General features: G+C 40.8%; 3 protein-coding genes across 6 annotated transcripts; all 3 read right to left on the reverse strand.

Moving 5' to 3' along the window:
* Positions 1 to 690: 690 nt before the first annotated feature.
* pigg (phosphatidylinositol glycan anchor biosynthesis class G) lies at positions 691 to 77,325 on the reverse strand. Of its 2 annotated transcripts, XM_055034179.1 has the most exons (14): positions 76,678 to 77,325; positions 76,383 to 76,588; positions 65,526 to 65,735; positions 63,888 to 64,076; positions 59,286 to 59,424; positions 54,108 to 54,320; positions 46,771 to 46,988; positions 45,708 to 45,992; positions 34,487 to 34,890; positions 31,998 to 32,189; positions 16,565 to 16,874; positions 12,207 to 12,370; positions 11,535 to 11,596; positions 11,271 to 11,417 (listed from the first exon to the last, which is right to left on the reverse strand). In XM_055034179.1, the coding sequence occupies exons 1-13, from the start codon at positions 76,829 to 76,831 to the stop codon at positions 11,578 to 11,580; spliced, it is 2,703 nt and encodes a 900-aa protein (XP_054890154.1). In that variant the 5' UTR covers positions 76,832 to 77,325; the 3' UTR covers positions 11,271 to 11,417; positions 11,535 to 11,577. The 2 variants fall into 2 exon arrangements, with proteins under 2 accessions (XP_054890153.1, XP_054890154.1); XM_055034178.1 differs by lacking the exons at positions 11,271 to 11,417; positions 11,535 to 11,596 and adding an exon at positions 691 to 4,795 and having other exon boundaries at positions 76,678 to 77,321.
* A 608-nt stretch (positions 77,326 to 77,933) lies between these two features.
* Positions 77,934 to 85,697, reverse strand: guf1 (GTP binding elongation factor GUF1). Its single transcript, XM_055034180.1, has 17 exons — positions 84,984 to 85,697; positions 84,759 to 84,870; positions 84,318 to 84,466; positions 83,813 to 83,893; positions 83,651 to 83,728; positions 83,500 to 83,583; positions 83,352 to 83,416; positions 83,068 to 83,271; positions 82,508 to 82,647; positions 82,216 to 82,339; positions 81,556 to 81,688; positions 80,295 to 80,438; positions 79,955 to 80,088; positions 78,893 to 78,994; positions 78,354 to 78,473; positions 78,214 to 78,250; positions 77,934 to 78,136 (listed from the first exon to the last, which is right to left on the reverse strand). The coding sequence occupies exons 1-17, from the start codon at positions 85,167 to 85,169 to the stop codon at positions 78,002 to 78,004; spliced, it is 2,028 nt and encodes a 675-aa protein (XP_054890155.1). The 5' UTR covers positions 85,170 to 85,697; the 3' UTR covers positions 77,934 to 78,001.
* Positions 85,698 to 87,915: 2,218 nt separating this feature from the next.
* On the reverse strand, positions 87,916 to 117,056 carry LOC129362801 (gamma-aminobutyric acid receptor subunit alpha-2-like). 3 transcript variants are annotated; one of them, XM_055034543.1, is made up of 10 exons: positions 116,547 to 117,056; positions 115,998 to 116,175; positions 114,118 to 114,215; positions 107,619 to 107,686; positions 104,568 to 104,788; positions 102,733 to 102,815; positions 101,347 to 101,490; positions 94,063 to 94,215; positions 92,724 to 92,926; positions 87,916 to 91,670 (listed from the first exon to the last, which is right to left on the reverse strand). In XM_055034543.1, the coding sequence occupies exons 2-10, from the start codon at positions 116,066 to 116,068 to the stop codon at positions 91,362 to 91,364; spliced, it is 1,350 nt and encodes a 449-aa protein (XP_054890518.1). In that variant the 5' UTR covers positions 116,069 to 116,175; positions 116,547 to 117,056; the 3' UTR covers positions 87,916 to 91,361. The 3 variants fall into 3 exon arrangements, with proteins under 3 accessions (XP_054890518.1, XP_054890517.1, XP_054890520.1); XM_055034542.1 differs by having other exon boundaries at positions 87,916 to 91,673; XM_055034545.1 differs by lacking the exons at positions 115,998 to 116,175; positions 116,547 to 117,056 and adding an exon at positions 114,889 to 115,030 and having other exon boundaries at positions 87,916 to 91,673.
* Positions 117,057 to 123,723: the final 6,667 nt, after the last annotated feature.

The following is a 123,723-nucleotide window of genomic DNA, read 5'->3' on the forward strand; positions in this document are numbered from 1 at the left end:
TCGCACACTCGGATTTCGACAGTGACCTCAAGATGCTGGGAAAAAAAACAGAAAGACGGATTTATAGGAAACATAAAAAACGCTCCCCCTGTTAAAACCGACCGAATCCGGCTCTGTGCGTCACATTTCAGGACAATAAGCACATTGCTGGTGTAGCATCCCGTTGGAGGCTTCTTGGCACAGACTTCTCCTCAGAAGCAAGAAAAGCGTGGAGTGTGTTCTTCAGTCGACGATGCCCGGCTCCTGGAGGCACAAAGCGATTATTTAGTGGGTGGATGAAATGGATTATCACTCAGTTGTCATCCTCCTACTGTACTACGGCGCTTTGAGACGCCGCATGGGGACGGCGTCTCGCTCCGTCTCACCAAATCAGAAGGACATTCCGGTGAAAACTTTGCAAACGTCACAGCCGCCCGAGCCTGAAGACAGATGGCCTCCATCCAGGCTGCTCCGAGCCCAAAGACAATTTAATGGCCGGCTAATTTCCCACTTGAGGGAAATTATTAAAACGTCTAAAAGACGGTCGGCTGAAACCGGGTCCGTCGTTTTCCCCGGGGATAGAAACGAGTCAAAGAGACCCGAGGTGTGCTGCTGAGAATGATCGATTCCAATAATCGTGAGAGAAACTGATTTTAGAGAAATAATTCAACTTTATTCCATTAAATGAAAACAGGTTCTTATCCTCAGACATGGAGGGAGGTAAAAAGATCGGCTTTATTGAGATGAACACGTAAAACCAACAGAAACAAATCAACACACAAACAGAACGAGTAGCACAGTTTTTATTAAAACGAAAGACAAAAAAAGAAATCAAGCAAGAAGGATTTTGTCTGCTCATTGAAGAAGAGGGCTTGTTGTTGTACAGTCGACACCTTCCGTCACCTGGGAGGCCTTGCATGAAACTCAGCTAAACAACACGAAAATAAACGCTTCTTCCTCTGAGGAGGGAATCTGGAGAGGGCGAAGCACGAGGCGAGACGATCGACGCGTGAGAGCTTTCAGCCGTGTGAACGAAACAATTATTCCGATCCATTTCACGGGCTGCTGGGTATTTTAGATACGCAGGAGCGATTTCGCACGCAGAGTGTCAGCACCGTCTGATCCGAGGCTTCCCACACCGCCGCGGACAGACGGGGGCTTACAGACGATCCGCGTGGGGACGGGAGGGAAGAGAGGCGCCTGTAAAACATCGGGTTGAGGATTTCCGTCAGCGTATCGGCGAGCCTCACTTTGCAGCCATTGTGGCTCTCTGGAAAATAAATACGAACGGGTCGATCGGAAAAGTCAGTTTCAGACAGAATCCACTGAAATAGACGCCACTACAGCACAAACTCCATCCCCAAGAACAGGAACCGGAGGTTTCTCAGCTCCATTAAACGAAGCCGAGGCTTTTTCATTTAGTGCAAAGGGCACTAATGAGATGCAGATGAATGTTACTCCATCCAGCATAATTCATCTTCAGCGGCAGAGAAACCCTCTGAGAAGTCTGAAACAACAATCATTTTTCTCCCTTGCAGCAGTACATCAATCTCAACCCCAGAAAACATATGCAGCTGTGTTTTAAATAACACTTAAGTAACACTAACTACGTGCTGTAGCTTTAGCTTTCACACACAAGCTCTCTGCAAGTTCACAAATGGATTATAAACACCGAGAGTGAAGGAAAATTGATCACGTTTGCTCTCAATGGCTTTCGTTGACCATTGCCTGACTGGGATACCAACACCACAACGCCTCGGCAACCCGTTTTCCCAGTGTACTGCCACTTTAAATTTAGCATTAGATGGTTGTCTGACAAAACATATGCGCCATTTTTGTCTTCAGGGCAAACATGACGTCTTTGTTTGCCCCATTGGTTCTGAGCAATGGGGTTCTGTTGGGGCTACTTGCTGATACCTTTGGTTCACAGAGACATCTTTATTGCTTCACAGGTAACGTAAATGTTCTTTGATCATTGACTGATCAGACACCCTTCAACCTACCAGGATGGTAGTTCATTATTTTCTTCCACGTCTTTCTGGTTTTGGTTGGATTTTTCAAGCATCTGAGATGATTTTAGGTAAGCGGTCGATTGTTTTCTGCATTTCTTTATATACTTTTCTGTCTCCAGGTAAGTTTTTAATCAGTTTGTTCTCTAGGAACAGCCCATTTTATTCAGATGCTCTATAACCAGGATGAACAACATTTACTGTTCGACACCATTTGTTCATGACGACTGTTGGGTTTTCTATTGCTTTAGTCTCCTAGCTAATGGTTTACCATGACAGTTGCTGGTGTGACTGGTGTCATCCTTGAACATCACATTCAGGTTAAAATCCGTAGCAAGTGTGTGGATTAGCAGCTCAGCTTGTAAAGACAATGCAGAGCTTGTCGGACAGAGATGTGGAGCATACCGAGCACTGACAGACTAATCCTCAGAGTCATGTAGATTATTATCTGGCTCATAAACTATTTATGGCAGACTTTGTTTGAAGTCTGGCCGAGATTCCTCCGTTGAGCCAAAGAGCGGAAAAGGCACTTGACAGTAGCATTCTGTCTGGTTTATAAAAAGGTCAAATTAACTCTCAGCTCCGGGACTCTCTCACAAGCTGAACGTGCCTTTCCCTCTGACGGAGAGAACCCGAAACGCAGCGATCCATATGCAGGGCGTCTTCCCGCCGCAGACTCTCTGAACTTCGGCGGGAATCCTGCCGGAGTTCAGGGACATCTGCATTCCGCCTGTCGGCCCCAGTCAAGGAGAGCCACGGCGACAACAAAAGGCCCAAGCTTCATCTGGACATGGCGGGAACCGCCGAATGTCCCCACTCCACGCCTGTGGCGGCCCGGATTCACTGGGAGTCGGGGAACAATCGGCTTCTCTGCCTGGAGGTGAAACGCTGCGAAACTGTTGCATCTTTCAGCTCTGTCCTTTACTTCTCCTTTATTTATTTATTTTTGTTCAGACCTCAAAAGGTGGGGAAGATGTCTGAGCTGGCAGGTTGTAATCACTGCGCAGCTCTGAAGGAGTCGCACATGTTCCTTCACATCACCGACGCCAACAGAAATAACAGTTCAGATACTTTCAGTTTCTGTGTTGCTCCTCGGCTCGGCAGCTGCTCTCATTACTCAAATGACACGCAGTTCCAGGACGGGGAGAGGCCGGGTCGCTCGGGCGGCGCTGTGAGCAACTTGCAATGAAGGTGAGCATCACCGTCTCGCCGCTGCTCTTGTTGCTCTGGAAACGGAGCCGCCTCCTTGGCCGCTTCGGCTTTGGTTTGTAAGCAGGACAGGACACAAAGATTGGACGGTGAAAAGGTTCAGATTCTGAGTCAGAACTCAGGTTGAATTTGCAAACAAACAAAGAAAAATGAATACGAAAGAATAAATGTAAAAATAAATCAGAAAACGGCCCTTTTTCCCCCTTTGGACGTTGACAGTCACTGAGAATCCTTGCAAAAGTATTCATGCCATTCAAAAGTTTTTTCCATTTTGTCACGTTAAAGCTTCAAACTTTGAGGATTTCATGAGACAGAACAACGCAAGTATTGCTACTAAGTACAACATGTATCATATATCATTTTGGTAAATGCATTCCACACCTTTTTGTATCTGAAGGAAATATTGAAAGACTCGTTAGTCTGCTGCATAAAAATGTGCCATTAATTTAACTTGATTAGGACAGTACACATTAATCAACATCACCGCATGTCATGGCAGTGTGACGTTTCTCCTTTTGTCCTAATACAAGTAAACAGTCCCAATAGAACACACTGATGTTTGTGGTTCTAACGTCACAAAATTTGGACTAAATACTTTTGGGAAGAAGTGTAAATCTGACAGCTGTTTGCCTTCCAAGAGAGCATAAACAATTACCGCTGAAAAAACTAAACTTATGCAATACTACTACTAATAATAATAATAATAAAAGAAGAAAACTGGAGTTTGGTCAATTATCCGTGACACGTTAGAAAAACTTCAACAGAGAAATGACTGCAGTGTCTTTAAAACTCCCACTCTGAGCTCCTGTGTTCCTCCCACGCAGCTATTTTCATTAACGCTGCCTGATTAGAACCGTTTTTAGAGCTCCATGTAGGCGGACGCAGGCTGAAGCCGTCTGACATCTCGTTCGCCTCGGCACCTTTAGGCCCGAGACGGCCAGAGGAGTCCACCGTGGACCCCTTTCGGTCCGTCACAGTAGGACATCTGGCTAGATTAATGATCCAGTGTCAGTATTAGGGTTTGGGTTGGGGAGTGAAGACGCAGCGGGACCCCGAATCCCGACTGGAACTGTGGGGATCGATCCTGTTACTCTCAACTGTGGTCAAGAAGTGCCCCGGTAAACACACGCAGCAACATCAAAGTTTTATTCTGCACCTCCAAGTCCGGCATATCTCTGAGGGAAGAGATACGGCCTCTTTCCACAAGTTACATCACATTTTTATTCATCCTCAACCATTTCCCCCCCATCTTTTAGAAACAGAAACTTATTTAAACGTATTACTGACAGAACATCTATTCAGATGAGAAGCGGCAGTCGATTGTACCGCGGCGGTCCGAGCGAGGGGTCTGCGTCCGGCGTCGCCCCGCCTCCCACTAGGACTTACTGGAGCCGGGACTTTGCTCCATGGCGATGAAGACGAGACACACTCCCGCGGTCAGCAGCAGGTGCATGGACTCGTACAGCAGCTTGGGCGAGAAAACGCTCCAGATGAAGAGGTGGTAGCGCAGGACCGTCACCAGGACCACGTAGGCGGCGGCCGGCACCGACCTCAGCAGGGCCAAGCAGTAGCAGCCGTGGCCCACGGCGACCGGGCTCCTGTGGGGAGAAGAGGACCAATCAGAGAGGCTGTGGTTTCTGCGTTTCGTCTCTTCTCTTTCTGCGGGTTAGTGGCCGACTGTTGGTCTCTCTATGCTACTTTCTCTCCTTTACTCCCATTTCCTTCCTGTGTTTCAAAACTTTTGTCTCAACGTTTCTCCTTTTCTTTTTAAGCAAATCTGAACCCAAAGCAACTTCTAATAAAGTTTCATACACATATCAAGTGGGGCATAGTGGCAAAATATTTCAAACTTAAACTTTTGAATTTGAAATTTTCTGTTTTTTTTTGGTAGATTTCTTAGCTGTTTGGCCGACATTCCCTCCGTCTGCTGGCCCTAATACGTCGTCGTATTTGATCCCGTGACTCGTGCTGCAAGAAACGTTTCCACTGCCGTTTGGAGGAAAGCCGTCACGTAGCAGTTGAATGAGCACATTTTTATTGATTTAGTTTTTCTGTGTAGAGCAGATTAATAATGGTTGGAGGTATTGCTCACTGCTTGATTCATTGTTGGTCAGAGTCAGTGTGGATGTGAACGTATCTGTCCTCCTCCTCCTCCTCCGAGGAGCTCGACGACCTGCCGTCTTTACTCAGGAGGCGACACGCGGCTCCTCCCCCTCAGCTGGGACGCTGCCGGCTGTGATTAGCTGCAGCCCTCTGCTAATTTACAATGGTGTTTCGGAGATGAATTTTAGGTATGAACGCACACAGAAAAACTTGGCGTGTTTGGCTTTACGTCCTCCGCTCCTAATCTCCTGGCTGCGTCTCGTCGTCTCCTCCTGCTGGTTTTAAAGTCATTAACTTCCTAATCAGAATTTGCCGGCAATCTGCATTATTGTGGGAAGATAATTGGATCAGACTCTCTATCTCTCTCTCGCTCACGTGTGTGTGTGTGAGAGAGAGAGGGAGGGAGAAATATGAGTTATGCCGTTCACTGTTAATGATCAAACAATCTTTCATGAATTAGATCGAGACGTAAAGCAGCTTAGTGCGTCTTTGCTTTCCATCAAAGTTTTTCATCCTCTGGAAGTTTGTCAGTCGGCTGCCATGTTCTCCTCTCAATAGTTTTTGAATGTATTTCCTATTTTCTCATTATGTGCTGTCCGGCGGTGAGGTGCTCAGACGTCGCTGCGTTTTCATTGACCATGTAATTGCGCAAATTGGAATTAGAAAAATCTATTTACTTAATGGAAACATGGCAATTAAAACCCCCCAAAAGGTGGCTTTTTGTTTTTTGCTGGATCAAAATTAGTTTTTTTAGAACTGGTACTTTTTCAAAATCAATATTATGAATTATTTACTTAAAATAAGCTCCTGTTTCCAGCTGAAAAGTGACTTGTAAGTCAGCTTTGTCTTGTTTCAAGTAAACCAAGATATTTGGACAAGAAACCAGACAAAAAAAAGAAAATCTTTGGTAAGATTTTGTGTTTTTGCAGTGTAGGCTATAAATTTGGACTGAACCAGGTGAGTCATTTCACAGAACAACACATGGCATAATTCCTGAACTTAATTGTTTCTTCTCCATCTATGGATTATGTTGATTGTTGCCAAGACGCGGTGAAAATTTCATGTCAATATTAGAAATAGATTTGCTATGAAAATGTTGACGTGTTCTAATATTTTTGTACTTGATCTGATGGAAGAAGTAAAAATCTATCAGCATCAGTCGATGCTTCTTCAGTCCTGACTGAAACACGGAGAGCTAAAGGTTGGTTCCTCTGGAGAGGAACGCCGAAACGTGATCCACGTCTTCAGCCCCAGGAGTTCAGAGTTACTGGTCATTTCTAACAAAGAACAAGCGCCGACAGCTAAAACGACAACAAAAAGCATCAAAAGGGATTTTTTTTCTCCAAGATGTGGTCGGGGACTTCAACCATGTAGAACATCTGGACACTTGTAGCTTTTCCCTCGTCCAGCAGATCTTTACAAGCACCGAGGAAACGGTGTGTGTAACAGCAGACAGGAGGCCTGCAGAGTCACCAGTGCTGCAGAAATGTGGAGCAGAGACGTTATTGAAGCCGTTCAGTTTGGTGAAACCAGAGAGACTGGAGCTGGACACTGAGACCAAAACAACACTGGATTCAAACCGTGTGTTTTGTTATCAGTAATTATGATCTAGCAGTAGCTGCGTTTCCAACGCAGTTTGCGCAAGTTGAATAGGTGATTTCCTGTGATGTTGAAGGTATGTCAAGCCCTAAAACGTAAACAAACTGATTGTGCTCCACATAAGACAACAATCTGATGAAATCTCCATAACTAAACTAAGGAGTCGAGTTGACAGACAGAAGAAAATGTCCAGGTCTGTCAAAAACCTCCCAAAACTCTAGAGAAATGTGCTATTATACCCCAGACTTAAACTTTTTCTGACAAGCTAGAGCTTTTAACACCCATCAGTTCTGGTGCTGAACCTTCAGGTGGGTGTTAGGAAACTGAATTATTTTCTTTTAAATCTTTAGAAGAGAACATTTGGTTTCTTCACAGAGAAATCTGAGGAGCATCGGCCAGACGCAGTCCAATAAAGAGGTCAATGTCACCAGATTAACAGGCGGGACGCTACAGACCAATAGAAAGATGGCTGAATTTAAATCAAAAGGTGTTTTTACCAAATATTAGTTTAAGGAAACTTCTAAATTTCTTTCATTGACAATTTTTACTAGAAATGACAAGAACGGTAAGAATGATCCAGTATATCGATACCAAGTTGGTATCAGTATCGGATTGATGTTAACGTGCTGAGGTTGGTACTTCAGTTTCAGACTCCATCTTGAAAATTTGGTTTATTTTTGTATGGTAGTTTCTCAACCCAACCTTAATTTTCTTTTTTTTTTTGTTTGATTTGTTCACAAATGACAGTTAGCACACAAACATGTTGATGTTCGCAAAACATTTATTAAATAGCTACAAACTTTGTCAAAATGATTGTTTCACTTTTGACATATTAAAAATGTCTTGTTGTAAGTTAAATAACCAAGTGGAACTAGAACTGCTTCATCAATATTACAGGAATTATTCACTTATAATAAGCTCCCAATTATTGCTGGAAAGCTACCTGTAAGTTAGTTGTCTTATTTCAAGTGTACAAAAATGTTTGAACTAAAAAAAGAGAAAAAAAAAACTTGGTAAAATTATGTTTTTTCAGTGTAGTAAACCACCCAAAGGTGAAAAATTTTGTGAAATATCAGACTGTGTTAAAAAGTATCAGTATCGGTATTGGCGATACGGTGCCTGTATTTACTGGGTATTGATATTGAAACAGGTGGTATGTCACACCGATAGTGATTATTGTCGATTATCGCCACACCCTGAGCTCAACTAGTCAATCTTTGTTGAAGGTTTCGATTCAATTTCTCAGTTTTTTTCCCCCCAAGTTTGAATCCAGTTGTGTGTTTGTGCCAATCTGATGCAGATTGGTGAGGCACACACTCTGCACTGCTGAGTCATCATTACAGCAGGAGGTAAAATAACCTGTGGACTGGCGCAGAGTAAACAACCCCTGCATCAATGTGTAGGGGGAGCAGAAGAAGAGGCTTGCAGACGCTGCACTGCCTCTCCCCTCTTTTATCAAGGAGGCTGTGGTGGAAATTGTCTCCCATTTTTAAGTAACTCATGGAAAAAAAAAAAATAATAATAATAAAACAAAAACCGATGCAGAGGGAGCGTCGTAAAAAAGGCCCATTAGCAACTGTGTATCCTCAGGAGTCTGAAGCAAACTGTCCTCACAGCACTCCGGTATTGATGGGAGTTTTTACCCCGCTGGAAGCTGAGGTGCACCTTCCCCCTCCCGCCACCCCGCCACCTGGAACAGGAAGTGCTCTGCTGCTGACAGGTAGGCTGCTTTAAATCTGCACAAACAAATGACACAGCAGCCACTGGAGCAGGTGCGCCGCAAAAACACTCAATCTTAGCAAGTGTTTTTGGCCTGGTTTCTAGTGCAGGTATGTCAGTGCACTTAAAATGTTAAATAAGTGACTTTTCTGCAAGATGAGTGTTTGTTTTAAGTCAATAATTTCATAATTTTGACCAAAAAAAAGTAAAAAACTGAAAACTTGACATTAGATATTTCTAATCTAATCCAATCTCAATGCAGAGGCTGAAATTAGATATCAATTGATCAGATGTCCTGCTACGATCAATACATCAAAAACATGTGTGGCTTCAATGACATCATGTCAATTCCTACCTTTCTGCCACAATCGATGAGTTCAGCCATCAGTTCAGATTGGATTATTACTATCGACTCTGTTCCCAGCTGTGATGTCAGCCCCGCCCTCCACGGCTCGGTGAGTCCGGTTCTGCAGAACCCAAACTGCCGGAGTCCGCCGAGCCGCAGCTGAAAGTTTGCTCTGGTGAGTCACTCCAAAAACTCCTACTGAGTCGTGAATGTTTTATAATCTCTTTGAGCTGGTTTCAGTCTCATCTGTCGGCTCACTAAACGAGATTCATGACAAATATCTCTAGTTTACAAAACAACTTAAATGCTCTAAGAAGAGCTGGAAAGACCAACTCAACGGAAAACCGATGAATAATAGATACGGTGAGTAAAACCCACTGGCTGTGAATCTTCCACTGGCTTTTCAAGTATTTTTAACAAACAAAACTTGAATGAAACGGTTAAATATTTCCTTTTCTCGCCGGGGTTTCTGTCAGAATATGAAGTCTTTCACAGACAAAAGCAACAATTTGTTGAAATAATGACAAGGCTGGAAGGAAACCGGCAGAGCGGCCGTTGATCCAGTGCTTCCTCCTCCCCCTCCTTTATGGTCACTGCTGAGGCTGCAGAGCGAATCCTTAATGAACTTGGACTATTTTTTGTTTCATTCGTCACAATACCTCTGAGTGCATAATGCAGCAGGGGCCGCTGCAAGGGAGCGCCGCGTTGCGACTAATAAGGGATAATAAGGAGTGACGCTCGCTTTTTTTGCCCGCCGCTGTAATCCGGCATGTAATGTATTAAAGCTGGATTTAATGTGACAGGAGAGGAAACACGGGAAACTTCCTGCAGTCTGGTTGTGGAGGCAGACGTGTTCGGGGACGACTCGCGAAATGAAACCGATGGTCAGGGTTCTGATGAAACCACAGAAAGCGATCCGACACCGGCAGATGTCAGATCTTCCAGAATCTGACCTGCACCAGAGGAAATACCTTTGGTTCCCGTGTTTCTACGGTTTCCTTTTCCTGGAGTTACTTTCAGACATCCAACAATTTTGATGCCCCAACTCTGAACATGTACCTTCAGACTCTGCTGAGTGACGCAGTGTGGGTTGATGAAAGTCCACTCATGAGACGCTCTCTTGTCCAATCGAAAGAGGTAGACCGGTGGCAGGGCAGTCCACCAGCAGCCCAGTGTTTTATATAAAAAAATATTACAAATTTAGAGGCGGATGAGTCGGCATCATAATAGCGTGTGAGACCAATAGCGGAGGTACAAAACGGTGCACCCACACACCCGGCTCATTGAATCATCCAATAAATGAAAAAAAACATCACTTAACCTGATGGGAGAGCAAGTGAAGCCTGGTGGCCCGCCAGGCTTACGACACACATTTGACCAAAAAAAAGTGTATGCCTTCACATTCATGAAGGCATACAGAATATGCCTTCATGAAGCTATACTGGCCAGAATTTATGCTCGGAAATGACCCTACATGTGACAAGGGTTGAGATCCTGGTGAATCGATTAATCATCAACCACTGGAGTTGAAACTTAAAAATAGGACTGGAAGAAACCAACATATTCAGAGCTGTGGTGAAGCTACTGCTCTGAAAACTCTTAAAAACAAACATATAAATGAGTAAATAGATAAACAGAACCTGCGGGTCCAGCTTACCTGGCGCCAACAACACTGATGCTGAAACGCTTTGTTGATCAGACCAGAAATCTGCAGCCTCTCATTTCTGCTCCTGGCATTTTAAAGACTGACTGACTCATTTCACACCCGGAGCATCTTTGTCTCTATTTTCACTTCATTTTAGTTTTGGCGTTCGGCATCAGAACAGCTGTTAGGACAGATTCAAGCCTCATCACTCAGCACTGTGCATTTGGGCCTCATGCTGAGGGAGAGCCCTGTTTATTAGCTGCCTGTACACACACACACACACACACACACACACACACACACACACACACACACACACACACACACACACACACACACACACACACACACTTACCTAGTCACTGGCCTCTCTCCAGATGAGGTGCCTTGCTGTGCAATGTTGACTTTTGTGTTATAAAAATCATTTATTTCAGAAAATCTTTGTAAGTTACTTCAAAGTAAAAATTACAATTGAGGCTATCAGAAAAATATCAAGTGTGAAGGCAGTTCAGTTCAGTGTGTTTCAACTGGAATGAAAGCGTTTTGTTTTTCCTCGTTCTGTCAGTAATATTTAAATAATCGCAGGTCCCCTCTCCGCCCATCATCCTCCACCACCTCCACACACAACTTAGCAGCCGTGGCTTATAGTCCGTTCAGAGGAGACACCTGAGAACAGGCAGGTGCTTTTTTATTGTTTTCTCCAGCTGTGTGAAGCATGAAGTACCATTATGTGGCATAAAGTGGCGGCACGCTGCTCTTCGGTTGGGTGAGCGAAGGCTGCCACACTTCTTATGCTCACAAACACAACCTGTAGCAGTTTGGAAATATTTCGGTAGGAAATAAAGAGCAACAACACAGAGTTACAAATAAAGTGTGCAGCTGTAGCCTCTTAATTCAGGTAACAGAGAGAGAGAGAGAAACAAACCTGCTCCAGAACGGTACCGATCACTGGTTTATCTGTTGAGTTGTCACAATAACGAGCGAAATCTTAAATGTATGTGTGATATATAAAAGAAAAAGAGATGCAGTACCAATTGTCAGCACAACAAAAACTAGATAAGGTCAGGAGAAAGTTTTAGAAAATAAAACAAGGAGAGGGAAGTAGGTCAGCTATGCTAGCTTGACTTTGACAACTGTGAAATGCAGATTAGCTGCAGAATTTGGCGTTTTGCCTCCCATCGACTGAGAGCTGATATTTACACACATAAACTTTATGTAAAAAGTTTATAAGGATTAAATTATCTTCTGAGCTGATATAACCCAGATTCAGATTGAACTTCAACTTGAAATTAAGAAGAAAATAAAAAGAGAGAGAAAATCTTTTCCACAACTGAAACTTGGTTCATCAATTTTCTGACACATATTGGAAGCAAAGTAACAGGGACTCTTAGCCTTGTAGATTCACAGCAGAATAAATAACCAACCTGAATGCAACCAACTTTAATTTCCTTTTTTTAAATAAGATGTAGCTGCAGACGCAGTTGCGTTTTATATAAAAAGTTTATACGTTTTCCCCTCTATCCATGAGAATCCCAGGGCTCCAGTGCCAAACACTTAAAAATCTCTGCCATGTATCGGCTTTGTAAGTGACACGTACCTTTCTCTCTCCGAGCTCAGGTAGCAGACGAGGTGACAGGCCCAGAGCAGGGGACCCGCGTAAGTGCTGAGAGCTGTTAAAAAGATGGCAGGCGCTTCGATGTAGCTTTCCAGACCAACAAAGCCCACAGAAATGTCGATGGTGCCAATGTTGTTGGAGTTGCCCTGCGGGTGCACAAAGCAAACCTTTTAGAGCCCTGATGAGAGCGCAGAAATGACTGTGTACAGACAAAAACAAGTGCACACACTGGAAGCACTTAAAGAACGGGCGACTCCTTTCGCTTTTTAATTATCACTCTGAGACGCTGCCGACTTCCCGGCGAGCCAGTTGTGTCTGAGTCCCTGACCGGATCAGCACGCGCAGCTCTGAGGAACTGGGCTGGAGGTCAAACCACTCAGGACAAATTGGAAATGTTCACCTGTATATTTGCCAACAACAACAAAACAGGGAGCGATCTTGACAAAAAGATTTCAGAATTATATATAGATAGTGTAGCATAGTACATATATTTGATTTTATATTATACATTAGCCTCCTGCAAAACCAACAGGAATGCAGCAAGTTGTTTCTGAAACAACAAAACACTTGTCTGTTCCAGCGGCCGTTGTACAGTGGTTAAAAAAGCTGACCAATGGCTCTTTTAACCATTGCTGCGTGACAGTGCAGCTCGATAGTACTACCTTCACAATAAGAAGGTTTTTGAAACGGCTCATTTTCCAGACACCAAAAAAAACCATGAAGTTATTGTCACAAAAATGACTTGGACTGTTTTTAGAGGCAAGTAAACAAATGCGGAAAATGTAACTTTTGCATAATAGCTCCCCTTTACCATCAGTTTCTTTCAGCTCAACAAATGTTCACATCTTCTTGCTCTACCTTGTGCACCTTTACAGCTCTGTTTAAAACATTACAATTAAATCCTTTCCCACCGAGACCGAGGGAAGTTGAGACCGAGTCAAGACCAAGACCAGTCTCCAGTACAACACTGATACACGCTACCTTTTTATTTTGATTTCAGTTCACAATGAACGACAACTGCATTCAAGAGCCGGTTGTGCTTCTGTCGGGAACGTTCGTTTCTCCCTTTTCTTGCTCTCCAACAGACCGAACCTGTGAAGACCTGAACACGCCTCTGTCTGAACGCGAAGGCGGCGGCGATGTGCCGGGCCGCGTCTCGCAAACTAACGAGTTCATCTCCATCTGCGCGCACGTCTGTGATCGGGGAGGGAGAAACGCAAACAGCTGGCTCCGCTCTAAACAAACAGTAACTGTGAGTGAGCAGGTCGGAGGTTGCATATAGATGCTTCTCTTCTTGCTTTCTTGCTGGAAGTCCCACCGTTTTTGCTGTCAATGTCAATTTTTTTCCTCACACACGGCAAATATTTATTGCTTTTGAAAATGTAGTCGAGCGAGATGTTTCAGAAGAGAGAAAAAAAACAAAAGCACCTCAAATGCAAGATGTGAGCCAGCAGGGCTGGATGATGCATCTGTCTGATGGAGTCTGTACCAGAGAGGAAGAAAAAGTGGGAAAAAAATGCAAATTTCTGCCTTTATTGCTGCTTTGCACATCATCTGGTTTTTCAGATGACAGATCGCAAGATGAAGTTTCACATTAGCTTTAACATTTTGTCATAGTAGGAGCTACAAATCTATATCTGTTTTAAACTGATTTTATTACACAGAACACAAATTTTCTAAAGTCACCTAGACATGAAGCCCGCCACGGCAGTTAAAGGATGTTATGGACAGGTTAAAGTCGGGTTAGGTTGTAAAGAAATCTGCTTTGAAAGTGGAAACCTGCAGAAACTCGCTTGTCCACTTCATCCGATACACAGTGGTGGGAGAGTCGTTTCTTTTCTTCACCAGGGAGGGAGAAGCCTCTGATATTAGAGGAAACTAAATATTGAAAATCTGCCACAAAACTTTGGGCATAATCTAACTTGTTTGGCTAGAAAGTCCAGTTTCTCTGGGACAGGGTGAATCCCAGGTCCCGGTTCGGTTGAAATGAAGCAACGCCACAGCAGAGGGCATTCTGGGTAAATTCTACCTAAGCAAACAGTCCTACAACCCGGTTTTTTCTGGGAATGAAGTAACCTGGAATTTTTCCCATGATGCTCTGGCGTCTTTTAAAGCGAACGGATATTGACGAAACATTGTTAATATGTCAGAAACGCCTAAAAAAGGATTCATTTGGAGTCCAGCGATCACCAATTAAGTTCTAATCTTTTGTATCATCCCAGCCTAAATTTCACACGTTGCTCATTAACGAACCCATTAGGGTCGTGTCCTCTGGAGGACTATTGTTTTTCCACAGCTTTATAATTACAAGCCTGGACACAGAGGTGGGAAATTGTCTGGCAATGGAGAAATCCCGAGCCCATCAAGGCCTTAACGACCCGCGAGACAACGAGGGTCACTGAACGAGTGCGAGTTCCTTTGACGATGACGAACAGCGGCGAAGCAAATACCTGCTGTGGGCTGAGCTGAAATGAAGACATCGTGTCTGCTGGGCATCCGGAAGCATCGTCTGGAAACAAGCTTGCCCCTGATGGACGTTCGACCTCAAACACCGTCTAGCTTTTTATTACAGGCGAGAGCTTTGCTGAACGTCAACAGAGGCTCCTAGATCATCAAGTTAGACGTCTCTGAAAGTCAGTCGAAAACACCGACCACCTGATCAACCTGTTACATAAGGAGGCGAGGAGCCCAATGCACAGCTGCGTCAGTAGAAACTGATTCAATCTGCTACAGTTGATGTAATGAATAACAGCTGCAACATCAATTTGAGTCAGTTTTCCAACTTTTCATCACTTTCCTTTAGTTGTGTTTGTTTATTTTTGTTGCCTTTTTATATTTTCATTGCTTAAAGCATTTTGAATTTCTTTGCAGAAATGCGCTTTGCAGATAAACTGGCCTTGTCTCTCTAAAAAACAAACAAAACCCAAAAGCTTGCGCACAATGAGGTCAGTTCAATTTGAAAGCAGCTTCACTAAAATGTTTGCTCATGTTACATGGAATCAAATCATAATGACATTACATTGCTGCACTTAACATGGATGAACAATAAAAGGTGAGTTAATCCTATTTTGTTCAGTGATCCCAACAACAAACCAAAGGCACTTTGAGAGAAAAATCTTTGCCTCAGTGTATCATCATACGTGTATTAAAGAGCAAGAAACTATAAATGTTGAAGGTAAGAAAGTACGTAGTGATGTTCAGTGTAACCTTTTAATTCATTGGAAACTAAAAGATAATTTGGTGTTCAGGGCTCAGTAGAAGCAGGAAAGATTTCCACAAATGGAAGATGAAGACAGGATATAGCGAGCACTTTTGGAGCAAAGTAGAGGAGGACGGATCTGTCCTCACCCACTACAATCAATCTCTCCCTTAGAAGAAAACCTTCGCCCTGGGATTGTAAGAAAAAAAAAAAATCAGCACCTTGGGTTTAAGGGAAGAAAAAAGAGACATACTGTTCTGACCATCAGAGGAAGAGAGTTGGTTAGAAGTGGAGGACAAATTACGATGTCTATCTGATAGCTGCTAGCATTTTAGTTCATTTGAACTGATGAATGAACTGTAGAGTGATGGTCTGTAAGGTCTCCCAGCTACCGAACTCAGCTGTTCCGACTTCCTCCTCCTCACCGGACAAATATGAATACATCACAATTTCTCACAGTAAGCACATTTCTAAAGAGGTTAATGATATGACGTGTTCACCAGGTGCTGGCAACAACCCAAAAAATACACATAGGAAGAAAAAAAAAAAAATTATACAAATATAATCGGAAATTAAGTGATGTGTAATGATGTTAAATGATGCATGCAGAAAGGCATAGAAAGCCAAGATATTAGCGGTTTCAGCTGTTATCACTGAATTTGCCACTTGTTGGTGCAAATGGATGTCGGCTGGTTCAGTCTGAACTGATAATGACCAGACAAGGATCCTTGTGTGACACAAGGAACGTCGCATGATGAGTACGCGTGAACAACTGTCTCAAGACCTTCACAGCCTTGCAAAACATTCTGATGGTACTGGCTACAGAAAAGGATTTCTAAACTTCTGAACATGTTGAGGCGGTAATCTGGAACATCATTAGACCGGAGAACGGCCACGAGATTTCTGTCAGAGGATTGAAAACGGTTATCAGAAGAGTCGACCAACAGCCCAGGACTTTCAGAAAGACGTGAATCAACAGGTACAACTGTCTCAAAGAAACCAATAAGCAGTGAACTGAACTGCTTATTGGTGTTTTGGACACTCAACACCAAAAACACCACAGAGACAGTGAAGTTTGAAGGTGGGTACAAACACAGTTGTAAAGGGAAAGTTGTAAAAATTACAAAGGTGTTTAGCTTACCTGAAAGTAAAAGAAGGCTTGGCCAAACCAGTAGTGCATGATGGTGGTCTGGGCCGCGTCGTAGTGGAGCTTCTTCCAGATGAACTGAGCCATGAGCGTCTGGATGAGGAGTCCGCAGCACAGCACCGGCAGGTTATGGGCCCGAAACAAGAGCGAAACCAGCAGCACCAGGCCGCTGTAAATCTCCCACAACCCCCTGCTCTTCAGCTTCGCATCTGCCGTGACGATCTGGGATCTCAGCAGGTCCTTGGTGCCCGAGAAGAGGATGCCCAGGACGAAGACGTAGACGAAGCGCGCTTCCACCGTTCCCCTGGAAAGACAAGCAGACGGAGCTCGTCACGTCTGTCCCAGCAGGAACAGGACAGCCGCATCGATTGGTCCCGACAAAACGTCTCGGTCAATGTTCGGGTGACTGGGTTAAGAGACTCAGCGACGTGAACTCTGACTCTGCTTTGGAATCACAAATATGTAGACGGGGGATAAATGTTTGAAAAGCACTTGGTCTGGACTTCATTTCTGAAGAATGAAAGAAACAAAGCTTTAGCAAAGAAATTAATCAGAGTAACATCAATAAATCACAATCAACAAATTTTAAAGCTTGTGAACATCTCTGTGAAGAAGAAGATGACGTATCCAAGGTGGCACGGAAAACCTAAACTACAAATTTTTAAAGATTTTTTTTTTCTTCCAAAAGGAGCAGATTAAATAAACTTTAATATCAGACAAACGTAACCCAAGTACAAAATGTTTTTTTTAAGTGACTTAATTTATTAAAGGAAACTAACATGTCGCAAAAGCTAAATAATAATCATCATCATATTTTTAGTCCGGACACTTTATAGTATAAAGATAAAACAAAGATAAATATCAGCCTCTTCTGTTCAATCATGAATTAATGATGATTGATCACATTTTATTTGAAAATCTGATTTTTAGGGTGCATTCACACCAGCCCTGTTCGGTCCACTTTGATCAAGTTCTGGTTTGTATGTTTGTTTGAGAAGGGGAGTCTGGGAAAATGAAATTCTCATGTGGGAAAACCTAGACTTCGGTTCGGTTCAAGTGAACTCTGGTGCCGACTGAATGCAGCGTGGACCAGAGGCCGCTCCAAACGTTGGAAGCCGACTATAGGGCATGGCATTCTGGGTAATCACATAAAAATGAAACATGTCTATAGCTGGCAAGACAAAATGTTTCATTGTCTTCTGCCAACAACAAACTGAAGGTCCTACAACCGCTAAAATCTGGCATTACTCCATCTTTGCTTACATTTTATGACAAAGGAAGCGGTGCTCATGTCTTCTTCTGCTGTATTTGTATCGTCTTTTTCAGTGCCCCCACAGGCGAGGAGAAGAACAGAGTTTTAAATTAGCTTGGTTCGTTTGGCACAATGCAGCGTGAAAGCGAGCAGCACCGGCTCATACTTGAGTTTATACTTGAGGACTGACAGAATCAAGAAATCACTTCAATGTAACCTGTCTGACATCATGAAATAGACCAATATCTAAAAGGAAAAAAAAGAGCAACACGTCAACTTTGTACCCAAACCCATCTATTAAACAAACGGAGGAAAACAAAATATGAAACTATGACTCCATCTTTGCCCCGCTGTGGACTGTAGTCCGATGCATCAATGACGTGCTTTGTGCAGAATCCTCTGCAATATCTGTTCTGCAAAGATCACAACTTTAATTAAATTCATCTTCCTTCTTCTTGTTTAACAGGACTGTTCATATTTCTGTGACTCATAACCTTTGCTTCATTCGGTATGCGGTGTGTCAATGTAACATTAATAATTAAAGCCAGGAGACTGGAAGACGGAGCGAACCGCCGCAGGAAACAGACTGTCTCCCACCCATCACATTGTCAGTTTCTCAATACGTTTTGAGGAACAGGGCATTGAGATGCTCTGAGTGCATTTTGAGGTAAGGTGACATTTCATCAACTGTATTTTTCTTTTCTCTTTTTTCTATTTGAACGTCGTGCCGCGAGCTCATAAGACGCACGCGTAACGGCATGTTAAATTAAAATTTGCTTTGAGATCAAGTAGATTTAAGGGTTTCATGGCGGGGAAAAGTTTGAACTTTTCAGAGAAAGGATTCGGGAAGTGGAAGCTCGACGTATCAAAGATGGCTTGTTTTTGTTTGACGCCGTTTGTTTGTTTGCCAGCTGCATCCAAAACACCAGGATTTTTACATTCCTCCCCATCAGCTCCTGTGTGCGCCGAGAGTGACTTCCCCCTTTCTCCTCCACGTCCTTCTCTCTTCATGCAGGCGCCTCTGTGCCAGATCAATCTTCCACCCTGGGACTTCTCTTTATCCCAGGCTTGGCTATCAGTTCTTTATTTCAGATGTTGTACTTCTGCATCTCTATCTGCTTTAGGGTATTTTTTTTCCTCCGCTCTCGTCTCCCTCTACCGTGTGAATTTCACTGTCTTTGCCTCCTTTTCTGGTGTGTGTGTGTTTCTTCCTGCGAACGGTTTTATGCAATTTAAACGATCATTTTCGTTCAAGCAAACATTTTATCATTGAGACAAAATCCCAAAATATTAAAGCTTCACATAAATGGAAAATGCTCACAGAAATTTCTCTCTGAATTAGATTGTGGAAGAAATTGGGCATAATGTTATGATCGCTCACATAACATTATGCCTAATGTGAAGTGAATAACTCTCGTGATCTTTTAAATTATTTTTACATCACAGTTCATGAGTAAAAGCAGAAAACTCAGAAAGGCACAAGAATTTAAGTGGGTTTGACGCGAGATAAACCGTTATGGGTTGACAGCTGGGTCAGAACATCTCCAAACTGAAACTGTTTCTGGTCTGACATGGTCAGAATCTATTGGGTCTGATTTTTTTTAAACGAGCTTGTGTAGCTCACATTGCTGAGGAAGTCCATGCTGATTCTGAGAGAACAATTTGACAATCTTTGTTGGCATTCAGTGACAAGTAGAAAAAAAGAAACTTACCCAATTCCTCACTGTGTCTGGTGTTCGCTCTCAAAAAAAGTATCCATGTCTCCTGCACAAACGGACTAGTTGAAGAGAAATATCAACGTCACAGGGTTTTCTCCAGAAAACCTGCTGAGCCCGGAGGAAGGGGCACCAGGGCGGTCCACTAGCCGCGCACCGTGTTTTATACACTTGCTGCGCGCCCAGTAAACTATAAACCTTGCTTAATCCACCTTTACTAACACTGTGTATCAAAAAATAAAAAATAAACAAACGACGTTCAGCCTGGCGGAGAGGTAATTAAAGCCTGGCAACCCGTCAGGCTTATGACACACCTAGACATCAATGTCTACTTTCTGCATAAAACAAACTTCGGACCAATCACACAACTCATCCAACAAAACCCTGTGTGAAATACTTCGACCAGGGCCTTGCTATTACTGCTTAAGGGCCTCGTTATTATAAGTGATGACCGCGTTATCTTGTTTTCAGACCTGTCACTATTTCTCAAGGACCCACAATAAGTTTCCAATTAATATTGTCATCTAGAGATCATATTTGAACTTGTTTTCAAGTGATGATAATTTGTCATTTCATTACTTTACCTTGTTTTGCTGCTCTGAATATTTAACTTATTAGATCAAAATATGAAAACGTCAATCATCAAGATTTCATTCTGACGTTTTTTTTGTTTTTTTAAATCCCAGCAGTGACTTTAAAGGTTTTGTTTTTCCACAAAAATCAGTCCTTTAACTCAAAACAGCCGTTTTACTAACGAGTGAAAGAAAATTAACATAAACACGTAATGATCAACACGCATGTATTGGAAAGGAGTATCTGATCAGAATTTGTCATATTTAACCATCAAAGAAAATGTCGGAAACAGACGGGAACACATCTAGTGGTATACACTAGACTCATGACTCCAGTTTGTACCGGCTGCTCTTTAACTAAACTGCTGACTACAGAAATCTTTCCCGACTATCAATTATTTATATAGAGAAAAAGCCTTAAATTGAAGCTTTAGCGGACAAGTGCTTCCCATAATGAAGGCAATAACATTTAGTCTAATTTCTTCTGGGAGAAACGCTTATCCTGAGAGACTTGAATGAAAAAGTGTCAACCTAACCCCTCCACACGCACTCCTTACATGAAAACTGCTCTTTAATAAAGTCGTATGAATATTTGCTCAAACGATTGTGGATGAGTACACTCGCTGTAACGGAACAACACGAGAAACAAAGGGCTGGAAGAAGAGTGACAAAGATAAATTGCTTCATCCTGATTCATTATAGATGAAGGGAAAAGTGGGAGTATTAGGAGGTAATGAGGTTAAGAAAGCCACTGAATCTTTAAGCACTTACAGCCTGGAGGAAGTCAGATCTAATTGTATTCTGAGAAAATATGTGGAGATGAACGCAGCAATTAGGGGGAGAGTGCTTCACCTGTAAACCTTTTCCACAGCAGACAATGTGACGGCCGAACAACATGACGAGCGCAGGTGGAATTAGAGACACTAATGGCTTTGGTTCGGTCTGGATTGAGAGTGTGGAGTTTCCTCAACTCCAGTGACGATGCTTCTGGAAATACTTTAAGAGCAAAAGCACATTGCACTAAGATAACCTGAGCAAATACGATGAGTGAAAAAGTCATTCTCTTCTAAACTTAATAAGGTTAATAACTGGTTGTGCCGCCATTGGATACGGTGACCACCATCAAGTGTTTGTTATATCAGACAGTCGATGCGTTTCCATAGAATTGTGCAAATTGGAATTACGAAAATAAATTCGCTTCACGGAAACACGGCAATTTTGAAAAAAACTCTAAATTTGTGGTGAATGTTCACGAATAACAAAAATCAGTGAATAACTGACATTCCCGTCTACAAACATAGCCGCCGAACTTTAATAAGTCAAGCAGCAAGCATAGCTGAACACACATTAACATATTTGCAAACAGGCGGCGGTCCATTGTATGTGCCAGGTGAAACTAAACGTACATCTTCCAAAAAGTTCCATCTTCGTATCTGTAGCACACAATATATCTTCGATCAAGACTTGGTGACCATTAAGGTGTTTTTTTTGGGAAATCATCGCCTTTTATGTACTTTTTTGGTCAGCAGCAGTTTGGCCTCAGACTTTCTCATTCACTCCGTTTCACCTGGTCATTTTCTTATCAATGAATCATGAAACATCGTTTGAAAACTTCAACTGAATTTGGTCAAGTTATCTTTGTCTCCCATTAGAATTTCAATGCTGAACAAAAACACTTAAAAATGGCAAACAAGTAATGAAATGTGCAGAGGGCTGGGGGAAACATTTTTCTTCACAGCACTGCAACACCAGGAGTGAACTCAACTCTAATGCTGTTATCTCTGAAAATGCTCTCAACTTCTCCTCTGAAGCTATTTAGACACTTAGAAAATGATCGACTCGCACAGCGGGATTTCTTTTTTTTATTTTTATAAATCCAGCTTGGGGCAAAAAACACGGTAAAAATAGGATTTCTACTGCTCTATTTCTACTCTATTGTCAAAACTCACAGAGGTACTACAGGGCAATAACTGACCCTGAAGGTACTGAGCAAGTATTAGACATGTATTATTAATCAGTGTCTTATGCAAACCTGCACCGAGTGAGGAAGGAAGGAGAGTAATGTGCTCCATCCTGCACTGTTCTTTATTCAAAACTCCTCACACAATATTGCTCCGATTGCATTCATTATTATTTTATGCAAAGGGAAAAAAAGCAGTTCAGGCCCTGTGCTGGATTGTGCGGTGATGGATGTCTGCCGGTGCCATTTATATGATAACTAGCGCATTGAGAGAAAATCACATACTAATCTATCTGACCTACAGCGCTCGTCTCTGATTACCAGCTGTCATTATTGCCGCCGTCATACATCCTTATATAAAAACCGATGTGGAGACAATGTGACATTTGCATACAAGAAATTTGTGCCATTCTGGTGCTGGGATGTTGATGAAGAGCATCGATGTAGATTAGCCCGGAGCGATACACGTGTTCCCCAACACTTAGGGATTGCCAAACTCTGGAAGCTTGTTTGGGCTTGGCATTTTCCAAGCTAAACGTACAAGCTGTCCTCCTTCTCAAAGCAATTAAAGCTAATTGCTGTTTATACAATTTCTCAAACTATAAGCCCTTAAAAAATGACAGTGAAAGTTTTCTTTCAACTGGATCTCCCCGTCGCGTGTCGGTTCATCTGAGGTGAGTTTCCCCTTCTAAAGAAAGCAGATGTATAATTCAGTGTAGGGCCGTAACGATTCATTGAATGATTTGTGCACCTGGAGTAGTAAAAATCCTCCAGGCAAATTATCTGCCTCGAACCTTAGATAAGTTATTTTTTACTATTTAGGTAGGACTATTTGTTGCAGACCATCAAGTGTAAAATAGTGTATAATAGGGTGGATCTGTTTTCCCAGTTCCCAGACAGAACATTCCGCCACGTTCTGTCTGTAGTTTCTAGCGGGATTTTATTGCTTGACGAAAATGTCTGAGTTTTCATTGTTTTGCTAGGGACCAATAGGGAACGTTAAACTGACTGAAATAGCATTGTGTTTCTCCAGGGGCTGCTTCCTGGCAAGGTGCTATAGTTAGCTAAAACTATACAAAACAATGACAACTGAAATTGAGAATACATTTTTGTTAACGGAAATATAAACGGTAACTGATGGGAAAATAATTGTTCACAACAGCCCTAATGTGGCGTGTAAAGAAGAGCAAAGGAGAACGCAAAGCAACAGAAAACCGTGGCGTCCAGGCGGCACAGGGAGACGGATGAGAGTTAAAAACAGAACGACGTGGAAAGAAAATCAAAAGACTTGAGACTGCGGCAGAAGTTTCACTTCTGTGGTCCATCACATAAAATCCCAATAGAAAACACAGAGGCTTCCGTTTGTTACATAAGGACAAAAAAACCCTGAAAAGGTTCCAGGAGGTGAATATTTTTGCGCAGCACTGTCATAAAGACAAATGTCTGACTTGTGCTTTGCTTCCATTTTAAGAGTCCAGATACTGCAACGAACAGGAAGTCATTGCTCCAATCTATTGACAGAGATATCTTTCTTTTTGTTATTTTCAGGACAACGAAAAAGTAGGTATAAGGTATTTGGTATTCTGTCAGAGCACCGACAATAAGGAGGCTGATGATGTTTGGAGAGTTATGTCCGGGTTCGTCTTTCTAACAAAATAACAGTTAGCAAAAAGATTTCATCAAGGGAACATTCTGTCACTGCCGAACTCGAGTCCTTTGTAGGCACTGCCGCAATCAAATTCATCCAGCATGATAGAGCATTAAAAATTCATTAAAGCAGATAGAGTAATAACTGCTGCCTAGATGTATCATTAATCACGAGATCACACTTTATCTTGTTAGGGGACTCTACATAGACAAGGACTCAAAAAACAGAATCATTTCCATCCCCTGGAATAGGGAGGAAAAAAGAAATTTCATTTATGATCAGAATTTCAAATCAGATTTAAGCTTCTCACTGTAGGAGATGCAGCGATTCTGAACGGGTTATTTATACTGACGCTGGCAAAAGTTTGGGGCTAATTTTCTGTTTTAGGCTGAGTTTTTCTGCTGGGTTGGAAGTGGGCGACGCCAAGCTGTGAAAGTGTGAAATCGCAGGAATCAGATGTAGTCATTGATGGATTTTTACAAAAATAAAAAGTTTTTTTTTTTTGAGTGCACCTTTTTTTTGTGTCCTGTTGTGATGTTTCATTTTTTAAAGTTGTCAACATGCCGAATCTGACAATGTCCGCAGGATCAAGGGAACGGCTAAGTCAAGACAACCTATGTTTGAACACTGCTGCAGTTAATGCTAACTGAGTCAAACGACGTGATAATAAAATATATCAAATGCTTTGACTATAAGCTCTGTTGATTAGCTCTGTTGATAACTTCAGACCATTTATATGGTAAACTTCAGACCAAGTCTGAGATCCAAGATTTCTAAATTACTTTTTTTTGCATTAAAAAGAAAAAAATTCTAATAAAGGTGACAGATAAAGTAATAGTGCTTCCAATTCTGCAATAAAGTAAAGGGCTGTTTCATTTTTCCATTTGTAGGTATTTGGATTTAAATTGTCTGGTTGAAAATAATACAAAAGAGAGTTCAAAAAGGGGATTTCCAAGTTTATTAGGCAATAAAATCACAGCAGAAGTAGATGGATATAAAAGTTGAAGTAATGTATCTGAACCAGGGGTCGGCAATTATTTCTCCCCAAAAGACCCACATAAGAAATTGTCTTTAATTTTGTGCTGAGTACTGAACTAAGCAGAACGCAAATTCCAACAAATATGCATTTACCAAAATTTTCTTTGTTTTATTTAGTTTTTACTTGCAACTGCAGATAAAACAATGTCTCCTTATGTGTGCATTCTTATGCAAATTCAATAAATTCAAGCTATTATTAAAAATAGTCCTGACTGCATTTTCCTGAACTGCTGAGAGCAGCAGTTCAGCTATAAATAAATAACCAGCACCAAAACTCAACATTCTGGATCGATCGCTCTTCTTTTAGCCTCATCTCAGTGCTTAAATTTCACTTCTCATTGCATTTAGTTACTTAAAAATATGTCACAAATAGTCAAAATAAAGGCAGCATATTCATAGTCAACACATTTTGCAGTTTGGTTTCCAATTTTCATGCACTTGTTGGTTTGTGTTCATAGAAACCAACTAACTAGTGACAAAGACAATTTCTTATGTCATTTTTTTAATGTAATTGAATATCTCCATTTACAAGAGGCTTCTTTTGGATGCTACTTAAATACAAAAAAGTTATTCATATCAGTAAACTGAACATAAATTTCATCATATTTATTGATGTTCTCAAGGAAATCATTCTGTCAGTTTTGTTCTTTTGATTTACCGTTGATAAGTGAAGTTTATGATGACTATAAATCAAAATTCTTCTCATAAATATATTGAGATCAATGGTAAATGACACACAGCTCTATATTTTGGTTTGTTTATGAAAGTCAGGGAGCCCATATGACAAACAAATGTAAATGTATTCAATAAAGCAAAATTATATAGCAGATTTGATTATGTTTATCTCTTTAATTAATAAAAATGCTATACAAAAAACAAAGATTAGGAATAGTGCTTAGATACAAGCTGGTTTGTTTACAGGTGTCAAATGGAAATAAAAAGAGAGCAAAAGGCCGTTTGTTTCAGGAGTGGGTTTGTTTCAGGAGTGGGTTTGTTTCAGGAGTGGGTTTACAATGGAGAAGGGCTGAGTAAGTTTGTTGTTGTTGTTGCTTTACAGAAGCGGTTTCCTGCATGTCTATGAATAAACTTACAATTTATTCATAGACATGTAGTGAGACAAAAAAAGAAAAAAAGAGGCTCAAGAGGATGTTTTTGGCAACTGCAGACATTAAACGCAAGGAGATTAATCGCCCTCGTCTGATCAGCTTAATGCTTTCTTGTATCTTAATAGTAACAGAGGACGGAAAATAGGAGCTTGTCGTCGAGTTGCCTGGATTTCCCGTTACCTTGGTAACAAGCACGGCGCTCCAGCAGGCGAATAAGGAAAAGGTAAGACCATGTCCAATCCCCTTAACATGTTTGGCATATCCCCTTCATCAATCACCCGCATCAGGCTGGCACTTACTGTAAATCAGCCAGAGCACAAAATTCAGCGTCACAGACAGACAGACAGACAGACAGACAGACAGACAGACAGACCCCCGCCGCATCGCCCTCCTCTGACTTGGGACAAAGCCAAACACGTCCAAGTGACAACTGGGACTTTAAAAGAACGGCTGCAGAAAAACGTCTAATTAGCCCTTCGAGCCACTTGGTGGATACCTGCGAAGCCTCGGTGGCGAGCGGCGCTGTCACTTCTTCCCTTTGGCCTCATGTTAGATTTATAAGGAGGACGACCTCCTTTTCCGAGGCTGTAACCTGGTTACAGCACACTCAGCAATCACAGACAACTAACGGCGAGAGGAAACGAAGGATGATCCTTTGTTAAAAGGTTTTCACTGAGGTTGCAGGTAACGCAGAATCGTCTTTGAAACGTGACTCTAAAGTGGTTCACCGCTTGGGTAATAAAGCTGAATCCTTTGAGTGTGCGTGTGTGTGTGTCTGTGAGAGTTCACAGGTGTTTTGAGACAAGTTTGAATACATTTCCATTTTTAAGCGGGATCTGTATGCATGCATATTTTTAAATTGGGGGAGCAGCACCACCGGTCGCTCTCTGGATCAAGCGGGCCGAGGTAAAATGGGTCATGTTTCTTTGTGCAGGTGTCAGCCGCCTAAATGCAGAAACACAAACGCGGACTGTGGAGGCTTGTTGTGGTCTTTATACGTGGAAACAACAGATATTGGTTGTGATGTACAGAGGTTCTGGCAGCTCCTGCTGCTTTGATGTGGAGCGACGTCCTGCTGGAACATTTGTTCACAAAACACACATTTTGTGACCTTGGACGTGTGTTTCTGTTCTTTTCTGCCGCAGTTATCGTCAGTGTTTAAAGGGGGCAGAATTATGTAAAATTCCCTTTTTTGAGCTTTACATTATGTTATAACAATATAAGCTAGTTTAACATCAACTCGGGGCCCACAAAAAAAAAAAAGTAAATGGTCTTATATATATATATATATATATATATATATATATATATATATATATATATATATATATATATATATATATATCACATTTTCTCAAGTCAGAGGACTCCAAAGCTTTTTCCACTACAATTCATTCAGTCATTCACTCTCTGATGATGATGAGCTATTTTGTAGCAGTTAGTCCTAGGACAAAACAGAGGACCTCAATTTTTATCACAGATTCTGTGTCTTAAACAACAAAGTGAGAAAGGAAAAATGTTTTCTAAAAGTTAGATGCTCTCGCTTTAAAGATCATGCACTCGTTTGAGTTGCTTTATCACACAACAGGCGCTGAACTTTGTGGTTGTGGCGTGGCAGAATGTGGAAATGCTCTAGAGGCTACGAATACTTCTGCATGAATTATTTGTATAGGATAAAGCATGAGAACAAAAGAAAAGGCAAATCAGTCAGTGTCATCATCATACTGCCTCGGATAGCCTTTTCAAAATGAGTAGCACTTCCTGTTCTAAAATCCATTTGCTGTTTAGAAAGATGCAAAAAAGAAACTAGGCAGCTGGGACAGAAAGAAAGAGAGAGCGAGAGGACGAAGTCAGGGAGGTGTCAGGTGGATTTGTAAAATCCACAAAAAAAAAACAGATTGTCATCCAAAGTTTCTTCCCACACATCCACTTTACACGACAGAAAAAAGGTGTTGTGAAAACCATGTTTCCTTTCATTAACCCTGAGACAAACCCCCCTGCTGTATCGACATCTAACCACATTTTCAAGGAGAGACAGATGTCGACTCGCTCTTTTTGACTGACACGCTACAGTTGATTTCAAACGGTTCGGTTTTTCTGGCATTGACCTGGCTTTAAAGCAAAGTCCATAAATTTTAATGGAGGTGAGGTCAGGGCCATCTAAAAGCTCGATATCATCCTTCTTTATCCGTCTCAAAGCCCGTTTGTGCGTGTGTGTTAGGGATTGCCGTTCTGTTGAAACATCCAGTTTTTTTTACCGCAAGCACAAATCCAGAACGGAGCAAATCTGGCCTGAAGCTCAAGCGCCTGATTCAGGTGGAATGGTTGGTTGTTTATTTTTTCCTTTCTTTTTTATTCCATCTCTAGGTGACATATTCCCATGCAAATAAAATTAGTCAATAAAAGCTTAAACTGAAAAGCATTAGCGACAGCAAAGGTTGTTTCTCTTCTATTAATCAGATTTTTCCATCTTAATTTGAACAGAACAGATTCAGGATGCACCGATTGCATTTTTCTGGCAGATCTCAGATCTTTAAAGGACTGATTGCGATCTGCTCAGGACTTATTGTTTTAAGTCAATAATCGCATGATGTTGATTTTGAAATGGACCAGTTCCAATGGTAGATAATTTTACTTACAAGACATTTTCCCATGTTACAAGTGAAATAACACTTATGTAGTTCTAAAACTAGAAATTTTACCTCAATATTCAGTTAGTACTGAGATAAAAAAAAAGCTAGTTTTTTTCTTATTTCAAGGGTACTTATGTATTTATACTAGGAACTAGACAGAACATTTGGAAAGATTTTGTGTTTATGCAAAATTATACCAGAAGCTTTTAAAAATCATGTGGCTGAGATACAACTATTAAGAGTTTTCAACAGATATTCATTACGGTGGATGTATACTTTTGGAACTGTGATTGAAACTTGTGCATCAAGTTTTTTTTAATCTATGGAAGTTATTTGCTCCATAATGGAGAACAACAGTTGAAATGCATCATAGATGCTGGAAATAAGTAGATCTATTTAAACTTCCCACCAGAACTCCAGATACCTGCTCTATGGTGCAGCTGAGTCCAGAGACGCCACGATCCGATATGAATATCTGTATCGGTGCAGATATGATGTAGAGCGTGACAATGTGCAAGATCCATAAGAACATATCAATTGAGTCTAATTCTTGCTTTGTGCTCTGATGTCATGTTTGGTAATTAATTTTAAATTTCTGAACCACTTGAAGAGAAGGTTTGTGGAAGTTTATTTCTCCATGTTTGGCCAAAGTAGTCAACCTATTGCTGATCAGTTTCAGTGTCTTTATTATTTATTTTACATATGCTGTTGTACTGCTAGTTGGGTTGACTTAAGCAATTAAAACTCTGTTGTTTTTCCAAGTTTATCCAAGCTTGTGAAGGCATTAGTGTGCTGGTAAAGAGTTGCCAAATACATTTATAATTGAGTACATTTAAAAAAAGAAACGTTTCAAGTTAATTCTACCAAGTCTTTTGTTATTGGATCGGTGTCGGGCAGTGATAAACCTCAGACATTGATATCGATATCAGATATTGATATCCGGAATTAGACGTGAACAAAGTGGATCGGTGCATCCACAGCCGAGCCTAACGTGTTGCCGTAGGACGGTGTTTCACAAAAAGATGGCCGCTGCTCCTCGACCCACCTGTACTGTTGCTCTTGCGATGAACCGCTCATCGCATTCTTAGAAACGTGGAGACTTGACGCTTGTCTAAATCTACAATAAAACCTGTGAAGAGCAGCGCTGTAATAATCGGCATCTCGAGGTTGACATAAAAAGCTCGATATCTGGCTCAGACCATGTCAATCATGAGAAGCAGCCGCAGACTCCGCGTGGCTTTGTCAGCTGTCGGTGAACGGGTGAGAGGTTGAGCTGTTAATTAGCTGAGCAGGTTGAAGAGACTGTCGAGGGGAGCGGAAAAAAAAAAAAGAAAAAAAAAAGAGGGTAGAAAGGGCCAGGTACTGGAGGGAGATGAAGAAAGGTCATAAAAAGTAGACAGGAAAGCCGCGCGCAACCCTGAACGCTCATTATTTTTCTGACGGGGTTCAGCAGACGATAACTCTGAGTCTAACCAGCATCGGAGGAGTGAAATATAGCACTTAGCAACCGGGCTCACTGTGCTAGGAACATCTAGTAAACATTGAGGATATTATGTAAATACGGCACAGGTGTATACATGAATTTAGATATAGCTCTCATTAGCATAAGCCACGAGTCAGGATGAGAGTTCAAGCACACAGAAATTCTCCTGAAAGCACTGGACACTGAAGGGCTGGCACAAGATGAATTGTTTTATCATCTAGTGGGGAGAAATTAGCATGATTATGCACCTAGTATGCTTGATTATTGCTCGGGCATGTAGGAGGGACGGCTCTTTCTGCTCTTATGTGCCAGAGGGTGTTTGCAGGATCAAAAAAGAGAAAAAAAAAGCTAACTCCATGCAGGATTTGTTTTTTTAATAAGAGAAGGGAGCAGCTGGCCCTTTAAAGAGCTGAGTTAAGAAATTTAGGGAGTGCAATTCTTGCTAACAAATTTAAACATGAACAATTAGAGCTACTGTTCGTCTTCAAGATCAATCTGTATAGGAACAAGTTAAAGGTGGGACTTTTGAAGGAGGGATGCCCGCTACGTCAGCATTAACACTAATATTTGCTGAGAATATTATTTTTTCTTTTCATATCGGTATTGATCTGGACTAACCCAATACTTATTTCCATCTTGTTGTTGCTTCCAGAGGCGAAGGGGAGGGGGTTGGTCATGTAGTATTTTTTGGTCATGTGACAGTGATGCAACATTCGATTGTGGATTGTATTGTCGGACATCGACACCAGGCCACTGTCTCTTTAAGAAGCTTCTGCTCTTCCTGAAACTCCGCCTTCAGGAAGTCATGGCTTCTCTATTAGCCCTCTAGCGTTTTTACCAACAGTTCTCTGAGAAGTAGATGGCATAATGAGACGTGCCGTTCCACCAGGTGTTTACTAATTGCTGCTGGCTAGTCTGAAGGAGCTGAGTGGAGGAGTGGCAGTCGAGGGCTGTTCTGTGAGGTGGAACCTGGAAGTTTGGAAGCTGCAGCCCTGAGGAGATGTGTCTTGAAGATGGAGCTTGGCTTAACAGTTGCCGTGGGAGATTAAAATGTTTCTTACATACATCTTTTTTTTTATCAAGGTAACACTCCAAGTATGTTTTTTGCTAATAGAATAATATTATAACATAATAGCTCAAAGATCAACACCGTCGATTTTACATGATACTATGCAATACTTTCATCAAATGTTAGATTGCACTAGTTAGTTAGAATATCAAGCACCTTCCAAACCTTGAAAACACCTCACTGAAATTCAAGCACTTTCAAGGATTTCAGGCAGTCGTCTGCTGACTCAAACTCCAGTCTATGGAGGGATGCAGGGCTTTTCATCCATTATCGGAAACGCACAAACACAAACGCGTGGAATGAATCGCTGCGTGTGTAATCCATCTCCATGAAATACGAGATCATCTCTGCTATGCTCACTACTCTAAGCAGCAGCTCTCTGTTCTGTGTAGGAAAAATTAAACTTCAAATCCATCAATTACACCAATCAGGAGGGAGAGAGAAAAAAGTGGGGCTGTGGCTTTGATAAAAAGATGTATGGGAGGAAGAAGAAGGAAAAGAAGAAGAGGAGGAGGAAGCTGTCAATAGTAAGGCACTTCTTGCTGGCTGCCATTTTAAATCAACAGTCACCGCCGCTCCGGTGTGTGTAATCAGTTTAATTTAAAACACCGTCAAATTTTTATTTTATGACTGGAAGAGACCCGAGATCAGCAGGATTTACTGTACGTAAAAAAAAAAAAAAACAAGCAACAAAAACACACAAGTGTTGAGTAGTTCATCATCTCAGTTAAAGATCTGGTCTCAGTGTTGGTCCCAGATGATGCACATTATAGCCTGCAAAACTCATCAGCATCACGGCGCATTAAGGCGCTTCTCTTTAAATCAGCTTCCTGTCACTGGGGGGAGGGCGGGAAAAAGTTGGACGTTTGTTGCAAAGGAATGAAATCAAATTCCTGCGGGCCAGAAAGCAGAAGAAGAAGAAGAAGGGAAAAGAAAAAAATCACAACTTACTTGGACGCGGCTCGGCCGGAGCGTTGCCAGGGAAACAGGACATTGCCAACAGCTGCCCGGTAGCTGTAGACGCCCAGGAGTCCGAGCGCCAGGGCGACCTTGGAGACGAGCGAGCAGCGTCTCTGAACCAGGAAGTGGATGAGGAGCAAGCAGAGCGCGGACAGCAGAGACAGGACCGTCTTGTGTTCGGAGCTGATAAACAAGATAAAAAAAAAAAAAGAGACATAAATAACATGTTTTATATAAAAGAAGAGCTTTCAAAGTTTCCAAGCGGAAGTTCATTCATATTTCATATTGGCCGACAGACTTTAGTCATTTATTTACGCAACCTCGAGACAGGATCCTGTCGATTCTAGTTTTCAGCGATAAAAGCAGAAGCGCTGGATGACTGGATGGATGCCGAGCATTTATGAGATGAAACGCTGTCAGTCACATTCGGCAGCAGCATCAGTCGAAGCCTTCAGATCACCCGTTTTAAGCTGTTTAGCGGATTTAGGAGCACGCCTGTAAGAAATTGCGCCACGCCACTTCGAGCACGAGGCCAGAAATAATAAGACCTCAAAGGACGCATCAAAGCCGAGCGGGAGTTGCGTGCGTTCGCCGCCCGTTGGAAAGTCGGGATGTTTTCTGTTTTTTTTTTTTTTTTTTTCCCTCCCTCGACTACCTGGATCTCATTATCCAAGCGAGACGGCAGAGCAGGTAGGAGAAAAAGAGGGCAACGTCGGACCAAGAAAAGGTCAGAGTCCACATCTCTATTCCACAACGCGATGCATGTTCAAAAACAAACGATGTTGTTGGAATATTAACTGAGAGGTCACAATTTCGGCTTTCCACAGTCGCAGATGGCTACCTCAAAATACTAAGTGGAGGGGAGGGGAAAAAAAAACCCAACAACATGTGAAGAGAGCGGCTTCAGCAGAAAGCAGACGTAGGCCCCTGTTCACATTTACATTTTCAAACGTCTGGCGAGACGAGCTGTTGTTACAGCATTAGCTTCCTGTGTGTTTGCACTACAGCAGCTACAGTGTCTGACAACCTTTTATCTCCCGGTGATGAAAATCCTCCCCTGGAGGACAGAAAATGACTGGTTGCACTGATATGTTATGACTGGGTGTAGGTGGAGCAGCAGAAATTGTAACCTCGTGTGCGTTTGTTTTCTTTTCATTCCAGAGAGCCGCCGCTGAATTTCTGGCCTTAAATATTAAATAACGTCTTATTTGTGTTCTGCCTCGACTGGTTTCAGACTCTCACCTTCGCTGAGAGCAGCGCTGGGAGGGTTTGGTTCCCACACGTCCACACAATTACTCAAAGACGGTAATATGCTGTATGTTACGAGGCGAACACTCAGATCGCAGCTCTAGCGAAAGCTCAGCACTCATTAAATGTTTGGGTTAAACTGCTAAGCTTTTGCTATTTTATAAAAACAAAGTGTGAAAAGCCCCAAATAGGTGTTTGCACACATGTACAGATGAAGCCGATGACTTTTAGGGAGAAGAAAATCAGATTTTTACTGTCACTATTTCTTGACAGAGTGAGACAATGTGTGAAAAAAATGGAGATGCTCTGACTGCTCCTGGTGGTCCTATTGTCATCTAGGTGAATCTGCAGCTCTCAAAAACTAGCTTACATAGTTTAAGACTTTTAAAGACCTTTTTGATGGCAGAAAGCAACAAAAACAACAGATTTCTGGGGTCTGCTCTCTACAGCTAAAGGCCAAACTCTGTCTTAAACAGGATATTTTGTTTATAGCAGTCACTATTATAAATCACTATTTTTTTGTTATGACTGTTCTTTATCTCATGGGTTGTTGTTTTTTTTCTCTAGCTATGAGTTGTTTATCTTGTTTTAAGTTTTTTGTGTCCAAACAAGCTTTTCATCTCGTTAGTTTCTCTCATTACAAGTTTTTTTCATCACATAAGTTGTTTTTTTATTTCTTCATAGCAAGTATTTTTATCTCTTTAAAATGAGTTCTGTTTGTCCTGTTATAACGTTATAATGTGAAACTTTCTTGAAGATTCGGGCAATGAAACATTTCCATACTAAAAACAAAATTGTGCAGCTAAGTAACCCTAACCAAATCATCTAGGGTGTATTAGCAGCTAGTTACTGGTAGCATAAACCTTCTGCAGTCATAGAAAGTGATGATATCTGGCCATAATTCCAGAAAACTCCAGCGAGAAACCCCCCAAAAAGAACTATATATGCAAGAGTAACTAGTCCCACCACAACAACATTTAAGGCCTGTGTATTTAAAGCCACCAAACATTTTCAAAACAAATTTAAGACATTTTAATGCGTTAATTTTAGCTGAATACATTTTAAAACAAATGGGAAATAAGTCTTGAACTTGAATAACACGAGTCTCCCGTACTTTTGGGTCTTATTATTTTGCCCGTAATGGGCCTCCACAGGTGTCGTTTCCGATTGGTTTTAGAATTTCCCCCAACACCAGAACCTACTCATCTAATCACAGGTCCGGCAGAACCAACCTGTTGAGCCAGTGGCTGACATCTGGGAGGTGGGCCCACTGAACTCCTGTCTGGTTGAGGGAGCGCAGCAGCCGGCAGCAAAGCAGAGTGAAGGGGGGCGTGGCCAGCGCCAGCCACTTCTCCGAGACGACCTCCTGTTTGGGGTGAGCGGAGGGGTGGCTGTCCTTGGACGGAAGGAGGTGCTCCTCTTCGTCTCTGGAGCCCCTCTGCTCCCTGAAGTACTTCCTGCACACGTCCTGGAAGACGGCGAGGCAGAGCGTGTTGAGCAGGAAGTACCAGGTCTGGTGCTCCTCTTCGACGAAGCTGCTCGCCGCCAGGCTGAGCGTGTGGCCGACGGTTCCGGCCAGCAGCAGGACGTCCAGCTCTGACAGCGACCACGCTCCGCCGGTGCTCTGAACAGGAGACTGTGAAGGCGAAGAAAAAACAGACAGTTTACACAGCGAAATGTGAGAAAAGTACAATCACAACACTAAATATGAATAACTGAAAGTGAAGGAAAAACCCTTCTTTGTCAGAGTTTAGTCCTCTGATTGCTTGAGGAACCTTTTGCCTTTTATTGTGTTGATATCTTCTTCTAAATGCCAGGAGACTGAACAGGTCTGGGGAGGAATGAAAGGAATCTTCAATAATACTCAAGGCTTTCATTTGGCATCTATTGGTCTCCAGAGAGAGGAGAAATATTACAATAACACACATCATTACCCTACAATTAATTTGTACCGCAGTTGACCACCATTGTATAAACCCAGATCTAAGGTCTGCAAAACCAAATGATATTTTTATGATAAAGTCAATAAGAAATGGTAGTTTTAGCAGTCATCCTGTATGTTTTAATGAAGTACCTTCACAGAGTATCTACAGAAGGACGACATCAATGGTGCAAAGTGTTTTTTAACATTAAACTACGAGTTCACATTTCTTCATTTTCCATTAGTTTTTTTTCTTTAAAAAGCAAAATGGTCTTAAAATAAAAATAAACAGTTCAGTTCACTTAGCTTTTAAAGCTAAGTCACATTTTTTTGCCGTCTTCAGACCAGTTTTATTTTGTATCAACGGGGGTAAATGTTGCTCTTTACACTTAAAAGATGTAAAGAATGGGGAGTTTGAAGGGCAGATGAGCAGCTTAATTATTTAGATTTTTTTTTTTTTTGCAAGTAGTCCTTCCTCAGCAAGTTTGTGAGTCCCACTGGTATGTCTTGCTGAGAGGTAGAAGTTGGAAGGTTTTCATTTTCTGGCTCATTGATGCATTTGCCTGGTTTGTTTTGTCTTCTCAACAAGCTGTCCCAGAAATCAAATCATAAAACTGATACATTAACATCTGAAATCCACAGTGGGCTACAGATCTGACCCTTTCGGAGGCTCTGGTCAGATGAAACCAAAATTAAGTTTTCTGGACGACATGAAACTGTCCCCACTGTGAGACATGGAGGTGGGAGCATCATTAGGGAAATGGCAAGTTTTAGAAAGTCACATTTAAGACTTTTTAAGACCCTTTTTTTAATACCACCTTGAATAAAATTTAAGACCAAAAAAACTTCAGGTACAAGAGATCCTGTCATATTACAACCAATCATGGCAAGAAATTACATTTTAGTGTCTGTCTGCGGCAACTGACAGCAATTTTGTGCTTTTGCACTTTGCATGGCTTTTTACGGCCTTAAAAACGTCTGACTAGTTAGCTACATTTTAAAATATATATTTGCTAGCTGGCTAGCAAGCAGATATTAGCAGCTGCTTAGCGTTAGCCTGAACCACCTTGAGTCACCTAATGAAGATATCTGCAAGACTCAAGCTTTTGCCTTTAAGAAAAAAAAACTACATAAACAAAATGTCATAGTATTGCCATGATAATATTTAAGACCGCTCATTAACATATTTAAGGCTAAATTAAAATGTTTTTATAGCCCTAAAGACATTTCAAGGCCTTAATTTTAGATTCGCAAACACCCTGATAACACACCTTTTCAAAAAAAAGTTTGTAAACCTACATTTTTAAAACTCTCATAGTTTAATACAAAGATACATGGTTTAAGACTTTTTAAGAAGGTGCAGACACTGTAATTATGCTTTTCTTCATCAGGAACAAAAGAAGTTGGAATGTTTTCTACAAAACATGGATGGAGCTAAATAAAGGACAATCCCAAAAGAAAACATCGACAAAAAGACTTGAGCCTCAGGTGTAGCATCAATTTCCATCACTCTAAATCAAACGAGAGCAGGATCAGGATGGTTTAGATCTAAGCTTCTTTATTTGTGCAAATGGCCCAATTTGGTCCAACTAGGGAGTTTGTGAGAAGACGAGAAAACTTCAGTTCACAGACACTTTCTATTCAATATGACGGAGCTTGAGCAAAAGTGACTCTTTCGATGTGGTGCACATGTACCCTGAAAGAGATGCAACTGTATTTCAGGGAAAAGTGGTATAACAACAGAGTGAATCAGAAACACACTACATTATTTAGATGTTTTCTCAAAAGTTGCAAAAACTGTTTGGAAGTAGATCTTAAACCAGCTTTGTGTTGTTGGTTAGTTCGCTGTGTTGGTAAGAATTGCCTGCAGATCTCCTCCTGAGACGCTCGTGCTATTTGTAATAAACGCTAATAGATTTGAGGATATTTAAGAAGATTCTTCTCACTTCTGATCAGCTGAATTTGTGGAAAATGTAATTTGATATGCTTCGGATGTTTTTCTTAAGAGGAGAACATGAGCCTGAACACACACACGCAAGATATTTTTAGCTCGCCCACCTCTGCTTTGGCATTGCAGTTGCCAGTGGGATAATTAGCAGGTTCAAATAACCTCCAAGATGATTAACATTAAAATTATTCAAAATTGAAAAGCTAACCCCACAGCATCTATTAAATGACCTGTGTACTTTATAGCATTCTGGACGCAACACCAACAAAGCAGAAAAAAACAAGTCAACTGATGCAAAACCTATTCACCATTGGCAATTTTTCCTCTACGTTGCTTTTTATAGTTAGACTATATATATTTGTTTGAAGCCATCAGATTATCCATCATGTTAATACTTCCTATAAAACAGTCACTTCCTGCCATGGCACGGCAAACAGTGACCGTGAGCCGTCATCCATCAATTGCGGACCCGTCTCAGGAGGATGAGCCTGTCCCATCCTCGAGATTGGGAGTTTTTCCAGCTTCGCGCTTGTATGCAAATGACTTGATTTAGCGCAAAGTCAGTTCAGACAGAGTTCAGCCAACCTCTCAGCTCAGCAGCAATATTTCACCTCGGAAAACAACAGACGTGCCTCATCGGCCCCGATGACGGAGAGAGAGAGAGGCTGAGTTGCTACGTGCCGGTACCTGCAGGCTACGGCAGCGGGGCCCGCTGTGGGAATGGGCTGACTGAGAATTGATTTTCCTTCAAAAAGTACAAAAGAAACGCAGGGCCCGTTTTAGAACAAATGGTTGTTTTTTGGGGGAGGTTTTCTAAAGCACATTAGATCGTTAAACATTTAGTTTTAGTAGTTTTATTCAAAAGAAGACAAGTAGAAGAGGCGGGTTGGGAAGACACTTAACTTTCACATTACATTCAGAAAATTGAGGCTGTAATTTTGCTTGTTTATAATGACTGTCTTTCAAGGCATAATGTTGCCTCTAAGTTATAAATGGGCTCAAATGGCAATTCAGAACTATTAAGCCAGATTATTGGCTAATCACTCTTTATTCTGTTATTAATCAAACTTCAGTCTCTAAACAGATTATTGAAGTTGTTTTGGGACAAGCAAATGAGCATCGTGTCTCATTATTATCTTTAGAAAACATTAAAGCTTTAAAAGAAATTAGTTCAATGTATTTCCACTTGTATTATTGAAATAATACAATCTATAAGATTTCTTACTTCAATAAAGTCAGGAACAACACTTGCGCAGAAATAATGCCGCATAACAACCTGTTCAGTTTAGCATAGTTTCTGATAAGGAATACATGACACATTCTGTTTACAGTCAGGTGGAAGCTAAGGGCTAGTTCGACTACATGCTAAAAATCACAGCGCCATCTAGCGACCTGGGATGACAACTAGAGCAAACTCAAGACGTCTTAGCTGCTCCGTCTAAACGTGGAACGTTTTTCCCAATCAGCATCGGAAAATACAGGCAGTTTCCAGTCCCGTGTAAACGTAGCTCAAGTTGAATCTAGTTTCTCTCGTCATAAGAAATGACAATTACATGCTTCACTAAGAAAATAGGTCAGATTGCTTTGCTGTTGCAGCACCTTCAAGCATTCAGCATCCCGAGGTGAGTGAATCTTCACTGGTGTAGACAGTGCGTCTGCATAGCTTAGCATGAGATTAGCATATATAAGCTCATTATTAAGGTCAATGCTTGGGTATTTTGCAGCATTTATGTGTTCCAGCTCTCACTTGTAATGTCAATCCCTGGGGAAAATTAAAACATGCATCAAACAGCATTAGGTGAAGCAGATGATGCTTAGGAATTATTTATATGTCATTCAAATACAAGACGGATTCACAATTATGTCTTTGGACTTTACCCCACATGGTTCCTTGGTACGTTTAAACGTAAAAGTAAATGACAGAGATAGAAAGTGTTTTTCTATTCTAATTTATTTATTTAAATAAATAAATAAAAAACAAAGCTCTTTGCATGTTTTTGTGGTCGAATGCTTTTCGATCTTGCTTACAATACAAATTGTCAGAGAGTAACATAATTTTGGGAGACTAGTGGTCGAACAATATTTACATGTGAGATTGATCTTATTTGCCTTGGTCTAAAAATAAACCACTGTGCTCTTTTGCTCTCCATAGAGAAATTTTACTGACAGACTGGCCAATCAGGTCATGTCTGTACGTTAACAATAGTCACAGCAACTTTCTTGCTATTTTTAGCGACATTTCAAAGCATCAGCAAAAATCACACAGGTCACATTTTTAGAAGATTGTCAATTGCTGATCGACTAGAAAACTGCGATTGGTGCACAGCTAATCCATTCACCAAGAGGTGGGGAGAAAACGTTCTGTGATTTGTACAAATGAAAAGTTCTGTTTACATTTTTGTGAGCTCCAAATACCCTGCACACTGCTCACACACTCGAGTGGCAATCTTGAAAATGCTTTCCGACAAGGCTCACTTGCCGGATTAAAGGCACATTTTGAAAAGGAGAACCTTTAAGTAGGTATTTAAAGCACTTTTCACTAAACCCACAGTTCTACATTGAACATGCTTTTTATTGGTCTTAAACGTTTTCATTTGCTGTAAGTGGAAAATCATCAAAATTCTCAGAACCGTGTCCAATTAATCCACATTATGCGTTTTAACTCAATGGATTGAATTACAGGAATGAATGAACTTTTCAATAATATTCTAATTTGTTAAATATGTCTGCACACACTAATAGAGGCATGCCCTAGTCGAGACAGCGTCCCAGACACAGACGCCGTTTACTCGCCTGTGATGGAGGAAAAAGCTGCTTCTGCGTTCATTTCATCACCTCCAACTGATGGATGGGTTTGAAAACTATGCTTTGATTACTTCTATGTTTTTATTTCAAATGTATGTGAGCCGGGACAAGATGAAAAAGAAACCGTTCTCCCGCCTACAATTCCTCAAACCAAAGACTGGCGTGCATGTCTGATCCCTGGTCGGGTTTGTAGACATTTATAACTAACGACACAGAGAGACCTACATGAAACAGTAAAATAATACTTCAATGTGTTCAACAAGTTAATCTGTAAAGCTACCATTACAAAGAAACTTATTCAAAAGGGAAAATTAAGAATGCAGTGAATAAAAATACTAATAAAAAACAACAGAGTAAAGGTTTTGATCAGGCTGGAAGTTTCAGTGTTCGCCTATTTGTCTCTGTTTGAGCCATCTCCCTCTGAGACGTAAAAGATGAAAGGTCAGTCAACTGTATGGAGGCAGATTGTACACGAAATAACAAATAACTTCTCTCTTGTAATTCTAGATCTATGCGGGTCAGGCTGACCTGAGGTGCTTCGTCTATTTCTGTTCAAGCGGTGCATCTGTCGTACATTCAGCGTTTTCACCCAGCTTTGTCTTCATGCGTCCTCGCTGATTCTACAAGCGGATTCTAATACTTTTATGATGTGAGTTTGTATTTAACACATACAGTAAGTGAGCAGAACCTTTGGACACACCCGCTAATCTAATACTGATGCTGTAATTTCCATGGCAGCAGCAGCCTCTTCAATCCGCAGCAAAGAAATTAGATGTTATATCCTAGCAAAGTCTTTAAGAGCAGTTTTAAAACTATAGCAACTTCCTCTATGGGTCAGGATCACTTTATGTCCACGTCATGATTTTGATGAAGGAAACTAATATTTGGTGATGTTGGTAGAAGCAGAAGAACATAAAGTCTTTAAAGAAGAGGTGTATTTAAAGTCAACAAAAATGTTGCTATTTTTTCTTTACCAACTACACTAAGCATAAACTATTTTTAATAAAACAAAAACAGTAATCAGATTTTTTTTGTACAAAAAAAGCTAGAAACGTATATCCAATACTTGTAATGGTTTTCGCATGTCTTCCCTTGTTAAGTGAAAGGCATAGAGTTTGCTCATCATTTTAAAGAAAATTGAAAACATGTTTTATCCGGGTCTCAGCAATAAAAGCAGGTTCCAGGTCACTCTTCATTTGAAAATAGTTATTGTATTCAGACAAGTTTTCATACGGCAATTAAAAGCTGATTTTGGCGCGCCAAGGTGATCGTTAGAGTACGAGACGACGTGTGGAGGTGCTTATAGTTACCTTGAAAACCAGAAAGATTGGAAAATATGATCTCTCTGTGTCACAGCTAACAGTTTTGTAAGTAGATTTGTCCTAATTTATTCTTGGATTATGGTCATGTGGTCAAAAAAAACCTCATTCCGAGGGCTGCAAATGGCCCCTGAGCCCCACTTTGAGCCCTTGTCGCTTTAAAGTAGCCCACATGTAAAACACTGACTCTATTTCAAACTAATATTACCTGATAAATGCTTCAAATTCTCCGTTTTCTCTCCTGCTGGCACTATTATTTTTTCTAAGTAAGCTAGCCAGCATGTGGCTGGATCGCTTCATGTATTAATCAAACAGACGTGAGTCCCTTAGTATTGATCTCCTCGTCTACCCTTGAACCCGAGGCTCTTCCGCTGACTTGAAAAGTCTAAATGGGAGAAATATTCTCCAGGGGGCCTGGGGGGCCAGCGTGTACAGTAGTGCATTAATCAATCAAAATGAGCGGAGGCCTAATGTGCTGAGAAAAGGGTACGGCGCTCCTGCCCTGTCAACAGTGCTCTCTGCGCCATGGAAGGAAAAAGAAAAGGCCTCAAAACGTTGTACTTCGAATCAAATTTTGGTGAAACGTTTACTTCCAATCATATCTTTAGCATAATTTATAACAGGTCGTTTGTGCTATTTCAGAAAGTCAGTCTTGGGTCTGGTGTGTGTCTGTGATTTATTCCAGCGGCACGGCTCCGAACCCGCCTTTCCATCATGTCACTTGAAAAAAAAAAGAAAAAGAAAAGAGTTTTCTGACCCAGCCATCTGTGTTATGACTTCTCATTGGAAAACATAGCTGTTTCACCCAGGCCAAGAAAGAAATCTTGTTAAATTTTTCTACTGCTGTCAGACTCCACTGAACGTTAAAAAAGAAGAAGAAAAAAAAAGTTATGAAATTCAATTAAATCGTCTGTTCCTTTTCTAATAACGTCGCTACTTTAGAGTTAGACAGTGTTTCTGCTTCTCATATTTCTTTAAGGGAAATAGCAAACTCATTACAGGGTCATTGGGTTCAAATTATAATTATATTCTGTTGGAGCAGAAAGTGAGCGAAATTCATGGAGCCAAACTCTCAGGCTCTGGTTTGAACTTAGATGACAAAACAAAAGCAAAACCAGGATTTCTGCAGGTTTCACCAACTCACATTTAAGGCTTTCAAAACCAGTTTAAGACCACTATGATGAGAATTTCACAAATTGTTATTTTTTCTAAGTAGGGTTAGGGTTAACCCAGTCAGCATCGTATAGATTGTCAGTGGTGAAGATGAACGTTGTCCAGCCAACTTGTGGTAAATTTACACAAAGCAAAGATAGAAGCACAAAAAGCTCACTAGCTCGGGCATCTTTTACAGAACGTGAAAGATGTTTGCGTGCGAATCAAACTTTTTGCCTGCCAGTGATTGACATATTTAAAGCCAACTTACATCTTCAATGATATTAAGACATTTTAAGGCCTCAATTTTAGATAAATGAGATTAACACTTCTTAAGGATGCCCTGATAATTAAAGCGCATGTTTTCCGCCCAATTCTTTTTCACATTTGCAAAACTACATTTTTAAAACTGTCTCGGTTCAAACTTTGAAAGGCAAACTGGAAGGTGACTTATTCAGGCTTTAAAATCGGATCTTGACAGGGAAAACGAGTAAGAATCACGCCAGAAAATAATTTTTACATTATTATCATTTTAATGGTGACTTGGACCCACATGGCAAAAAAGGCTTTTGGACCTTACCACACTGTCACATAAAATGCTTGATGTTTTTGGTCACTTGAAATATCTAACTTTCTTATCTAGTCTTGATGATAAAAAAAAAAGGAGATACACAGGTGTATGATAGTCTGGCATATGAAGATGTGCTCTTATAAACCCCATTTTTAGAACAAGTTGCTCATTACACAAGGCTTCTTTTGTGTCTGCTGTCAGGAGCTTGCAGCAGAAATAAAAATCCATACATTGCTTTTAAAGTAATCCATGAAAACCTGCTATTGATCCCAGTGCTAACAGAAGGCCGATATATGAACGCTAATGACGGCCCTTTGAAGAGCAGTGCTTGCAGTTCCAGGTATAAATGCATTTAGATACGTAAATGTACCTGTGACAGGACTGAAGACTAAATGAACACAAATAACAGCTTTCACAGACGACAAGGCGGTCAGATCAATAATGGTTAGGTGTGCTTTCCAAAGCTACGCGCATTTAGAGACCGCTAAATTCATCAATTTGATACATTCTGTACTGCAGAACATGTCTGCCTCCATCAGCACTGAGGCTAATGTTATGCTTCTACATGTAAGAGTTGGGTTTTAAGTGAAGTCTGCCCAGTAGGATCCTTCTTGTTGCTATTCAGAGGCTCCTTTCACCTTCAAGGTGGACCTGAAGGGTTTCTTTCACAACGGCGGCCTGTTACGCCTCCGAGCGGCCCAGTCCGGTCGCAGAGCCTCGGAGAGCTGAGAGAAAAGAGCCAGCGGTCGTTCATTACGCGAGGCAGCACTTCATGTTGCTATGACGATGAACTGTCATCAATAGACAGTTACTCGCCTCTGTGGTTGTACCATAAAACCTTCGTTTAAAGCAGAGTTGGTACAGCATAAAATTGACGTTTTATAGCATTATTCCCTGATGAAAACACACCTGGAGTGTGGTTTGACTCATTGTGGTGCATGTTTGACAAATCGTTTAATCTCCATGGCAACCATTCAGCTGTGGAAAAAGTCTGGGTGGTCTTGGCCCCGCCTTCGAGGCACAGCTCCCCCACTCAGCTCCTTCAGACTAGCCAGCAGCAATTAGCAAACACCTGGTGGAACTGCGCATGAGCTCATTATAGGAGCTACTTCTCAGTGCAACGCTTGTAAAAACGTTGTTAAAGGGTTACTAGAGGAGCCATGTTGTGATGTCTTCCTGAAGGTGGAGTTTCAGAAAGAGCAGGAGCTTCTTAAAGAGACAAAGGCCCAATTTCAAAGAGTTGAACTACAAAGTCTAATTTTTTAAAAGTCATTTTTAGGACTTTTATAACTACTGAAGGTAACATAGTTACTTGATTTTGCTATATGTTATTAGTACCTTTAAAGTACTAATAATACAATATGAAAACAATATTTTTCAAATTGGGTTTTCTATTTCATTCACAATATGAACAATTAACATTGTGGCAAGGTTAAATGTTTTCTAAAAATAAATAAATAAAAGTAACAGCGGGTAGTCGGTCCAGACATCGTAAAGTACCACGTGTATGGCTCGTTTTGCACAAAAACATTTAAAAATTTTTTTTAGAAACATCTGACACAAGACAAAGTTAACATCCAACTCTAAGTGTGTATCCATCCTAGTATTGGGACAGGAAGATGAGTGATTGTGGAAATTATATATAAGTCATCAGCTACAGAAAACATCTGTGCACTTTTCATTTTTCATTTTTTTCTTTTTATCATTATTACAAAAAAAAAAAAACATAACAGAAGCAGCAGTGTTTGCAGAGCTTTTCCTTCCTGTTCTCATCTACTACTGAATGTATGAAAGTTTCATGAAGCACTGTTGAAATGAATGAGCCGTCTCCGGTGTAAATTACTTCTTATTACCTTATTGTATTCCTGTGCAATACTGTAGAGTAGTTAGGGGGTAATTAAGTGGAATCATTGATTAAATACCAAGCCAGGTGGGCAAGTCAGTCAGAGGTTGAAACATTTATGTTCTTCTGAAAACTCATTAAATACGATTCAGAGATTTTTTTTTCTAATTTCTAGGAATAAAAACAAGAAAACTTAAAACTGGATCGATGTGCAGAAATAAACCTTCGGCAAACAAAGTGCTTACAAACAAGTTGACAAATAATATAAAGACCAAAAGAACCTAAGTGAGTGGATTTAGCCTTCATTATTATTCGAGCTAATTTTACAAAGGTAACATTACTCCACTCGTAATGAGCCTAAATATTTCCTGTCATCTTGGGGTTGTCAAAAAACTCTAATCACTGAATGTCAGAATAATGAGATTGTTTTATTGAGACTTTTGAATCAGATCCAGGCAGAACTTTACAGACACAAAGATTAGCGTGACTTCCAACAATTAGTGAGGACTCTGACGATGACATCACGATTCCATGAACCTATGATGAGCTAATTGGCAAAATGTAAGTTGACAAACGTATTGAAACGAATTCATGTCAATTTTGTTTGACCTTGTTAATGTGGCTGGAAATTTCTGGTGACACCTGGAAACGTATTAATAATATCATTAAAATGATGGCGGCATTAAAAAAAACAAAACTTTCTGCAGCACAAACCAACGCAAAAGTTGCACAGTTGACTGACACCGTATTTCGTTTGACTTTGCAAACGGGAACTGGTTGGTTGACCTTTTATGACCTCTGGACGCATTTATCAATATCTCTAAAATGACAGCGGCACAAACACTTTTGCAGCACAAACGTTGGACGCCAGTTTCGCCGTGACGTCTCACTCACCTTCCCAGGAAGCGCGGGTCCGAACGGAAGCCTCCGTGTCGCCACGGCGATCAGAATGCAAAACATCGCCGAGGAGAAGGCGATGGCGGCAAACACGAGGCCCCAGGACAGGCTGCAGAAGTAACAGGCGCTCTCCGCAGACGTGCACACCAACACGTGCACGGAGGCGAGGAGCAGGCACAGGAGGCAGAAAGGCAGGGAGAGCAGGGAGGAGAGCACCGGAAGGTCCACTGCCGCGCCGCTGCTGAGGGCTTCGGGCATCGCCAGCAGTAAGACCAGCAGGAGCTGAAAGGCCAGGGGAGGAAGAGGGGAGATGAGGAAAAAGTTTGACCAACTTGGATCAATATATGTGTCAGGTTAAAAAGTAGGAACCTCATCTGTCTGTTGTGATGTTTGTACTTATATGCAGTCTGTAGATGTCTCTGGGTCAAGGGTCGTCAGCTACTATCCTGCAATTTTTATATGGATGCCTTTTGCAGCACAACTGAATCATACGAATTCCCTCATCTCAGGGTGTTGAAGTCAGTCAAATTTAAGACATTTTCAGACGTTTTAAAGCTCTAAATTACAGCAGCTTATCCGTCTCACATTGTGCTTAGACATCACCCTCTGCTACTCATGGAAATGATCACTGACTGCTGGCTCTTCTCGTTTTGTAGTTCTTAAGAGAAATCCCATTTAGCTAAAATCAGTTTCTGAATCCTAATTTGCAACAATGACTGTGAATGTAATTACAGGTTTAGATGATCCGAGCAATTTGTTAACAGCAAAAAAATAATAATTTCATATGTAAAAAAAAAATGTAATGTGCGTGGCGTAAATCAGTAAACATTTCAATTTTGCTTGCGGCATTGAATAACAAACTAACTGTACATTTTTCCCCCCACAGCTCTTCTTTTAATGCCAATTCATTTTACTGGCATTAAAGTCATCAAAAGTTTGTAATCTTCTCAGTTTCTCTTTTCGATTTTTACTTCCTGCATTGTGCTGAGGGTTAATGAGCCAAACCAGCGCTGCCACGCGGGGGGCCAGGCTCCCCCAGCAGACACTCTGAGGGCCTCACCTGGAACACAAACACCATTCCTGCGATCATGGAGTACATGTCGTATTTGCCCAGCTGTTTGCTCAGAGCAGAACTCATGGCAGCCAGCGCCTCCAGGTACTGCTTCAGGACTTTTTTGCCCATGTTGGTCAGAACCTCAGAGGTGTTTCCTTCCAGGTAGAGCTTCATCCAGCTCCCATGAGCCTTTTCTGCCACACGGAACTGTTCGAAGCCGGCCTCTGGATTGGACAGGCGGGAAAAGAAGAAGAATAAAAAGTTTTTCATTTGTTTTCAAGGCAATGTGATCTACCATTGTGCTTTTTTTTGTTTATCTAGAAAAACAGGTTTTTCTTATGTAAAAAAGGTAAAGAAGAAAATAAAAAAATATTCATATATACAGAAAAGGTAAACAATTAAAATCATGTATGTACATAGTTCACTTATTTAAAGAAAAGTTTGCTTAAAATGCAGCCTAGTCCGGTAACTACATACTTCCAGCTGTGTTACATTAGTCATTCCCTCTTTTCGATTTTCTCCTTCCGTAGCATTAATCTAACAAAACGCCTTTCTATGCATCATATTCATTTTTCTTCACATTCTACTAGATACGATAAATTTATGAATCCTGTTCTCCTGCATGAGGCATTTGTTTCATCAGTGGGATCTAAATGCACTCATATAGCTCAGGAACCGAAGTCATTAATGGTGGAAAAACTGCAAACTAAAACGATAATTAAAAAAACAATTCACATTTGACAGGAATTGTCATGTGCCTAACAAAGACCAAAAACTTACAATCTTGTTTTCCACTTCAGTTGCCTAAAGTACCTGAACGGCTCTTTCTGTTTTAACCCTTTCATGCATCGCGGTCACTGCAGTGGACAGACATCTGAAAGCCATTTTCTTGTGGATTTCTGTTATAAATGCTGAAGTGGACGCTCGTGCACCATGCAATACGCTATCTACTACTGATCATCCACTGCAAGTGGTCAGATACTCCTTCAACAGTAGACGACTCTGCAGAGGTTGTGAAGAAGTATCTGCTGACGAGACGCGACCAGCAGACACTTCAGGTTTAACTTTCAAGGAGGGGGGCCGATTGATTGATTGATCGGTTGTTCAATGTTAATGTTCAACTGGACTGAGATCTGTGGAATCTGGTAGACCAAGCCAACGCCTCAGAATTGTTGCTGTGCTGCTACAATAATTTGTGGACCTGTTTCAGCTTTGCGGTGGGATGCGTCATCACGCGGAAAGACGTTTTGTCACGACAAAAGCCTCCGCAAACAGCCGACACGTTCTTGTCTTTAATCACAAAGAAAACTTTCTGTAGAAATCAGATCCCTGAAATCTTATTTACGACTTCATCCGTCACTTTTGACGTACTGACATATGATGTTCTTTTGAATAGGAAAAAAAAAATCAATTAATTTCAGTATTTTCTTCTTTTTTTATCTGTGTCAACTTAAAAAAAAAAAAGCGTGTTCGCCCCTGTTGAGACCATTTAACCTCATGAGCGATTTGTCTGGTCGCTTACCGAGACCGGCTCTGACTCATTCTGCACATCAAGTGATGCCACCTTACATTTTACTCCGACGGCTTCGGAGCCACTCGAAGGCCAGAGCAATTTGTTTCATCTCCGTGAAAATCATGCAGCCTCTCCTATAAACAATTATTTGCAATATAACACCTATCTCAGCAGCATAAGCATAGAGGTGATAAATAGGGACCGAGGTTCTGTCAGACAGAGAGGGTTGGAAGAAATATTAGAACCTTAGGCTGCAGGCATGAATTACACAATATGGATGGCCCCGGCCATGCGTCATCCGTCTGAGAGAACAAGGATTGGTTGATGGCTCCTCCAAACGCCCGAGGTTAGAAGCACAGGAGAAAAAACAAAAACGCAACATAAAGATTGAAATAGGCGAGACAGGACCCAGGAAAGGGGCAGAGAGAGAATTAAAGGTGCAACTGGGTTGTTTCAGCATTGCATCATCATTTTATTTATTTATTTTTTTTAAAAAAGGCCTACTTTCATATCCTGGAAGTTATTTCTTGTGAAAAGCAAGAAAAACAACTCAAGATTTTGAGATAACGGGCCCAGTTGGAAAACGCCGGCCGGAGGAGTCGGCGTTCCCTCTCCCCCCCCCAAAAAAAACGCTTGATGCCTCGCAGATCTGCAAGAAGAAACCCCAGAAAAAAACAAAACAAAATCCAAACCGCAACCTGAGACTCCAAACCCTGAGCACCAGAAGAGGATGATTTGTCCGACGGGAGGGTTATTAAAACACCAGAGGCAACAGCGGCAAACATCCTGCTGCATAATAACTTCCTGATTACCCGAGTGGACGGACTCAGACAAATCAACACATCCAAATGTAGGTCTACCGAATTTATTTCCATTTTCTTTTTCCTCCATTGCTATGGAAACCCATGGACTAAAATAGAGAGGGACATGAGGTGCCATTTGTGTTTTTGTTTGTTTCTAAATGCGACCTTTGCTGTTTGAGAGACATCAGCTTCAGACATGAACACAGTGAACCTGATGCATCATCTGAACTGGGTACTGGGGGGAAAAATACACCCACGCACGCACACACACACACACACACACACACAGACACACACACACATCTGAGTACAGATTAGCAGCAATAGTTAATGCTTCATGATACAAGCATTTCTCATCTAGCTGTGCTCAGATCCTCAAGATGCGTTAACATTGCAGATCCCCTCCATTATGCCTGATAAGCTTCTTGTTCACAGGCTTTTGCATTATGAAGTTAGGGTCAGGTTTATGTGGGGTGTTTTAATTCACTGTCAAAGTGGTCCAACAAAGAAACAGCGAGGAACTGGAAACACGTTCGCAAATGCATGTGGCTAACTTAAAAGAAATAATTCAATAAAGTCCACAGAATAGCAACTTGTGTTTTCCGGATTTCGAGCCTTAACAGACTTCCTGTCCTCGTGAATGCTTGATTCCACTGGGTATGCAAAGTAACGTAAAAGGGCAAAATGTTTGGGTGAACATACATAGAACATTTCGTTACGTGTAGATAAGGCAGCTCTAACTTCAGCAAAAATATTTGGTAACACTTTATTTGGAGACTGATACGACTGACACAAACATTGAAGATGAAGGAGTCTTTATGGATGTCTGTGACTATTGTTATGAAGCGTCATTTGGTAAATTATGCATTGAAGCGTATAAATTTACCAGATAATGCAAAGTTGGCACTTTTAATCGACTTTTAATGCAAATTTTAAAGCAACTTTGCATTAAAAGTGTCATTTGGCAAACAACACTTCATGACCACAGTCATATAGATCCATAAAGACTCCTTCATGTTCATAACAGAGGTTTATGTTTATGATGGTGTCATAAGAACACCCCTTCAGGTAAAGGGTTAACAAATACTTAATTGCGATATTAATTATAAACCCTTCCCATTGCTGCCATTACATAAAGTGACTTTAATCATGTTAGGAGTTCAAGAAAATAAACCAGGTGTTGCTGTGGTGACACAGCGGTTAAGCACAACCCACAAAAGGAGGCTTCAGTCCTGGACGCAGACGTCACAGGTTGGATTCCCAGCCTGGTGACTTTTGCTGCATGTCTTCCGTCTCTCTCTTCAACTACTTTCCTGTCCTCCCACTTTCAGATAGAGACCACTCAAATCATTGGTGAAGATATGAAGAGCATGAATCCATGACGCAGTACGGCTGCGTTCACACAGCAGGTGCAACCCAAATTGGGTTTCTTTTTGCCCAACTGAGACCAACATCCAACTTACTCACGAAGGTCTGAACGGTCCGATTCCAATCTATTCACGGGGAAAAAAACTGATGAAAATGTGAAGGGACTCGGCATCACATCACAATGCCACCACTCTGCGCTCTGACTACACATCCAACTCCACAAACCATAGTCAAGAATCCTCAGAATGCCGTTGCCATTGGTGGTAGTGGCTTTCTTTTTATTCGTGTCATGATTTTCGTACCAATCCTGTTCACTCCCATTGCTGAATAAACTTTGAAATTGATCCACAAATGGCTCCATTATGTATTACGTCCGTAAAATTTGATGCTGCTTTACGTCGGCGTTCTTCTTCTGCGCATGCGGGTCGCTTTGGGGTCGTAAACCGTTCACACAGAAGTCTGTGTTTGGGTTTTATTCGTAGCATGAACAATGCAATGACACTGATACTGCAATGACAACTGTGATTCAACATACCGCGCAGCTTCAAACACACTAAACGAGGGCAACATTGAAATCAGGAGTATTGCTCGGTGTGAGGCGACACGTCGACACGTCTAACCCTGTGAAGTGAAGCAAACGGCTCGGCACAAATGCATCACCTCCGGCAGGTCAGATGTGATTTCTTTAAAGCCACGCCGCCGATCATTGTAGATTCTTCTTCAGCCGTGCGCATGATTTCAAATCGTCCATTCATCTTCCGAATCAGCGATTTGTGAAAATGAGGACAACATCTACAAACTTTCACAAAAATAATAAAAATCGCTGCTTTAATGCTTACCGGGGATCTCTGTGGGATTAATTAAAATTTCTCTTGTTTTAAACTGGTATTGGTTTCATGTTCTCTCTGTCAGCTCCTTCACTTGTGACACCTCTCAGACTAAAGAACGATGAACTTCTGGCTGTTTAAACAGGAAGATGGGAAGGACGTCTGGAACAAGAAGGAAGGAGCTCAAAGACTGGGTGTCTCACAGAAACCGTTTGTTGGCGAGACTCAAGTAGACGGATAAAAATAAATACAGGCTGGGATTTGTGCGAGGTGTTCTACTGAAATGGGAAAGGACTGAAGTTAAAGAGCAGATTGGAGACTTCCCCGAGGTGGATTTTACATTTAAAAGGAAATTTATTCAGGTACAAAAAAGCTCTGATCAAAACAGGTTTCCTTAAAACACCCAGCTCCTGCTGGAGTTGAGTAAATCCAGACTGATCTTATTGAGCTCAGGCTGCTTACAAGTGTTGGTTCTTTCGCACGGTGGATTTAACAGGTAAATTAATCCCACAACCTGTTTTTAATTACACCTTTCTGATCATTCCTGAGTTGGTGATTGATACATATACTTTATTAGATTGAGATAAGAAATAGGGTTAATCGAGTGTTCACTTCTTCTTGGACGATATGGCTGAGAAAAAATAAATATCACGACAGAAACATTTCATATCAGTCGATATCGATAATTATTGATTCTTTTTTTTTTTCTTTTAAACATCTTAATTAATGATTTATTGTCCAGCCCCACTTCATTCTACTCCTATTCAAACGGAAAACCAGTGGTAAGCTAATTATTCTTGTTTTCGTTGGTCCTACTGGTTCCTTATTTTCTTTGTTTTTTTAAAAACTCTTATTAGAACAACCAAAAAGAATTTTTGTTTATCAGTGTGGAGCAGATTTATGGAATGGATTCAAACAGTACATACTTAAAACAGCTTTAAAAAATTGTTTAAAGAGGAGCTTTTTGGGAAACACATTCTAGGAGACGAGTGTTTCCAGAACCAAATATGCTATTGATGATATTGAAATGTGTAAAAAACCATAAGATCTTGTGCCTTCTACCTGCTCCTTGTTGAACAGATAATGTAAAATTTCATGTCAATTGAGCATGACAATTTGCTTAATTTATTTATTTTTCTTTCTCAGTTTTACTTTTTGTCTGTTCGAAATAAATAAGTTGAAGCACAGTTTCAAATAAATAAATATCAGCGTCCAAAAGCATGAGACAAGAGGGTTGATGAATCCCAATCTGAATTTAAAAAGCCTGTTTTTAAAGTCAGTTTAACCAAACATTTAAACTTTGAAGACGTTTTGATGGACTTTGCTTCTCATTAAGGCCTTCTGGAGACATTTCCCGTCTTTGCAGTTTGACTTGAAGTGCTGGAGTGCTCTTAGTTTTGCACAGCAGCAAACAAGGTCAAGTCCAAACGCGAGCTTTCCCAAAACTGTGACTTTCTGCAGCATCCATTTTAAGCCCTCAATTTCTTTCTGGCCGATGAAGAAAGAGAAGCAAAGTACTAGTTGTATTAAAAGTTTTAAATATTAGATGCTGCATTCGATTCGCCTCTGAAGCTTGAGGAATTAGCAAAACTGTTGTGCAACTAACTCCTGTTAGCAACACAATCCAAACACTTTTTATTTCTATACAATCTATACATTTATTAACTGGTGTGATTAGATATGAACCTTTAGTATCTTTTTCATGGCAGCCATGTTGGATATTGAACAAAGTGCTCTGAGACCTTTTGACTTTCCAACTTGGAATTCCGACTTTGGGAATTGTTCTCGTGGCATTTCTGATCGGAAACCCAAACAAACACTGTAGTGAAGACTGAAAAGAAAAATTCAACAGTGTCATAGAAAACATGAGCTTTAAGTGCTTTGGATGTTGGAATTGCTTTTGTAGATTTTGATGTAGCTAATTTTAATATCATAGCGCCAACGCATGAGAATTTGTCTCATCTTTGTGCATCTGTAGATGATTTATCCACGAATTTATCTACATATGAAATTTGTGATGATAGTTAGGACACTAGTGCTCACTCCTGCCAAGCATCAGGCTTCCTAAGATGTTTTACTGCTTAAAAACTAAAGCTCAACACCAGACGAAAGACTTCCAAAACACCGCAGATATTAATTTGCTGTTTCCTTATTTTTTAAAGACACTTTGGCACATTTGTTGTTTTTTTTTTTTTTTAAAAAAAGAAACATTTGCAACAATTGTAGGTCAATTTTGTCTCTATACTTCCTGTCCTCAGCAGGAAATAGCCAGAACATTGTGGGATAAACCTAAAAAACACAAAATGTAAAAAAGTACCTGCATGGGAGAGACTAGTTAATATCTAAATGTCCCCAAATTCCTATTTTCAGTTCTAAATGGAATCATTTTTATGATAAAAAAATACAAATTACTTTGTCCATAAGTATGGTAATGATGCAATGAATATGCTTATGTGGTGACAGAGCTCATTACATTCATGGCAGAATAAATATGAAAATGAGGTTCAACATTTTGACAGAGGCCGAGATGAAATAATGGAAGCCGACTGTATGTTTTGGTTTCATTCACGTTGGCGGGATTTTTCCGACTGAAACGCTGTTCACTTCAAAAACGATTCCATCAGGTAAGAAAGAATTGCACTGCATTTTGTTCTGGCGTAATTAATATCATAGTGCCTTTAAAATCCACCCCAATGACCTCGCAGGTAGCTGTGTGAGCAAAGTGTGAAAATTGAGTCCATTACGAGACGAGTCCCAAAACGATGCAGGACAACAAAGGAGATGACCCGTCGGGTACGAGGCTCTCCGTAAGAAAAGTTTCCCGCTGCCTACCTTTCTGGTAGTCGGGTGTGCTGTCTCGGAGCAGGCAGCTGAGCTGGTGGCCGTTGAGATGCAGGAAGCGCAGCTGGTCCCGCAGCGACCGCTCCTCCAGCACGTTGGGGATGATGCGGCCGACGCTGTTCTGGGGCACGGGCAGCCCGAGGCCCAGGGCCAGCGTCGGGGCCAGGTCCACCTGCTCCACCACTCCGGGCCTCTCCATGCCCACTTCAGGAAGAGAAGACAAAAACAAAAACAAAGGGAGGCGCAAATGAAACCAGACAGAGATGGATTGACTGGAGGCCTTTCTTTTAACAGCATACAACAGTTAAAAGGTCACTGTGGGGGTCAGGACTGTGATTTTTTCTCCTAGACAGAGTTTAGAACGTTTCACTGGGTCAGTTTGGACAATTTTTAAAGTAGAAGTAATCGTAATAATAACAATAAAAAAAATTCTCAGAGAATTTTTCAATGTTTTTTCAAAAGTTTGGCTTTAAATGTAAGAAACAAACAAATAAAAAAAAAAACTAGGGAGACAGAAACGGACCAATCGTTGATTCAGACTAATGCCAAGAGCGAATACCAGTATCTGCTATTGAACAGGCCTGTCACAATAACTAATTTTGCTGGACGATCAATTATCCCAGAAGGTATTGCCATAAGTGAAAATATTGTAATTTTGAGACCATCTTCCAGTAATATAATGGTAATGGCTTAATAACAATGCTAGGACGCATTCTCAAAGATGAATAAACTTTAAATACTAATCAACACTTAACACTGGAACTGGAAGACATTTGTAAAAATTCAGAATAAGTCAAACAAAACTACAGAAACCAAGTGAAATAAAGTGAATCATAAATTCTCTGAAACAAAATTGTCCTTCAAAAAGGAAGGTCTTGTTGAGACCAAAGAACCAGACTGAACACTTTTACCATCCAGTTTTCGGAAGAGAAAAATCAGGCAAATGGAAATTACTGAGCTTGTTTTAATTTATCATGCAATTAATTGAGTTAATGTGAATGTTTACACAATGACGCGTCATGATAACAGTCATAGACATTCATAAAGACTCCTTCATGTATATAACACAAAGGACTTATGTTGTGTTACATTTATGACAGTGTCATGTCAATCTTCTGCACACTCCGTCAGATAAAGTTACTGATTTTGCTGTTATGGCCGATAACCAATATTTACAGATATTGTCTACATTAAACTCCATGATCCTGTCCTGCTTCATGATGACTGCCACATCACCAAACTCCTTCTGTCCCGTCCAAAAACAGCCACCATATGGAAATAAACATTGGTTGTTAATATCGATCCGACCTATCGGGCCGATATCAATGTGTAAAAAAATAGATGCAAGCGATGGGAAAGGCGTTCACCAGTCAAAGGTGTCCAAACTTTGTCACGTGGGTCAAAAGTTCAGTAAAAGGCCACAACTGTAGTTTTCCATACAATCTGCATCCTGGTGAGTCAAGTTTATTTGTAGAGCAGATTTCAGAAACAGGGTTGCTTTACATCATAAAACCACATCAAATTACAAAGCAAGCAATAAACATTACATTTTGTTTAATGGCATCATTGATATAATCAAGAAAATATTAATCAAATATATTGATCAATGTTCCAGTGATTACGAATCAAAGGCAACTCTACAAAATGGTTTTCTTGTAGAGTTGAGTCTTGAGTCAAGATCTTGACTTAAAATATTCCAGCAGTTTTGCAGTTTTCTGGAAGTTTCCTCCATGCAAGAAGATTAGATTGGTTCTGGTTCTGACAGAGCAGAACCAGAACCAGAAGACCGGAGTGTTTTGGAAGGTTAATGCAACAACAGCAACAGATCGTTGATGTGTTATTCCGTCTAATCCCAGATGTTTCCCGGTCCTGTAGGAACTCCATACGCCGCCTCTTCTGTGGGCGTTTTTGTCCCTTAACGCCACGTCGTCCCAGCAGCGACAGATGCGTAAAACCGATCACCAGCACGCATATTTATTTCACAAGACAAAAGCCACGGTTTTCAACTTCGGTCACATTACATCCTCATTAAATAACTCCACTTTCTGTCTCGTTTTTACGCAGAAACCTGCACACAAAAGCCTTTCACCAGCCTCATCAAGACAAATTAACAGAAAAAAAGGGAAGTCCTGGTCCTGGAGTCAGAAATACGGCAACAGCAGAGGCGAAACATCCCACGGCGTTCAATTACTAGGAAGCCTGATGGAGTAAGACGAATTAACGGAGCGTGCCGTTGTAGTCGCTGCTGCTCTGCTACTTCTGACCCCTCAGCGGTGAAACTGTGAGACAGCAACGTGAGGGGCCGGGGAGAGTGGAAAGCTTCTCGTTTTAATACATGAAGGCAGCCTGCATCATGTTCGTGGGTTAGAGCCGAGGCAAAAAAATAAATATATAACGTTTTAGAAACCGAACACAATACGACAAATCACCCCCGTTATTATTCTCATATTAATACCCATGAGGGGGCTGTCAGCACGGCAACAGCATCAACAAAATAAGACGTGAATTTAATCATCATCATCATCAAGTGAGCCCGGGATTTTGTTTTTCAAAGCCCGTCGTCTCCTGTCAAGCGTTTCGTTGTTGATGATCTGCTTCCTGAAGAGAGCTTCCGACAACAGACAGACAGTGGGAGTGCTGCTCTCCCCCGCCCCGTACTGTCTGCGTTTGAGTGAAGTTTTCAGGTTGCAGCGATGAATTAAACTTATGCAGAAAATGTTTTTGAACGAACAGAGGATCTGTCAGGAAGTGAGACCACTGCAGATTAAAGACGGGCACGCGTTTTGGAGCTGGAGGCTTATTTGGACAGAGCGGTAAGAGCCAGAAAACAATCCGTTTGAAAGCAAAAGAGCTACAGTCCCACCTCCACAAACTAAAAGATGACAGGAAGTGAAACCTGCTTTAAGATGTTTAGTACCAAGTTGCAGACTTAAAGTTTTGTTGTTAGTTGCAATTATACTGACAGCTAAAGCAGAGGGAAGGGAGTCTTCTTTTTCTCAAACTCTACGCTGTTAACAACAAGCAGAGGGCCTTTCGCCGTTATCGAACCCCGCACACTAACCTGTGGAGCGGGGGTCTTCAAATCCAGACCTCCAGGTCCTGCAACCTTTAGACGTGTCCCTGATCCAGCACACCTGAATCAAACGGCTGGATCCCCTCCTCAGTATGCAGTCCAGTTCTCCAGAGACCTCATTACTGGACTCAGGTGTGTTGAAGCGGAGACACATCTGAAAGTGGGAGAACGCCAGGTCCTTGAGGCCCGGATTTAAGGAGCCCGGCTCTGGAACAGTACGCTCTTTGGACGACACACAACGAAGAAACTGGTACTGTTGTTAGAGATGCAAGTAAAGTAAACTGCTGGAGGTCAAAACTGGTCGAGTCTTAGACTTATTTCCAATCCCTATTGCTCAAGAGGAGGCGGGTCGGGGGGTTGAAAAAAGTTGAATTGACATTGAAATGTTAACATTTAAAACTTTAATTATAAGGTTCAACATGTAATGGTTTGACGCAGGGAGTCCATTCTCACTGCACTGTGTGTACAGTCCAGACAGTGACCCCTCTTGGTGTTTAGTTAGCGTCTAGCTGTTGAAATAGCTTTAAGACTTACCTTCCAGAGTTTATTTTTCATTTGAAAATGGTGCCAAAGTGTTTATAGTCTTTTCCTTTTGGTTTCCGGACAGTACAGATAGAGACAGGTTCAGACACACTTACCTAAATATACAATAGTCCTAGCGAAGTCTGAATAAAGTGAATTTGCCTGTCAGGGTCCTCCCAGCAAAGTCAATTAAATGTTCTGCCAACATGCGCTTTTCTTAGAGACGCGACAAGATTAAAGAGTGAAGCCCAGGTATTCAGCAGGCAGCCAGTTCTGACACGGGGGAGCATGTGCTAATGAAAACAACAGGGAGACAAGCGCTCCGCTAATGACCCCTCATTTGAAAGAGTAGCCATTTATGCTAATGCGGCCGCTGATTTCATTAACCAACACATTTCCATGCCGCCGTGTTTACGTCTAAGGTGCCACTTAGCGAAAGTCCTTACCTTACGAGATTAAGTTACATTTCATTAGAGAGCCTCCCTTTTGATGAGTAGATTTTAATCAAACCTTGAAGAAATTTTACAGCGTTTCTATGTTAGCTGGGGGTTTTTCTCTCAACATCACACAAAACATTTGGTTCTCCAGGCATACTACATCGACTTGGACAATAAAATCTTGAAACCGAAAAGCCTTTGGGACAGCTATGGAGAAATTTCAAATAGACTCACCAGTCTTTCTGGGGACATCGTCCAAACTTTTAACTTGGTGTTTAATACTTTTAAAACCTTTTTAAGACTTTTGAACAGAATTTAAGATCTACATAAATATCCATTTACTGACTCAAACAAGCTAGATCGCCAGCTAGCTAGGCTATTTTTAACAGCTAGTTACCATTTGAAGACATTTGAGTACTTTCTGTCAGGCAGAAGCCTGACAGAAAAGTCCCCCAAGAACAAACAGACAAAAAAAAAAACATAGAATACACTAAATTAAGGCAAAATTTAAGATCTATTATTAACATGTTTAAACGCAACTTATTTTTGAGACATTTTAAGGCCTTAATTTTAGGTACATTAGTTTATTACTTTTTAAGGGTGCTGGGACGCCCTGCAGCGTTTTATTGTCGTTACTCTAAAAAGAGCTGAACCACATAGGAGGTGTGATGAGTTCAGTATAAATAACAAGCAGTGCAATGCAGAATTGGTGAGTTCATCAATATTCAAATGGCTAACGTATATTTGCTTGAATAAAACCTAATTTGGCGTTCATTTCCCAATTCCCTCGACCACGATAGATCAAAACAATCATCTAAAACACCCAAGCTATTCATTGAAGCTCTGCAGGACTCAGAGTTAGCAAACATCAGCAAGCAAATAATTATCATGAATGGTGTAGAAATCAAACAAGCAAAGAGAATTTCAAAAATAGAAGATCTAATTATCACAATCCCACGTTCACACTTAACCCCATTCATCGCTTCAGGGAACACCTCTGCTAGTGAGTCTTCGCACCGACGATGTCGTTCGTCACATTGCAGCTGCCGTTACCTCGTCTGGGAGCGTACGAGGAAAAAGGGTGGTTTTTGATTCGTAACCGGGGGCAAACCTTCCACATTTTACCATTAGGCCTACCTTTTCTGTTGAAGGCTGGACTGATGAGCACCAGGGCCGTGTTGACCTCTGGCTCCGAGGAGCCCCCGTGGCTGCCGGTCTCGGTCATGCCGTGGTCTCCGCACAGCACCAGCAGGTAGGGCAAAGATCCCTCAGCCTCCTACGGGGAGCCAAACACAAGAGTCAACGACCGACCTTTTATGTGTGCCGACGCGAGAAGACGTCTCCTGTTCTGAGTCTGAAATACACAACATGCTCCAACGTTTACTGAAATAAAAATAAATAAATAAATAAATAAATAAACATGCTGTCTGAAGGATTTTGATACAGTTACGGCATCCAACAGCATTAAATTATTACATCTGACAAGAAAGTCATGACAAAACACTCCAGAGATTTGTTTCCATTAGCCTTGGAAGAGACCAAAAAACAAACCTACAGCAAACAAACGCAAAGGGCGACTGGTGTGTCAAGCATGACAGCCTTTGATCAGACGCGGGTTGTTCCTTAAGTGGATTCCCTTTCAACTTGAGTTGAGGGAACCCTGAGTCGACTACAAATTCAACTGGGAGGCTTTATGATTCAAACACTCTCAGAAAACCTTTTAGTTCCCACACTAACAACCAACAATCGAAGGGTTATTGTTCAAGACAAGAAAGTTTCATCTGAACTAAAAGGACTGCATTGAAGTAAAAAAAAAAAAAAAAGAAACAAAATGTTTATGTCAGCTCATCTTTATTCTATCGCTGGGAGTGGACTAATCATTTTTTGCTTTATTAGGGGACATAAAAGACTGGTGAATGCTGCAAACAAGTGCTGCAGAAAAGAGCCGGGCCTCGGCTGTGTTTTAGAGCCCCGATGGCTCATTATAGCCTGTACTCAGTAGGAAAATAAAGAAGGCAACCTCCTGTTCTGGGTTGTACCTGTTGGAAGCTTGTTATAAATGTCACAGGGCCCAGGGGAGCCGAGACAACACCTCGAGAAAATCTACAAAGCACCGCTGATCCCGACCCGGCCTCTCCTTTCAACTTACAACCAGACAAAATTAATTTCTTTTCCTCGCAATGAAAGCCTAAAGCTTTGGGGGCAGCAGAGCGTATTTACCAGAACAAGCAAACTCCATCTAAACAGTGTCCGACAGCTGAGACCTAAAACCTGGGGATTCAACTTAACACTTTAAACAGTTGAGCAAAAGGTAAGAAGTATTTACTGCATGAAAAGCTGGAAATACTAACACAGGAGTGAATAACACTGGAACAGAACAGAAGTTCAATTTCTGCCAACGTAACCTCTATAATCAAAGGTGTCCACCAGGGTTCTGTCTTTGGACCACTTCTGTTTGCCATTGATTTAAGTTCTATGTCTTCATTATGATACTGGAAATACCATCTTGATGCTGATGGCACAGTCCTGTTTTCTTGTGTGAAATGTTTATTTTAAAACTTTTAACCTGGAGTGGTTAAAAAAAAAAAGTCAACGTTAACTTGACCAACTTTTTATGTTACAACTTTGTGAATGAGTATCAGACAACACAAAATACAAATCTGGGTACAAATTTCTCCAAATCTGAATGGTACAAGAATGTTCTGAACATTACAAAAGACCAAGATGTTCACTGAAAGCACGCAAGCTAACACAATGCACAACCTTAGCTTTCCTATGCTACTAAATTCATCTCCTGTGTTGTTTGTACTAGAACTTGAGCATAGAATGGTCTAAAGGTGCCATCTTTCACAACAATCAAAGGGGTGTTGATGCAATCTTGGAAAAAAGTGGAAAACGTTGATGCACAAGAGCCCCTAAAATTTTTTTGATGACATCGCCTGTGGACTGATTCCTTCCCGACTACAAGAGATGAAATAGTGCCGAAGTTCTTCCAGCTCTTCTAACCTGCCAAAAATGTATCTGGTAGGTGACGGGCCAAGTGCAAAACGCCATGGGACGCAGGCAGCATGTGCCATCTTTTCTGAAGTTATCACCGGAGATATTTCTCTTTCCAAAAAACAAACTGTTTGCTTTTCCCTCATTTGTCAAACTCATTGGAGAGGTGGGTGTCCTACTGCTACTCTGCTCTACTCGTGGCAGTTAATTTTTTTAGGAACAAAATAAGTAGTAAACTACCATACATCAATTTATACCTGCTGATGTGGAGGACTAGCTATGGACCAAAACCAGCACCAGCCCAGGGGAGCACATCTTTCTGAATCCGGCCCTGCTAATGGGTTCAATATAAACTGCTGTGACTGCGTGTGTGTGTGTGTGTGTGTGTGTGTGTGTGAGGGCTAAATTTTAATTTCCTTAAGTTTCAATAGGAAAAACTGCTCCCATACAAATTCCCTAAACCCAAATCATCCCACTATTATTCTGTTTTAATCCGATTCATTTATTTATTTATTTATTTTGTACCTCATGAACCTTCAATCAGTTTCTGTTTTTCTGCAGGTCTTAGAAACTTTACACATCAAACAGCAACCGTCACCCTACAAACTCAAAATCTCAGGAAGAGAAGATTGAGGCCGTGAGCTCAACATTAACACAAAGGTCCAACCGAGGCCTTCTTGACCGCAAGGTCACGATACCCAATCTTGTTTTTTAATAGAACATGATGCATCTCTCTGCTCAGCAGCCGAAGCGTTTCTCTGCACGGAAAAGAGACAACTGGCACCTCATTACAAACGGAGCGTTGAGGGGCTGTCATCTGAATCCGACTCTCCCAATTTTTTTTCCCCCCCTCGCTCCCCTTGCAGCTGGGAGCCGTAGCTCCTTCAGGATGTGGCGGCAGACGACGCGCGCAGCATCTGCAGCGGCGCGTGAAACACTCCCACACGATGCAATCGCAGCGAGAGGGGACCAGAGAAAACATTGCCGCCGTTGTGCGACGACCCGCAGGACTCCACAGGGGCGGGTTTACATTTACATTCACACAAACGGGACTGAAATGAGGTTGTAAAACACATTTCAGTGAAAAACCCCCCAAAAAAACACAAACAGCATGCAGGCCTCATCAAAAGCTGAGAGAAGCTAGACATGTTTAATTAGCAACTTTTTGGGATGTGGTGACATGCTGGATTAGCGAATCTAAAATAAACCCTGACGTGTTTACGGCCTGCACCTTTTTTTTCCTGCCTCAAAAGAAAAAAAAAAAAAAAAAAGAAGCAAAGGGTGAGGGGAAAATTGGGCGCTTTACGCAGACATGACTTGACAACTTAAGTAGCAGCTGTATATCTGAATGACAACGAGACAATGCCCATTAGGAGCGCATGCACAGCGCAGAGTCAATATGCATGTACTGCAGTCGGCCGCCGCGGGGAAACACAAAGAACAAGAGCTGATGAAAGATAACGGATTATTAAATCTCTGCGCCCGATGAGACAGATAACATAACGACTGCCGACAGCCGCGCAAATGACCTCAGTAAGTAAACGGCCAAAACCTGACAGTGTTATATAGTCACAGATTGCATCGGTTACTTATTACTTATTGATCACCGTTTTGTTTTAGCACATTTTGAAGGCTTCGCTAAGCAATAATATTTCAATAACAGTGACTGAAGTTGGAGGGGAAAAACAGCTGAACTTCCATTCAAACATTTAAAAAAATTATATATTATAATGATATAAGAAATAAACAACTTAATGCATTCCTTTTAGATTTTACTGCCTCAAGGACAGATGGAGAAACGCTTCTGTGACCTCACATAGTTATTTTTGAAAGAACGATGAAGCTGAATGGGAACCGGAAAGTTTTTCTCTCAGATATTTTAAGGTTATTTATCTGCAGCAGATAAATAAACCATTCTACATATTTGTTCTGGCCCGACGTCTGATCTCTGACACGGTTCAGTTCAATATAAAACACTTTATGTATCCCAAAGGGAAATTAAATGCAATAATTCAGATCACCCAAGTGTATTCAAACAGTCGTGGACGGTGATGCTGTCACAATAAAAAAAAAAAAATCGTCCCGAAAGCCATTTTGATAAACAATAATATTGTTGTTTTGTCACCATTTTCATGTTGTGGTGCATCGATAATGACATAAGAAGTTCGCCTTCTGAAGACCAAGTTTCATTTCAAAACTGAAAGATATTTTGAATAACTTAAAAAAAAAAGACCAAAAACAATGAATAAAAATGAAAATAAATACCACACACGCTAAAATCATAAATGATTACAGAGACTCTGTAAATAAATCTGTAAAAAATAAGTAATTATGACAATGGAAATGATCAAGCTCACTTTAATTGATCATGTGATTATTTGATTAACTGATTAATTGCTTATTGCGATTTGTTGCAAGGATCAACATCTGAGCAACAAAGACGATATTCTACAGTAGCATGTCCTGGATGACATCATCAGATTTTAGCAAGAACTGCTAATCCGCCTCATTTGCTTTTGCCACTCCTCTTTAAAGCCATCTTTTCAAGTCCTCTTGGGTCTGAGGTCATAGTTCGTTCATTCTTTCAGATTTTGAAACGCTAATCAAAAGTTTCCAGTTGTACAAACAATACCTTGTTGCCATGGCTACACAACGTAGCAACTCTCCAAGAGTTAATGGCGTCGTCTAAAACCGGAGGGATCAACTGTCCAAACGCACGACGCTCGCAGGAAACGGACTCACCTTGGAGACGAGGGAACCGTGGATCATCTTCAGGATGTCGTCCATCTCCAGCAGCTTGAGTTGGAGGAGCGAACTGTGGGGCCCGTTGACGTGGCCGATGTGGTCCAGGCCCAGGTAGTGGAGGATCAGCACGTCCCAGTCGTCTCTCTTCAGGGTGCTGTCCAGGTGGCGGGTCACGTTGTCGTCCACCTGAATCGCAGCAGCGGGGACACGTCCACTTAGAGACGACATTCAACATTCTCTCCAGAGGCTGGAGACGCGACATGCTTCAAAATCTAGCAAGGGAAAATGTTAAATAATGAAACCTAATCGCCTTAATCTGTGCTACAAACACAAGCCGTGTTTGTGGTGACGTGCTCCACAACTAGCAAACCTGCAGGATAAACAGTAACAGCTTGTTGGGTCCCATCAGTGCAGATGCTGAGCATTTCTTGAGTGATCTCAGCTCTCCGTGTCCCTGTTTGATTAGCTGCCTTCACCACTTTAATGCAGAAACTTTGCAATCCCCAGGATTTATGCACCTTATTTGCGTTTTGTCACATTACAGCCATAAACCTCGATGCACTTTATTGGAATTGAACGCGATAGTTAAAAATGTGCCACTGAAACGTCAGGCATACATTCGCATTCATGCGCTTCTAATCCAGCACTTCTAAATGAAATCAGGTGAAATATATCGCCTCGAGTAACTAAAGTCAACGTGTGTTAAAATTTAATCTCATTAAGTGAACAAACAGGTTCGTGAACACAACGACAGGTCAGGGTGATGTTTAAAGCAGAACGAGACGATAAAACAACTGGACATCTCACAGAGCTCGTTTAAATCTGTTATATAAATCTGATGAAGCTGAAGCTGAAATAAAAAAAACACAGCGACCAAATGCAGTAAATGAAATGGAAAATAAAAGCCACACATGACCGAAACAATGACTGAAATGAAATATTAAGTCTCTGTAAACAAAATTGGCCTTTAAAAAATATTAAACATTAAGATGGAAATTATCAAGCTAATTTTGTGTCCTGTCAGACCGTCAGTTCCAGAAATCACACACAAATAAAAAAAAAAAACAGGCTTATAAAAGTGCACAAGGGGTCAGTGTGAACAATCTGTGCTCCATATTTCTCATTCAGGCCCCTTTACACATCTGGAGATCAAAGCCTACACATACTTTTTCAATGCATCGGAGCTACATTATTATCATAGTGTAGTTTTGCAACTTTGAATACCTAATTTTTCCTTAAAAATAATAGAGTCTATTCTGCTATGAGGCAAAATGCAATGCAGGAGAGATATTTTCACATAATATTACGCTTCCAGTTTGATTTCTTCTTCTGTCTTTTAATCCCCATAAACTTTGTGGATCATTCAAAGTGTTCACATTGTGAAAGCCGTGTTAAACGTGACTCACTCCGAGGCGCGTGTCTGAACATCAATCTTCTGGCTAACATGGCAAAGCAGGTTTATTTCATTTCTTTCATCATTCCTTATCAATGTTTTTTTTTTTCCCCCTCCACATTCCAATATCACAAAAAGCACCTGGGGCTTTAATCCTTCACTAGCATTCGCAGAAAAATCCATCACTCAACGACGCGGACTGTTTACAGCACAAACCCGGGGCCGATTCAACTCCCACTCACCTCGGTGTAGTCGGACACGAAGAACGAGGTCGTTCCGTCGTACTCCATGAAGTGCTTCGGGAAGAGGCGGACCCACGTGTCGTCCCCGTAGAAGACGATGCGCTTGCCGGCCGTCTTGGCCTGCCAGATGAGGTTGTCCTCCAGGAGGGCGGGGGAATTCAGGTTCATTACCACGTCGATGAAGCCCGGGATGCTGCCGGTGGTCAGAGCCTGGAGAGGGAAAGGTTTCACCCTCAATAACTGACTTGTAATGGACCTTAGATTGTCACTGGGTTGAACACAGCTTCTTTAATCTGGTGCTTTGTGTGGCTAAATGAAAAAAGATAATCATTTTTGCATATCTGAGGAACCACTTTGTCAATTCAAATAAGGCCAAAATGATTAAGTGGTTTAATTACTCTGAATCGAGTATTGAAATCTCAACAGAGGTCCAGCCAATTGGTGCTGGTAGCCTCCCAGTGCGTGGAACAGAGATAACCCGACTGCAGATACTGTGTCTCAGGTGATGGTAGTATAAAAACTTATTTTGGTCAAAAACAGCTAAAACGTTTATTGATCATGATTAATTTTCAAAAGCATTGACATGGTAAACCATCCTTTACTTCTACATTTTTTTTTTTTTGCATTTTGATGTATCGTTCACTCAAAAGGTCTGACTTGAATTTGTGTTCAGCTGCCCTGAGACAATTTACAGGATCACCTTTTTGCTGCATTTATAACCACAAACATTTTGGGGTCTCAATCTCCCAGCTTTGATCTCACAGAACATTTTCCACGTTTGTCCTCTTGTTTAGTTATTTGCAACATAACTCAAACCCCTTATGGTTGCTACCAAACTGCAAATGGAAGCTATTAATATTTATTTAAGTGATGCCTTCCTTTGTGACATTTTTTCCATAAAGGCTCGGCTTTCCCACCTGAGCTGTGGATCTCTGTAGCTCCTCCAGAGTTACTGTGGGCCTCTTGGCTTCGTCTCTGAGTAACACTCTCCTGATCCAACAAGCCTAGTTTATGTGGATCACCAATTGTTGATAGGGTCAGCAAATGTGTCATAATTTTCAGAAGATTGATTAAACAATGCAGAGCTCTTCGGCCTTCACTGTGCATTAAGCTGCACACTAATTAGGTGACATTTGAAGGCAAATTGGTTGCACGGGGACTTAATTTAGGACTTGAATACAAAGGCACGGAGTTTTATTTGTAAACAAATGTGAAGACCATGCATCATTTTCCTTCCCCTGACACTTTATGTTTCATATTTCATTAAGGTGTGTCTAACTTTGTCATAACAAGAGAATAAGTGGAAAACTTAATGGGGTGTAAACACTTTGGAAGACAAACCCGGCTATGACTTTGGTAGCTGCTCACTTTCTCTGATTTTATATGCATTTAGCCACACTGGTGCCCCCAGAATATTTTCATTAGGGTGGACGCACCAGGCAAAATTTAAGGAGCACGCAGCTACACAAAAGAACAAAAAAAAAAAAAAAAAAAAATTTAATTTATTAAATATTGTATTTACTTTATTTATTGGGTTTTACATTTCATGTCAGAGAAAAATAGACGCCTTTCTCTGACATGAATATTATTCGAGGGATTGGCTTAAATTTTTTATGATGGGGCCATAGCCCCTCTGTTCCCAATTCTTAGGAGCGTCACTGTTCAACAAAGTCTGTTGTCACTGTAAAGTTCAGGGGAGTTTTTACATAACTGCATTAACTCAATGTAATAAGAAACTGTCCGGGTTGCAATCCGTGTTTGACGATGGACACTGAGAAAGCTGAAGGGGTAGAAATAATTTTGCAAGGCATGGAAAAGAAATAGCTTTTTTTCCGTTACAAATGTGCAGAATACTTCTCAATATTCTGCTAATGGTGAGAAAAAAACCACAATTTTTCAAGAGTGGTGTTTCAATTAAATAAGAAATGAAACTGAAATTACATGTGAATAAGTTTGTTCACACGAGAAGTCATTAGAAAACATCATCCTCAACTACTTCCTGTTTTTTTTCTTCTTCGTGGTTTGCACCAGTAACATCCAGTTGTAAATCATGCGACTCTTGTGATGTGATAAAGTGTTATCCTTGCAATTTTGCAAAATAAACCCATTTCAATACGGTGAAATTGCCGCGTTTCTATTCAGCAAACTTATTTTCTCAATGTCAGATTGAGCAATCACGTGGTCGATGGAAATGAATTTGATATTAGCTAGGACAATATTTAATAATATTCTAGGACAGAATCTGCTCCACCCCTGAAGAAGGAGACTCGTGTGATGCCGCTTTCACCAAAACACTGAAGGAGACCCGAGTTTGCAGACATTAGCAAACTGTCACTTAACCCCCCGTGAGCTGCCGAGGGCACAGCCTGACGTCCTTCAGCATGTTAGAAAAGACACAGAGATTAGCTGTGTTTATTGTGCGATAACCCAGCCGTGAACAAAAACTACTGAGGGGTGTTATAGTGGGCAGGGAAACTATTAAATCACTGCCTAAAGCACCGTCTCAGTGTTGTTGTACTTGTGCTTATATAATCTGGTCTTCCACTTCACATCTAAGTATTTTGTTCATCTTGTCAGCTTTTACATTTGCCGACAAAACACTTTCTCTTTGTTTGTTCCAATCTGTGGTGCTGTTTGAGAAGTGCTTTAACTCGTCTATACCTACGCCGCCAAACAGCTCTTCAACAAAACAAAAACAAAACACAACAACCACCCACACGTAAAAACAAAAACACCAAAAAGTGATAAATCTTTTCTTATCCGTGATCAGCCCTTTTGTAAAAATGGAAATGTATATTTTACTCGTGCATATCTGTATGCAAAGAGCCGACATTCTGATGTTGAAGGAGGAGTTTCCAACAATAAACTGTCCCAGTAATTATTCCAATAAGCGACATTATTGTTGTTTTGTGGACACTTCATGTAACGTATTGATACTGGCGTAAAGAGACCAATTAACGCCACACTGAAACCAGATGAAATCTGAAACATTTAAAAATCAAAAGAAACCAAAAACAAGAAATAAAATGAATCAGAATTTCTCTGTAAACAAAATTTCCCTTAAAAAAAATAATCAGAATTGAAATCATCAAGCTAATTTCATTTATGTGATTTGTTGATTGATTGCAACAGGTTTAATGCTAGACTAAATGTGCTCTGAAAACATCAACCTGTGGTTTTTCGGACACAGTTTGCCCTCATCCATTTGAAGCTTAATGACAGAGTCAGTACAACATGACGAAGAAAACAGCTTCAGGTTACCATAGGAGCTAGAAGGAGCTCAGCATACAATATTAAGGCTAAGAATATCAAAGCAAACCTGCACTGTTTTATTCAGGCGAGCTTTCGAGTTTTACATGCAAGTGAAACGCTGAATATAGATTTGAATGCAGGCTCACAGAAGTTATGGTTACCAATGAATGAGATGCAGTCGTGTTTTTGATCAGTTGGCTTTATTTCTGTCCAAAACCCTGAGGGAGATTATACATAGTGACACAGAGAGAAAGCTCCACAACGGGCCAATACACTAAACCCTTATTCAACTATTTTAGCTCCAGTTTGATTTTTAAAAGTTGGGTTCAAAGCAGAAATTTCAAGAAAACTTTGTTCCACAGCTATATATTTTTTTTTTACCTTTTGGGCGACTCTTTTGTTTCAGGTGCTTATTACAGGAAAGGGATGGATGACTCTGCTGCAAAACCAAGCTTCGCTTTCTGCCTGTTCAGCTGCACGGAGGTCTCCGGTTTTATTTATAGCAACCTGCTAGTTTGCACATAAAGGTGCGGGGCTATGCTGTGTGGATATACTCTACAACTGTCTTTTCCGAAAGCTTTGAAATTGTTTAAATTGCTCTAGATGGAGAAATCTCGTTGAAAAGCTGCCCAGATGAATGAGTGACTCATCGACGCACTAATTACCGGCCCACAGCGTGTGTTCAAGGCCTGCGACATACAGTACGAGCGGGGTTTACTGACACTCTACGGCTTAGCGAGGGTGCCAGAATGCCGGCGGAAGGGGCCGCGTTCCATGTTCCAGAGTCTGGCAATAGATGGACTCTTTTTTTTTCCCCCACTTTCCTTTTCAGCCACTGCTTTCTGCTCGCTTCTGGTAGGAAGAAGTTCCTCCGCAAACTGAAAAATATCCTTCATCGTCTCAGATCATTCACCAGAAGAAGTCACGAGCTGTTGTGTTCACACCAACCAGGCCAATTCCAGACTCTCAAAAGCCCACAATGCATTGCTTTTAGTGTTGCTGTTACCTGAAATCCACTTTCTAATTAAGCATCTCAGTGATGTTCCTGAGAGTCTCGCCCAACTGGTTACAATTACAATAACTGTTCCAAGAGATGAACATTTTCAAAAAGAGTAAAATATAACTCAACTGTTACAGACGAGACAAAAGTTAACTTGAGAATTAAAAGAAGATCTTTAATAAAAGAAGAAACCAAACTCATAATCGTAAAGCATCACTTGCGGCTCTAGTGGCTGTTGGAATGCGGTTCGTCAAAGAAATAATTGCCACAAATAGGTTTTGCTTTTAGTTAGTTGGTTGAGTCATAAGAGTTGACTGGGTGCAATGCAGTGATGTTAAACGGAAATTAGCAGCTGGTCTGTAATGCCCCCTGCTGGTGGAGTCGTTTTGTTTCGCAGGCCTTTTTGGAGAACAGAATTTCTGAATCATGTTGAGGTCAAGCTGACCAGCAGAGCTACTTCAGACAGAGCAACGTGTTGCCTTACGTGCTTGTTTTCTAAAATACAACACGGCGTGACAGCAACAGAAAATGCCTTGTTATGATCCACTTTGATAGGGTTTGGTTACCTAATGTACAGAAAAATGTTTTCTTTCATCTAAGGAAATAAAATACCTACCACACATCCAGACCTCTGGTCCTCTTTTTTTCAGAGAAACTACATTTTTGGGGTATCTGGCTGCAAGTCATAGTTTTCACTCTCTTCTCAGTGTTTTAAAGGAGTTAGGTCAACAGACTGGTTAGTGCTCTACATAATCTTAATGTGACATTGATTGTAGGCTTTGTGTCAGTATCACTCTGGAAAACATCTGCATAGCTCAGACTAAGCAAAAAGGTTTCATGGCCAGTCAACAATGCAAAGCTGAATCCATAGAAAGCTTTGGTCTCGACTGATCATAGCACTTGCCTCTGATGTCTTTCCTTGATCATTTAGATGTTCGCCAACTAAAGACAGACCTTTAACATGTGCCTTCTACAGCACAGGGTGGCAAGATTTCAATCCATTACAATCTGGTGTGTTAGCTGCAAAGTTGGTATCTAACTGTCTTCAGATAAATAAGACTCTCTTACAATGACTTAAGCCCAGATGGAGCAGATTGTCATTTTATAGGTTTCCATTTCCCCAATTACTGTATCACCATCTGGGTTGCACAGTCAAGCAGTTGGTATCGCTGTTGCCTTGCAGTAAGAAGATCCGGCGTTTGAATTCTGGCCTGGGGGTCTTTCAGCATGGAGTTTGCCAGTTCCTTCCTTCCATAGACCAAAAACACAACTGTGAGGTTAACTGATCTCTCTAAACTGTCCTTAGGTGTGCATGCATAGTTGATCGCTCTCTGCCCACTGAAGATAGGCACCGGCTACTTCATGACAACCTTGTGCAGATGTACCATCTTGCCTTTTTGCAATACCCTGGTCTTACCCACGGTGGCAGAGAGGTTTGAAACTTCTCCGCCACCAGAAACCAGTTGGGGTCAGGAACGTCTCAAAGACATTGGTCAGGTTTGTAGGGGATCCGATTCTTGCCCGACGTTTAACATGTAAATATTCCTCATACATTTGGAATAAAACACCCATATGCAAGAAATCATGATGTAAATTAAAAATGCCCTATTTTTCTTCTTCTGGGCTTAGAGACCGAAAGATGCATAAAATGTGTCTATGAATAAGGTTGACTTGACTTTAGGTCTCGCATAAATTTCTTGAAAGTCTACTTTGTGACATACTCACACATAAACAAAAATGTGAAATGCATCACTGTTTGAAGGATAAACATTTGCCCACTCAAAATACAACCTGCCTTACCAAATTGTGATGTATATATTTTGTCATAAAAGAAGAAGGGAATGAATATTGTTAGATGTGAAAAAAAAAATTCAAGTTTGAAGATTTTTTTTGTGTTGTACAATTTTTGCAGGGCTTTTCATCTTCTTTAAAATAAACTACCCCCTGCATGAGGGAAAGACGGAAATTGGCACTGAATGTCCGCCTGTCTTTGTCCTTCATTATCCCCACATCTTTCTCTAAACCCTCGGATTACAGGGAAACATCTGCCTCCCTGCACGTCCACATAAATCTCAATCCTCTCCGTGTCCTCCCCCTTCTCTACAGCACTCTCTGCCTACAGGACGCTTCATTTTATCGCAGCCAAGACGACAGAGAACCAGGAGTAAAGGTGAGAGAGGTTGCCTCAGTCAGTAAAGTCCAATAACAACATTCTCACATCACTAAAATAAAGGCTGGACAGAACTACTGAACGTAGATTTAGTGACTCAGCAGATTTAGTCTTAATTTAATCTCTCTATAGTCAACTGTACTTTTTGCCAAACTGACTGTTCTTATGATAAAAAAAAAATCACAATAAATGATAAACGATACAATAAATGCACCTCCCTACTTTCCAATTTTAATTTCTTTAGAAACTATAAATGGCAAAATAATACTTTTGTCCTTAATAATTTACAGCTTTGAAAAAGAAATCTAAATTGGCGTCATCAGTCTCAAGTTTCACAAAATTGCAGACAGGAAATCATTCACAGAAATCCCTGACTGGAGATGGTGGCAGTGAGCCAGGTTAGTTTGGTGGACCAGTGAGAGTTTGGACGTCATGCGTTCTCATATGTCATAATTTCGTTTGATGACTATAATCAGAACTCAAATTGAAGCACGACGTGCGAGAGGAAACCATCTGCTTCAAGCAGGGCCGCGAAGAACCCCGGGGTATCACACCAAACCACCGCACCGTGGCTCCAGTACGACTTCAAGAAAACAAGGCCAAACTCACCTCTCTAGACTAAACTATTTGTTTCATGAGAAAGAGTGACTGATTTTGTTTCCCTGATCAGGAATATTTTTAAGTAAGCATCAGCTGTGCACTTTGCCAAGAAGCCGTTGAGTGTGAATTCCCACAGCTCCCATTCTACCTCCCCAACCATTTCATCAGGACATCACTGAGGACGATTCTGTCCACGCCGTCTTTTCTCTGCAGCAGGGCTTCTCCAGGCTGATGTGTGGCTCCCGTCTCCTTGGGTTGAGACAGTTTGACACCGTCAGCACATCCTCATTCTTTTCTGCCACCACCGAGAAAGCATAAAAAGTCGCCTCATACTTTTTTTCTCTACCTCTGACGCGGGAGAGAAAAAAAATATATTCCACTTTACCCTTCAGCTTTTTGTCAGACGCCTTTCGTCCCCCTCTGCCCTGCCCCGCCGACTATGGGATACAGACTAAGCTAAGCTGATCATTTGCAGGTGGAAAAAAAAAAACACAAAACATAAAAATATCACCGCTTTTGCAACCTCCTGCCTCCTGACAACAAGTGCTGACTCTTTGCTGTTCGCAGCAGTCGGGTCGCCGTCTCGGCATGTTTCAGCACAACAAACTGTCATCGGCAGCAAGCACAACATGACTGCCATTCCCTCTTGGCTCGGCAGCACTCGCGCTGCTCTCATCGACATGACGCGTCATCAACCAAATTGTAAAATTTAAAATTTAACAACACGCCCCGTTTTCCTGCCTTCGGATCCAGAAAAGAACATTTATTTGCTGTTTCTGAAGAGTTCCTCGTAGTTTCCTTACACTGCATAGTTATATGTTTCCTGGGCGGTATGTGTATGCAAACTTCATTTACGTTAAAACAAAACAAAAAAAACCCGTTATGACTGGTGGACAGGTTTGTTAAAAACGCACCGATCGGAATCGGACGATATTTTTCTCAGATCTGCTCTGATTAATTATTGGTTGGTTAAATAGTTTTTGAAATGTGATTTATTTTCTCCAATCCTTTAAATGCTTTAGGATTAAGGACTTTAACTGTTTCCTGTTTATGGAACCTGAAACCTGCCTTGATTGATAAGTGGGAATGTTTTTGTGATGTCTTTTACTTACTTTCACTTGGATTCAGAACTGCTACGACTGTTCAACATGAAGCAAAGTTTTTTTTTTTCCACTTGTATTTGATATAATCATGTAAAAAAAAAAAAAAAGTAATCTGTCCGACATCTGAACTAACCGGTCGGATGACAAATAAAACCAGAAACTGGTATTGGCCTGTAGGTTAACGCACATTCTAGTTTTATTTTATGAATGCAAAAGTTGCCCAGGAACCAGAAGTTTATCTTGTAACTTGTGGGTTGGTGGTTCAAATCTCTGCTCTGTCCTCCTCAGTTATTCTGTCTCATCTGCTTTACCTGCCAGCAGGGGCTAACATGTAGCTTCTGTTTAGTTGTAGATTTTCCATGTTAAATTACACTGTGGTTGCTATATACAAGACGGAATCATTAACTCAACACAACAGCTGATATAAAATGGATCACGATATTCATCTAATATCGGCACTAGCATCAGTCTCAGCAGATATTTGTCGCTTTTTAACATATCTGAAATAAAACTGGGTCGATATTAACAACCATTATTCAGTTCAATCTTGGGTGGTAGTTTTCTTTTTAAAGTCTCTGAAGTGTATCGAAGTAAATAAATGTACCTATACATTGGTAAATATTGGTTATTAGCCTTAACAACAATACTAATATCAGATATTGATATCGGCCCAAATTTTCATATCAGTGCATCCCTGGCTGATATGTTTGTTTTCAATGCAACATGATGGAGTGGTATGATATTATTTCTTTTCGATTAATCACATTTTTTTTTTATAAAGACTTAATATTTGCTCTTGTAAAATTTTCCAAACTCATAACAAGTTGCTACCTTTTTTATTTATAAAAAAAAAAAAAAAAAACAGGAAGACCATATCCTGTAAATTTATAAGCGGTCTCGTTTTCTGCCATAAAATTTGACATGCAGGATGAACAATGGAGGCCCGAATGACGTGGAATTGAGTTTTATTTTGTTCTTCTGACTGACGTCTGAATGAACTTCCTCGGACAGCCATTCCCGCAAAGACTGACGGGCACAGCTTGACGGAAAGATGAATGCCGCAGCAGGATGAATTATTTAGGGAAGATGGCCAAGATAACTCTTTCTTCATGGTCCCTTCTAACATCTCTCCTTCTTTATGCTTTATTAACACACATCTCAGGGCTTCCAACCAAAAGCTGAACACAGCTTGTGTTTTTATAGAAGAGGTTAGAGTTGCTGATGTTTAAGTTAATCAACAAACTGGACTTCCGGCTCCACGAAACATTCCCAACTCTTGTGGAGTAAGTAGCTCCTCAACTTTTCAAGCACTGCCTGTCCGTTTTGTTTGTGATTTTCCAACACTTGGTAGGAAACAGGTGGTTTATCATTAGCTCCTGTTGTGTATTAATGATTTTATGACTGATAAAGTCGATAATGCAAAGGATAGAGAGGGGAAAATTATCATTGGAAGTGTGTGTATTTTGAATTTCAGAAAAGTTAAAGCCATAATCACATTTAAAATGACCATTTGATTAAACTCACTGTGTCCGAACCTTAACAACAGACTAACAACATAATAATAATGTTCTCATATATTGAGGTGATAAAAAAAAAAATGAATGCTTCATTTGATGCTGGACTATATTATTCTGTTAATAAAACCCAACATGGTTCAACTACAGTCAAAACACTCCAACATCTGAGGTCAGCGACACAAACATCGAAGGTTTTCCTTCCTTAAAACTAACAGTCTTGGTAGAATTGTTTTATTGTTTTAGAAAAAACAACTGCAATGGTAATAATAATAGAGAGGAAATGGACAAAAAAGACAAAGTGATGCTGACTTTGACGCTTTGACTCATACGGTGCCTTGCAAAAACATTCACACCTCTTGAAAGTTACGATATAAACTTTGATCTTTTTTTTGGATTTTATGCGACAGACCAATACAAAATATGAGGGGGAGCAAAAAAAGATGCATTGTTTATGAATAAAAAACAACAGGAAATAACACAATCCAAGGTCTTTGGAAGAGACTTAAACATTTAATAGAGTGTCTGCATCTGTGGTTCAGTGTGGCTCAGATTAAGAGGTTTGCTTGAGAACATCAGAGAGTGAACGGCATAATGGAGAAACACAGCAGGAGAGCTCAGGTTATCGAACAATATGCCAAGTCGGGCTGAACAATAAATAAATTTTAAACAAAATTTCTGGTTTTGAAGATTTCATTTCTGGGGCGGGGGGAAATTGCGAAAAACGAACAGCAATAAATTTTCACTTACCTATTATGGATGACAAATTAAGCTAACCAGCTAGCCAGCTAACCTTTTTCATTGCTTAAAAGGTAGCTAGCTTAGTAGCTAGCTAACTAAAAGAATTTGCCTTAGATAGCTAAGTGGTAGCATCTTAGCTAACACTTAGCTAGCTAAGTGGTAGCGTCTTAGCTAACACTTAGCTAGCTAAGTGGTAGCGTCTTAGCTAACACTTAGCTAGCTAAGTGGTAGCGTCTTTGAGACCACTTGAATGAGTGACAGAAAAGTCCGGCAAGAAAAAACAAACTATATGAGATTAAGTAGTTCTGCCGCTGCAGGGCGCATTTAAGGTCAACTTAAATCGTTTTACTATTCAAGACATTTTAAGGCTTTTATTTCAGACACATAAATGTAATACTTTCTAAGGATGCGTTGTTGGAAAACCAAGTCTTCAGATGCCTTTGCATATTTAAAAAATATAGCATAAACAGGCCTTACCTTGATCCTGGGCATGGTGACAGTGGGAGGTCTTGCCTTGGCCACGAAGCTGTGGGACGAGCCTTTCTCGACCAGGTGCCGGGTGTAGGGCATGCGGGGCCCCTCGGCGGGTCCAAACACAAAGTCCTCTCGGAGGGCATCCACCACCATGAGGACGACCCTCCTGAACAGAGGCTGGGGCAGGCGGCTGGAGTTGGGATGGCTTCCTGCGAGGAAAGAACATCTCAGATGAGCTTATCCACAGCCAGGGGGACAGACAGACCGGTAGGGGCAGGGTGATGCTGGGGGCTCTCACCTGCCAGCGGCTCCGCGGGTGAATCTGACAGCTTGCTCTTGGAGGAGAAAGAAGACTTTACCGGAACGGGGAAGAAGCCCCTCAGAAAGAGGGCGACGCCGAGCACTTCAAATATTAAAATGAAGCAGGCGAACACAGACGAGCGGATTCTCATGGTGGTTTTACGGAGCGACTTAACTTCTCTGAACGGGACAAGTCGCTGACGACACACAGCAGCAGCTGCAGCGGCCACGCATCACCGGGACAACGCGCCAAGCTGCGTGTCACCCCGCAACATGCCCGTCTGTCAGGAAACGTAGCGAACAGTCAATGTTTGTGACGTGTATTTGGGATAAATGCACTAATACCGGTTAGCAACATAGCCATTCATTTTAGCTTCCGCGTTGATAAACTACGGCAGGCGACAGGACCAGACGAGACCAACGCGCTTTTTTTTAAAGAGCTTTTGGGTTATGTTTGGGTTTGGACGCCACATGACTGAGGTTGCACGATGATGAAATTGTAAATTTAAAAAAAATATGTAATCCTGTAATATTGAAGTTTTAATTCTGCTCTTAGAGGAGAAAGAGTTAAGAATATATAAGGCTAAACTGTAAACAAAAAAGAAGTACGTTAAGACAATGATGACAGGACTAGAGTACCCGTATATTCATGTCTGAGCCTCTGTTGCCACCTGCTGGCAGAATTTAGTCACTGCAAGACATCGCTGTTTACACCATGATTTATGCTCGTTCATTCCTACAATATTCGCAAAAAGTAAATAGAGGTGAATATCAAACTAATACACATCATAAAAATTACATCCACATTCCTCCCTTATAGTTAGAATTTATTTCTCGTTCCCTTCAGCGTCAACATCATTACATACCTTGATTTAATATTTTATGGAATTTTAATAACAGCTGAAGTTGTGGAGTGTTAACACAACATGAAACTCTTCATCTTGCTCTTCCATAAAGGTCAGAATTACAGACTGGAGGACCTATAGTTGTTTCTCCCAACCGAGTTGTGGCACATTTTTCCTGAACGCTTCCATGTTTTAACAAGCTGTTCACTTTTTTTGTTTTTAATAATGCCAATAATGAAATTGCTTCACTTCTTATCCTCTAAATATGTATTAAAATCCCAACATGATTGAGAAAAATGTCTAATTTTGTATTTTATTTCTGGTATTGTGTCCATTTTTTATTAGAGAAATATAAACAAAGCGTTAGAAAGGAAAAAAAAATCTAAAAAACTAAAAGAGATTGCCAAAGTTTAAAAAAAAAGAAGCAATTCCTTTATTTTTTGATTACAGTTGCAGCAAAGTCCATAAATAATGATTTTATTTTTCTTTCCTCTTCAGAACACTAATGAAGGCGTCTTTTGGAACGTCGACGTTGCCGATGCGCCGCATCTTCTTTTTACCCTCGGCTTGCCTCTTCAGCAGCTTCATCTTCCGCGTTATGTCGCCTCCGTACTGCAAAAAGATGAATGATTGATTATGACGACATGCGGCAAGTTATCACACAAGACAACAGGAGCCTTTCTACTTACACATTTCGCAAGAACATTTTTCCTGAATGCTTTTATTCTGAAAGAGGAACACAGCACCACGTTTATTCCAAAGCGCTACTTATTGATTGTTGTTCTATGGCCAGGATTTTGCTGACAGACGGAGGAGCTGTACTACTTACGTTTCTCTTGCTATGACTTTACTTCCAATGGCTGCCTGGATGGCGATCTCAAACATCTGCCTGGGAATGGATTCTTTCAGGCGCTCACACATGGCTTTCCCTGTACTGTAAGCACGCTCCCTGTCAGGAAAAACCCAGTCAGAAGATACAAATATACATACCTATATGTAAAAACAAGCCCTTAATTGTACTTAAATTTTTACTGTCCGCAGATGAAGGCAAATTTTACTGAACAATAAATTGTTGAAGAAATTAGCAATTTCTTGAACATTGTTGTTGTTTTGGAGACCGTTTTCAAGTAATATATACTGATGATGGCGTAATGCAAGTTTGCCCTCCAAGAGAATAGTAAACTTTAGTTTTGTGCAGAACACAGAGATTGAACTGTAGGATTAGAATAACTGTCATATCAGTCAAACTCCACAGAAACCAATTTAATTAAAAACCAACTGAGGAAGTGTGAAAGTGCTAGAAAGTAGCACCAGAGTAACAAATACAACCATCCAGATTATTTGAGCACAATAAAGACTTGACTGTACCGGTGTACGATGGTGGTGAGCTCCTCCACCGGCCGGCCGTTCAGCAGAATGTCCATCTTTATCAAATCGGCAGCCTGGTAATCTGCATTCTCATAGTCAAAGCTGTGGAAGCAACAGATGAAAGTGGTGAGAAGAACGCAGAGCTTTCAGAGGCACTTCAGGAAAATCAACAAGGTCCAGAATTACCAATCAAATAAGAATGACGAGAAAAACAACAGAACTGGAGGAAAGTCATATTTTATAAGAAAACCGAGTTACTAGCACTTCTAATTACCGTCTTTCATTAGCATAAAGGGATGATTTTTTTCGTAATATGCAGCATTTGCTTTAACTTGTGACTGCTTTCAGATTTAGCCTTGCTTATTGTCATCATGTCCCTCTCCATCATGTCATAATTTTATTTGTTATGCCCTAAGCTTTTTTGTCAACGCATCCTTGCCTTCGTAGCACATAAACAGCTGAATGAGACATTGAGGTGAGAACAAGAGGAGCTTGTCGAGTGTTTCTATTTCAAAACAGAACTGCACAAAGTACATTTTGCATCCCAAATGAACCGTGTCTCTTTCTTGTAAGAATGACCAGCGGTGCCATCTGGTGGCAGTCGGACGAACTACACCACTAAAAGAAGGTTTAAACGGATATCATCAGCTAATCGATAACTGTAGCTAACTTTAATCTGATTAATTGACAATTAATCATTACTCTCTCTAATATGTTCTTTCGATATTAAAATGCATAAATGTACTGAGAGGTAAATGTGAAATTAACACTCGGACAGTTGTAATGGAAAAGACCGAGTACGAAGTCCTCCAACTTGATGTTTAACGCTAATCCTGAAGCAGCTGGAACCGGTCAGTTGTAGTTACAGCTGCACATAAAAGCCTGAAAATCCCGAGTGTGAAGACTTACTTATTTTTACTAGATTAGTAATTAATAATTAATTTTTCTCAATAAACAGAACATAACAAATTTGTCCCTTTTCATTTTCTCCCGTTTTTTTCTCTTGATGTACGAAAACCAGCCGTTGTTTTGAGCTGCATGCTGTGACCGACAAGAGCTTACCTGGCGTATCCAGAGGACATTGATTTGAGGAGGTCGTAGAAGTCCACAACGATCTCGTTCAGGGGGAAGAGATACTTCAGCATGACACGCTGCTCGTCGATGTACACCATGCTCTTCTGCACCCCCCTGCGACTCTGAAAGATAAACCGCGGCTTTCTTTTCCAAGGCTTTTAGTTTTGCTTTTATCAGAACATCGAGCTTAAAAGCTAACTGTCTGACCCGCAGCAGGCACACCTGTGTGCATTCTTCATTTTCTAAACTGGTGTGTTTATGTGTGCATAACTGCATCCACACTGAGTTTTAACTCATCTCTTTAGCATTTTACTCCCATTCCTCTTACCATGCACAGGCTCATAATCTTGCCGGTGTAAGCGTCTGGAGCCAGAATCGTCCCCAGCACCATGGGCTCCAAATACTCCAACACGACCGATCTGTCTGGGAACTGAGCCGGGTTCACTACAGTTACCTCCTCGCCGCCGTGCTCCTGTGAGGACAAGAACACAGGAACATGGGACCGGTTTTAGAGGTTCTGATCACATATGACAGGCTTCATTAAGGAGAAAGTCAGGAGGAAAAATACCTTAAAATTGGAAAATAAATAAATAAAAAACTATTCCTCTATAAGCAGGCAGAAATTATATCATAATTTTTGATAAAAAGGATCAAAATCTGCAAATATCTCTCAAATATCTTGAGAAAAAAATAAAAGGAATGAAGAGACAAGTCGCTTTTCAACATGATAGAGGAGCTGGTTCTAACATCAATAATTCTTGAAAATTGATTTTTAAAAAGACACTAGCTTAACTGGCAGATTATTTCACTCTGGGGAAAATGTCTCACTATGAGTGAAATAATCCAGCCAGTGGAACTAGTACCGTTTAAAATAATCAAAATTAAAGAATTATTGACTTAAAACCAGCTCTAATTTTGTGCTGACAAATTACATATCATTTTTGTCCGTATTACTTCAAGTGCACTAAGATATTTACCCTAAAAACAAGACATTACTACTTCGTAAGACTTTGTGTTTTTGCAGTGCATGTCTTTTAACATGTATAAAATAACTATTAAACTCACTCCAGGGAAAACTCTTTTGAGGTTGTAGCTGCTCACCCATAAATAGCTCATTAAAGTTTTCTCCACATTTCCAGTGAAAATATTGACAAAGAGTCAACTTGGGGGAAGCTGTTTGACTTGCTGTGTGAAGCAGCCAATCAGATGCGAGGATCTCCAGAGAAGCCTCTCTGATCCCGCCCACTCATAAAATAATTATGAATGGAAGTTTAATGGCTAAAGTTGACAGTTTATTGTTTTTAAATGTTATAATAATAATAATGATGATGATTATAATAAAATCAATTTTTTTAAGAATAAAAGCATTGCAGTTAATAGAGGCACATATAGCTGATTCTACATTTCTATATTTATTTCCAGTTTTAATAAAACAATGACACATTTAATTAAGTATTTACAAGTTTACTTATTTATTGTAATTTGGCACTTTTCACTATCCATAACAAAACATTCCTGATCTGTAATCCAACCAATCTCTGCAGTTGAAAACAAAAAAAACGGACGTTTGTGCAAGAAGCGGTCTCTACCTTGATGAGCTTCGCCGAGGATAGGATGGCCTTGTACGGCACGGTGGGGGAGGTCACTATGACCGACGCGTTGTACTCCTGCTCCAGTCTCTGATTGAACACCTCCATGTGAAGAAGACCCAGAAAACCAAGTCTGTAGAGGAGGACACACAACGCAACACCGCTAGAAAACAGGTGGAGGAAGCAGAAAAGACGTCTGAGGCCACATTCCCACAGCTTTAAAATTTGGATCGATTTTAAAGTTTATTCAGCAACGAACGCCGAAGCATAGACTACACGAGATCACAGCAACAGCAGAGAAATCGCAACAAATAGCAACAGCATTGTGTGAAGCATTGATGGCAATTTCTGTCGAGAAGTCAGGATGCGTAGCGATTATGATGCAATGCCAGCAGAACAAATTTCACTCAGAAGTTCATAATCATTATTTTTTGCTGTTATTTACGTCCTGATTTAAGGCATCTTCTGGTGGAGAATTACGACGCATGTCTCACGTCAACAATATAAAAGAAGCGCGTTATAATAAGAGAAATGTTGCCGATAAGTGGCCTTATCGCCAACATTTTCTCCTTGGAGACCTCAGTACAAATCCTGACCCCACCTTCTGTCTTACGACCCAGAAGTCAGTTTTTCCTCTAACTGAAAAGCGCCGGTTCTGACCTCCAGCCTGCTCCGAGGGCCAGACTGCTGTCTTTCTGCACTGTGACACTGGAGTCATTCAGGGTCAGCCTCTCGATGGCGCTCCGCAGGGCCGGGTACTCTGATTGGTCCATTGGGTACATGCCTGAGGAGCAGGAAACGACAAAGGGAGCACATTAGCAGTCACACTGGACGACTCATTGAAAGCCTCACGTAAACAAAACCTGACTCAGGGGCTGAGAGCAGAACATCGTTTAGACCGTTCTCTACCTCCAGTTTACTTTTTAAACGCGGAAATCAGGGAGAGTCTCACCGGCGAACACCATGGCTTTGGCAGGCTTAAAGCCAGGAAGAGCTTGGACCGGACGCTCGTGGTGGTAAAGAGTGTCGCCAATCTGGGCCTCCTTCACGTCCTTCATCCCCGCAATGATGTAACCCACCTGGCCTGCAAAACTGGAGAACGGCCATATTGGTATTAGCACGAGGCGCTAACATGACGCTTGGATAAAACTTTTTATTACGTTGGCCAAAATTAATTGGGGGCCAAGAACAAAGAAAGCCATTTAATATTTTTTAAAACACAAGAAATAATAAAACAACAACAAAATAAAGTTATACTTAATTAATTAAAAGAATACACTAGAGATTTGTAGCAAATGGTGGCACAGAGTATTGTAAATCAAAATGCAAATAAGGTTTTGCATGTTTGCCTCATTAAAGCACAGATCTCCAATAAATTTATGTTTTGAAGGTTCAGCATTTTTATATTTTCTTGACCTGGATTTTTATTTTCCAGGCTGTAAAAAGTTTGACTGGCAAAGAATAAACTGTAAACCAAAGACCAGTAGATAACGATAAACGCCGTCTGTGTACAGTTTCTGTGTCGCGTGCTCCTCTGGCCGCAGCAGGCCCAGCTCATTGACTTCGTAGGTTTTACTGAGATGCGCCGACACGATCTTGTCACCCTTCTTCACCCGACCTCCGATCACGGCGATGTTGGCCACCACTCCTCTGTAGTGGTCGAAATTGGAGTCAAACACCAGAGCTTTGAACGGGTCGTCGACGCTCCCTCCAGGACTGGGGGGGGGAAAGAAGGAGAGCGTGAGCAAACCGAGACTTCACGCGAGAGACGGAGAGGACTAACTCGCCGATCTTACTGCGGGATCCTTTCGACGACCGTCTGAAGAACCGCCTCCACGTTTGTTCCCAGCTTGGCTGAAATCTGACGCACAGGAGGAGACGTTTGTGAGGCATGCGCAGTGAAACGTACGGGGAAACGGTTAGCGTCTTCCCGCCATCTTTTACCCTGATGCACTCCTCGCGTGGGATATCAAACACCTTCTCGATCTGCGACTCCACTCGCTCCGGGTCGGCGTTTTTCAAATCAATCTGAGGAGACGGAATAAGGTCACCTTGCTTTGCACGGGCAACTCCCAGTGGGAAGGTCTGAAAGTACCTTGTTAATCACAGGTATGATAGCCAGCTGGGCTTCGAAGGCCAGGTAGAAGTTGGCGACAGTTTGCGCCTGAATCCCCTTTGAGAGACAACAACAGATGAGAGACCTCACATCATGCAGGAAGATAAATCCTCGGAAAATTAATAAATATATATTTATTACTTGATTGGCATCAATAATCAGCAGGACACCTTGGCAAGCGGAAAGTGAACGGGACACTTCGTAGCTGAAGTCCACATGGCCCTGGAGAGAAGGCAAAGCTGCATTCAAAACAAATTCTTAATAAGAGACAGGGTTTCTCCAAGTGTATTACAAGCCTGGCGGGCCACCAGGCTTTACTTGTGCCCTCACCTGGCTAAGCATTGCTTATTTATTTAAGTCTTTTTCAAATGTTTGCATTTTTTAAGACTCTATAGTTGGTGTTCAGGTCCTAATCTTTCAATAACACATGACTATCAAGTGATATTTTCAAATTTCCTGTCAACTTTAAAAATTTTATAAATTCAAAAACATGACGTTGGATGAATGACCGCCCTGACACCCAACCACCGGGCTTAACAAGTTTTTCTGGGGGAAACTTTGCAAGATATCTTTCATATTTAGTCACATTACTACAAACATTTGGTGCTCAAAACACATTTTGAACTGTGAAGAAGTGGGACTCTACCGGTGTGTCAATGAGGTTTAGGAGATACTCCTGTCCGTCGTGGCTGTAGAACAATGAAGCAGTCTGGGCCTTCACGGTGATCCCTCGCTCCCGCTCCACCTGAAGCTTGTCCAGAACCTGCTTGTTCTTCTCCGTCTTTGCGATGGCGCCTGTTTTCCAATTGTATCAACAGTGAGAGACTGCTCGAGCACAACAGACACACATGCCTACGTCACATTTCCAAACACGCCGACAAAGTGGCAAAGAGGACAGTGATGATAATGATCTACGAACAAAAACAGGAGCAAGAACAGAGCCCTGGGGAACACCAGATGTGACGACAAATGTCTCAGACTGAAAAGATGTGGTTTGATTTGGAGAATATTCAGGCAAAACAAAAGTCCACATTCAAGCTGTTTGATACTGTTTTATAGAGGTGCCAGACTCCGTGGAGCTTTCTACCTGTCATTTCCAGCAGCCTGTCAGCCAAGGTGCTTTTTCCATGGTCGATATGGGCAATGATGCAAAAATTCCTGATTCTGTCCACAGGGAACTTGGACAGGTCGACAGCATCCTTAGGATCAACACAGAACAACTAACTCTGTTAGCTGTAAATTAAATATTTCACATTTACTAACAGCAATCCATGCACCGTTGCCTTCACTGACTCTGAGGTGGGTGTGTTACCTTGGCAGGCTGTGTGCTAAAGCTCCTGCAGTTGCTGGACAATACAGGCAGACCTTTCATCCAGCGGTGCCTCAGCACCCTGTAGCTAGTGTTGCAGCTCGGTATTTTCCTCCGACACACTTTAAACGGTAAAACCCGTCCTAACAGAGAAATGTCGCGGAGCTGTTTGATGAGAAAAAACGTCATGTTCTCTAGACACCTCACAACATTATCATTATTATTATCAGGGAAGGAGAAATGCTAACAAACCCCCCGAAAGCCACCTGCGCAGCATTAGCAAGGTTAGCAGCATGCTAACGTGACAGAAGCAGCTACGTGAGAGCTTAGTGAACAATAAATAACACCCATAACAAAAATAAACCCGCTGCAAACAGCAGTAGTCCTTGCGCGAGCTTTCAGGGAGCTGACATTTTGGGTCACAGGTCAGCAGCAAGGAATTATGGGACACGTATTTATTTCGAACCAGAACTCGATAAAAAAAATGCTAACTTGAACCACTTCGCTTGAAACGAGTAATTTTAGTTTTTCGAAATGTCGAAAGGCAGCTTAAACAAGCACAACGCCAGGCAACTTGATTATCGATACGGAAATTAGCGACATTTTGAGGGAAACCCGCTTCGTTCAGCTGCATGACTGTTTTGTTTTACTTCACTCGACGCTCTCTCGACACCACTGTTCTTCCTTTATTTGTGGAGGCGATGTTGTGTTTCTTTTCTAAACGAAAACTATGAGTTAGTTTCTCGCTTACGGGTTTATTTTTTGGCGGAAAGCAGGGAGAGGAATTAACTGCATCGCCTGGAAATGACGCTATGCGTCAGGGAGCCAGTCTGACAGCCGTTAGCCCCGCCCACTCGACGTGGGATTTTTTTAAAAATTGACGTCAGTTGCTATGACAACGAAGCTGCCTCGAATAGATTATTGCTTTTCTCCTTGGAGCAGAAATAATAAGCATCTATTAGCCCTAGATGCGGCTTGTTGTGGTTTTTATTTTATTTTTCTTGACAATTAGAATCTAGAAGCTTTGATCTAGAGAATGCACACTGTCCTTTGTGAGATGATAGAGCCACCCTCTTGAAAACATGTCATTAATTTAATTTATATATATATATGTATATATATATATGCATATATATATATATATATATATATATATATATATATATATATATATATATATATATATTTACCTATTCATTTATTTTTCACTTTGCCCCAGACAAAATGATGCTTGGGAAGTGTTTCTGGACATCTGCTGGCAAATGATAAACCGGACAAACAAGCTCAGAGTCACAATATAAACAGCATATTTTAAAAAGTGAGACAAAGGGAAACCAGGAAGTTGGTCGCTCTCAAACCTCTTTATTCGCGTTTGGCAGCTAAAAATATTTTTTACGTCAAGGTGTGAAAATCTCGGCCATTTCTGCTCGCCCTACACAGAAGAGCTGGTCATTTTATTTTATTTTTCTGATTAAGTGATTAATAATTGGATATGTAAAGGTGCATAATCGTTTATTATTTTTTTTACAGAATTGGAACCAGGTGAATTGAAAACTGAGCTGCTTGAGAACTTCTGAGTGAAAGTAATTTACAGAAAAATGTGTTTTTTAATCTTCAATTCAAAATGTACATATACTTTTTTTGTGGTTTTGGCTTCATTAGTGTGTTGAAGCCACGCTGATGTGTGGCGAATGGCCGTTTTGTTTTTTGAGTTAACGATTAATCATTTACTAAATTAGTTGCTGATTATTTGAATAATCTATCCATCACGATTAATCGTTTCAGTCCTACTACGCTGTGTGGACTTAGCACAAAAAGTCCACGCAAAACAAAAACAAAACAAAAGAATAAATTCTACAATAACAACAGTAGACCTTGCAAGAGCTTTCAGGGAGCTGACATTTTGGGTTACAGGTCAGCGGCAAGGACCTTTGACCCTGTAAGCTGTTCAACATTTTCAACAAAATGTTGAACAGCTTCAGGGGAGTGAATCTTTTAGCAATCGGTGTTTTAAAAATGAGTGTGTTAGAACTGGACGGTTTCCACCAGAATGCTCTTTGAATGTATCAAAAGGCCTCTTTTCGCTTGAATGCCGCGATCTGACATTTCCTAAAACCCCCCGCAAGGCCGTCAATTATGTGGACTTTTGAGGCGTGTCTGCAAGCGGCCACGCAGCGCTGTGCGGCCGGCGGGACACTTCCCGTCCATCAGCAGAGATTTCTGTCAGGGCACGATCTCTGGGCAGACAAGCGGGGGTCGGCCGTGGACTGAGGACGGAGGCACGGCTCGAGAAGGAGGTCAGGAAACGAGCCCCGCATCACAGCTCAGTGCCACCGGGGCTTTCTGGCTAAATAGTAATGGTTGTTGGCAGCATGGCAGCGCTGGCTGGCAGGATCGACTCCTGCAGAGGAAGAGAAGAGCTGCTCGGCTCGTACTCCAGAGAGACAAGGGCGAAACGCTGCTACCAAAAGGGGGGGGGGATAGGTTAGTTGAATAGAAAGAAGAAAAAAAACAAATTATTTATCCACATATTGTACCCTACTTTTTTTTTTTTACCATTTTATTATATTATTGAACCAGAGATGTCCACTTGTTTTCTTTTTTTAATCAATAAGTCTCCATCAGAAGAAGCAATATGGGGAGTCTAATCTACAGCTGCTGTTTGCCTCTGCGGTGCCAACGGCCAGCGTCACAAAAATAGATGAGAAGAGCTGGAAGAATGTGTTTTATTAAAAAAAAAAAAAAACAAGTGTGCACTAAATCAGTCCTCCATCTTCTGAACAATCATCTGTACCTGGAATGTTTTGAAGTTTGAGCCTGGATGCCAGGAGAAAAGGTGGAGCTGGATCTCCTGATGGGTGAAACGAACCTGCATGCAAAGTCTGTTTGGATAAGTAGATGAATTGGGCAAAATTAAGCAAATGAAGCTGTAAAGTCAAATCAGAGCACTTTATGAGAATATAAATGAGGCTGAATATGATTGTTTATAGATATATACATATGCAATGACAAACAAAAATCATCAACAAATGTTTTATATCACACATTTCTGTAATTCAGGGAGGATAAATTAGTCCTTAGAACCTTGATGGACTTCATGACACAGACATGGATTTTAACGTAATATTCAGATTTTTTTTTCTCGTGCCAGATGTTTGTGAAGCAGAACAACTGGTAGCTCCTGTTCTATTTTGATGCTAATGTGAATAAATTACATGACAACCGCATGTACCTTCTGATTTTCCTTTAAAGCTCGACAGCGTCCTTTCACTTCAGGCCACAAACACAAACGATTAGCCGGATGTGAAAGAAAAACAAAACAAGATGTCTGACCCTTTTTTGTTGTTGTTTTACTGGAGTTAGAATCAGGTGTATATGTTTGGAATATTTGCGGTGTCGCTCTCAAATGTCTTAGGATTTCCTGATTTGTCTTGAAATATGGTGGAAACATTTCAGAGGAAGCCTGAAGCAACGATGTCGAGGGAATGTCTCTCCCACCGCAACAAATCTCAACATCGCTTACGGAGAACACAATTGTTACATTTCGAAAGTTAAACACGTAAAACCGACACACGCATTTCTTCTACATTTCTGTTCCTTCTGTCTGCAGTTGGATCCAGTTCACTTTTCTACCTCCAGTTCCTCTTTTTGTTTGTCTTTTTCAGGCAAATTGTTTTCCTTTGCTTAATGCAAAAGCAACCAGTCATCTCAAATCCACAGAAATGTTTTAGTCTTTTTAACAACCGAATTAAATAGATATATCACCATGACCTCTGCGTATGTCACTATAAGGTTTTAGCTGGCCAGCAGGGGGCGACTCGTCTTACTGTAAACAGAAACAGAACACTTCTTCTCTTCGCTTTTAAACCTTTTTTTCCTCAAGTTTTTCCATCTCATCATTTTAATAAAATCTGTATCATTTACACTAAAAAGAGACAGCAATGTAGATGAATTTATCATTTTGATGACATCATGTCTAAATGGAGTATAAAAGACTTTCTGGTCGTTCCTTTTTTACAAATTCATACATTTTTTTCTTTTAAATGTCGCCACCCTCTTCCATTTTGTATCCATGTTCCATCGGTTTGCTTCACTCAGTTTTTAAGTTATTCAAGAAATGAAGATTAATAATAATAAAAACACAATTTATCTGTCATGTTTTCTGAACATGTCAAATTTCACCCTAAATTTATTGATTTTATTCGGTTCTTTGTATTGGCTATACAACTTCGAGTAATCTCCTATTGGGATTTTGTGTGTGTGTTTTGCTGACAATTAGTTTAAAACTGGAACAAAATCTCCTCAAGGGACCACAGAATAGTTGGAAAACTGGTATAAAGCAGTTTTAAAACCAAAAAAGTCAAGAGCAAAACCAACAAAAAACATTGATATACAAAATCATTGAGACGTAAAATGACCCCTCAAGAAAAACAGCTAAAAACAAAAAAAAAGATAAACAATAAGACAAAGTGGTTGCAGAGAAATAATGCATTCAACCATTTAAAACAGCAGTAGAAAAGTGGAGAGAAATGCTTTTGTCTAATGTGGGATGGATCATATAGACCGTACATCAACTTGTAGTTGCCATAGGAGATCCATATAAATATCTGTCACTATGGAGATTTCTATACGTTATTTTGGTTCGATCATGGCTCATTTCTGTAAGTTTTTTTTATATATATACCAGAGTGAACAGGATCCAACTGGGAGAAATGTAATCAGAGGTGATGGGGTGTGACACAAACTCTGGTGAAAAAACAACAGCAGCGAAACATTTTATGAATGTTTAGCTCATAAACAAATCAACAAGCAAGTTCCATGTCATAACTACACAATCACCATTTTCATCACACTGTGTGAAAAAAATAAAATGAAAATAATTATTTTGCAGAATGACAAAAAAAATGCAACAAGTGACTGTTTCTGCCACTTTTTCTTTCTTTTTTTTTTTTTTTTTTTTAGAAAAATGGCTTCAATTTTTAGTACATAGCACAAAAGATAATTTATGAGTTTTTTAGCTCAGCCATAATACTTGAAGTGCAAAACATAAAATGAATCTCATCCGGTTTGCCGATAATGGCAATGTAACAGGAGGGTTAAACAATAGCATATGATTACACAATTATGGAGGTAAATTGTCAGAAAGCACTCAAATCATGTATGACTTAATGCAGTTGCATATTATTATCTAAGAACTTCGTTTGAAACTATTTTCACATTTGCTTCGGTTCTGATTCCAGTCCGTACTCCAGCTGAAAGGCATTATTAACCACATCTCCCTCCCTAATCATTTTATAGATTATTAAAGATTACTTTGAACGGTAGGTTGTTCCAAAATGTCCCCCAACCCTGGATGAATTACAGCATGGTCGACACAAAACAACTCGTGGCACAGGACACCATTTCATACTCAGAAACAAAAACGTCAAAGTACATAATTATGAAATGTACCGAAAACCAACAGGCTGGAAATGATTCTTTGACAAGAAGGAAGGTATATTAAAAAAAATCCTTATGGACGAAATGAAACCACGCGCTGACGTAAAGTCACTCCCTTAAATATGAACACAGCTAAATGCTAACGCTGATGCTAATGCTAAACAGTCAGCCAAGACGGTGCTTCCTGGTGCTCATACTTTCACTTCCTATTTTGAACTTCATACCAGAGTCCCCCTGATTTCTCTTGGTTTTCTATGGAAGTACTGCACTGAAATCAAACCTGGCACGCAAACGCTGGAAAAACACAGACATCATTTCTGACACACGAGTGATCTCTTTTTTTTAAACCTTTTCCTTTTTTTTTAGTTAAGATTGCTTCAACTGTCTTCTGTCCCAGACTATAAGTTTAAAACAGGAACAGTATTGTACAAATGTGTTATCTACTTAAACATTTTTTTAAAAAATTATGTCACTCAAATAATTATGGCCAAAACCAAAAACGTTATTTTCAGTTCCTTCCACTCAAAAAAAAAAAAAAAAAAAAAAAAAAAAAAACAAGACTGTGATTTTACCTTCAATAGGTGAACACACTAAATATTTTAGTAAATAAAATGCATGTGTGAATTTCCAGGGTCTTTTCTCCATTTGGTTTGTATATACAGTGGCCACATAAAGGTTTCCGTAGACATAACTTTTAAGGAAGTAATCAATACTTGATTCAAAGTAACCACACAATGTATCACAAAGAAACCTTAAATATATAAATATACGTACACATTTACAAAAGCCGGGATTCTTCAAAAGTGCTGCAGACGGTGTAGAAAATGGGTGGAGAAAGAGGATCACACAGCAATCCGGGACTGCAAAAAGTTTGTCTACCGCAGTGGCTGGAGGTATTTGGTTCGTCTCTTCCACAGGCCGGAACCCGTCCGAAGCCGGGTTCTAGTTGGACGGGACCATATCCTTTATAACCGGTTCTCTGTTTAGGTAGGTGGCCCAGTAGACGAGGTTGAAGCTGCCGAAGAGAACCGGGAACATAATCCGCGACAGCCTGTCAATCCTGCTGACGCTGTTGAACGTCTTCTTGGCATCCGGGGCCTTGCCGTCCGTTTTGGCCTTGCCGGGATCCACAGCGCCACCTTTGGCGATGGTCGGGAGCGTGCTGGAGTCCTTGCCCACGTTCGGCGCGTAGTTTGCCACCGCTACGGCGTAGGCGTTGTTCCTCTTCATCACAGAAGCCTTCTCTTTCTTCTGCTGACAGAATGACAGAGGGGGGTCAGTTTCACGAAGCCTCGCTTTTCATCACCTGTCCACGGATTTCCAGTGACTGCAAACTGAGCGGGACGAGATCAGTCACCGGCGTGTTTTCTATGAACACTCATTTTCATAATTTTAAAACATGGCAAAGAAAAAAAAGGAAGCATGAGCAGCTATAGACAAAAACAACTTGGCACTGACACCTGATCTTATATTTATTTTTCTACCCAAAGAAGCAAATAAAAGGAACTTTGGTTCTTCGACATGTCAAGACTCTTGATATGCAGTTACATCATTTATAGAGAAAAAAGTGTTTGAGCACTTTCCAAATTAATTTTATTTTTGCTATTTTGACATATTCAAGTATTTCAGATGCTAAAACTCATTAAAATGTATGAAAACAAATGACGATTTAATACAAAATGTAGCTTTTAAAGCTTCAGCACTAACTACAAAAATACATCACTCAGTCAGAAACGACCAATACGAGCGAAGAAAAGGGTGATAGCACTGTTAATCACACTTGTCTACCTGCTGCTCACACTCCGCCTTTCTCTCTGCTGAGCTACAGCTTCTCCCTGAATGCTAATGCTGGTTAGCATGACCACCACTGACAACGACAGATAAGGAATCTTCCTGTAACAGTGAGCTGTTTCTCCACGACTAGTACACCTAGCAGCGCATAAAGGAGATGATAGACAGCGCTAAGACCAAACTCCTACAGTTTTAACAAATACGTGAAAAGCATTTTAGTACAGCAAGAAATTAGTTAGGGGGAGGGGAGAAGTAGTTGGCTCTACCGTTCAATCCCCCCCAAAATAGAAAATGAACAGAACATACTTTAGTCATACTGTCCTAATTCAATGAAGTGTAACCAATGTGCCAAATTGAAAAAACAAAACAAAACAAACCCAGACAATTAAATGAGAAATTATTTCCCTTTCTCTCCAGGAAATGCCTCTGGAGCCACAATCTGCCGCGGTGCAGCGCTAATGAATTATCTTTGAAAATGGAGGCTGTCGGAACACATGATTTCTTCTTCATTACCTTCTCACTCACAACACTCTTCCCATCCCAGGCCCAGCCGCGCTTTGTGAAGTAATTGACAGTGGCGAACTCGATCAGAGCGGAGAAGACGAAGGCGTAGCAGACGGCGATGAACCAGTCCATGGCGGTGGCGTAGGCGACCTTGGGCAGGGAGTTCCTGGCGCTGATGCTCAGAGTGGTCATGGTGAGGACCGTGGTCACGCCTGGAACAAGACAGCAGAACGTTTCAGGATCCACCTGTGATCATTTTTATGTCTCTCTGCAGGTTCTTTGCAGTGCAAATGTTCGCCATCTTCAGACACGTTGTAAGTTCTTGTTTAAATCAAGAAAGTTTCACGCATGAGTCCAACGCTGCAGAGACGATTCTTTTACTTGCCATCCATGGCCGTGGTAGAGCAAAATGGTGACTAAATGAAACATGGAGATGTCGGTATTATTAAGTCAGTGCAAAGGGAAAATGGCGCAGAAAACCCATTGAAGAATAACTCAAAACCACTCCTTCTATTTTCTCGCTTTTCTTGCCTACTCTACACAGAGACCCGTTGCCATAGCAACCGACTGACAGCAGCTCCACTAGTGTATCAGGATTAAACATCAAAAGCCACAGAAACATTTCCCACACAAAGAACAGAAGATTCAGTGTGTCACAGCATCATGTTTTCAAGGTTGATGTTTTCTTTGCGATTATCAATAAGTGACGATTTGAACACTGGGAGAACGAATTAGCTCATTTAAACTCCTGCTCTACTGATGATCTGTCAGAGAGCCGGTGTGTGGGTTGCCTTGTTGGTTCATCTGAACCTAAACACATTGAATTCCACATGTTCAGGTTGTCAAAGTCGAGCTCGCGTAACAGACCCTCTTCCCTCTCGATCAGTATTTTAAAATTTAAAACGTTTTTTGACTTTTAGAATGCTGTACCTCATTATCTAGCTGTTGTAGTGTCCGCAATTATTAGCAAAGCATTGTCTTCTTTTATTTTATGTATCATGCCTACATTTAAGATTTAGTGCATTATGTTGGCGACTTGACAGGTGAAACCAATGGCAGTCATCGTCAGCTAACAGCTTTTTCCTCTCAAGCAGGGAGCTGGATCCTGTGTCCACGACAACATGCCGCAACGTGTCTATAGACGGATGTTCTGACCCGTGTTAGCCAACTAACATGAGCTCTTTGTTCAGTCCATTAGCAGCTGGTCTCTTATATCCCATTTCCTTAATCTCTAATGGCTTTGAGATGGAATTAAAATGCCTTTGGTGTTAAATTACCTTGATTCAGCCAGTGGTGAAAACATTCTAGTAAGGAAAAAGAAAAGTCGATGCAGAACAACTCCACGTACCAAACACAGTCCTGGCAGGGACCGATTCTCTGTTTAGCCAGAATGACACCTGGGAAAGGATGACTGTCATGATGCACGGGAGGTACGTTTGAATGACAAAGTAGCCGATCTTCCTCTTTAGGTGGAAATGAGCCGTCATCACTGTGTATTCACCTTCAAAAAAAGAAGACAAGAACAATGTTAAAATGATGCAAGTGAGAAAACATTCACAGGTGTACAAACCCTGCCAGAAATCCATTTGGTTTCTTTAGGTTTTAATAGTTCCTATTAACGTCCTCTTTTGTCTGGTTTAGTCAAGTTTATTTTTTGTAACAAGGCAGTTCAAATTGCTTTACATCACAAAAACATCATATGGTCAATGATTATGAACAAGCAATAAACAATAAATAAGCATTTCGTCAAACGTCATCTTCAAAAATGACATCAAACATGTTGATCGATGCTCCACTGATCAGGAGCAGCTGTAAACTCACCAGGTGCATTTCTGTTACAAATGAGAGTAAATCTATTCTAATGTCGAAAAAACAAAATTTTGTGAAATACATGTATGGGTGAAGAAGCACCTCATTCAAACAAACAAAAAAAGCCTTTAATGAAGGTTTTTCTAAATTGGTGTGTTTGCATTATGCAAATTGATTTTTTGCACTTTCAATTTGCACAATTTTATAGTGAATGGAAAGGCAGCTAGTAGTCTGCAAGTTTGTTCCAGATTCTGGTGTTAAATTATAGCTGATACGTAATTTGTGCTTTATGGCGAATGAGTGCTAGAGAAAGACATCAAAGGCCCTTAAACTCATGTAGACTTGTCATTTACATCCAAATGTAAATAAATTATAGCCTGTTCTGCTAATGGAGATTAGAAATAAAGACACCTCTGTGTTTTCTTAGCAGCACAGTGGAATGTCTGACAGGAGCATGTAACTGTGTCAGAGCTGCGCTAACAGGCAGGCTTTCCAAATGGGGGAGAGTCAAAGACCAGCCAAGATTAGCAATGAGAAGAAAAAGATGTGTTACCCATGGCAACAGAGCAGAGAAACATAGCTCATTTGTTGCGATTTGGAAACGAGGGTCTTGATACAGCTTCCATTTGGCATGAAGGAAGTCTTTTTCAGCAACGTGAACGAGGAGGAAGGGAGGGTGTCAACACCATGGACGAATCCTAGAATGTCTTCTTTTCATTCCCTCTTCTTTTTGGTGTAAAAACGGCGGCAATGGTTGTGTTTCTGCTGGAGCTAATTCTCTCTGTCACCGTTCCACAGCCACACAGAAGCTCGGAAGCTCTCGTCACCAACGGAGAGCTCTACATCTTGTGTAATTTCATTTGCATGCCAGTCCCCGCGCCTCGGCTCTGGGTAGGGGGAGGTGTACCATCCGCGCGCTGGAAGAGGCCGAGCTCCCTTCGCAGCAATCTACGAGGCTTTCATCCGGAGGGAAGACAGCGATTGGATCCCACAGAAAGTAGTCCCACCAGCCAAAGCACGCTCGGATCCCTGATCAGTCACCGGCAGGGACTAATTTTAGTGGGGGTTATATGGCGCTTAAGATACACCCACTGATTCAATTTCTTATAAATTATGCTACTAAATGGACAAAATCAAAACCTTACTGTTTTAAATAAAGTAGAAAAAAATAATCGTAGCTACGTTTCTACGTTTTAAAGATGCCAGAACGACCAGAGATTTTCTGGCTATGCAGAGGAGAGATTAACAATGAGTTTCCCCTCCTCCACTTGTTGCTGTACACTTCTTAATAACTACACTGTTTAATAACGAGTGTCAATAGGAATGTGCATTATTGAATTGAAATAGGTTTTTTTTACTCACAACACTTGCACTAAATATAAGTACAAATATAAATATGAGAATTGATTTGTATTTAATTGAACTGCCCTTCGGCTAGGCATATGCCGAAGGGCATAACTAAAACACATCAGCAACTAGGCAGGAGTGGCCTAGTCAAATTCTTGGCTCAAATCCAACAGAGATTATGTGGAGTGGGCTTTTCACATCTATAGGGATGACCGTTTTCACAAACCCAGAGTTTAGGCTTTGGAGGAAATTACTTTTCGCCAATTCTTTGATAATAACATTTATTTGATGAGCTGAAGTATGAGTAAAAACCAGAGGAAATCTGTATGCGTGTTGGACAACATTATTGTCGTCAGGTTTGCAAAACCAATAATTTTTTTAAAGTGTCCAAATAGAAAAAAGTAGATTCTAAGACCGAGCAGAAACAAGTGAGTCGTGTTGTAACGGCTTCGCCTTGCCTTGCTGGACGGTACGGCTGCAGATGCAGCAGGATGTCCGTCCCTGTCAGGTCTCAGAGTGGCTTCGTTAGCGCCCAATGACCTAGTTTGTTAGCACGCTGCACACCAACACTGACACAAGAGCGATGAATGATTAATGCGGAGCCAGCCAATCAGACAATGTGGAGAGGCCAGTTAGATGAGAGAAACAGCGACTGGCAGCATTCTGCCTTCCACTGACGCACCAAACGCCACTTAACACAGATAGCAGCGCAGAGTGATGATGGCAAATTGTTGCTCAGTGAAACTGCAGCAGGGATTCCCCTGATAATGGGATTCACTCACTGGGGGGGGGGCGGTGAAACGAACTGGTAAAGGTTATTTAATGGGAGATGTTGGTGGAGCTCCTGGTTCAGAGATACGGTGAAAATAAGGGAAGGAAGGAAGGAACAAAGGAAGAATTGAATAAATATCTGGAACTGAAAGAAGATGCAACGTTCTTTCATCCATAACATCACAGAAAGCTATTAGTTTAAAAATGGATTAAAATGTCAACATGAGAGTGGACAGCTGGACGTTGGATGAAACTCATCTGAGTCTTAATGACCCAGAATAACGGTGTGTTGCTTCAATATAAACTCCCAGATAATGACATAAGAGTTCTTCAAGACTTTCACCCACATGGTCTTCAAATACATAAAAGCTGCAGATCAAAATGTCCAAAAATGTAAAGTGGAGCATGTAAGGAGAAATGACGAGCTCATTGTTCGTGTTCAGACATCTGACTCTACAGCAGACCGCCCACTATTCCCTCAAGAGTTCAGCTGGGGGGCTGCGCGGTTCTGATCGATGTCCGCCACCAGGGACCAACTCCTCCGAGTCTTTCAGAACCATCAGATGTGAATCCGACTTTAAGCTTCTCAATCTTATCTGGTTGTCTTCAAAACACAACCATGTCCAGAATTTTTGAAGTCTTTTTTATTTAAGCGCCTCATCTAATCCACAACACTTCAAAATATACGTGGCGGTAGCTTCTCTAAGAAGGAACAGAATCATGGAAATGGAGGCTGTGCAGCATGTTTGTCCTGCTGCAATTATGGCCAACGTAGGTTTATCTTTTGTGGCATCAAATTGAGCAACCTGGAAACCTGTTACAGAAATATGTGCACTAGAACAAGCTCTTCACTTCTGCAACAACCAGTAGAGTAACTTGCGCAGCAGCAGTTTCATGTTTTGACACCGTGCCTCACGACCGCTGACGAAATTAAAAACAAACTCGTGGAGTGAAAGGAGAAAATGAGAACTTCTCCAGATGAAATTGTGGCTAAAACAAGGTCCTGTCATCAGTTTGGCAGTATTTCAGATAATTATTGATATCGACTGACATGAAACGATTATATTGTGACATGATTTCATCGTCCGGCCTTCAGCTTGAGTGATAAATAGCTTCTGATATCTTTGTGTCTTCTGAAACTTTTCTCACCGTCTGTGGAGTGCTGTGCCACAACTTTATCATTAGTTCACACACATTTTTCCCCATGGCAACGTCCACTGTTACCATAGCAACAGTCCTTGAATCTGGTTGATCTGTCAGGTGAATTTTGCGACCCCTCAGGGCTTCACTCTCCATTCGCCGCTCTTACCCCCCACTCCGTTTTTGTTGTTGTTGTCACAAAGTGACGCGACACATCTGGTTTGACCCTGTTCTGTTCGCCGTTTACTTCGCCACGGCAGCGCGGGGCGTCCCGACCTCACCCACCGCCGTCACGCCTACGCTGCCCCGATGTCGCGGCCTTCTTAACACATTTTGCGTTCCTCGCTGCCTCCACCTGCTCCAGCTCTGCTGCTGTTCATGTGTTCTCCCCAGAGGGCATTTATTTCTAAGTTAATAACCACTGAGAGGTTGTTTTGCGCGGTGCCCTGTATGATATCTATCACTGTTCTGCCATATTGCCACAGCGGAGGGCCTTGTCAAGAGAGCCAGCTTTACTGCAGTCAATTGATATTAATGCTTTTTAAGCAACAGGAGACGAATTAAAACTGTGGCGAAGTCTCAAGACTTGTAAAGGTATTCATATGCCTTACATTTGTTTCCACTGTGTCTTATTACGACACCACTTAATCAAAGTTTATTATTGCATATTGTAAAGGAGGTATAAAGGGATATATAGTTTGAGATCATTTTTACACATAAGAATCTGAAAAGTGTGGCACAAATGTGTAAGACTCACCTAGCCTAAGTTGTCAAGGCTGGGACTGAAGCGGTTAATCGGATTAATCGATTATTGAAATAATCATCAGCTAATTTAGCAATGGATTAATCGTTCACTGAAGTGTACAGCCTCAAAGACAGTTGATTTTATGAAAGATCAATGTATTCAGAGCAGTAATTAAGTCAGAACTAGATTTAAAAAATAAAAATAAATAAAAAAAATATTTATATATAGATATATATGCATTTTACATTTAAGAGAAAAAAAACCTTATATGTTCTACCCAAAACTCCTCAGGTAGCAGACAGACATCACCCAGTTCAAATTCTGTAAATTAAATGCTGGTAAGCCTTTAATCCAGTTATTAATCGTTTAATTGAAAAAATAATCAGCTAATCATCCAAACACTGCATTGATGTGAAGTCGTGCAGAAGGGGCTGAGCTTCTCACACATTGATATTAGATATTACTTCTTTTAGCAGCACCTTTGCAACAAATGATCAGGTGTTCACTAAAGGTATGCTAAGCTACTGAATTTTAGGCAATAAGATGTTTATGATCCAAATTAAGAAGAATTTAATAATTTATTTCTATCTTTCAATGCATTTCTAATAAATGAAAAATCTGCAGATTGCAGCAATTTTTTATAATCTGGTGAATCGATATAATAATCAATTACTAAACTAATCGCTGGCTCAGTCAGGTTATGTACTCATTAAATGATGAATATAGAAATATAGTTTCAAATGGTGAAAATCTTTTCTATATCCCAGTTATGTGCCACTTCTAGTTGGTCTAGCACTTGAAATTCCCAAAACTGAAATTTGGCTTGTAAATTAAATACAAACAACTACTGTGCAGCACAGTGGTGAAGAGGTGACGGTTTTTTGTTCAGTACCTGGACGTAATGCAATCATTGGTTCGTATTTACAACAAAGTAAAACGCAATCAAATGTAAGATATTATCAAGCTGAAGCCCAAACTCCAGTTACGTTGAATTAAAATGTGTTAATCATTACAGATGAGTTGAAAACTGAACCAGTGTGACGTTGCGTAATGTAAGCTGTGTACAACCATGCGTCATCAAAGATAAAAATGATTTCAGACTGAGTGATGTTTCCGAGCCGCCGCTGCAGAAAACATCAGGGCCTCGTCATGTTTTTGCTGAAGAATCCCTCTGACTCTACAGCAGCTAAATCTGCGGTCAGGTTTACTTCTTCATGCCTCACAAGCAGCATTTTTTCTGATCTTCCAGTCTGTTTCAACATGATATCTTTCTTTTTTCCCCCCACACATACACACCAACGTATTGATGCATGCTATCTCAAGCTCTGCCCCCATTTCTTGTCATCTGTGTTAGCATGCTTGCGTGAAATGTTGCTTCTATTTTTAGTCCTCATTACCAGTTTTTTTTTTTTTTTCCTTTCTTTTTTTACGGTGTAGTCTATTTTCTGGAGCACTTGTTTTCTTGGTTTTCTGTCTTTTCTGAAGCTGGAACTTGACAAGTGATTTGCTTAAATCATGTATTGTTCTCGTTTCATTCAGGCCCCCAGAAGCAAAGGGAGGGCTTCTGTTCGGCGCAGCCAGATGTCTCTTGGATTTTATGTAATCGAGCAGGTTGCATGCAAGATCTGAGGCGAAATAGAAAGCAATTACATTCTGGGAGGCGAGATCACTTTTATTGGGCTTGATTGGAGCCGTAATCAACCCTAAATGAAATGTAAAGCAGGGCACAGCCGTGTTAAGAGCATTTTTCTTTGTTAACCATAGAACAACAGTATTTAGCTTATTGCATGTTTCCATGTAGATATGTGAACTCATCTTTAATCCAGGTGTCCCTGTTCAATTAAATGAGGTTAAAACAAAGCCATTCTGCACAAGCCAAACCAGCAGTCTGGATATTTAATAATAAATCAGATGCAAAAAAATAAAAGAAATAAAAACAAAGTGAGCATGAAAAAGCTAAAACTAGCAAATTCACAGCCGCCACACGTAGGAGGTTGAGGAGCTCAGCATCCTCTCAAAGAAGAAAAACAGTTTGGTTTTCACACGCTGCGACAAAACTCAGAAAAGGATTTGAAAGTGCTAAGTCCAAAAAATAAAAAGCTGAAGGCGTCACTGCAACTCTTCGATCAGAGCTGACATTTGTTGTTGCAGAAATGATGACTAAAGATGCGAGTTTGCCCGCATGCTCAGCAGGTGTAGCCCTTACAAATATTGGCTATTGGCATTTTCTAAGTTGAAGGATAGACATTTCAAACTCAAGGCCCGGGGGCCAAATCTGGTACCCCACAAGTTTTTATGTGGCCTTCTGGACTCTGCGATCTTTACAATAAAAAAAAAAAAATTTGCCCTCAGTCTGATGGTCTCGTAACATAAATGGTACGAGACCATTTGGAAACATGACAGAATTTTGTTGTCATTTTCAAAGGGCCAATGTTTGATTTTTAAAAAAAAATTTGGTGGCTCTTGTGGCCTTTATTTGAAAGTAGTTCGACAGGAAAGAGGGTAATGAGAGAGGGAGAAGACATGCGTCAAATGTCACCAGGCCGGGAATTGAACCTGTGACCACCGCCACAAGGACCAAGTCCTCAATACGTGGGTCGTGCTTTGCCCCTGCTTTACACCACAGCACCTAAATGTTTGATTTTTATGTCTTAAAATAAATAAAAACAGTTTGCTACTGGGTAGTTTCATCAATACATTCTGCCTCAACCGGCTTTGGACATCCATGATCTTGATGTTGCCCAAAATGAAAATGAGCCCGACGCCCCTGGCGTGACGGGTTTGCTTCTAGACGTCTGCTGGAGTCCCGTCGGCTCTTACCTGTGCTCGATTTGATGCGTTCCTGTCCAACAGTTTGACCAAGCAGGTCGTACTGGTTCAGGCGGGAGCTCTCCTCCTCCACCACCACCGAGTCGGAAGCGTTTCGGGTCCAAGCGTAAGTCACCTCTGAGGTTGTGTAGGCATCTAAAAAAAGAGAGAGCAGGATAAACCCAAACGGGAATAATCCTGAGGCGGTTACAGATATCAATTACTTTTCTTTTTTCAGTGACCCAAATGAAGCATCCCGGCTACTCTGTATTTAAAGAGGCAGTATGACGTAAAATTGACTATTTTGATCTTTACATCATGTTATAATGTGATCCCCTCATCTAAAACATATCTGTAGCGTTGCTTTGATTCTGTCATGCATGTTTGAGAAATCTTTTAATCACCATGGCAACCTTTCAGCTGAGCTCTTCATGGGATGTAGCCCCGCCTTCGAGGATCAAGCTCCTCCTCACAGCTGAGGTGTCAGACATCTGCGACTCCTCCCCACTAAGCTCCTTCAGACTAGCCAGCAGCAATTAGCAAACACCTGGTGGAACTGTGCATCTGCTGAGCTCATTATAGGAGCTACTTCTCAGTGAAACGCTAGTAAAAACCATTAAAGGGTTAATAATAGAGGTGTGATGACTTCCTGAAGGCGGAGGATCAGAAAGGCCCAGAGCTTCTTAAAGAGACAGAGGCCCAATTGTAAAGCGTTATTTCCAAAGTTAGATTTATTTTAAGTCAAATTGAATATATATAGAATGTTACTGAAGGTAACAAAGTTACTTTCTTGAGCAATGAAATGGCACAATGTACCTGAAAAACATAATACTGCCCCTTTGAAGCATCAGCTTTGAATCAAAGCCCTGTTGACGTTTTCTGTTCTTGTTTGACTGCGTTAAGAAAACGCAACAAAACACTTTTTACTGTAAGTCATGCTAATCATGCTTTTCATTTACTCCAAACGTCAAGGCATTTCAGACATAACCTATTGAGTTCTGATGTCTGATAATGGCTAATTATTCATCTCCTCTTTTCCTGCAACGAGCTTCACAGCTTAAAGCAAAAATTAAAATAAATTTAAAAAATCAGTCATCCAAATGTAAAGAAGCCATAGCACCTAATGAAAGAGCTCAGCTCTCCAAAGAAAAAAATATTTGGATGATTTTAGAAGAAAATAAGAGCATTTTCCCTGTTGATACTATTATGTTTAAACTTTTAACGCTGGTGCACTGTTGTTGATATTTGTAGGGTCACTGCCAGCTGAGCCGTGCATTTTAGGTTCACTCGGTACTCAGGCCGCTCTTGGACCGAAGAACCAGTGAGGTGCATGGCAGACAAAAGGATTGCATCTTAGTTGCGGTTGCCTCAGGCTCTATCATCATGAGAGTTACTCACAGCTGCCAAATTTTAGAGGACAGGAGTGAAAGTCCATGGGGAAATCCTCCAGATGCATTGGGCACTCGGCATGCACTGTTAACCTGCATCCAATTCACAGAACGTTAGCGAGAATTTGCAAATGCATGAAAAGTAAACAGCACAGGTTATAAACAAACAAATAATGAAAAAAAAAAAGAGAAAATAAATTAAAGTAAAAAAGCTGCATGCACCATTCAAGACACTAAACATCTCCAATGCCTTGAACTGGAAAGAAATTGTGTTTTAACTAGCAGAGCACAGCAAACAGGAGGCAGCAGAGAGGCTGAGCTCTCTTCTGTCTTTAGCCTATAGCACAACACATGATGATACATAGATAAAACAGGATATTTTTATTTACTGTGACTCACTGTTTGACTAAACATGTCCTGTTTTAGGCCACCTAGAATAAGAATGGTTTTATTGCTTCAACTAGTTAGCTACCTAGCTGACAAAGCTAGCTTGATCTCAAACTTGAACTGCTGCTAATTGCTAAAGACTTTCAGAACTTTGCTTTCTAAGGTCTCATGACTGTTGAACCTTTGCTTTATGCCATGCTGTTTTTATTTGATTTTTTGCGTGTCTTTATAGTCTATGTGGAATAGGTTTCTATTCTTTGCCACTGTGAGGATTTCTGCAGCTACGAAAGTTAAAGAGCAGTTAGCTCTCACAGCTTCTTGTCAGGAAGCTAGTTCTCACAATCTGTCTTGTAAATAGTTTTACATTTCTGTCCTTGAGTTGTTAAGAGATTGGCTGGTTATTATTGCTTTATTGAGCCTGTGTATTTAGTGAAGGCCAACAACCAGTCAAAATGTTCAAAACAAATTAAGGCCTGCACACGCACCACAAGAACAGAGAAATGAGTAATTTTGCCTGAGGTGGAGAAAGCAAAAACAGAGTTCTTTAATAATGAGACATGTTATACTTCAGAAGAACTGGTGATGAACTTTAGGGCTGTTTTTATAGATTTATCCTCCAATGTACCATTTGTCATTGTAGCGATCACTAGAACGCTACCAGGACAACGTTCTGGCCAGAATATGCGTCAATAACAAGCTGCAGGAAGAGAATATCGTTTTCTTTGAGCGGTACATTTCTCCATTCTCTGTAGAGAGAGTGGGTATAAACCGTGAGTTCAGTTCTCCTAATTTAAAAAAACAATTCAAAAAAACTTTGTTCATGTTTAGCATTATTCCTAATTTCTGAAACTATATTTACCTTGCTTAAGTTACTGAAAAACAATTACTTCATTAACGCATCTTTAAGTTCAACTAATATTCAAACAAAAAGTTTTTTATTTATGTAACTGACAACTGCAGGTTAATGAAGGTTTAATAGAGACTATGATAATACCAACTCATTGCATCTGGTCTTTCTTCTGCTGCGTGTTTTGAAGTGAATGTAAGTCACTTCTAGAACCGTGTTGACCTTCCATCTTAATTTAAAGATTATTTCATCTGATATTGTGATTAAATTCTTGAGTATTGATCAGAAATGGAGTCTGGTATTGTGCAGATTTTTTCACAAGCAAACGGTTTTGGTTCGGTGAAACGTTTCTAAAGTTCAGCTATATTAGGATAATGGCTTGGAGGGACATAGAGATAAATAGTGGGGTTAAATGTAACAGAGAGAAAACCCAACAATTATTAAAAGAGACATTTTTGTGATGTAATAACATGACGCTGCGGTGCAGAAATCGCAACATTTTATTTTGCTGTGTTTTTATAGTTCAGAACCAGAACCAGCCCCGGTTTAGCAGTGGAGCACTTCAAGGACTTTGACGTTTTGTTTGAACATGAAGGTGTGATTGTCTTTACCTCATGGTGTAGAGCAGAGTCCCGTCGTCTTTGATCCGTAACAGTTTATTGGGCATGGTCATGTTGTGTGCCACAGACTTTTTTCCGTTGTGAAAGAAGGTATCAGGAGTCCAGATCTTACTCGCCATCAGGTTGTTCAAGGGCAAAATATTCATCGGCCCGTGAAACGTCAACCTCTCGTCCCTCCAGCTTTGCCGGAAGAAAACGTCTATAGTGTACTCCTGAGGATGGGGAAAGTGAATTGATGAAAAAGTGATAGTCCTGTTTTTTTTCCCCTTTCTATTTCTGTGTGAAAACAAAAAACCCTTCCCTCCTAAATATAGCGAAGAAAAACAGTGCTCAAGTCCACTCATGATTTATGGATGTCTACAAGCTGCATCTTCACAACTGACTTCATTTGCCACTTTAAAACCTTTCCCTGCTTGATGAAAGATCCATTAAGGTGTGGCCTGCACGCTCCGTCTTATTCCCTGAATTGGTGTTTTCCCGGCTTGTGAGGCCAGAGCAAACCCCCTGACCTAAAACCCAGAGCTGTCAGAAGGAGGATTTAGGGCAGAAAGCACAGCACAGCACCATGAAATGCGAGTATGTGTGAGATTTACAACCAAGTGTGGGAGTGAGAGATACAGAGTTGTTTTTATCTCTTTTCCTTTTCACGTCACAATCGAAAAGCCTCTAATATTTAGATCTCTGGATGGTGAAACTGCGACTGAAGCCTCATGTAGCTCAGCAGCTCCCAGGAGGATTAGCTGCCATTTAAGTCTTTGGTCATCTTAAGCAGGGGCGGATTTAGAAGAATAAGGGCCCCTGGGTTGGGGCCGGTTTTAAATATCTATTATTATCACAGAAAATAATAAATATTTTAGTAATGAAGACTACTGTCATGAGCAGGCGGGTCAACACATCTCCAGGTACGAATTGATGGATGGTTGGTTTAAAACTTTTGGCTCCATGTTGGTCATGGAGTCAAATGATGATAATGTTCAAATACTTGCACAAAATTTCAATTAATAAAAATCCAACAAAATTTTTAAACAGTAGCGTTATGCAAAATTTACTATTTTGAGCTTCACATTATGCTATGATACAATTCATCAAAAACATACCTGGAGTGTTGCTTTGATTTGTTCATATATCCATGGCTGCACAAAACGCTGGGGTGGACACAGGCACTTTTTCCAACAAAAACACGCGGCTTCAATAGCTTCAGCCTCACAGTGGGGCCTCCCTCTTCTACGACTCTTCCACTCAGCTCCTTCAGACTAGCCAGCAGCAATTAGCAAACACCTGGTAAATCTGCACGTCAGCTGAGCTCATTTTAGGAGCTTCTTCTCAGAGCAACGCTGGGAAAAACTTTTAAAAAGCATCTGGAGAGAAGACCCACGCTATGACGTCCTGAAGGTGAAGTTTCAGAAAGAGCAGGAACTTTTAAAGAGACAGGGGCAAATTTGTGGCGTTAAATTAGAAAGCAAATTTATTTTGAGTCATATTTGATATAATCAGCATTTTTATAACAACTGAAGTTAACATACTTCTCTATGATCTAAAAGGGCACTATGTGACTGGAAAATACATAATATTGCCACTTCAATAAAACATAAAACGGATAAAGACAAAAAGTTTCAGCTCAATTTTCTGCTCTACGTTTAAGTCCTAATTGATTCCACTGAAAAGCTCAATAAGATTCTTCTTTTTGGCTCCTCTGGTGGGGGAAGGATGATGATTTGGGCTTGTTTTCTCTTCTGCTTTCAGCTACTGAGCAGAACATGAACTCCTCTTTATGCAAAGTGATTCTTGTGACAAGTGTGAGCCCATCTGCCATGTGACCATCTGTGAGACTCAGAAGATGACTCCTCTGAGTTACTGCAGCTAAAGGTGCTTCTAAAAGCTTCAGTTTCGTCACTGCGATCGGTTCTTTCGTATTCAAGCTCACTTTGTGCTAAACGGTCAACAACGTGGCTTATTATGACATTTTTTTCCAGCCATTGCCATTTCTGGGGAGAACATACTCACAATGAAAAGATTGCATTTACCTTAAATGTAAAATGTGTATATTTTTGTAGCATTTTAGCTCTGAGTGTTGTGTTCTTTCAGTCTGTATGCTCCACTTAACGATTAATCAATTACATAAATAGTTCACGATCATTTCAATAATCGATTCCTCAAGATTAATCTAACTAAAAGCGTCGGCCCTAATTACTAATCGAAGCTTCGAGACACTTGATTTATAGCAACTGATTGGGATACCCAAAAGGTGTTGGATTTTCTGATGCCAACGAGTGTGAAGGCCCCTGTGGTCTAATTAAAACCCACCTAGAGTTGAAATTTTATACATTAGGGCTTTAGTTGAGCTGCACAGTTACATCTTCCTCCAGTGAAATGAAATTATTGAATGTTTTCCTGTCAGATGTTTGCCCGTCTGTCCATCTGTTCATGTGCAATATATTTTGAAAAATAGACATCAGGGGTGCAATTAGGCAGACTGAGCACTTCACTTAGACAATTAATCACAGTACATCACATGTGGGTGGTGATTTTTAGAACTGGGATCTTCGCCCATGCAGCAACAAATCTTTCACACAGTTTGCAGATTTAATACACATTTTATTCCATGCAGGAGATGTTTTGTTTTCGGCCAGGAGATCTACGGTGTAAAAAAAATAAAACGTTTCATCACTCATCCAGGTTCTCTGATTGCTAAATCGACTGATCAATCACCTGGAAAATGGGAGCAGATGAACAGAAACGGGGCTGAAGCAAAGGTGGCCATGTGTTTCAGAATAACAAGCAGGCGGGCGCAGGATAAAGAAAGCAGTGACTTGAATACCAACAAGATGTTCAATAATGTATGAGATGAAAATTTAGAGATGAATAGACATCGTGCCGTAGCGTGGCTTCTGTATCATCTGTGAGTGTGTGTGTGGACAGAAAAAAACGGAGTGATGTAACAGCAAATGGATAAAAGGGGCCAACACGACTAAAATAAAGCAAACAGAAGCACTCTGCTCCTCCAACCACAGCTGAAGTATCACAGTGAGTATCTGCTCTCACCATGTCGGTGTCTGAGACCGGCCCAAAGCTGGTGACGAAGATGTTGGTCTTCACCTCGGTTACCCTGTCTGGATCAGAGAAAAAAGCCCGGTGTCATCTCCCACAGCGTCTTTTCTGCCACAGAGACCATTAATATACAAAACAGGAGATGGGTTTGTTTGTAGGACAGTCACTGAAGTTCCCATCTGCCCCCTTTCACTAGGAAACCTCAGGCTGAAATACCCGGTAAATTATTATTGTGTGTGTGTGTGTGTGTGTGCGTGTGTGTGTGTGTGTGTGTGTGTGTGTGTGTGTGTGTGTGTGTGTGTGTGACTCCAATAACGTGGAAAACTGAGGTGCAGAAAAACATTTTTAGAAAGAGAAACTTGTTTATGTGCGGAGAGTAGAAACTTTCAGTTGGTTTTCTCTAAAAAGAAAAGAAAAAGCTAGGAATGTATAAAACCAGATTATTTTTTAATGACTCAGGTAGATCTGGAAGCACTAGACGTCCCAAAAACAGTGAATGTTACATGTTTCCATTTCAGTGTAAATAGGGTTTTAACTCAAAATATATGTAAATGACTTATATTAAACTGTTGGTTTGGAAAGTGCAATTAGACACTTTGAGTACAATGTAAAAATTAATAATAAAGCTTGATGTCGCTCAGAGCACAAAGCATGGAATTAGAGCAGAGTATATCTGCCCTTAACTAAATAACTAATAACTAAACTGATACAAATATTAATATCAGATCGGTATTGCGATCATTAACGTCATCATCTTCACGCTAAAATCCTGCATGTAGCTCCAAAGGGCGATCAATATTAATTCTTTACATCTTCTATTTCCAGACAATAATAAGTGAGAAAACAACCTAAATCAGAAGGATATCAAATAATAACTTTCCTCAAAAGTGCATTTACAAAATACGCTCTGAGCAGAGTCTGTCGCTTCACGATGCGAACCTGCAGAGCTCAAACAGCTTCAGAGAGGTGAGGTCAGACTGACGGACTCCGTGTCGGGAGTCGGGGAAAACCCTGCAGGACGGCCTGAGGCTGAATCAATAAAATGAGAAACTTCAACTTAAACTGCTAGAAGAAGCATCTTTAGCTCTTGTTTTGAAGACGGTGGAACCTGATGTGAATGGTTGATGGTTGAGGCATGAAACCAGAGTGAGGCTTTATGTCTCATCCAAAGGTTTATAGGTTGCAGTGGAACCGTTCTGGACCTAAAGGAGGTGGAAACAATGCCCCATTAGTGAGTTGTAGGGACACTAATGTTATAGCACTGTGAATGGTGACTGTGCAACATTATGCAGAACAAGAAACAACTACTAGCCTGGAGCCTCAATCTTCACAAGCAAAATTTTAAAAAGTAAACTCAACATATGCTCATGACCAATCAGCTGCATAAGCAACAATTAACAAAAGCAAAATTACTCATTAGTGTAATTTTTGATTGAATGGTAGAGTTTGTTACATGTAGATAATTCACTGTCCCGACAGTTATTCGTTCCAAAAAAATGCAATTGGCAACAGCAATTAACAATAATTAAGCCTAAGGGTTCAGATTTTACAGCAGAGGATTCTGGGTGTGTTGGAACGTAGAGAAATCACAACCTTGAAATTCAAGCAAAGACCCAAAAGAAAACAAACAACCTATAATTATGATAAGTCATCAAAAACACAAATCCGCCACCAAATGGCAGCTCTGGTGAAACCACATAGCACAAGAGGGACATGACCGAAAACAAGCTAAAATCCTACATGTCTCCTGAGGGGAAGAGCGTGTTTACTGTTTGAAAATATCAAGAGTGCATTTAATGCCTGAGGACTCCAGGATCTGTGGGGATAAGGACAATACCTAAAGTTCATTTATTCAGAGACAACAGTCCCAGACATGTGCTTTCCATGCAGTCTGAATCATTTGGTGCAGATGGGTCCACTGAGCCACGTTTAATTGGTAAGACACAACCTGCATGTGTTAGGGACTGAATATTCCTCTGTGCAACTATCCAAATGTCAGCTTCAACTCCTGCCAGTTTGGACGCAGAGGAAGGAGAGCGTTCGCAAAAACCAAATGCTGGGCAGCTTGAATTTCATCAGTTCAGAGAGATGAACTCTTTGGCCAAACAAACCGGGAACAAACAAACTGTGCTGGGCTTTAATAGCAGGACATGATTAGTCGGGGGTTACAGAAAAATAATTACAGCTTATAAGGGAGAAATCTTTTATACAAGATGTACATTAACGTGACGTACTCAGGTTTTACCATGCGTAACTGACTTCTTTTTTTCGAGAATTAACAATGAAAAATAAACCATTAAGAGAAAGACGAACTGCCATGATGCAAGTGGCATTGGGCGATCCAAAACAGTCACTAGCTGAACCTGAGTTTCCATTGCAAAACGTTTTCAATTTTCCACTAATGTCGAAAAAACACAATTTGCGACTGAATAAAAAACACTGTTAAAATAACGTGAGAATCATCATCCTCCTGCTACTTCCGGTCCTGTTCTTGATCATCTGACTTGTGTGGGGTGAAAAAACATGTTTGGGAAAATTCACTAATTTCAATAAAATCAACAGAGAAACAAACAGGTGTGGAGCCCATCAATCAGGGCTCTGTATTTGTTGATTTTTCTGTGGAGCAAAACTCCAAATTATTCACAGAGAATGTTGCTATTCGCACATCTTTTTGTAGAGCTTATCTAAATATATGTATTTTAAAAAGCGCAGCTTGTATAAGCTAAAATACGCAATCTAATCCAAAAGTAGAGATGTTAGCTTCTGTGTTAGCGATAAGACCATTTCTTACTTATCCATATTGAGCTTTAGTTGGAGTTTGAAATATTAAAACAGACAGATAAGTGTTTTAGAAGAATTTTTAAGTATTTGTTTCAGCTATGGAGTATACAGATTAACACAATACCACGAAGGAAAAACTTGCATCAGAAATGGAAACTACAAAAAACAAACGCCATTTTGTGAATGATCAAATTTTCACTAAGCAAGTCTTACTCCTCTTTCTACCCCCATCAGCTCCAGCTACAAATTATTTTTCACTGAAGGAAATGGGAAACATTTTTTAACAGAACAAAATAAAAATCACTCCAGAAGCTGCTGCCTTAAATAAATATCTGAAGGTTTCCCGATCTGCATTAAAACCAGGGATTCGGTTTTCAAGTCTCCATCTCTCTCTCACGTTACTTGAAATGTATAAAAACCGTCTCCAAGCCCGTCTACCTTCCATGTTCGAGTGAGCGCACGCATGCAGCTGCGCTCGGCCTCTTTTCCCAGTGTTGCAAACCAAAGTTCGGTGGAGCGTTAACATGTTTTCCCCATAGATGCCACAGATGGATCAAATGTGTTTGCCGTGTGGAAAACTGCATCTGATGTCACGTTGTGTTCCTCTCCTCAACTCGGTTTGTAAAAGCTGCTTCCCCGGTGTCGTGCCTTTGTACGTTAATGCATGCAGCATAGCAGTACATGCCGAGTGTTACAGGGTTTGGTTTCCGATGGGATTTAATCAAGTAAGGGGTAAAAAAACAAACAAACTGATTTACGTATTCATGCTTTTAAAAGACGTGTCGGATTCCAGATGATCGCTTCATCAGAGCTGCGGCTGCAACCAGATGTTTACATGTCTTGTGTAAAAAGACACAACCTTTTTGTCCTCGACTGTCTGAGATCAAACCAGGCTAAACTTCCTGTTTGCTAAATGTCAAGATAATTTTCTGATTTCTTATTTTTTCATGACTTTTCTCAGAATCTCACGTTTGCTAATACTGTCTCTTATTAAGCTTCTGATAAATTCACAACATTTCATCAAACACTCATGTGGGTGGAAAAAATCAAAGGAAATGAATGAAGATATCATACAGAGAAGCCAGACCCAGTTCATCCTCAGATACAATTTAAAGAGGCATGAATCTGCCAGATTAATCGGTTAAAATATTTACATGAAAATAGAAACACTGAGGAATTTCAAATCAATTTGAAATTCAAAGAAAATTACAAAAAAAAAAAAACTCTATAATAATTGGGATAATTCCCACTGACCTAAAACAAAAAAAGTTTATATGGCCTAACTTTAGACACAATTTTAAAAAAAGTAAAAAAGTATTTGTCTTTTTATTCAGGCTATGTAAACATCTGCATCTGTAGACTCCAAATCATGAATGAATGAAATTTTTGCCCTATCGTCTTAGGCTGTCATTCATCCAATCTGATAAAATAAATAAATCAAAATGAATAAACAGCAGATTTTTGGTATGAAATGCAAATCGATTAATAATGACACCTTCCTGCTGGCCTTTCAGTTAGTGTTATTACTACTTGCTATTGTGTGCTGCAGATTTATACCATATAAATTCAACAGAAAAAAAAAACAATAAAAATTTAGGAATATTGATTTTCAGATGCTTCAATTCTGCCAGTTGATTCGTGAGATTCCTCAAATGCATGTTTTGTTTTTTTTAAAGAAATGATTCATGATAAAAATGTATAATTAAACAGAATATCACCACAGTGTTAAAAAAAAACAACATTTCATCTTGTCCTGTTCAGCAGTGAATGTGGCAGCAGCCAGCGAGTCAGGCTGAGCTAGAGGAGGTCTCTCTCTGCCCCATATGGCAGCTCCTGCGATGGACTGATGGCCCCAGGAACTGGAAATTAAAAAATGCACCAAATCCTGAGGGAGGAGCTCAGCTTTGGAGGGGGAAAACGAGATGCCGAGCACGCCGAACGTGCACTTTCAAACTTCCAAGTGTATTGTGCTTTATAAATTACAATACATCAAAAGTCTTAGGCTGCGAACACACTGCAGCCTGAAGTGACCCAGTTCCGAGTTTGTTTTATCACGTAATGCGACCCGTGTCCGATCTTTTCATGACAGTCTGAGCAGCACAGGTTGGATTCTTTTCGAATGCGACCCAGACCGCTTGAGTATTCGACATGTATCCCATTCAAACCCGACCTAAAGTCCAGGTCGCATCCATCTGACCTGAACTTCAACGATACGATTCTGCGTCTTGATACGCTCGAGCGGGAAGAAAAACGACAACCATAACGGACTATATGGATCAGGATCTGTACTTTGACTGAGCCATTGAGCGTAAATATACTTTGATATAAACAAGATGTTTAGGGTTAATGTCCAGCTATAAGGTGAATCTAAACCCAGTCTGAATATTCAATCATAGTTTTAATAAATGACTTTTTTTGTTTTCAAATTGAGCTAAATGAAATCCAAGTTCAAATTAAGGCAGAATAACTAAAATGTTTTCAACAACAAGTGAAAACTAGACCGTTATTAGAGGAAGAGGAAATTCAATTTGATTCAAGTTTGGGAAAAATAGATCATGAGATTTTTGGAGTTACTCCAAAACACAGCTGCTTATGTTAAGATATAACTTTAACTCCATGCTACTGTGGAATAAATAGAAACGATGTTTCCTAAAAATGTAAGAGACTCAAAAATTATGCATTTTTTTATGATTTCACATAATTGAGGAATGCTTTTACCATGACGTGTCTCGACTAAACGTTGCTGAAATTTGGCTGCATAAAGCTACATGATACTTTTGTCAAGACATTTTGACTCTTACGTTAAAATGAGCGTCTGTTGCTCTGTCTCCATTAGAGAACAGCGTGTCCACAGCATGATGCTGCCACCTCCGTGTTTCACAGGAGGTGGTAATGTTAGGTGTCCATGACATTTATATTTACATTTTTCTATAAAATCCCAATAAAATAAAGTGAAATTTGTGCTGGACAAAATGTGGAAAAGATCAAACTTGCCTAAAATAATCTATGAAATATTACACGTTAGTGTCAATATTGAAATATTTTTCTGATATATATATATTACAAGAGTTCGTCTATTTCAGAACTCATCATACATCATGACCCAAAACAAACTGACTTGTGTAATAAAAACATTTATCTGGAAGAAACGTGAGGAAAACTGAGAACCTGCTGAAACACCAAGTTATTTTAAATGAATGCTAAAAACCCAGATTTGCTCTTGAACCATAAAACACAAAACATTGACCAACATATTTCATGAGAGTAGATGATTATGACTGTATGATGTTTTTATGACATTTTTAAAAGTTTTTATTGTCTAAAGCACCTTGAAATGCCTTGTTGCTGAAATGTGCCATACAAATAAACTTGATTGTTTTATCATGTATTTATCTGATTCTGTGAAATTTGCTTTTTAAAAAAAAGCTACAAAGAAATTATCCATTCGTGGGTTTTGATGCGTCCACTTTTCCAGGAAGTGGACTGGGCTGTTGTGTAATCTGAGCGCTGCGGACGCTCAGAGTGTGTTTATCGGTGTATTCTGAAGGGGACTGCTGCCAAAGGTTATTGGTGCTATGAAGGCTGATGTTAAATCAAGTGTCCTCGGTGTGAACAAGCTCTCAGCCATGAAAGACGAGATGCGTGCGGTTGGGTAAGAACAATCGCGACGTCTCAGAGCGGAGCACGCCCGGCTCCGTCTGCGTTTCCTCACCTCCCAGACCCGGCCGGAGACGGTTGTCGTATCCATCCAGCAGTCTGTCCAGGATGAGCGTGAACTGGGTGATGTTCTCCGACACGGCGTTCACCGATCTAAGCAGCAGACAGAACAGGACGGTGAGACAACAACCACTTCAAAACTCTTTCACACGCAGGTCTCCTCTGGGTTTTCTAGGTCCTTGCTGTCTGGTAGCGACTCCCCGCGTGTGTCACCGCAAGACGCACAAACAGACGTCGTTTCCCCGTCATGGCTGACCCAGTTCGAGAGCCATGTGATCTCGGAGCCAAAAACACAGCCGGGTATGCAAATGCAATCAGGGCAGAGATTCGTGGTAAATGACTTCAGATTGGGTCCCACGTTAAATCTTAGCTTAATCACCACCACAGACAGCTCTGCTGGAGAGCCCTCGGGTTATTGGTTACTGTGCAAGTACGCAATATTAATAACCGTTTACATCTGGGCCTTCTCTCTGTACAACTTTAATAACCCGAGTTTAGTCTGAGCTGGAAACATTTCCTCCTCTACGGGTTGGAAATGTTTATTTCTTTGTCTTAAAACTAAAGTTATGTTGTATTTTTCATTTTTTTATGCGTCTGTTTCTATAGGCCTATTTTGAAGTCACATTTAATTGTACAACAATGTAAATAAAAAACAATAACAACCTATTCACAAAGTAAGAAACAATATCTAGATTGTTCTTTAACAGAGTCACATCACCACAGTCATGAAAAATACAGCAGTGTTGTGTTGTGAATGCCGCATTACCTCATATTCTTGGTGTTGAAGTGTTTTCGTACACCTTGAGAAAAGGTCTACATAGGCCTGCAACATAGACATGTAGCAATGTGACGTCACCTGCACAAAGACTGCCTGGTCGTTGGGTCAAAGGTCGGGTACAATATTTGAAGAAGCGCATCCTTAGAATAGCTTGCTGAATAATTCAGAAAGCTGTCACAACTAAATAAACCGTTAGCGACACTTACTGACAACAGCTGGAAATATGGTTAAAGGAGCAGCAGGAACATATTGTCACCATCGTTTTAGTCGGAGTGGTTCACACTGAGAAGCAGTTATTTAGTACATAATGAAACCTGCCACAATGAGTGCAACTGCGAGTAATTCACGCTAAATAAATGTAGCAAGATCGTGTCTAAGTTTATCGTTTCTCTTGAAAACAAAGAAACGAGAGAAGTAGGACATGCAGTGGAAGAAAGGCTAATATGTGTTGATCTTCACTATCCATGAAACAAACATTGGCTGAAACACAGAGGCTCTTTAGGTCAAGGCTACAATCCACCTGATCAGAGCTTCCTTTGGTTCATAACAACTGGAACACATTCGTATCTGCATGATGATTTTGAGGCGGCATTTGACAAAATCCAGCGTCTATTGCTTGTTTAGATATCACACATTTGAACTGCCTTGCTGTTGAAACTTGACTGGATTTGGTTCAATCCCATATTAGAAATATACTTTGAGACATACATTGTTGGACTGTGTGTGGGGGGGGGGGGAAGGGAAAGGGGGAGCAAGAGACATGTTGCTATCCTTGGAAGAGGTCATTTGGCTGATCCGATGGGTTTGACTGGATTTCTTTTCTTTAAATGAAAAGACCCAATTAAGGCCGGTGGCTCAGCAATGTAGGAAAAGCCCAGCTGCGTTTGATTTGATTTCCCACGTGCCCTCTCGCTTCCAGTTTACGGCCATGGCGGGAACTGCCCTCATTATCCACGGGAGGGGCAGGCTGGGGGGGCTCCAAGTAGAGTCCACCTGGACAGGATAACAAAGAGCTCCCCCACGTACAACGTGTCTCTGCGTGTGTGTGTGTGTGTGTGTGTGGGTCGAGGCGTCTCCGGTCGATGAAACCCACTCACCTGATTTCCCAGAGAGCCGCGAGCACCACCAGGCAGGAGACCAGTGAAGACCTTCCCTCCTTGCTCCACATCGCTGCTGCTCCGCCGACAGCCGCTGGGAAGAGCGGGAGCTCCGGGATAATGAGACCCACAGCGATGCAAAAGACGAAGCCCTAGTATTTCTGGGGGAATCCCTCTTCTGCGGGCATCACATAAATATAAAAATGAACAGAAACGGTGGGGGAGAAAAAAAAAGAAACGTAAGAGACGCCATCTGATTGTAATTAGTATTCAGTGGCACGTCCCACGCGCTCACTTAGCATAAACCCAACGTCACTCATTTTACACCTCGTCCCTAATTAGGTCGATAAAAACCCATTACATATATAAGTGAGAAGGAAACGGGATAAATACGAGATGTTTGGAGCGTCTCTCCCACGCTCCTTTGCGTTTCCATCGGTGGAAAAATGTAAATAATTCAATTTAACGCGTCTAAATGGGAGAAAAATGATTAGAGAGGGAGGGAAGGTGGTGGTGGTGGTGGTGGGGGTGGAGGGAGCGCAGACTCACCTCAAGTGGAAGAAGAAGCACCTGCCGCCGCTGGAAACGAAAAAAAGATGCGCGGAAAAGTTAGCAGGAATTCACCGCTGTTGTCCTCCGTTCGTCACAGGAGCGCAGCTGGCAGCGTGGATCCTTCCGAGGCAACAAGAGGAATGCTCCTCAGATGAGGCTCTGCGCCTCATGCTCCACCGAAATTCACCGGGGAAATGTAGGCTTTCGGTTCATAAATAATATTAATTTTTTTTATTTATTTCTTTTAAAAAAATAGCCTTTTAATGGACAGCAATTAAAGGAGGACGAGCGGGTCCTGGCTTTGAGCTGCCCCGTTCAGCTCGGTTCGGTTCGGTTCGGCTCGGCTCGCTCAGCCGCGATGTGAATCGTGATAGGAGAAGAAGCGCATCTCGGTCTCCCCTTGTCGCCTCCGAACAACTACAAAGGAGGCAACCCGGGTCCTAAAGGCAGTCCGATGAAGCCAACGCGGAGGAATGTTGCGTGTCTGAACGCACGCAACGTGCGATGCACAACGCAGAGGCATGACGGCTGAGCACTCCGGGAGAACTGCACGCTATTAGACCGTCTTCGGGGTGTTTTGTTGCGTGGGTTTTCATTGGAAACAAAAATCTGAAAAGTGTGGCCTGCACGTGTTTCTAGCCCACGGTGGCACCCTCAGAACATTTCATAGGGGTGTAAAAATTTTATGGAGGCACAGCTGAAATATGAATGTATAAGTTAATATAATATTTTTATGCTATCCCCACATGGTGGTGGCAGCATCATGCTGTGGGGTGTGCTCTTTTTAAGCAAGAGAACAGAAGCTAGGGAGAACTGTGCGCTCTGTTCAACTTGTCTGAGTCTGAGTGGAATAAAAAAGTGGACAAACATTTCAGATTCTTGACAGCCAAAACTACAAAACTTGCGGTGCGTTTTCTATGGAGCTAAATTCGAGCCATACAATTTGTTCAAAAGAAAAAACAGTTTCAAAATGAAAATAATAAAAAAAAATTGAAACTGAAACATAGTTAGGAGTTGTTTTTGTTACCAGTTTCCGACTTTTTATATTTTTTTCAGTTCTGTCTGTACTGAATACTTTACAATGACTACAATAAATAAACAGAGCGGTATATTGCTCATGAACTGAAAAGCTGTGTTTTTGAGTAAAATTAATGTCTGTAGAACACAATTTCGCAGTTGCGGTGTTTCCATTATAAGAAATCATATTCACACATGAACACCTTTGTTAACGCAATAAGTCATTAAAAAACATGCAGCATTATCATCCTCCAACCACTTCCAGTCGCCTTCTTCTTTGTGGTTTCCAGCAGTAGTAACATCCAGTGATTTGTGTGATGCGAACAAAGTGCTTCCATTGCAGTTTATATAATAATCCATTGCCCGAAAAAGTCACTTCATCCTAGAGCCAAAACTTTTTAGCAAAAAAAGTTGTTGTTTTTTATTGTTTCCATTAAGCAAATTCATTTTCAAAATGTCAAATTGCACAATTATATGGTGAAATGGAAACGCAGCGACTGACATCCAAAACTAAACACTCAAATATAATAATATACCCAAGAAAGTATTGATTTGATTGATGGTTCTGTTAAAGCTCCAAATATATACTGTTGTATTTTTTTTTCAAACTACTTACCTGTGTGTGTGTGTGTGTGTGTGTGTGACAGAGTGGATGGCTGGCCCTCTTGTCACCATGTTGCTAGGCCTATTAATTCTGATGGAAACAACAACTCTTCTTTTTTTTTGACACCTATCCTAGTTGCAGTGTTCACAGCTTCACCCTGTATTCCTGTGGCTCCCCTCTGCTATGAAACGCAAAAATCAAACCAGAAAACAAAAGGTCCACTTATCTTTAGAAAATAGTCTGTCGCTGATTTTTGTTGTTGTTTTTGATTTATGTCGTCTCCTTCCAGGATTTGGAAGTTCTTTATTCAGCATTCTTCTATGAGATAATAAAAGTTTCAATTAATAATTTAGGGTTTAGTTTTTACAAAACAAACAATGTTATTTCTTTTACTATAATCAGCTGGACAAGTGTAAGAAACTATCACACAATTTTTGAGGTCAGGTTCTCTCAAAAGGTTATTAGCAGTCGTTATAACAATAGATAATGACATATTGATATCTGGAGTTATAATAATTGCAGATTAGTTGTACTTAGAAGTAGAAGGTAACAGGTGGTAAAATCAGGGCCAAAACCTGACAAAAAATATTCTGTCCTAAAACTTTATTAATAAACCTTTAAACTGCCGTCATGCAGAGAAACAAATGATTAATTACGCAGGAAACGAAGGTTGGAGGCAGTGCGAATGATTGTCCTGAATGGAACATATCTGGAGGACAGAACTTGTATTTATAAAAAAATACAAAAATTAAGGTTTTATTTTAGTCAAAGAATATCTGCATTTCCATTGCAAATGCTTGCAAATCTTTGTTGATATTCTGTGATGTAAAAAAAAAAAAATCACAATTTCACAAATTGCAGTATTTCTATAAAATAACAAATAAAATAAAAAATCCCACATGAATAAGCTTGTTCATGCAGTAAGTTATTAAAAAATGACGACAGTGATGGATGTAGACAGTTATGTCACATATACAGTACCTATAATGTAGTCATGGTGCTAGCGCTCATCACCAGCTATCAGCCAATCAGAGGAGACGTCTGCATTTTTGGGAAAATGTAGTCGGCCATTTTACAGAAGAGATGTGGATTCAACATGTTTGAATGACATCAACCTTTGATGAACTGTGTGGTGCTATGAGAGCTCTGCTGGAGCCAGCTGCACGTTGTCCAAGAAACAAAAACAAACGATCATCCACCTACTACTTCCTGTCGTCTTCTCCGTTGTTTCTGCCAGTAGTAACATCAAGCTGTTGATCACAAGTCTTGTGTAATTTTTTCCTAAATTGCCATGTTTCCATTAAGCAAATTTGTTTTCGTAATTCCAATTTGCAGTTATATGGTCACAGGAGATGGAGCTTCTGATGAAGCTGCAAATATATATTTCAAATTAAACTTAGTCAGATTACACCAGCTGTTTCTGTGATATACTGATCGGTTTGACATATAATATTGTAACTTTGTCATTTTAGAACTGAGAGCAGAGTACCAGGCTGTTGATCACATGACTTGTGCGATTTGAAAGATGTGTTTCAATATGTCAGAAAAAGCCGGCTGTGTTGAAAACAGTATCGAAACAGCTGCTTGATACGTTTTCGAAATGCAGCATAATCTTTTCCGGGGAAAAACAGGCATTTCTTTTTGCCTAATTTGGTGTGTTGTCTACATTTATGCTCTTATTACCGCCTTACTTTTGTATCAGGCAATTACTGCCAACCAAGTAAGGATAACTCATGACCTCCAATGACCCTATCATGCATGTTTTTGGACTCTTTGAGGAAGCCAGAGTACCGCGGGCCGAACACGCAACCAGATTGAAAGACTCCAGCCGAGATTTGCCCTGCAGGAACCTGTCGGTGTGAGGCATGAGATGAGAACAGACCGCCAGTCAAGAGTTACTGCCTCCCTTTTGCCATCCGTCAGCGAGAAGGTTGCTCCCTGAATCTCTCTAGCATAAATCCACACCTGTGTGTCAAGCGGTGAGTGATGCAGGTCATCTCAGTAACAGAGGCACTCAGGCAGCTTGTCAAAAGCAAGGCAGGAATCTTATTAAAATGCATCTGCATGCGACCTCATTGCCCTTTGGGTTACGCCGGCGCTGCTGGTAGCAAGACGTTGTGTTGTGCATCTCTTTAACTGGGGACGTTTCCTGATCGGATCAGTTGAGAGCAACAGGCAAATAAGCTGCACATCTGAATTTGTGATTTTCACATTTCTGTATTTTTGTACCTTGGATTTAGTGTCAGACTTTATATGAGTAAGAGTACGATGTGGAAATCAGTTTGATTACTGGCATTGACGAAGTTCATTACCTCTCCCTTCCCTGGCTCTGATTTAATGGACTGGGAACCAGTAAACAGGAAGGATTCCTGGCAGAGAGCAATAAAATTTAAGCTGAGCCAGGGAAAAATTTGAGTGCTGAGCTGTGGAGTCGGGGAAAAGAGCAGCTTAATAATGTCGTCATCGAAAACAGCAACACACAGAGACGATAGAGACGATAGAGATGATAGAGACGAAGGTGCACTGCCTCTATCGGTTGGATTGTTGATTAAACCGGTTTTGTCGTGATGTAAAAATATTTATTTACCCAAAGGTGCTCGTTTACGATGAGCTGAGCTGTAAAGGAGCAGTACTTTTTGAGCTTCACGTCATGTTTTAAGGTTTTGCCCTCATCAAAAACATGCCTGGAGTTTTGCTTTGATTATTTAATTCACTTTAAAAATCCTTTAATCTCCATGGGAACCATTCAGCGGTCCAAAACGCCTGGGCGATCCTAACTCCACCTTACAGGACAAAGCTCCTCCTTGGAGCTGCAGTTTCCAAGCTTCACAGAGCAGCCCTCCTCAGCTCCTACAGACTAGCCAGCAGCAATCAGCAAATATCTGGTGGAACGAAGCATCGGCTGAGCTCAGAATAAGAAATACTTCTCAGTAAAACGCTGGAAAAACTTTCTTAAAGGGTTCATAGAGGAGCCATGTTGTGATGATGACTTCCTGAAGGCGAAGATTCAGAAAAACTAGGAGCTTCTTAAAGAGACAGAGGCCCAATTTCAAGGAGTTCAATCAAAAAGTCAAACGTCTTTTTAATCATATTTCATATATGTAGCATTTTTATAACAAAAATCATATCACATAGTGATATGATTGCGCTACACAGTGTCACTCTGTGGATTATACTGGCCCTTTAAAGCAGAGGTCAGCATGCTGAAAGCCCATGTGGTGAGACACGACTCACTGTAGATACTCGCACACAGCGTCCTCTGTCGGACAAACATGGCAGCGCGTCACACAGACTTGGAGAGAGATGAAACAAGTGGTTGTTGAGGCTCGAAAGGAGATCTCTGCAGCCAACGCCGGCTTTCTGATCCGCTGCTCACAGCAGCTTGATTGTTCCTGCAAAGCAGTGAGACCTAGTGCGTCAGCGTTCAAGTGGTTCTGATAAAGCAGCATTTCACAGCACCAGGTGGTTGATCTGTCATGGAGACATTTCAGGAAGAACTCGCGTCCCTCCCTTGTCTGTCATGCACCATGTCAAAGCAGAGGGGTGTCAACCTGCACGTCAGCATGGCTTGATTCACGAGACGGTGCTGAAAAAGACTGAGCCCGTTACCTCGGCAACAAACCATGCCCCGACAGAAGAAAGATGTTGTGAGAGAAGAAATATGAGGAGCCCACCGAGGGGCTGTGACACTCTTAAAGCAATAGGTCCCCACAAATCGCTTTGTGCACAGCGATTTGCACAAAGTCCGGCGCTCAAATCAATTTGTTCTCCAGTGACTGATCCACACAGGGTTTGGTGGAATTTAAAAGAGAAACGTTTTAAATTCAGAGAGTAAATGGAGAGAAATAAAGGAATGTTCTCCTTGGCAGTGCACTGTGCCTTTGTGAGAGTTTTTATATGGCAGCTCAACACAAAGTTGAAATTTGTTCTGAGGTAAAAGGAGAGGATTCAGTAGTTTCAAAGATTTTCTTATAAATTAAAATCTGAAATGTTTGGCTTTCATCAACATTCAGCTTCTCCGGAAGAGGATTACGGCCACTGGAAAGACCAACGTCAGAATTCTCAGATGAAAATTTGGATTTTGACACTGAAATCAGGATTCAGAGAATAAAGTCAGAATTCTAAGGGGAAATTTTTTTTTAAAACCCCAAAGAATTCTGAGAAAAAAAGTCAGAATTTTGAGATTGAAAGTTGAATTTTCTGAAAAGTCTGAATTTCGACACTAAAATTAGAATTCAAAAATGGAATCAGAATTCTGGAGGAAAAAGTCAAAATTCTTAGAAAAAAATCAAAATTCTTTGTAACATTTCCCAGCTTTCAAAACAGTCCTATAGTTTAAACATCCATCCATCCGTCCGTCCGTCCATCCATTTTCTAACAGCCTTGTCCCTAGAGGGGTCAGGAGGTGCTGGTGCCTCTAGAGCTAACGTTTCGGGCGAGAAGCGGGGTCACCCTGTTAGGGTCGCCAGTCTGTCGCAGCACTCAGGGGACTACTACTGAATTTTTGCAGTTGACTCTGTTGTAAATATGGTCAATTTCACATATATTTCTTGTCATGTCTGTCTTCCTACAAAAAAAAAAAAAAAGTTATCTGGGGTATAAACCACAGACCACAACCTCAACCAGCTCTGTCAACACGAGTCAGCAGAATGTGTAGAAATGAAAAGCAGTCTGTGATCAGACAGGATCAGCGGCGCTGCAAACAGAGACAAGTGAAAGTCAATGTCGGATGCCAGATGAGCTCACCTACACAAATCATCCCCAAAGCACACCATCCTTTTTCTTTCTCACTGGTCTTCATTCAATGTCACTTTCTGAAACGCACGCCGCGTTTTTCACGCAGCAGCTTCAGCTGCTGTTGCTAATTTCCTCGGTTTGCCATGGAAACCAAGCCCAGAGCGAATCCTCCGTCCTCCGTGTGTTCTGCCAATCCGTCTGCATCTTCAGCTCCAGAGTTCCCACAATAACTCTCCTTTTATCCGCGGCTAAATTTAACCGCCGCGCTCACGTGAAGACACGGCAGAGAGCTAACGCGTGGGCCGTCACACCTGGCCTCAGCTGTCACATAAAAACATCTCACATTGCTACATAGGAGGCAACCGGAGACAGATTTTGTTTGACTCTGTAAGCTTTCTCTGTATTTCGGGACAGCAATTGTATGGAAACATCACTTTCCATTGGCAATAATCAAACTGGGAAAGTTGCAAAACATTGGTGGGTGCAGACTTTAGGAATTTTTCAGCTAATTGTTCTTTTGGTGTAGATAACCAGACTTTGTCACTATTGGATATAGTGGTACTGGATATAGTTGGCAAGAAAATGTTACAATAAACTTATGCGAGTGTTTTATATTTCAGTATATGGGAATCAGAAAGCGAACTTGTTTTATTTGTGCCAAATCGACACCATCTGGATGTTCGTTCTGACCTGATCGGCTCTCAACATCTGAAGTGGTTTGTAGGACTGTGGCGTCCAGACATAAAAGTTACTTCATCAGATTTCATGCGTTTTCCTTCACAGAGCTGCATTGAGTCATTCTACGTACTTTAGCCC

Source organism: Poeciliopsis prolifica, unplaced genomic scaffold, assembly GCF_027474105.1.
Source record: "Poeciliopsis prolifica strain line A6 unplaced genomic scaffold, Auburn_PproV2 SCAFFOLD009, whole genome shotgun sequence".
Classification (NCBI taxonomy): domain Eukaryota; kingdom Metazoa; phylum Chordata; class Actinopteri; order Cyprinodontiformes; family Poeciliidae; genus Poeciliopsis; species Poeciliopsis prolifica.

Excerpts from the sequence above, each read along its gene's own strand:
- pigg (XM_055034178.1), bottom strand. The coding sequence starts at position 76,831 with ATGAGAATCCGCTCGTCTGTGTTCGCCTGCTTCATTTTAATATTTGAA. Across the intron at positions 46,989-54,107 it reads CACACCCGACTACCAGAAAG|AGGCCGGCTTCGAACAGTTC; the intron begins GTAGGCAGCGGG and ends TGTCCAATCCAG. Across the intron at positions 16,875-31,997 it reads TCCGGCCGAGCCGCGTCCAA|GGGAACGGTGGAAGCGCGCT; the intron begins GTAAGTTGTGAT and ends TTGTCTTTCCAG.
- guf1 (XM_055034180.1), bottom strand. The coding sequence starts at position 85,169 with ATGACGTTTTTTCTCATCAAACAGCTCCGCGACATTTCTCTGTTAGGA. Across the intron at positions 84,467-84,758 it reads CAGGCTGCTGGAAATGACAG|GCGCCATCGCAAAGACGGAG; the intron begins GTAGAAAGCTCC and ends ATTGGAAAACAG. Across the intron at positions 83,584-83,650 it reads TCATACCTGTGATTAACAAG|ATTGATTTGAAAAACGCCGA; the intron begins GTACTTTCAGAC and ends CCGTCTCCTCAG.
- LOC129362801 (XM_055034542.1), bottom strand. The coding sequence starts at position 116,068 with ATGTGGAGCAAGGAGGGAAGGTCTTCACTGGTCTCCTGCCTGGTGGTG. Across the intron at positions 114,216-115,997 it reads GCGGCTCTCTGGGAAATCAG|ATCGGTGAACGCCGTGTCGG; the intron begins GTGAGTGGGTTT and ends TCTGCTGCTTAG. Across the intron at positions 104,789-107,618 it reads CGGTCTCAGACACCGACATG|GAGTACACTATAGACGTTTT; the intron begins GTGAGAGCAGAT and ends CCCCATCCTCAG.